The 137240-nt window shown below is 39.8% G+C and overlaps 6 protein-coding genes across 13 annotated transcripts; 4 read left to right on the top strand and 2 right to left on the bottom strand.

The window, feature by feature from the left end:
• The first annotated feature begins 18944 nt into the window (after positions 1-18944).
• Positions 18945-64311, top strand: zgc:110158 (uncharacterized protein LOC553590 homolog). Of its 3 annotated transcripts, none has more exons than XM_031310071.2 (18): positions 18945-19201; positions 29184-29256; positions 29932-29993; positions 32485-32569; positions 51186-51275; positions 53667-53750; positions 54929-54988; positions 55123-55189; positions 56110-56174; positions 56670-56731; positions 56916-56961; positions 57869-57904; positions 58025-58076; positions 58309-58379; positions 58774-58852; positions 58961-58989; positions 59119-59220; positions 61508-64311. In XM_031310071.2, the coding sequence occupies exons 1-18, from the start codon at positions 19146-19148 to the stop codon at positions 61676-61678; spliced, it is 1290 nt and encodes a 429-aa protein (XP_031165931.1). In that variant the 5' UTR covers positions 18945-19145; the 3' UTR covers positions 61679-64311. The 3 variants fall into 3 exon arrangements, with proteins under 3 accessions (XP_031165931.1, XP_031165930.1, XP_031165933.1); XM_031310070.2 differs by having other exon boundaries at positions 18946-19201; positions 58025-58079; XM_031310073.2 differs by having other exon boundaries at positions 18947-19201; positions 58025-58079; positions 61239-61767.
• A 165-nt stretch (positions 64312-64476) lies between these two features.
• On the bottom strand, positions 64477-70352 carry LOC116057659. The gene is made up of 5 exons (XM_031310220.2): positions 70140-70352; positions 69284-69466; positions 68760-68976; positions 65721-66331; positions 64477-64939 (listed from the first exon to the last, which is right to left on the bottom strand). The coding sequence occupies exons 1-5, from the start codon at positions 70350-70352 to the stop codon at positions 64688-64690; spliced, it is 1476 nt and encodes a 491-aa protein (XP_031166080.1). The 3' UTR covers positions 64477-64687.
• Positions 70353-72666: 2314 nt separating this feature from the next.
• On the top strand, positions 72667-83389 carry LOC116057602 (RNA polymerase II elongation factor ELL-like). 4 transcript variants are annotated; one of them, XM_031310140.1, is made up of 12 exons: positions 72667-72953; positions 75015-75059; positions 75188-75309; positions 76312-76472; positions 77509-77816; positions 78482-78606; positions 79503-79989; positions 80077-80168; positions 80255-80311; positions 80569-80740; positions 81484-81528; positions 82997-83389. In XM_031310140.1, the coding sequence occupies exons 1-12, from the start codon at positions 72819-72821 to the stop codon at positions 83099-83101; spliced, it is 1854 nt and encodes a 617-aa protein (XP_031166000.1). In that variant the 5' UTR covers positions 72667-72818; the 3' UTR covers positions 83102-83389. The 4 variants fall into 4 exon arrangements, with proteins under 4 accessions (XP_031166000.1, XP_031166002.1, XP_031165999.1 ...); XM_031310142.1 differs by having other exon boundaries at positions 77503-77816; positions 80077-80164; positions 80284-80311; XM_031310139.1 differs by having other exon boundaries at positions 77503-77816.
• A 1211-nt stretch (positions 83390-84600) lies between these two features.
• Positions 84601-90523, top strand: d2hgdh (D-2-hydroxyglutarate dehydrogenase). 3 transcript variants are annotated; one of them, XM_031310165.2, is made up of 11 exons: positions 84601-84775; positions 85151-85154; positions 86295-86659; positions 86744-86801; positions 86890-87029; positions 87140-87333; positions 87447-87615; positions 87730-87873; positions 87960-88102; positions 89072-89237; positions 89488-90523. In XM_031310165.2, exons 3-11 carry the CDS (start codon positions 86317-86319, stop codon positions 89748-89750), a joined length of 1620 nt encoding a protein of 539 aa, XP_031166025.1. In that variant the 5' UTR covers positions 84601-84775; positions 85151-85154; positions 86295-86316; the 3' UTR covers positions 89751-90523. The 3 variants fall into 3 exon arrangements, with proteins under 3 accessions (XP_031166025.1, XP_031166027.1, XP_031166024.1); XM_031310164.2 differs by lacking the exon at positions 85151-85154 and adding an exon at positions 85989-85994 and having other exon boundaries at positions 84609-84775; XM_031310167.2 differs by lacking the exon at positions 85151-85154 and having other exon boundaries at positions 84608-84775.
• A 15106-nt stretch (positions 90524-105629) lies between these two features.
• On the bottom strand, positions 105630-114956 carry acvr1l (activin A receptor, type 1 like). Its single transcript, XM_031310060.2, has 10 exons — positions 114777-114956; positions 113954-114037; positions 112637-112897; positions 112282-112493; positions 111234-111333; positions 110316-110462; positions 109511-109786; positions 108731-108928; positions 108404-108534; positions 105630-107030 (listed from the first exon to the last, which is right to left on the bottom strand). Exons 2-10 carry the CDS (start codon positions 114024-114026, stop codon positions 106899-106901), a joined length of 1530 nt encoding a protein of 509 aa, XP_031165920.1. The 5' UTR covers positions 114027-114037; positions 114777-114956; the 3' UTR covers positions 105630-106898.
• A 4067-nt stretch (positions 114957-119023) lies between these two features.
• On the top strand, positions 119024-127042 carry LOC116057551 (otolith matrix protein). Its single transcript, XM_031310061.2, has 9 exons — positions 119024-119160; positions 119377-119513; positions 119743-119845; positions 120123-120308; positions 122018-122192; positions 123071-123138; positions 124252-124436; positions 124764-124935; positions 125086-127042. Exons 1-9 carry the CDS (start codon positions 119070-119072, stop codon positions 125094-125096), a joined length of 1128 nt encoding a protein of 375 aa, XP_031165921.1. The 5' UTR covers positions 119024-119069; the 3' UTR covers positions 125097-127042.
• Positions 127043-137240: the final 10198 nt, after the last annotated feature.

Below are 137240 nucleotides of genomic sequence, written 5' to 3'. Positions count from 1 at the left end.
ATAGATAGGCAGGTGTTTGTGGTCATGTTTGTCTCCATTTGAATGCAGCTCCGATTTCAAACGCGTGGACATACAGTGCATTGTGAGCATCCATTATTGACAGAGCAACCTGTTGGGCGATGAGCAGAGATGAAGTAGTGGCAGAGGAGGAAGCAGCAGCAGCAGAGCTCTGGTTGTGTGTTCGGGGCCCCGGAGAGTGAGAGCGGAGACAAACGAGGGAGTAGAGGGCTCTTACTCACTACTTAAAGCCCTACACAAGAGCAAGTGACTCACATGGCGAACGCATGACGCAGGCATCTCACACACATGCACACATGGATACACAAATACGTCCGTACACAAACACATTTTGTTCTCTATCTGTCACACACGCATATGTGTGTGTGCAAAACAAAGCTGGCTGTCTCTTATTCACAGGCTGTGGAAACAGATTTGCCTCAATGCTTTCTTTGTCTCGTGAGGGGAGAGGAATACAGAAAGAGATGAAGCACTGTACAGCAGGGAGGTTTGCCTTCCGCAGAGAATCAGCGGAGGAAAATTAGTACACATACAGATGTAGCTGTTGTACGAGTCCATCTTTTGCATGCTCGCTGCACTAATGCTGAGCAGTTGCACAACCCCAAGAGGAACTGTTGGAAAAGAGAATCCTTCTCTCATAGAGCAGAAGAGATGCAGGGACTGAGAAAGGCTGATGCCAATCTAAAAGAACTGTAGTAACTATTTTGGCCTAATCCCTCATGTTTATTATGTGAACAAAGTAATTACTTTGGTGCATAAAGCACAGTTACGCCAGCTGATTGACAGATACTAAATGTGGGGAGACCTGAAAGTGCTTTATGAGCTCAGCCTCTTCTTGCATACTTTATTTCTTGGATGCCATATTCCAATATATGAACACAGGAAGTGATAGAATCTAATAGATCTGATTATCAGTCATTGCATAACGCAGCATGCTGAAATGTGCGTGTAGGGATTAAAAAGTCTGTAGGAGCTTAGAAATACTAGTGACGTACAGTATGTTGTCACGCAGTGCTGTCCGGACGTTTTTAAGTCTTCTCAGGGTGAAGGAAGCCTGAATGGGCTTCCTTCACCCTGGGAGTATTACAATAAGGCTTATCCTGTTAGATATAGCTTCTTCTGCCTTATTTAGATCTGCACGGAGGCAGGAGGTAGAGTCGAGCCTCTATAGGATCTGAAGAGGTGTGTGTGTGTGTGTGTGTGTGTGTGTGTACCTATAGCTGGGTTTGTGTAGGTGTGACCTTGGGAAGTGATGACCTCATCAACATCCCTGGCTGCAAAGCTAATCTGTTACATTCTGAAGGATGCTCCTACGATGGAGCCATCCATGAAGGTGACATTGGCGTGTGGGGCTGGTGGCGTGGAAACACAGCCTTCAGCGACGAGGCACGCGCAAACACATTCAAATGAGGATGCATGTGAGTACTGTACATGCATGCAAATACTGTACGCGTATTAGTCGTTTGACACAAAGATTCATGCACACTGTCATGATGAAGCACTGTACATGACACTTTATGTAAAACCCCTTTTTGGTTTACATCAGCTGATCACCAGGATGCCAGCAACAGGTGTTGCAGCATGATGGTGGTGAAAAGGTCAGACTGCTTTCTCTAATCTGACCCTAAATAATGCCAGATTTCTGCTCTGTAGCCAACACATGAAACACATTTTCTACCTTTATTTTTCCAGGAAATGTTGGACTTAACTTTTTCATTCATATACAGTTGTTTTACTCATACATGCTGCACAGCAGCCAGCAGGTAAGGGTTATAGGCCTTACTCAAGAGTTTTTCCACCCTCAGAGCTGTTGCTGCCCTGGATCAACTGTGAGTTACCAGTGGAGCTGATCAGTGAAGAGCAGCAGAAGACAGACGGGTGAGCAAAATGAGTGGGAAGCAGAGCATATGTGCACGTGCTCAGCCCATGTCCCATTGCATGAGTTTTAGAAGCAGTCGTACACACAGGACAAACAGTTACGTGACATTGGCTGAGTTTAGACCATTGATCCTGATTTATTCAATTATCTGTTTTGTTCTATATGTTTACATGCTAAATGAAAAAGACTAAAGTTCAATTGGAATATGGGACCTTTATGGCGAATGCACGCACACAGGTATACGTGCACGCGCTTACGCACTTTACACGCGCGGAACTGCTGAAGCTCACTAACCTGATCTTGAGCATCACATTATGAGTCGCTTCTGCCTGATGAAGGCTGAAGTATCATCTGCCTTCATAACATCTGCATTCTGCAAGAGCTAAAACAGTATATGGAGTCGACAAATAACAAACCCTGACAAATAAATGATTCATAATTATGGATGATTTAAAATGGCATACGTTGGGGATATTCGAGGACAGCACAAACGCAGAAACTAGTTATAAAAATGTATTTTGATATGTTTATTTGTCCATTAACAATGTATCTGTGGCACTCTATAGTGAGTTCATAGTGACCTTATACTTTTAAAGATTAGTATCGTTGTGAAATTCCTCCATCATTCCTAAAGTGACATATTTTGTCTGAGATCTTTGCGTTGTGTTTCGTCGAGTATTACTATAATTATATGCAGAGACTGCTGTTGTTTTGCGTTAGTGATCGGAGCCTGCCTGTTGTGAGCATGTAGTGCGGCCGACTGGTCTGTGTGTTCACTTCAACTGTGTTTCTCTCAGACTCGGAGGAAAGCATGAGTGGACAGTTTCAAGCTCCCCTCTCGCTGAATTGATTCTACTATGGGTCCTCCAGAAACACGGCGCTGAAACACGGGTGAGCTCAACTTTTAACTATTTCTTAAGTGTACCCTTTTTGACACTTTAATCAAAACACGTTCAAAGAATGTGAGTGTAAAATGTTATAATAAAATTGGTGATGCCGCTAAAACGTACCCATTTGCTGGTAACACCTACTATCCCGGAAATGCACGTTTCTAGCTCCCCTCTGTACCCAAAGATGGTATATTCCACAATTTATTCCAGGGAAAGACTGACAGTTTTTTGGGTCATGAAGCAGCTGTTCAAGTCAGTGGTTCGCCCTCCCTCCGCAAGAATAAGGAATTAGTACATTTCAAATTAGATAACGGCAAACGCTGGTGCAAGAAGAGAAAAAAAGTATGACATTGTGTCCGTGGCACAAAATAAAGCATTTAAACATGACCAAAAAATATTTTCTAATGCTAAACAAAAACCTTAAATGATCACAGTTCATTTTCAACACATTAATGTGAACAATGTTATGTGTGTTGTTTATATATTTTTGCAGTTGTGTTAGTGCAGTGGAGTAAACAAGTAGAGCAAATTCCTTTTAAAATTCTTGTGATATTAACGATTGAGTGCTTAGATCACCCTCACACACACACACACACACACACACACACACACACACACACACACACACATTGTGGCAGACCTACAAAGTGGAGTTGAACAATGGTGGAATTACAGTTGACCCCTCTTCAATAAATCCAGTCAACGTTAGGTTGTGCCTCGGCAATCCATCAGCCTCCTATATAGGTTTAAATTAGAGTTTTCATTTTGGCTCTGTAATAAAGGAAGACAATTCAAAGACCTGTCCAGACTTGGCTACTCAACCTGGTTGTTATACATTTCATGATCGATTTACATATCACACCGCCTTTTAGATTTGTGCATAGATTAATGTAAACGCATGCATCCATTTGTGCATTCACCTTAATACTGCAGTGTGTTTATGAGGAGTGACTGAATTTGTGCATAGTGCTTCATGCGTGTACTTCTGATTGTTTTACTGCATGTGTGTGCACATGCAACGTGGGTCAAGCCCCTTGGAAACAGCAGCAGAGGTCCTCTGCTTTTAAGTGGATTAAAACTCCAGCACAATCCCCAGGGCCAGCAGGCATTGGACAGACTGGGTGTAGTTTAGATGAGGATTTAAGACTGATTATCTCTCATGCTGCCTTTGTTTTTGCTGCTACTGTTGCGTATATGGGTAATACTGTACAGTGCATGGACATTTCTATCCTGTACATACAGTATTAGCACTTAGACAGGTATTAGTAGTCTGCAAATGAGTGCGGTTGTAGTTTTGAATCTTTTGCTTAGTATCAGCCCAGCTCCACTTTGAACATCAGATGTTACCAACTTTGTCGTGCTGCCGCAGTGGAAAGATTCCTCAGCTCTGAATGTATACCTGCAGAGTGTTTATGTTTAGTCTGCTGTCATGCAGCCTGTCTTATCTACGCTATAATATGAGAGCTCCTGTTATGGTTTCCCCAAACCCTAGTGTGTTACTCCCATACTTCTTGCAATGTGTCAGCACCAATTAACCAGGTCAATATTTCTGTGCTCCAGTTGTTGCAACTCTGACTCTGACACTGATTCCACTTGTGATTTTGATGTCTCATTTTACAAAGATCTTTTGGTGCCTAACTGTAAATGAGCCAGTTTGCTTCTGTCTTTAACTGCCTAATGTCTTGTATAAATAAAAAGGTTTTACAAATTAATTTTCTGATTTAAAGCCAAGAGATCAGAGATCATTATTTAATATCTTAAATATATGGGTTAGCATACCATAATGAGGATTAAGGGTCACTTTTCCAAAATGTAATACTGTATATCTCACATTTAATGTTTGTGAATTCAGTGGTTGTTTTTCTTTTTGTGACCCCACATGATCTTCATAACCTCTATAATCTTCTTAGGATTTATGAGGCTTGGAATCAATGAAACAAATTAAATTAAACTTTTTTTTCCTTCCACACATGTCGGGACAGAGGGATAGCTGTTGTTATATTAAGTGAGCGTCACTAGGTTTTCAAAGGTAATGACAATAACAGTATATAAGTGAAGTCACATCCTCTATAGACTTAACGCTTTGGGTGTGGATCTGGCTTCTGAAAACACATTATCTGCTCTGTCTCTCACCCTCCCTCCCCGTCACTGCCCACTGTATACAACCCAATGAAGCAGATATGCTATAAAATTAATGTTTAAGGAAGTAGCTGCTGCCAACTTGTACAGAAAGAAAGCACCTTAAGCATCAATTGCGACAAATGTTGGATAAGTTTAGTCAGGTTTTGGATAAGCTTTAGTGTTCTCTTCAGATTGGGATAAAAAGTAAGATGTTTTCTAGTTGTTGTTGACCGTATTGTAGTGTAGTGTAGAATTATAATCGTTGCACAATGCAGCTTATGTACAAAATACAATTATAATTGCAGCAATCAATAAAGCCATTTCCCCCACACTTAGAGTCTGATAAAGCATCACTTTATATCCACAGCAGAGTTGTTAAATTGTGACGCCCCCAAAGAAGATGATTGGACAGACCCTAAACCTGACCCTCACCACCAAATATGACGATTAATTTCTCTTTCAGCTATTGTCACACCTCAACCATTCAAGTGCAATCAACGCCATTTACTTGTTGGACCCATATTATTTCTCTGGTTGGATAAAAAACAAATTACAGTTGTTATATTGTAACCTAAAGAACATGTTCCAACAATGTGTACCATTTATCTGAGGTAGTTGGTGGCAACATTGTCTCAAACATGACTGCTTCTACATTCAGTCACTTTATCTGCTAGTCTATGTCTGACCAAAGAATTGAGTATATAGAAATTCCCTCCATTGTTATTTCTGTGGCCACTTGTTGACTTTTTTGTAGGCCACTTGTTGACTTTTTTGTAGTCCTTTGTGAATGATTTATTCCATTGTTCTAGATTTGTCCATCTTCTTTCACATTTCGGCTTGGCACATCAAGCTTGTCTTTGCAAACTTTTCAGCCTTTTCAAGAATTATGTTGCCAGTAAAGCATCGTCCTCCTCAGATGATCATTTTGACCAAACTCTCCTTCTTGCTCACGACACATCTGGTTTCTTAGGACACTTGTGGTTGCCTAGGAATGATGTTGGTTTTTACATGGTGATGACATCACCCTACCCCCGATCCTCAGGGCTGCCACGGCTCTAGAAAAGCAGGTTTAAGTGGCCGGAACAGGGTCAATTTAAATGTCTGACTGCGAACCAGTTTTCTGCGATGAAAATGTTAAAAATTTTGTTCAGAAACCATTTCCAATGCCGGTCCCTAGTCGGTGGAAAAGCCTCAGGGGTGAAATGGGATCAGGCCCCACAGAACCCCACTGTGTGTGTGTGTGTGTGTGTGTGTGTGTGTGTGTGTGTGTGTGTGGTAAATGCATGTATACTTGCATGTACATGTGTGCATGTCTGCATGAAAGTGTGTATGTCGGTATATGTGTGTGAGCATGACTTTGTGCGTGGGTGTGGATGAAAGTGCATCTGCAGTGCGTGTGCAGTGTGTGTGTGTGTGTGTGTGTGTGTATGTGTGTGTATGTATGTGTGTCTACTCCCGCCAGCCTCTAATGGGGATCATGTGTGGAGTCAGCACCGCAGACACACAAAAACATGCTAACCCCCACCCCCCATGCACGGTCCGCATTAACACGCATGTGCACGCACGCGCACACACACACACACACACACACACACACACACACACACACACACGCGCACACTGCACACGCACTTTCATCCACACCCACACACAAATTCATGCACACAGACATGCACACAAATACACACACAGAGCGTGCCTCAGTCAGCGAGTTAAGAACAACTCCTAGGGGAGGTAAAGCACCATTTTGTGTGTGCGTGTGTGCATGTGTGTGTGTGTGTGTGTGTGTGTGTGTGTGTGTGTGTGTGTGCGTAGCAGAACACACACTCTGTTTCAGAAGGATGGGGGTTTGGGGTGAGGGGGGGGGGTGTAAGGAAGGCGGAGGGGGAGGGGAGGGAACGAGAAGAAGGAGGGGGGGTGAAGAGAAAAAGGAGAAAGATATGGGCAGTGAGCACAGGCAAAAGGATGGAAGATGTGTGTGTGTGTGTGTGTGTGTGTGTGTGTGTGTGTGTGTGTGTGTGTGTGCCTGCGCAGACAAGCAGGGAAAGAGAAGGAAAGCGAGAAGAGAGGGAGAGAAAGCAGAAGATCGACATGGAGGATAGAGTGAATGGCTGCGAATAAGAGAAAGAGAGAAAGAAGTTGAGGGGCCCTGCACAGGGGGGAGAGGAGGCCCTGTAGTTTTAGCCGAGGGGCGAGACAGTCAACAACACATGTATCCAAACGTTCAGACAAACCTCTTCATCCAGGACAATAGGAGAGAGCTACAGCAGTGAAGCTCACAAACCTGCTCTGCATTTTTGTAACTGCCACAGCTTTATCCTTTGTCATTACTGTTCATTTATGATGTTGTGAATGTGTTGCGTGTTGACCCCTGGAAGAATCAGTGTTGCCCTTGTGATACCTGATGGGGATCTAAATCAGGGGTTTGTTCAATGCACACTTTCTGAAGACAGAAAATGATAGTGGTCCAGATAAAATCAATGTTCAAAACAGTGTAGAAAGACAGAAGAACAATCTCAAAGTATTGATCAAGCAGGTATGAACATTGAACTGCAAACACAGCTTTATTAATCAAAAACTCTCGAACACTTCACTTTTTTTGTTGGCTTTAACTTTTTTTTTATTATCTCTACATCATCAGTTTGGTGAGCTCCCTAATAATCTAGTTACCTGTATGTTACCATTTAGATTATAGCCTTAGATTTGAGTTCATTGATTTAAAAGATTACTGCACTAATTTAGCATTGCATTTCTATTGTCTTACAATGGAAAATTAAAATCGATCTAGCAGAACCAGAGATATCTTCTTTTTTTATGCCATGCATTGTTCTTCCTTGTCAAAACCTACATTGCCTAAATTACCCACAATGCAACTCCACTGACAGTACAGTCTGGTAAGCTCACTTCTTTCTAACTCCCCACCATCAGAACCTTTTCATTTTCAGACTTGTAGTCTCCATCCCCAACCGACACTGCCTCAAGTGACATCAGTTGAGGCAATTAATCAGATTTCGGGCAGCTCCCTCTGGAGCTCTGGAGCAACAAAAGGATTCATACAACTTTTTTTCACATAGGCAGTAGTACTCCCCAACACCTGTAAACAGGCTTTGTGTGAAATTGGTGGCGTCTCTCTAAGCTTTACATTTAGCAGCACTAATCTGTTTTTGTCCACAACAAGCTGATCTTCGCATACATGCATTTTACATAACGGCCTTGTAAAGCTGAAACAGTTGCCTACACATCAGGCAGACATGGAGCTAAATTATTAGCATGTAGCATCAGCATGTAGCATTAATTTAGAGTAGTGTTCCTGTCCACCGGACTAATGTAAGCCCAACATTCAATCTCATTTTAGCTCTGCTTTGGTCTCCACCAACTCTTGAGGAAAATATCTGGCTTTTTAGTGGCTAAATCTTCCATTATGTTCACCTGCTAGTCGCTGACTTTGTCTGCAGTTTGGTGCTGGGCAGGTAGCATAGGCCATCAGAACAGTTTATCAGAACGTTTGTGCTGAAAACAGCTGCCTGCTGCTGTAAAAAAACACTGATGCCGTGAGTATGAACCAAAACTGTAGAAACAAAACAACGAGGTAGAAAACGCTTCATCTAGCTAAGGGGAACTGCAGTGTCAGGTGATAAGAAACATTGAAACTTGATAAAATATTCAACTTGGTTCATTTTCAGATTCTGGGTCCATTTTTGGCTAATTCTACGACTAGGTGTGGTGTGTGTTCTCAAATCCAATGAAGGACGCATTTTGAATTACAACTCTGATTCGTTTCCTCTCATAGCAACAGCAGCTGAGGCTCATGGGTATTGTAGTGTTTAGAGCTATAATAAACATGACTTCTTCGAACTGATGGCCATAACATAAACCTACTGTCAAGTCTTTCGAACATAGAGGATGTCATGTTGCAGATGGAAACGTTGCAGTGAGGAAAAATACTTCCATAGCCAACAGCACTTACCAATTTGTAACTTTGTTATTGTTTAATAGGTAAATAGATATTCTTAAGTTATGACATTCACAAGGCATTCACAAAATAGCACCAAATCCATCAACACACGTTTACAGTAGCAGTTGTTCAAATACTAAGAGCTGTTACTGGACTGTGAACAGCAATATGGCCATGGTCACCTCAGAACACACCGTTCTCCGTCTCAGAAGGTGACAGAAAAACAGCATCTGAAATTACTCTACTAGTTGAAAGAAAATAACATCTGTAGACTGTCTGCGCAGCCAATTATACCACCGCACAGTCATGTTTGTGTCTCTGATAAAAAAAATAGAAAAAAAAGGTCTTGTAACTGTTCAAACGTTTCCAAGAGGACACGCAATCTGGATCCAATTTGACATCCAAGTCAACATATGTTTCTGTCGCAAGCTTTCAGGTCAAATAAAAGACTATGAGCACTTTATGTTGTGAATTCTTCACACAAAAGTTGTATATGTATTCAGAGAAAACACTAGCTTTGTTTTCAACCAAATTTTCATCTGCAATATAGAAATAAGCTACATTTAAAAGAATATAAAAAGCCCCATGTCAACACTGTTAATGTTAGAAATTCCAGTCCTTTGTTGGCATAAAGTAGCTAAACATGATCTGATTACGATAAACAATTTATTTTGGCATGTAAACATTCCAGTCCTTTCACTTTTCGTTTTGGTTGTTTCAGTTGGACACTGACACATTTTTTCATTTGGACAGCTACGGGATAAATTAAACAGAGATTGTATTGAAATCTGAACGGTTGAAGTGAATAGGAGCCCACAGGAAACAACAGAATCAGGAAAATAAAAGGCACAAACAATAGTTACATACATGTCAAAAGCAGTTTTTCCAGTTGAACTTTATAACTTTTTATTCAGCGCAGCAGGGTACGTAAGGTGCATGTTAACAACTTAACTCCCCATTTATGAGGTACGGGCACAAGATCAAGATGACATTATTACTGGTGGTGTCAGCACACCGTCACTACAGTTGGTGATATGAGGACATTATTATGTCCCATTTCAGAAACCAATCGCTTTTACATTTCGATCGAAGGTACAGCATTTTATTGTTAGTGAGCTTACGAGATGCAGGTAGGCAAGCCAGGATAGCTGTGTCCCCCTGCTTCCTCTTTTTATGTTAAGCTAAGCTAATTGCCTGCAGGCTCTAGCTCCATACTTGACACACAGACGTGAGAGGGGTAACAATCTTTCAATCTTCTCTTCTAACACTCTTCAAGAGCACGAATAAGCATATTTCCCGAAATGTTGAATTACTCCTTTAATTCCAGAGGAAGTAAACATAAACAGAGGTAAATGTCCTTGGTTTTCCAAACTCAGATGAGTTTAAAAAAAGGCCCTGAACAAGGTGTAAGGTCATGAACTCACATATTACTATGTCAGATGCTTACTGTGTCTGTGTGTGTGTGTGTGTGTGTGTGTGTGTGTGTCTGTGTGTGTGTGTGTGTGTTTATATGTGTCAGTCCCTAAAGGCATGTCGCTGTCAAGCCTGGGAACTTGTGTGTCTGACTGTAAGTCCACAGTCCTGCCCTGTCAGAAATAGGCCGTGTTAGGTTAGAAAATGTTTCATAAGCTCAGACTGACCTCTTTCCTCTCTGCTTCTCCCTCTCTGCCCCCCCCCCCCCTCCCCCCCTTTCTCTTGGTGTCGCTGTCTCCCTCTCACTTAAACATTAAAACAGTCGATACACAAATAGTATCCTATACTTTTACCTGAAAAGTCTACTTTTCATACTGTTTTCTCTATGCTGCACCATATCCCAACCTCTTCCACAACTCCCTCTTTTTTCATGTTTAATCTCTCAGAAAAGTCTCCGTTCTCATTAATATTTCCTGCATTCTGCTTTCTGATAGCTTTGTGTTCCAAGAGTAATATCCTCCCTGCTAAACTGACTGAGGGAGGTGACTGAAATACTTGAACGTATATGACACCACTGTGTGTATTTGTAAAAAATGAATGTGCACGTCTGTATGTGCAGGTGTGTGCACAAAAGTGTGTGAGTCTCTGTCCATGCGTGCAGTTGCCGGTCTGCATGTGCTTGCGCGTGTGTGAGCATGTAATTGCATGCATGTGTCTCCGTGTTTGTCTCCTTCTCCCATTTGACTGCCATCTGAATCTGTGGCACGTACAGCAGGGCTACGAAACAGCAGATCGACAGACAGGAGGGAGAAAAAAAGGAACAGGAGGGGTGAGAAGGAGTGAAGAAGTAGAGAAGAGAACAAGTGAGGTGGTGGAGGAGGAAGAGGAGGAGGAGGAAGAGGGAGCAGGGGGGGGAGTGATGAGGACAGAGAGCAGAGGAAGAAAGACCGACAGAGAGAGAGACGGTGAGCATGAGAGAGTTAGACAAATAGAGATACAGAAAGAGAGAGACAGGCTAGGAGAAGGGAGGGGGGCATCAGCATACAGAGGCAGTCTGTGGTCTTCCAAGCAGCAGCAGCAGCAGCAGTAAAAATAGGGGAGAAGAAAAACAACGATGGCTTGAAAGATTAAATTCCTGTTGGAATAGGAAGTGCAGAGAGAGGGAAGGGCAGAGACTAGGGGAGGCAATGGGAGCACTGGGTGCTGCCTGGGTAAAGGTGCTGGGTTTAGTACTTATTGTTTAAAAGGAAAATCCATACTAAAATACTCAGACACCGTCAAGAAGAACAGTTGGTGATGATAGACAGTAGCTTGGGTATCAAAGCTACTATGGACCTTGGAAACAGAAAGAAAGATATACTTAAAGGGTCAGTTCACCCAAATTCTAAAAAAGAAACATGTTTCTCTCTATATTTGGATGACTCTAGCTATGAGTCATCCAAATGTTGTACCACCATTAATAGTTAGCTTCTGTCAGTGATCAATGTTTTGCTCCAATATTCAAGACGTCCATTGTAGAAGATGCAGGAATATTTTTTTCTCCAGTGACATTGGCCTCAGCAGAACATATTTACATGATTTCACAGCATATGTTAATTTTTAGTAAGGGGCACACCTTCACTGGAAAAACTTGCTTTGTTTCTCTCATCTTCACATTGCACTGAATTTGGCAAGTTCCGGCACATTATCCACATTTAGCAAGTTCAACCAAAGAGAGATTTTTTTTTCTTAAATCTTTAGAACAATTGTAGAGGCCTGAAAAGAGTCAAACTTATCCAGTAATTTGCAAAAAAAGAATAAGAAAAGATCAGAGTACAGAGGGGTTCCTTCTCGGTCGCTCTTCTGAGGTTCCTTCCATTTTTTCCCCATTAAAGGTGTATTTTTTTTTTTTTATTTTTTTTTTTTTTGGGGGGGGGGAGTTTTCCCATATACTGTATATAAAGATGGACAACACATCTCCACTTCCTCCCTCTGTACAAAAATTAAGCCAAAATATCCTGGATACGGGTGCTGCCATTTGGAGCCGGTGACGTCATTTGGAGCCAGAGTCGGCACAGTAGTGATCGGGGTTGGAGCCGCGGTAACGAGATCCCGCCCATACACCCGCCGGACTCATTCGCGAGTCAATCACAGCGGTCAACCATGACGTTACGTATAGCATCAAAAAACTTATTAAAACCAAACTTATCTGAAAAATGAACACTTGAACATACATCAGTGTAATAAGAACCTACAATGACAGAAACCATCTTTGGGATAAATGTATTTGACGTGTACTTTCACATTACACACTAACATGGAGGGGGCGGGGTTTATGCGATTGAGAATTTTTGGCTTCACTTTTAGGAAGTTGTCATGTCATCCATCTTTATAAACAGTTTTTTTTTTTCTCATCTGAGGGTCAAAGGACAGAGGGTGTTGTATGCTGTGCAGATTGTAAAACCCCTTGAGGCAAATTTGTGATTTGACTGACTGACTTGACTCGAGTACAGTCAGAGAAAATCAACATAAACTTGTTGGTTAAAAATATGTTTTCTCATGCTTCCTATCCAAGCCCTCAGCATTATCTTGTGACCATGTTTTGAACTCCAGGTTGGGAAACTCTGAAATACCCTATCTATTGACATTTAACACACTAATAACAAAAAACTGTCAAAAGTTTCTGGGTGGATTTCAAACGTGCCTCGCTACATGGAGAATATTCATTTTCATTTACTTTGAGCTGGTTAGATAATGATTCCCCCAAATGTCCACACTGTTCTTACATCTTCTCATTTTCCGTAACAATGGTTTGGAATTTTGATTTATATTGATATGACACAAAGAAAATCTTTATACTTTAATTTATTAACCCCTAACTCACAAGGAGAAAGACTTTTCTTTTTTCTTTTTTTTTTTACAAAAGAATACAGATGAGGAGAAGGAAGGAAGTGATTGCTAAGTGCTGGAACAGGTCCCACATCTCTCTTAGAAGCCAATGAGCTCTGATAGAGAAATTCTGACAAACTGACTGATTGGTGCTGCAAAAGATGCCATTCAATTAGAGATGAACATGTGAATGGAATGCTTCCGAGAGGGATCTGGAGTGATGAAAAATACAGGTTTGGCAGGATTGAGCTCAAACCTGTTTGGGGATTGCTCATGTGTGCCTTTGTGTAAATGTGTATATATATGTGTGTGTGTGTGTGTGTGTGTGTGTGTGTGTGTGTGTGTGCGCGCACTCTCCCTGATAGGATAGGGGCTTCGTTAGGGTAATTACAGCTTTGCTATGTAAATAAGCCTGTCATCGAGGAGAGAGACACACCCACCTCTTTTTCAGACCCAATTAACCTAACTCCCCTGGAATTTACATACCTAACAATCTACAGCACACACACACACACACACTATTGCATGCACACTTGTATACACTTTATTAAAGTGCAAATATGCCTTTCCATGCATTCATACATGCCCCAAACTTTCTCTTTCTAAAAACCAGGCAGCGCAGTGTGGATGTGTGTGAAACTTGAGTCCTTTTGTGTGTATTCAATCCAGGTTGAGATGGTAGATACAGATAGCTAGGTGATATCTGAATGCATAAGGCATCACCACGGGCTAACTGGCTGCTGGAGCTGTGGTGAGCAGCATCTATCATCTGAGGCCGCTGATGAATGTCTGTCCTGAGTGGCTCTGTGGCATAGTGAGGGGAAATGAGTCATGGTGGAAGGAGAAGGGAGGAGGAGTAGGAAGGAAGATGAAGGAGAGGGGCGCACGGGAAAGGATAAAGTAAAGAGGTAGAGGATGAGAGAGAAGAGAAAAGAGTGGGAGAGAGGCTGATAGAACATGAATTCAGAATAGTCAATAAGACTGTGTAAGAATGGAAGGATGGAGATCCATTTGGAAGAAAAGTAGAGGAAAAGTGAAGGTGCAGAAGGAGAGGAAGGTACAGAGGGAGGAGTGTGAGGGTGGAGAAGCATGAACATAATCAGGAGACAAGAAGAAGGAGAACGAAAATGGAAGAAGAAGTGAAAAGGGGGAGGAGAACGAGAGAAAGAGACAGAGACAGAGATGAAGGATGTGGGTGCATGGGGAAGAACAGAGGGAGATAGTGGCGAGAAGGCAGGAAAGTGGGTCAGAGGAGAGGACGACGATGTGGAAGAGAAGGAAGAAGAGAGTGATGAGGCGAGATGGAGAGAGAGAGATACCAGAGGGAGACGCAAGAGAAGGGTCATAATGGAAGTTTGGAGGGCAGCGTTGCCAGGTTGCCGAAAACCAAATAATAAACCAAATAAGTCTCCAGAGTTTGCAAAGAATATGAATCTGCGCCAAAGGTTTGCTCCATGGTTCAGGACACACTATAGAATTGTATTATAAACCATAGCTAAGAAAACAGTTTGACACCTAAACCACATGGAAGTTGTTGTGGTTGTGAGTATCTCAGCAGAAATGTGATTGCATTATTTAGGGCAGATCCAGGCTCAGTTAATATAACTGTAATACATTATTGACAGAGTACAATGTCCATAGAATAATCAGGCTGCTTCTAAATCAGTTTCATGAGATTTCACTATTATGGGGGAAAAACTGAAACTATAACCAGGTTGTCATGATGAAAATTTCAACCAAATTTCCAGACAATTGGCAAAAGAAAATGCAAACAAATGTGTGTTTATATATTAGGAATTGATTCATTGAGACAAACAGCTTGTGTCTCTTCAGTTGGGTGCCATTAAACCACTGCAGAGCAAGAGGGCACAACGAGATTATGTTATTAAAAGAGCGACAAACCTCAAATGGTGGAAAACATTTATGGCATTTATGGCATTTATGTTTGTTTTAATGTAGGCCTATTCATTTCGTTCAGGTTTTTTCATGCGCAAATTGAAGATACAAATAAAAAGAGGCAGATTGGGTGTTGCGGCGGCTCAGTGGTTAGCACTGTTACCTCACAGCAAGTCCGCCTGGAACGGCAATCTTACCAGGTTCGATCCCTGGTCTGGGTGGGTCATTTCTGTGTGGATTTTGCATGTTCTCCCCTTGTCCGTGTGCAAAACATGTATGTTAGGATCAACTCCAGTCTTTTAGGGTTAGGTTAGACGTTCCACTTCCAGGATTACTCTGTTGCCGCCGGAAATTCTGCCAGATGCCAGTCTTTTCGGCCAGATGTCCGTTACCTTCCGCTTCATTTGTGTTGGAATTTTAAACTCCGGTTGATTTATGAGGACTATGGTTAACTGCTCCTCAGATCTGTGCAGGGTAAATCCAGACAGCTAGCTAGACTATCTGTCCAATCTGAGTTTTCTTTTTGCACGACTAAAACAACTTTTGAACGTACACATGTTCCACCAAAACAAATTCCTTCCTGGGGCCGCCCATGACAATTGTGATTGGTTTACAGAAATGCCAATAGTGGCTGATTAGCTCAGTTGGTAGAGCGAGCGCACATATGTAGAGGTTTATTCCTCGATGCAGAAGGTCCAGGGTTTGAATCCAACCTGTGATGGTTTTCCTGCATGTCTTCCCCCCTCTCTCTCCTCTTTCACATCTCAGCTTTCCTATCTAATAAAGGCAGAAATGCCCCCCCCCCCCCAAAAAAAAAAAAACCAGAAATGCCAATAAACCAGAGCATGTTTTTCTCCCATCCCAGAATGCTGTGTGGACTAACCAGACCCTCCTCCGCAGCGCTGTGGAGGAAGGTCTGGCAAAGTAAGAAAAAGACCTAAAAGACTGGAGTTAGTTCCCATGCTGCTCCCTGCTCCTATGTAGGCCTATAGCATGGGTTAAATGCAGATGATGAATTTGGTTTCTCTGTGAATGACAATAAAGGCACATTTAACATTGTACATTTACAATTTTTTTGAATTATCTATCGTACATATAGTACAAAGGGTTATCGTACAAATACAGTAATTACGTACAACTGACAATAACACTGTTAGAAGGTGGTGTGCTTAGATGAAGGTAGGATGGAAACATGGATGGACAGGAATGAAGCACAATACAAAATACTAACAACCTTATCTGCTCATTTGCATTTGATAAAACAGAGAGAAGGAGAAAGTACACAGTGATGCTGCTTGTGTTTATTCTGTGCAAAGGAGGAAGAGCAGTGTTCCCGGGATCATTGGGTTCTTGGATCAATACTGGTGCTATGATGAGACAGTGATAGAGTTTGTGGTCTAGAGCTCAAAAGATACCTACACCATCACTTTCTTCCATTCTCCTTCTCTCTGGGAGTACGTCCACACTACTCTGTTCACACTATGCCGACATTTTTACACCCAAAAATGTAACTTGTTTGATAGTCTCCAGAGTGGGTTCATCTGAAAATGCCAGCATCAAATTTTAGAGTGGATAGGGGAAACAGAACTTTTGGGAAACCCTCTAGCCCTCTCTGGGATCACTCGTTTTGAATGTACATATTTTGTCAGACGACTTTGCCATCATTAAATTGTCATTTGATCAACAGCCAGAGGCGCACAATTCACTATTCACCTGGTTAACAGGTGGCTTTCATTAGCCGCAATCAATTACTATTGTATGCACATTCAGTTTTCTAAAAAAAATTAGTTTTATTCGGACAAAGAAGAGGAAATTTAAAAATTTACATTTATTGTTTTGGCATTTCAGTGGGGATGGAGATCATTACTAAAACATTAATTATGAAAATGGATGCGTGTTGTTTTCGCATGTAAAGAGCAGTCTAAATGTAGCCGGTTTAGTGTGGACGTAGTCTAAAACACAAATATTAAAAGATTAAAAAGCAATGCACAGCCAGACCAGTCATTGCTGATTATTCTCTATTATCTGTGTGTGCATAAGCATGTAATTCTACAAGTAATTCCACATGCAATAGCTATGACTGGAACAAAGAAAATGCCAGAAGGAAGAGAACATTTTAAGGCGGGTTTTTTTTGTGTCTTGCTTTGCATTTGTGTGAGATTAAGAGTTTAAGTACAATTCAATGTTATGAACATATACAGTATCACTTGTAAAACAACATTAGTCTAACTCTTTTGTATCTTTCAGTACATATTTGTTGCTATACATTATTAGTTCACCAAGGTACATTCTTGCCATTTACTCTATTATTCCTCTATTCTTTTATATCATGTTGGCTCATCATGTTTGTATTCTCATGTTAAAAAAACAAGCCCTACCACACACATTCAGAAATGTATTTCTCTCTCTCTCTCTCTCTCTCTCTCTCTCTCTCTCTCACACACACACACACACACACACACACACACACACACACACACACACACACACACACACACACAAATATACATGCGCTTGTCTCCACACATACACACACACCAGCGTGCGCACAAACACACATGCACACAGACAGTCAGCTGTGCCCTTCCCACAGCTATAGCACGAAAAACGGAACACACTGCCATTACACACATATACACACACATGTGCACACACAAACTCTGCAACTGCCCTCTACACACTCTTAAAGGGACAGGACACAGACTTATACATCACTACCAAGAGCCAACCGCATACCTGAACACTAAATAAACATTTACAATAGCTTGATTAAAATGTTGTGTGACTGTGAACATAACGCTAGCAAACTATTAGAAAGGTAAACTAGAGCAAAGTGTCATTTGTTGGAATAGTTTGGGAGTGGCTGACATATTGTGTTCATTTTTTAACACTGAGGTAACAAAGCAAGAACCTACAATGTGATTGTATAAAAATGTAAGAGTTTACTACATGAAACGTTTAACTAATAGCAACAATTTGTGCATGATGATTTCTACGTGTTACATATTGTATACCTTCATCGTTATGCTTATCAAATGGTCAGTTTGGGTGCTTACAGTTTGATTGAAATGAGTATATTGATGTACTACATTTTGAGAGTGACTTACACATGACCATAAAGATACTGTAATGTAACTGACCAACAATCTGAATGAAATGTTCACATTTAAATTAGGTAAATGGTAGGACCTTAAAATTGAGACAATGAATGCTGCTCTAAATCTGCTTTTCGGTAAAGACGGAAAATTTTGGAGCCACAAGGAAACTATAAAAACTGGATGTGGCAGCCTTAACAAAAGTTCCAAATGATTACAAGTCAATAAGGATGAACAATATGGACAAACATAGAGGTATTTTTGTATTGCATTAAAAAAAATGGTTTCCTATTTGCAGTAATATAATCAGGTAACTTGATAACCTCAGTCAGTGCTGTGCATGATCTGTAGGAGGGTCAGGGGTGAAAGAGGCACCTTTTATGCGTGTTGAGTAGGGGAAATGTTCAAATATGTCCTGAGGTCCTACTGTTGGACAGGTACTTGGGTTGAACACAGGGGCACTTCAGGGGGAATTTAGGCCAACCCAGGTGGGCATTTGGGCCAATCAAATGCCTTTCTGGTGTGACATTAGGACAAATCATGGTACATACATATCATGGTTTAATAAAAGTTTAAAAATAGTAATAGCAATTAGTATTAGCATTTTGGTATTGTACATGAACACAATGCAATGTAAGGCCTGAACTTAAAGGCCTTCAGAAGAGACCTTGAACTTCAGCGAAGTCGACAAAAACTGAGACACTGTGGCTTTAAGAAGCCCCCACCCTCTCACAACAGGGGGGGCGTGAGCTGAATCCAGGAACAGCGATTGAAAAAAAAAAAAAAGCTCCACCAGTGGACTGTTTCAAGTTACCCCCCGGCTGAAACCCTGCCTGATTTGTGGGCAATGTTGGGGATGTAGAAAAAAAGGAAACCGGAGCAAAGAGAGCGCAAGGGAGAGATAGGGAGACAACACTAACTGGGTAGCTATGGAGATAGTAGGTTTTCCTGGTAGCTTTCTTTGACAGGTGTCGAGTGGGATAAAATAAAGTATCAGAACATCCTCCAAGATGTACGGCAAGGGTAAAGGAGCTGTGGTCCCCTCCGATAGCCAAGCAAGAGAAAAGTAAGTAAATTATTGCACTGTCACAACAGAGATCCAGCCAAGAAGAGTGTGCTAGGTAGCTAAACTTGCTAACAGATGTGAGGCAGCTCAGTCACTTCAGCAGGAGCACGCATGTTCAGCAAGCTCTTTTTATTAACATACAAGCTACAAAAGTGATGCTGTGATAGTTTGTTCGTTGTGTTTTCCACTTTTTGTGTCGTGGTGCCTCTTGCATCTTCCAACTACACAGGCATGGCTGCTAAGTTAGCCCAAGCAGCTAGCTACACTGCCAGTTTCACTCGTGTCTTTTTTTTGTTTCTTTCAAATTCAAAACAAAGACTGGCTGTTTTAGCGACCAAAGTTGCACCATTTCTACAAGGAGGGAGTGTTGCTGCACATGTTTCCAGTAATCATGCATAATGTGCACTCGGGGCTGAATTGCCTATGAGGAACATTGATGGGGATCCCACTTTAGTACCATCTCTTCCCTCGCCTCAGTGTGAGGAACAATGCATTTGGAGTGACGCTATGCATTGTAGCTAGCTGGCTTTTGTGTCGCCCCACGGAAGCAGTAGGTAAAAATAGAATACAGCTGTTTGGGGCTTTGTCACAAAATAGCACAGGAACGTGTTCTAGAATTGCTCCACGTTCCACAATGATACTCTGTCTCCGAACGCTTGCTACACTGTATCCATGTGTGTGTGTGTGTGTGTGTGTGTGTGTGTGTGTGTGTGTGTGAGCTCAGCGGAGACCCACTGCTACGATCTCCGAGCAAGGAGAGCTGCGCCTCATAACTTTTGTGGCCCGTACAGATTTTCTTCAGTCACCCCAAGTTGTGCGAATGAGTGCTGGAGATAAACTGCTTGTGATTTTGCCGCCACCGCCTGCTGTAGGAGACCCAAATACAGGCTTTTCAGTGGCTGTTTTGTCAGGAAGCTTAGGTGGTGTTAGCTTGGGGAGCTGTAGCCCTCCAATCCCTTTGTCTGCACGCCACCGTCTCGATGTCTGTTGTTCGCTCAGGAGATGCATACCTCACGTTTACCAACAACTAAACAATCTGCAGGGGCTTCAAAATACTCTGGAATATGAATTCAACAAACGTCTATGTATCAATTCTGAAATAGAAGCCAGTATCTGCAGCGAACTTTCTTTGCTTAATAGGCACCGCTAACAAAGCCAACTAAGACCTGTACATGCTTTCATTAAACTTTGTTAGATGCAATTGTTTTAGAGCCATGTGCTGTGTTAATGGGCAGTGGTAGTTCATATTACACTACAGCTGAATAACCTAGAGGTAAATAAGTGGTAGGAGCCCACAGGTGAATGCTTATGGCTTTATTCCTCACAGCGGATGGGTTGAACACTACAAATGCTCTCTCTGACTGGCTGGACCAGTCAGCAGATAAGGGAACTCGAGTGGGACAGAGTTGTCAGACTTATGTATGTTTGGGTGAATATCTGCCAGCAGGCATCCCATTACCTTTTAAAGTCACAACTTCTTTCGCTGTATTGTGAACCCAAATTCTTTATTCTTTCTTTATGCATCGCTCTTCTAATGTCTTTCTTCATCTGCCTCCCAACTCTCACTTCCCATCTTTTGCTGCTCCTCAAAGTCCTCATCCCTCGCTTCAGCGTTGAATTATTGAGACAGACTGAAGCAGCTGCTCTCAGCTTTGCGTCAGAGTTGAGAGAGACAGGAGAGGAAAGAAAGAGACAGAAGAGAGGGAGATATGGTGGGCAGACTCATCCATGTTTAAAGAGGGGGTTTTGTCGTGAGCCTCAGGCAGGATGTCAGGTGTGCCGATGGTGTACATCAGGGAGTTTTCTCACTTTATGGGAGTAAGCGAATGCACGCACTGATGTCCCATTTCAGAATGTAAGTGGGAATGGCGGGGAGGGAGGTCAGGAGGTCACCTCGCGTAGTGTAATGGTGGAAGAAAATCTAGTTTCAGCTTGAGAGGATGGAGAAAATGCAGAAATCAAAAGCCAGTAGAGTGTGATTCCAGCTATATGGTGTAAAACGTTGGTGTCACCAGGTCATATAACCTTAAAAACTAGGGTGTGAGGGTTGCTGGAGCTACCATTCAGATTTTTTACCTTGCCTTTTGAATATAATTTCACATTCTGGCTGTCAAAAACGACCACCGCTTTTCTTCTATTTTCCTGTCCATCCCGACTTGACTGTTCCTCTGATCCCTGTACCACCTATTATTTCTTCTTCTATAAAAAATGGGTCATGCCCCCTCTTATATTCCAGTCAAAACATTTTTTTCTCCTCTGCCTTTACTCCACTATCCTACAGCTGCTCCCTCTTCTTACCCCCCCTCCTCCTCAAACTTCTCTTCCTTTTCTATGAGCTAGCTTCTGAGCTTTAATAATGCAGTAGGCCAGGTGCACGCACACACAGCCCCTTTTGCCAACCCACACATACATACACACACACACACACACACACCACACATAAAAATTTCATTGAAGGCCTCTTGGGGGGGGGAATCTACAGTGTGATCCTTGTATCCCCAGACGTAAGACCAGTTCCTTAACTATTCCCTTCTCAAACTCTTTTAGAAAGCTGCACATGTGTTAAGCAAGCCAGTAAACCTGCAGTGAACAGGGAGATGCAAACAGTATCAATATTTGAAGCACGAGCTGTGTCTTAACGCATCCTGTGAGCTTTTGCCAGGCATTTCAAAACTGTCAAAAACTGTATAGATGCAGGGGATCTACATGTGTTAAAGTGTGATCAGTAGACCACAAAGTGCAGAGTTAAAATATTTGTGTGTGTGGCTCAATACTAGACTGACTTGCAAGTGGCGGTGCCTTACACTCTACACCAGTGGTCACAAAGAGCTTTGTGACCTACAAATTGCTAGGAGCCTCAGAAAGTGGTCAGATTCCCCTGGCTAAAGTGGTGGTGTATGTGCGTTTAGCCTCGTAAGAGCATCGGCCGTTTGTACAACAACCAATCTGTCCCACTGTCTGTGTTGAATAAGTAAGTCGGTGCAGCCAGGATGTTATTGCTGTTAGATATATGTGCAGTATTGTAGATGCAATACATTGAATAATATTAACCAGTGTGAAGCACTCCGGGAAGTTTAGAATTCAAGGCCACTTTTGCTTTGTTTGTTTGTTCATCTGGATGTCTGCCTGCTCATGTATGTTGTTTTCTTATCTTGGTGACAATCTGCAGGAGGGGAAGCTTAGCCATTTATTACCTTCCGTGCAGGATGGCCTGCTGTACACACACAGACACACATGCAGTGCCCATTGAAACTACTATCACTTTATACAGGAGGGGTCACTAAACGCATGTTCAACCTGCAGTTGACCCGTTCATAGTATAACACGTCACACTTTAATATGTGGTCAGCATCATTTGGCGAGACTCATGGCTGCGACTGTGGTCCTACGCATGTTACAGATAAACTATAGAATTACAAAGTATTGAATTACATAAGTGCCAAGCAGAGTTTCAGTTTCTGTTCTCTCTGGCTGCTCTGTCTCTCTTGCACTCTAACTTTTTCTCTCATATTTTTTTTCAACAAGTGGTGGTATCACTTAAATGACATTCAAATGTCAATAACTTTAAAGGAAATTCCTATGCTATCCATAATGTAAAGCCGTTTTAACAAGGGTTGTCCAACCTATGCTCAGTAGGGTTGGGTATCGTTTGGGTTTTTTCCGATACCGGTGCTAAAACGATACTTTTAAAACGGTGCCTGAACCGATACTTAAAAAAGAAAAAGAAGTAAGAGCACAAAATTACTGTCGGCGACATTAAAGAACGGCTTGTTTATTGCTAAGGCCATGTGGTCAAAATGTAATGATTTATTAAAAATGTAATAACAATAACTTGTAACAATAACGTACTTCACCAGTAAATTGCTGTTAAAATGACAAAAACAACCACTGAATGGGAAAAGGGTATTTTCCAATAACTTTGAATGCACCACGAGGCTTAATAGTTTCAAGAAAACGCACCGTCTGTGTTGTTTTTCCGTTACGTCCCGATGTTGGAATCCTCTACAGTGACATACAGTCACCCTTTACACCGTTTAGCAGTTAGCATTTTAACCGTGTTTAAGCCAGTTACTAGCTAACGGTTGGCTAACGTAAACGTTACCTGCCACATGTAGTGTTAACGAGCGTCCCGTGCAGCGATGCTTCTGTTGCCTCTAACGTCCATTTCGGAGCATCAGAGAGAAGCGCAGGCATTTAAGTGGCACCGTAAACGAGGCACCGAAATCCACGTTGCTATTCAGTCTGGTAGATACGGGTTGTTTTGGCACCAGTGCCATATTAGCACCGGGTTTAAGTACCCAACCCTAATGCTCAGCCCAGGTCCCGGGGACCCATTCAACCACTGAGTCAGTAGAGTCAGAAAAGGGGTTTACTGTATATGGACTGCTGACGAGCACTCATAATGACCAGCAGTATGTAGTCCAGGCATGGCTGTTTTAGTGCCCATGTTATATAGACAAGGTTGGTGAGAAAGTAGAAAAATCAATATTGAAATCACAATAATTTTAACACGATTACTTGTTGACTTCTGGAAAGATGTTGCAATTATTGAACTTAAAAAACAGTGGGAAAAGTTAAATAAATCAATAGTAAAACAAAACACATACAACTGTGAAATTTGCCTTATTACTTTTCCTATTTAAACTTTATTTTTTCATTCAGAACAGAAGAGTTTACTTGCAAAACGTAATGCGCTAAATAATTATTTTTCTTGATTATTCAGTTTTTGTGATCATTGGCAGCCGAAATCATAATCACGATTACATTTTGATTAATCGCACAGCCCTATGAGAAAGTAGAGGTAGGCTGATGTAAACACTTCCATCTATAGTTGTGTCTGAATTATTAGCATTGTCCTACTTTGTTATCATACCAAATGCCATTTATTGTGTGTGCTCATTAGTATGTGGAGTGCAGATTGCTTTGACATCCAAGCAGAACTCATCATGTGTCACGCTTGAATAATAACTTTGTTGCTTTCGGATTTAGATCTTTTGCCATGTTAACACATTTAATTATACACATTATTCTTAAGAAGCAAGCATTTAAATCTGCCAGCTGCCACCCCTCCTCCTGTGATGACGTTTAGAAAATGTTGCGTTGTTTCTATGTGAAGGGCATGGTGTGATCATTGGCGACCATTGGCTCTGTACTAAAGTTATTATATATTTGCCTATTCATATCTTTAAGGGATTACATCTTTTGCATACTAACAATGCATGTTTTAAACATTTGCATACCATAGTAAGAACTGGTCGGGAACGGATTGTATCTCCATTATAACACTACAGCAGTTGTTGCCATTTCTTTTGCACCAATGCTCCCATGTGCTCACCTCATCTGTAGGCTTGATTCAAGGCATTTAGCAAAATTAATAAGTAAATGAGTTAATTCTCGCCTTTACCCATACACAAAAATGTGCATGGCTTTACTATCTCCCATGTGGACATTTACTTTGTTTATGGTTATTTTCATAGGGACACACTTAAGTGTAGACTATTAACTAAATAGACTAATGCCGATGCCATATATTATAGCATTTATAGCCTAAGATCATTTGCAACACTTGTTCCTAAATGGATATTCATAAAAAACATATAAGCAATAAAGGTGCGTGTGTAATCATAAAAAACATATAAGCAATAAAGGTGCGTGTGTAATCATAAAAAACATAAAACAATAAATAGAAAATACAAACTATAATAGAAGAACCATAAAAGTAGAGAAAATCCTCAGGAAAGACATCTGATCGATCATGCCTAGTTATTCTCCAGAGACATTAAAATGATCCAAGTTGTGATAGCGTATATTTTCATTATCGATTAATCTGTCAATTATTTCTTCTGTTTTAATCTTTTGGTCAATAAAACATCAGAAAACTGTGAAAAATGCCCATCACAATATCCTCGAGCACAAGGTGACATCATTGAATGTCTTGCAACAGTCCAAACCCCAAACTATTCAGTTTGGTATATTGTAAGACCAAGACAAATTCTCACACTTGTGATCCAGCAGTCGTCATTTGTTTTGGCATATTTTCTTGAAACATTAAGTGATTAATCGGTTACCAAAGTATTTGACTGATTAATCGACCAATCCAGTTTGATTTCTGTGGCGTCACAAGTTCCTCGTATTCACTCCAAAGCGGTCTGTTCAAAGGAGGCTTTTAGCAAAGAGGGTTTCACCTTTATAGTGCGTTCCGTTTGTACTTGGAGGTCGGAAAAGTTGGAAACACGCTCCCTGAACTCGGATTTCCGAGTTGGGAAATCGGGACAACCTCCTAGTACCTCAAGCTCAAAATCCAACATGGCTGCCCCGTGCATCAACCGCAGTGAAAGCTGCTGTAACATACAGTTATTAGCACTTCTGTCTTATTTGTGTCTCACAAATGGCGCTTACCCACTGGTAGTACCAGCTCGACTCGGCCGCGGTACCGTCCTACTTTTTCCATTGCAGATTTAGTACCGCCTCATGTGTGAGGCGAGCGTGGCTGGTTGTCATAGCGCCACCGCAGAAAACTGCCGTGACCTAATGCAACACACACACAGAACGTCGAAGGTGTGTTGTTTTTGACTCTCGGCATGTGGCTGTTGCCACAGCCAGAAGACACATTTTGTTTTAAAAGAAGCTGGAGGCAGCAAAAAAAACACCGCTGGCTAAACTATTTTAAAATGGCGATTTTGTTCAGGACACCCCTGTCTGTCACTAGCAATGATGACACAGTGATTGGTGACGATTCTCTCTGACCAATCAGTAGTCTGCAGGTTTTCACGTCACCTTTTGGTATCACCTCAGCTCGCTTGGAACCTCGACGGAGGTGATACTAAAAAAAATACTGGTTAGCTAGTACTAGGTACTACCAGCTAGTACTTTTTTTCCTAATGGAAAAACAAAAAGGCGAGTAGAGGTGAGTCGAGCAGGTACTATGTAATGGATAAACGCCATAAATCAGTCGTACACACAGTCCTGACCAACTTCTATCTGTGGACGTGTTAACACTAGAACAGCCATGACGGTCATTTTGACCGTTTTGAAATTTATATGTGTAATAACTTTGCTGAATAAAAAAATACAATCCTGCTGCTGCCTGACTTTTCCTAAAAGAGTCTGTATTTTAATTTAAAATTGTTTTTATATACATTACACAAAAGGCAAAGAAAATAGAGTCACGTTTACCTATTTCGGCCATACACGGTCATATTGACCGCTCGGATTTTCGCGGTATTGTTTTTAATTTTTCGCGCGGTTGAAGATGCATCTTGGTTGCTTAGTAACTACCATAGTCTCTGTCAGAGCAACGTAACTAGCGGTCTCGAGTAACAAGTGTGGGCATCACCGTTGGGCCGAAGGCAAAGCCAGAGTCGGTAACGTAGGCTACTACAGCGTGGATGGACTCAGTTCTGAATCAGAAGGCAAACACCGGGCGCTTGCTCTGTGAAAGGCGCGGAACACGTAGATGGCCGGTGGCTGTCTACATGTTCATATAACTTTATACATCCTCGAACTAACTGGAATCGTTGCACACATCCTCTCCAAGGACTGCACCAGTAGTAACATTGCCCGGAGGAAGTTCATGCAGCGGAGCGGAGTTTATGGAGGAAAAAAAGGGCAGCGGCTCACGGTCCGAGCAGCGCTGCGCACCGCAGCAGACGCCAAAACAGAGGCAGTGCCAGGTTAGGTTATAGCTAAATGTTCAAATAAGATACTTATAATTGTTATTTGGCTGTTATGAGTTAAGCTGAATGAATTTCCACACCATATTTTCGGGATATGAATGTATGAAATAATTACGGTTTACTATGCCATGATATGAATAATTGAAACACGTATTACTACTCAAATGTATAATTAAAATCGTAAAAATGTACATTTCGGTGTTATTACGTTTTTCTAAAGATATCCTAACACAATACATAATACAATATTGCAATTAGGTATTTATCATGAGAGATTATAGAGTTTGGAATGTGGCGGTCAAAATGACCGCTCATGGCAGTTCTAGTAGTTATGGAATTCCGGCACTTCTAGTGTTAAGCTGTTTGTATGCACACAAAAACAGCGTAATGCATTGTTATCAACTGGTATTGCTAACGGTGGCTAACCTGGCTAAAGCTACCCCACAATGAAAAATCAGACTTGTTAATGGAACGCATTTAACTCGGGTGTGACGTCATTCCCATCTCCGAGTTCCAAGGTAAATGGAACGCACAATTATCGCTGAGTATCATAGGAGCATGGTGATGCAGAAATGTATAGGTAAATTCTGCTGTGGCGTATTCAGTACAGTTATTAAAACGTACCCTATGTATTGTCTTTAGAACACGGTGATAACAGTGTTACCTATCATCAGCTTCCTATCCAAAACTTTTCTTGTCCCACTACATATCATGTTACAAGGCTTAATAGCACTAAATGTGCTGAAATAAACATAATCTTCATCCCACCATTTAACAACAAAAGCAAATGGGCTGTCAGTGGTTAAAAACGAACTGCACAACAGCCGTATTATCTCAAAACCATGTTTCATTGATCAGCTCATTGACTAATGATGGGGACTATGACATTGAGCTACTGTCCTTCTCATTAGGACCTTATTGGCCTGTCAGAGGACTGTCTGCTCTGGCCACACAGGGCACTGTCATATCCACGCTGCTGGTCGATAGATGGTCCATTAACAGCCTATTAAACACGACTAAGTGAAGGTGTTAGGAGTACAATGTTGGGCCAATGGGGTTTCCCACTCCACAGCATGATTCTGGTGTCCGTTAATAGACCCTGGTGGATGGCTGTTATAATAATAATTACAACAAATTCCAGGCAAGAGCTTTTAAAATATAGTTGGAATTAGTGGGAATGCTTGTCGTGTGCAGCTATTCTTTTTGAGTGTTTGTTGTTTTCATTCAGATCATAATATTTTTCATACAAGTCAGCAGGTTTTTTTCAGCTTCTGCTGTGATTTAACGACTGGATGCTTAGGGTTGGTAAGATGCCCATGGGCATTAGTGGCAGAACTATACAGGCCACAGAAGTGCTGCTGAGGAGATGTGGCCCTGTTTTCGATCGCAAGATGTTTTCCAGCAACCAAGGAACCTTTTGGGGAGGTACTCTAGAAATTCACCTGCATTTCAACCACAGGAACCTAGAGACATTTTTAGTTATGGGGTCATGATTTCTACCCTCCCAAAATTCCCTGCTCCTAAAGCAGTACTTAAGGTTGCTGACTGGTCAAACATAAGCCTCGAGGCAGCAACGACTTGTGTACAGCATTCATTTATACTGCAAGCAAACACCGGATGTTGCTAGTGTTAATATTAGGATTCGGGATGGGAAGCTCTTAATGTCATTGATGTTTAAATTACAGTTGTGCAGCCGACATTTCTATATATTGGGCAACAAACGAGATAAAAGAAGTCAACAAGCAAGAAAAACAAAATGTAACCTTCCCTTGTATCTGTTAATTGTTTGAATAGGTTATGTGCTTAACCAGAAAAGCATTCACTCATCGTGCCTACTGGAAACGGGCATCTTGACTTGTCACTCCTGCCACCTCTGCATGTCTCTTTTCCAGCATCCATTCAAACATCATTATCACGCAACAGTAAATTTACAAGAACCGCGTGACTCTGTGTTATTTCAAGCAAAAACCACAAAGCCACTTTTTTTTTATCCAAAGTTGTTCTGTTAATACATAGTCCTTGTTTTTTCAGATGTGGTAAAGATGCAAACACAAAAAAAACTGAAATCACGTTTAGTCCCCGGAATAGTTCTCGACTATTAGCTCAAGGGGCTTAGAGTTTATGGGACAGTTTGGTTGAAAATAGTTTTTGTTGCTCTGCTTTTGGTTGTGAATAAAGTGGGCGGCCCGAATAAATCAAGTCTTTGTTGCAAAATAGGCAAGATAGGAAGGAAAAGTATGAGGCTGTCTTGCAAATAAAGGAGGCTGAATTTGGTCACTAACATTTTTTTTTCCTTTGCATTTCAGATTAGCATTATATGTGTACGAATACCTGCTACATGTGGGAGCACAGAAGTCCGCACAGACCTTCCTGTCTGAGGTAAGATGACATCCATGACTGTAACTAGTTTATGCGAAAAATTGCTTATCTAGAGCTAGCGAGATGAGAGAAAGAATTGATGAAAAATCTCCAGCCAGGAAATCAAACGCATGTCACATGGGCCTTGATGACTGAATAATGAGGAAAGCTGTTTCACATTCATTAAACTGTACATACCATAAACCAGCCATAGTGGACTTGTTTTGTCAGTGCAAACATGCTAAACATGATTACAGAGCATGAGGTGTTGCATCAATTTTTTCAAAAGGAAAACCTGTAAAGTTACACCAGATCATGCTCCCTGTCATGGATAATCTTAGTGTAAGAACAACTGATGCAGTTGTCTGTGGACATTGTAGGCATTGTAGTGTTTGTATACATTTCCTCTTAACAGCCCTTTTGGGTGTAGACAGGCTAGCGGTGAATAGGTATACGTCTTCCCTGGATCCAAAACACATTTCACATGTTATAAAGGAACACAGAACAGAGCTATAACCGAAGGACGAGAGTCGAGAAGATGGAGATCGACAGAGCCACAAAGATGCCTATGTTCACGTCCGAGGCCATTGACAGTTTGAGACTAACTGATTATATGTTCTTAACCCCTGGACCTGCAGACATAATCCTCCTCTCTAGTGGCTGCAAGTGACTCTCCTCTCCTCTCCTCTCCTCTAGATTCGATGGGAGAAGAATATTACATTAGGGGAGCCTCCCGGATTCCTCCATTCGTGGTGGTGGTAAGTGTCACTTTCAGTTTTTTTTCTTCCTTGTTTGATTTGATACAGTTAGCCTTTCCATGTTATTTGCTTGACTGCGTAAACAGTTTTCACAGTACATGTCCTAAGCTGCCCCACACATACACACTCATTGATATTTAGGTTTGGGAACCAAAACTCAAATTAGACAAATCGATAATAATTTATTTTTTCTGTGTAATAAGCACGTGACCTGTCTTCACTCCGCCACTCAAAGACTCGGAGAACAATCGTTAATAACCGGAATCGATAAGCAGAATGAAAATCGTTAAAATCCAAACGATACCCAACCCTGTTGATGGGGCTCTGCTGTCCATCCCGACCCTACATAATTCATTACTGCCATACGCACAAACACTAGCTTCATTTGAGCTTCCACGGTCTGAAGGGTCAGACCAGGGCCATAATTAAATTTTGAATATATTAAACTTTTTATATAAACATACAGACATTCATGTACTTGATTTAATTGATGGTACTTGTCCCCAGTCATGATTAAAAATGACTTCCATAGGTGGGAGGTCTAGCAGAGTCTCAGCCTTGGGGTTGACCAGACCCATCGAGGGCGTGACCCCTCCCTCCCCGTCTTCTCCCCCTCTCCTCTCCTCCAGTTCTCCGTCCTTCACCCCCCGTTCCTGAAACAATAGATCCAGATGGTTGGGAATGGACCCCCCCCCCCCCCCCTCCATACTCCCCTCCCCCTCCTCACCCTCTCGTCACCCTTTGTGTGCCCCCAACCTCCCACTTTTCTCCTTTGTTCATGTGGGAGAGGGATTCTTAGCAGATTAACCCTTTGCATTCCATCTTCCTTTGTGTCATCTCTCCCTCCCTCCGCTGCCCCCTCCCTCCGCCCCCCCCCCCCGTCATTTCTGCCCCTGGCTAAGATTTGACCCCTAGGATTCATGTCACCCATGGTTCAGTCACTCAGTTTACAAGGAATCAGGATGAGAAAGTGAATCGCACCACGCGTTTACAGGCAATACAATATATGTTTTTTTACTGTAAAACCCACGTTTACATGCAGCAGTCTTTTCACTTGCTCCTTCCTCAGGAAGATTAAAGCACAGGTACAAAAACGGTGCCACTGGATTCAGAATAGATTCACTGTGTTGCTGAAGGACACTGTACTGAAATTAGAACTGTACATATTACAAAGGAACAAATATTTAAGAACCTATGGATTTAGAATTGCAGACTTGTAAATATATTCTTAAATGGTCTTTTTAAAAAGTTCAGTATCTAGTGTAACTTTTCACCTCAGGCGGTGGCTCTGCTGAGTCAGAAGAATGAACGGCAAGCTTATAAAGCACCATCAGCAATATGAGACCAAGGACATGTTTTAATAAAAAGAAAACGAAGGAACAGAATAATAATTTTGAAAGCATACAAGTCTGGATAAATCCATAGAATAGGTTTGTTTTCTTGTTCAATGAAGGACTTCAATCTAGGTGTAGGTTATTTCTTTACAAAGAAATTATAATAAAATAAGTATAAAGTATAAAATGATGTTGTCTTTTATCTGTGGGCAAACCATTCTCCTCCTTTTCTTCCTATCTCCTTGTTTAGGCTTGTAGTGAAAAAGGAGATACTTTTTTCGACTGGTTTTGAAGGATTAAGTCCAGTAGCCTCTAAGCATTTCTCCCTGTTGATGTGTCCTTGAGCAACACACTGACATCCTTATCATCTGAAGCTCAAGCCATGCACTCTGTCCTTCTTGTGGAAGGAGGAAGTTCCAGGATACAACTTTTTTTAGATAAAAATATTCCATAAATTCCTCTTTATATGCTCAAACAACTCTCACTGGAGCTCAAGATGAGTACTGTAGTAAGCCTCCCAAATATGAAATATGAAGTGCAGAGGTGTATGAAAAAAATCCAGGGTGTGGGATTCAACATATCTGTGTGCATCGCAGATTGTCAGGACATGTGAAGTGGCTGCCTGATTAGTCCTTTCGTTAGCCATGCCGCTGTTTCACTCCGTTTATAGCACTTCTACTAAATCAATGCGCAAAGACTGATTCAATTAAGGCCTCTTAGACAGGTAGCACACACGCAGTTAGCGTTGTTAGGCGCGTGCATTTGTTATTTTCCACTTACAGTGTTCTAATAGACTGAAACAAAAGCTGTTATGAAAACAGTTAATGTATATGTGTCAGCTCACAATGACGCCATATACCAGTCGCTGCTGGTAAAATAGGGTATTTTAGTGATTGAGTTTATCTGTACATTTATCCTTAGTGTAACAGTTAAAGTTTAGGGTAAATACATGGTGTGTGTGTGTTTGAGTGAGTGAGAGGCTGATTGAGGGGCCAACACTGGCATCATGTCCCTCTTATGCTCAAGTGTTTAAGAGGCAGTTTAAGAGCGCTAGGGAGATAGTGAGAGTGTGTGAATGGGTTATGAATAGCCGTTACACATTTGCTTGTATTGCTCTGTATGGTAACCTTTGACCCCCCCCCCCCTTCCCATTTCAGTGTATTCTGGGATTTGTATTGTGCGGCTCCAGACCGGAGGGAGACATGCGAGCACTCCAGTGAGGCAAAGGCCTTCCATGACTATGTAAGTGAAAAACGGCTCTGCAGCCACTTTTTTTTTTTCTTCTCACTGAAAAACACTCACTCACTTGAGACACACATGCAAACACTGTAAATGTTTCTATAGCTACATCAAGTGTGTAAAGGGAATCTTGAAGTGGCACCTACAACAGCAGGTAGAGGATAGTGTGCACCTTAGGACATTTAGACAGGAGATATAATCATTAGCTGTCCTGGAGATGTTTCTCTAACCACTAAGAAATACTAAGGGCTGCAACTGATGATTGTTTGTCTTTTTGATCATTATTTTTTGTCTCTAAATTGTAAGTAAGAAGTGAAAAATGACAATCACAGTTTTCTAATACTGTATTCACACCATCGTGTGAATTTGGTTTGTGTTACTCGCGCAAGTTTGATCGCTCGAGAAATATTTGAACTCAGGTGGATAAGAGAATGAAGCAAATTTTGCGTGTTTGCATTGTTTACCTGAAGGTAAAGAGTTTGAAACAGTAATTCCTTCTTATTTAGAAACTGAAACAGGAATATTTCGTGTTTTTTTTTTTTTTTTTGTTTAAAGCTGGAGTTCAGGTTTTTTACATATAAATGAACATGTATACATGTCCGTTACATTTCAGCCCCTGTCAAACAAGTTCACACAATGCTGATTAAGCCTACCGCTGCCAGGGAAAGCTCACTGTACTTCTCAGTAGACGGGAGTTGTGTGACAACATTCCCGTGCTGGCACACCAGAAGAGTTGCGTTTTAGATCAACCAGCCTGAGCTGAAGGGGGAAGAAAGGGGGGAGACATATGCTGTTAAAATGTATAACCACTGTAAGCGTTTCACAAGATATTTATTTAACTTTTCATTTATTTTTCCTTCTTTTTTATTACAACCTTAAGTCCCCCTGGCATGTTTATAATTCTAGATGCACATTGTAAGGTGTTGTAAACTTGTATAATTGTCTCAATAAAGTTGGCAAAAAAAAAAAAAATAGGGAAAGATCTGAGAGACCATAGCGACGGAGAACCAGCTAGGAGTACGGTGGAAAATCCTAAGAGTAAGAAAAGCTAACTGGATGCTCCGGATAAAAAAGAACCTCGAAGTTCAGAGGAAGGAGAGAGGAAAAAAAAAAAAGAAAGTAATCGACTGCGAGATGCTGAGAAATCACCTGCAGGCATGCGTCATCAGCACGCATCGACAGTGTTTGTGTAATTACTCTCACTGCTAGAGGGGGGAGACAAAAGTTCGCACTCCAGCTTTAAAAAATAACTTTGGCGATTAATCGACGAATTGTTTCAGTTATAGCAGGGAGATGTGTTGCATCAAACCAGGTGCTCCTTGTTTCAGAAGTCAATAAATGGCAAGACAGAGTTACAAATCGAACAGTGAGAGAGATGGAAGTAAAGTGAAAGTAAAAACTTTGGAGGATCGGCAAAAACAAAGGACATAATGGCCCAATCCCAAAGTGCAAACTCACAGACTCACGGACTTCGGTGCGCGTTCTCGCGGAATTCGTAAGGGCTTAGGGTTGTCCCAATGTCGAATTTCAAAGGGCGTGAGGGTTTGAGTACACACTTACCGAGCCCTTTCCGTGAGTCTGCATCGATGCAGACTTCACCAAAGGGAATTACCCACAGTTCAAAGTGTTGTGACGTTTACCGCGGAGACCATAGGGAAATCCGGAAATTACAAAGGTAAACAACACCATAGACAACAGCACGACACACAACCACGGAACACAAACCAACCTGTTGTCCAGTTTGTAAAACAAGAGTTTGAAAAAAATTTGGAATTAGGCAGCTGTCTCCTGTGCCTTGGCCGTGTGGAAAGCAACAAACTTAAAATGAAAATTCCCAAACCGGCAAGTATCAGCAACATCTTTGTTATTAAACGTCGCCAAGGTAACATGTGATCTCGTGAAGTGCTGGCCCAATCCCATTTATACCTATCTGAGCCCATGTGGCCTCACACACTCACACACTTAGCACCTGAGATCAATTAAGTCTGTGAGTCTTTAGTCCATAGTCCTCAGGACTCACTTTGGGATTGGGCCATTGAGTCTGAATTAAGGAAGAGGAAATAAAATGTGTCGAACCCGGCTGATGGATTTCTTGTGTTGTACCATCAAATCACATTCTGTTGTGTGGAAGTTGTGCTGATTCAGAGATGATGAGGACATCGAAAAGGACATATCGTAGCTCCTTTGCATGCTTTTCTTTTCTCTTGTTGCACTGAACAGTATCACCACAACTTTATCCAACCTCCTGAAACGTTATCACAAAGTACAATATGATGAGGCTATCAAGCCCACATAAGCCTCTGTAAGGAGAGACTTCTACAGTTAATCATCATACCTGACAAGCTCTTATAGATGCAAGGGGATTAGAAATAGTTATGAAGTGGGAGGAGCCACTAGGGGTTTTCTCCACTCTGTATTCCCTTTTTTTTGATAGTTCTTTTATTGGTGTCTTTCATGTTAATTTACTGAGAATCACAAGACTCTCCTGGATGACGTAACAATCAATTAGGTTTTATATTGTGCCGCGCCTCCCCCCTTAATTATTTTAACTTAAGTTTTTGGAAATTATGTTTTAATCATCTGTTTGACATGGAGGACAGACCTAAATACAACAATGCCCATGATCCTTGGCCCCCACAAATTCAATAACTCTTTGGTGTTCCAGTTGGGAACAGAAAGTGGTGCCATATTTGCCTGAATTTGTCCAGGAAAGACCCCGTATCTAAAAGTAAACCAATTTAAGCTGCAGATTGTGTTTTCAGTTTTCTCAACAGCATAATGTTTAGCTTCCACTTGTGGTAAGGGGCTCACGTAACAGAATTGGATGTTTCTTACCAAAATGTCATAGTAGAAATAGTCATAGTTACCTACTCTCTTTTATGTACACAGGCTTGTACCTTTCGATTTATTATCAAAGAACCAGATATTTCTAAGCTTTGGAAGTGCTCTATTCAAAATTGTATAGAAAGGCAATGAATGGAACTCTTACTTCCAGAACAAGGGGTGCCCAAAATGGCACCCACCACTTTGTATCTACATAGTTTCTTTAGGAATCTTGAGAGAAAAAAATCATAAACTCAATTCCTAGACCCAGTGACCCATCTAAGCCCCTTTAGGGACATTTGTGATTGAAATGACTTGAGTGTGAAAATCATAATTCTTGTATTGTTTATTCATAATTGTAGCCTTAATAATAGCCTTAAGTTCTCGTCACACAGTTTTTTTTGCAAGTGTGTCCTTGAGATTGAGATTATATGATGCCTTTGGGTGCTTCAAAGAGGAATTTGTCTTCTCCCGTGTTTCTCTGCTTTTTGAGGTCAGAAGTCAGAGGTCCGGGTCAGCTATGAAATAGCCTTTCTGGAGTTTGTAGGGATTCAGTGTCTTGCCCAAGGACACGTCAGCGGGGTGGTGCTTGCTATCACAGATGCTCAGGTCCACGTCTCTTGCAGGACTGGAGTCACACTAATAACTGCTCACTAATAACTGCTCCACCATGCTGCCTAATAGGGATGCGACGATTATAGATTTTGTTGGTACGATTATAGTCTGAAAAATAATCAGTTTCACGATTATTATGCATTCATAATTTCACTGCTAATGTATGAAATTACGTGAACACTCTAGATTTGAATGTGTTATTTATTGCTGCCTTTTGAAACCGAAATAAGACAGTAACAGTTTTGAATGTTTTGAAAATGATTATATGATCAATCATCAACCTTTTATTTAAATTAATTTGAAAAGATTAGCGACTAGAGGTGATTCAGTCACACCACAAACAAAGGCCAAGTTGGCAACAACAGTGCTGTCCTTAGGAAGAAGTTGGCCCTTTTTGGGCTAGAAACAGCCCTGCTAGCTGGTGTGCCTAAAAGATGGAGGAGCTGCTAGACGAGATGCACCTGTCACAGGGAGATGCGCAGCATGTTGCCAAGGAATAAATGTGATGGAGAGATCTCTTTGCAGCCTTATGTCCCACAGGGGATGAAGAGGAGTAAGTAAGTAACGTTAAGTGGTAACGTCAGTGACATGTTTGAGCTGTTGCGGAGTTTTGCCTCGTACGAATGTAATGCTATCGTCAGCTTGCTCACTGTAAATGCAAACGTCGGTTTCTGACTCGTTAACTGTAACGTTACCGTTAACATTGAACAGGCTAATGTTAGCTAACTGGTAACATTAACAAGCTTAACCACAATGTTAAAGCTATAGTGCGTAGTTTCTGTCGCCCCCATGAGGAATTCTAAGTAATGACAACAAAACTGCCGGCGCATCCACATGATACAAGCCTTCAGTGATCGCGCAACCCCCCCACCCCTCCTCCACGCAGTTGCTAGTAGCCAGGGACGACACGGTGGATTAAAAAAACACGACAGATTTTCTGCGTGCGAAAGTCGCTGGATGAAACTAGTTTCTGAACATTAGTTCTAACTTTGTTGTTGGCTAACTTTGTGTAACGTTCAAAAATTGCAGCAGTAAGTTATCCCAGCACGGAGAGCCACGATCACTCTGACAGTCAGTTCTCGCTGTGACCGGACCGGCGTCTGATGTGCCGTGTGTGCGCAGTTTATACGCGCACGCGGTTTATGTTGTCAAGGAAGTTTAATAAGAACTGCTACCACTGCTACACATAATTACAGTCAGTAACTGTATCCACTTGTGTGTAAATGTCATGTGTCGTGATTGACACAGTGCGTCTGTCTACAGCCTGTCCTCTCTGGTCAAGACAGTGTGGCGTGTGTGTGTGTGTGTGTGTGTGTGTGTGTGTGTGTGTGTGTGCGCTGTATAGTGTGGAGAGATAATGGAATAGAGTTCTAATCCGGTAATCCCAGCACTGGGCTGAGGCTAAGCCAGGGATTTATGTGTGTGTGCATTTGGGTGGGTGGGTTGGTGTGTATTTTTGGACGGGGAGGGGGGGGCGGGGCATCTTTGGCAAACAGCCCATAGATGGGAGGGTGGAGGGGCTCTCACACCCAGTGCCAGTTGTGTGTGTGTGTAAATGTAGAAGGGTGTACTACATGGTTGCTCGCTGTCTGCTCCTAACAGTGATAAAGCGAAGGAGACGGGACCGGTTTAATTTTGGCTCCAGCCCCCTGAGGCTAGTCTCTGAGCACAGGTCCTTTCTACTGGTTTCAAAAGAATGAGCCAGTTAGAGCCATCGGAAGAAAAAATATATATTTCGCCTTACCTCAAAAGAGTTTCTTAGTCTCTTTGAGAATTTCTAGATTGCAAGCCAGCATTTAAGAGGTATTATCACAGTTCTCTCTGCTAGGTGTAAAGGTTTATGGTTAGAGTCAAAGCTACTTTTCCCACAAGTCCTGACACTGGTTATAAAAGTAATGCAGTGTCTGTTGGACTGTTATCTAATAGAGTGACTTGGTAGCATGTTTACGGCAAGTGTGGGGTTTATGATTGCTTATAAGTACCTAGTTGCTTTAAGCATCTGATTCACCAAAGAGATATACAGGGTTTAGCATTTGAAAAGCAGATAGAGGGGTGCCCGGATAGCTCAGTTGGTGGAGGTTTGCTCCTTGACGCAGCGGGCCTGGGTTCGACTCCGACCTGTGGCCCTTTGCTGCATGTGGTTCCCCCTCTCTCTCCCCTTTCATGTCTTCCTCTGTCCTGTCAAAAATGGAGGCCGAAAATGCCCAAAAAACTATCTTTAAAAAAAAGAAAAGCAGATAGAGGCATGTTTTCCTTCATATACAGATTTTTAATTGATCTATTTATACAGGCTTTTAGTTGAGGCTTAAATAGCTTAACACAATCTTAAATACAGAATCTAGAAGACAATTTCTTTGTTATATATATATATATATATATATATATATATATATATATATATATATATATATATATATATATATATATATATATATATATATATATACACACACACACACACACAGTTGTGTTCAAAATAATAGCAGTCCAACATCACTAACCTCATAAATACATTTTTTTGGTAGAAGTGAGATTTCTACATGGCAAATAATTTACTAGTAAGTGTTGTAGAGTCATAGAAAACCAACAGACCCAACAGCTATTATTTTGAACAGTGTTCAAAATAATAGCAGTGTTGTGTTCAATTAGTGAGGTGATTGATTTTGTGAAGAAACAGGGGTCAATTATGGCCCATATTTAAGGAAGGAAGGAAGCAAATGTTGTGCATGCTGGTTATAGTGCATTTCACACTGAAATACTCAGCAAAATGGGCCGTTCCAGACATTGCTCTGAGGAACAGCAGACTTTGATTAAAAAGTTGATTGGAGAGGGGAAAACATATAAAGAAGTGCAGAAAATTATAGGCTGCTCAGCCAAAATGATTTCAAATGCCTTGAAATGGCATCCAAAACTTGTACAACATGGGAAAAAACGGTCAGCTACCATTCGAATGGATCGATGAATAGCCAAAATGGCAAAGGCTCAACCAATGATCAGCTCCAGGAAAATCAAAGGAGACTTAAAGTTACCTGTGAGTACTGTTACGATCAGAAGAAGGCTACGTGAAGCAAAGCTATCCGCTAGAAGCCCCCGCAAAGTCCCATTGCTGAAAAAAAGACATGTACTGAATAGGTTGAAATTTGCCAAAGGACACATTGACTGGCCAAAGGAGAAATGGGGCAACATTCTGTGGACTGATGAGAGCAAAATAGTTCTTTTTGGTCTAGGGGCCGCAGACAGTTTGTCCGACGACCCCCATGCACTGAATTCAAGCCACAGTACACTGTGAAGACAGTAAAGCATGGTGGTGCAAAAATCATGTTATGGGGATGTTTCTAATACTGTGGTGTTGGGCCTATTTATCACATACCAGGGATCATGGATCAGTTTCAATACATCAAAATACTTGAAGAGGTCATGTTGCCTTATGCTGGAGAGGAAATGCCTTTGAAATGGGTCTTTCAACAAGACAATGACCCAAAACACACCAGTAAGCGAGCAAAGTCTTGGTTCCAGATGAACAAGATTGATGTTATGGAGTGGCCAGCCCAATCCCCAGACCTCAATCCCATAGAAAACTTGTGGGGTGACATCACAAATGCTGTTTCTGAGGCAAAACCCAGTAATGCAGAGGAATTGTGGAATGTAGTTCAATCGTCCTGGGCAGGAATACCTGTTCACAGGTGCCAGAAGTTGGTCGACTCCATGCAACACAGATGTGAAGCAGTTCTCAGAAATAAAAATAAATATTAGTGCAGTGATTCAAAGTAAAGCAAACCCTTGAGACAGTTTTCAGTTTATACAGTAAATGTTTGAGTTTGTAAAGAAAAATGCTAATACTGCTATTTTTTTTGAACAGCCTAATATTCCTTTCTCTTCACTTTCTGTAAAGGTATAACAAACTTTATCAATGTTGGTCATGTTTTGATTTGGAATTGAATGTGCAGTGTTCCCAATGCATTGATATTATGGAATTAAAAGCTATTCTAAGGATTTTGAGCATTATTCACTTTTTTAAACACACTATTATTCTGAACACAACTCATATATATATATATATATATATATATATATATATATATATATATATACACATACACACATACACACACCGTAGAAGAGAAGTTGGAAACTAAGGAAAACAAAAGATCAGGCATATTTTATGAATTGTACACTTTCACCAACCGCTATAATTGAGACCAAGAGGTAATTTTGTTTGTTAATGTTGTGTTACAAAGCTTGCATGTTAGTTAGTTAGCTACATTATTTGTAACTGGCATGCATGTTTTCTGCTGCATTAATGGACAATAATACAACTTGTTTCATCATTCAAACATTATGTCGTACATCGATTAGTTTGCTGGATTGAATAGCAGTGTTAAGCGTCTAGATAAACAGCTGATGGTGCTAACTAAAAGAGCAACAGTCAAAACTCAAACCAATTAAAAATCATGTTGAAAAACATTGTATTTATGTATCCTTCATGTATGTCATGATTGATATGCTATGTATGTTTCCATTGCACATTGTCAATTTTGCTTCTATCGATAGACCAGCTTTTCCATCTTGGCCAAGTTGCGATATTTTGACTTTTGACTGTGATCAGGGGTCATGAATATTAGAGGTGTGAATCTTCACTGATCTTTCGATTCAATTACAATTATCATGTCTTTGATTCAATATCTTGATGCATCACGATGCGCCAAATACATTTTTCTATTAAAGCCATATAGGATATTTAATTTATAGCTTTTCAAACTTCAAAAACAAAATATTGAGATATTTAAGAATATTGAGATATAGATGTTTTGATTAATTTCAGCACCTCTAATGAATATGCATGACTTCGCTATAAAGAGTCACAAGATACATTGTAAAGATACAGGTGTGTATGCAGTATTAAATCAGCACTGTCAACCTTCAGTTATGTTGTTGATACTTATTACTTGCTTCATTATAGTCTTCCTCTCTTTTTTTATTTGCACTGTTGCTTTTCTTCTTTGTCTTTACACATCTGCCCATGTTTGTCACTTCTCTCTAGAGCTTAGATCGGGCCCAAAAAATCAAGCCCGACCGTACCCAAGCCCTTGCACGTTGTGTCCGAGCCCAGCCTTGCCCGACACATTAACTGTAATTATGAGCCTGATTTAAACCCAAACATTTTTTAATACGTGGGCCGTTTTAACTGACGTTCTCAACTACAATTCCGAGTTGTTTGAACTACAGAAATCTGTTTAGAATTATCTTAATGAATAATGTAACAAGGACAAAGCATGTCAACTGCGCTGTTTGTTTATTCAGAATGGAATGGATCGCAAATGGATTTGAATGAAGAAACGTAAAAAAAAAAACTCGACCCTAGCTCCCTCAGCTGAATAGTATGGCTAACAGATCAAGGCAGCAACATAATCAAAGCCCTGGAACCATATAGGAGACGTTTTTGTCTCAAATCACCTAATTAATACTGTCCTTCGCCACGGTCTGCATGCTGATGCACTGGCCGACAACAGTGCTGCAGATGGGGGAGACACGATGTAATACAGTTTACCTCACACTCAAGTCAGTGCAGGACATACACTCAGAGCTAGGGGAGAAGCTGGAGAGGCATAGCTTTCTCCCCACCGAATTAGGCTAATAAAGTAATAATTAAAAAAACACAAATGATCAAAATCAAGGGCCCGGCCCGAGGATAGCGGCGGAAAATATTGGCCGGGTCGGGTCAAGTTCAGGCTCGGGCAGAGAATCTAAACTCTACTTCTCTCGCACTCCTTTCTCATACCTCTTTCCCACCAATGGCCAGGGTTGGGCCCTGGTTATCTGATCAGGGTTCAACCCTCCTTTTGGAAATTCAAACCAAGCCAGTCAACATGGGTATATCCCTGGTCATGACAATGCAGAGATCTCCTGGGTCACAACCAGGGAGCAATGCATAACAATTACCGTAAGTGCTAGAAATGGACATTACTACATCTCATACTCCCGTCATCTGTATACCAGCAGAACTAATGTTTTGTAGCTACTTGAATCTGTCATTGTACAGAGAGAGAAATAAAGCTTATTTTTTGTTTGTTTCGCAGTTATTACGTTCTAAAGCACAAATAATTAACCATCAAACACTTATCAGATGATTTTGTGCAGACGATTTCTCCTCTGCATATTTATTGCAGCAGCTGGACAAGGAAGTAGGTTACTCTAGTATCGATTTATGACTTTTTTAAGACGAGCGGAGAACATTTTTCTTTGTTTGATTTCATTAAAAGTAAAGTTGCGCTTTGCTGTTGGCTTCTTGACTCATTTTTAAGAAAAGACAGAAAAAAAAGAGAAATTCACGCTACCATAAAACTTATATTCATACGTTTACGTTCTAACTAGGGATGTCACGAGAACCGATACTACTGATACCTTCCGGTTATAAAATTACAAAACACAGACGATGCCCCTTTTTTTTTTGAAGCACCATTAGCGACGATGCCAGCATCGGTGCTGCACTTCTTCCGGAACTGATAGGGGCAGTATACGCTTCAGAGTGTTCCAGTCGATACATTCAGAAGAAGGAGGTCACGAAGAAGTGGCCAAAGTCACATATTTCTACTTCCGGTACATACGAGAGCCAACTCTACTGTCGGTACACGATCCGTTCTGCCTGCACGATCCGTTCTGCACATGCGCAAGATAATACTGTTTTACCGAGGATACGACCTGCACGATCTGTTCCACGCTAGCCTATGGCTAGCCTCCACCGGGAAGCTAACGTTAGTTTAGCTAACAGCTAATTCGGCTAACCGCTAGCTGACAGCTAGATTCAGTCTAAAATAACGTTAACTCAAACGTAATGGGAAAAGCAGGCTACAGCTAAATTAAGACTTCACAGTAATAACAATAGACAAGTATTGAGTGATTGTATTTTAAATGAGCACAAGTAAAGTAGAACTGACGTAACAGCTGTTATATATGTTAGGTGTTTGTTATATATGTCAACGTTTATTTTCAAGTTTTATTTTGAGGGTCTTTTAAAGTTGAACAGGCTACACGTTGTAAACAGCCGTTTGTCTGCTCCTCCGGTAACGTTAGCCATTAGCGGGCTTAGTATGGCGGCATTAGCCACGGTTAGCCAGGACCAGTCGGGATCACTTTACTGGCAGTGTCTCAATTGTTTTTGCGAGTAACCTACTCGGGTACTCTAGCTATATCATTCAATGTAAGTACACGAATGTTGAAATTACATAAAATGCCCATCCCTTGTAGCCGTGATAAATTAGCCTGAAGCTAATGCTTAGCTACCTGTTCAGACGGAAATTAGCCAACTCGGCGTCCTTTTGGACTCTAAGCTGCCAATATTTACTCGGGGTTTGTAACGTCTCTGGTCACGCAACTGTTAGAAACACTGTTGTTGTTTTTGCACAGTACCTTTTGAAAAGATGCCCGGAAGTCTAGTTGTTGCACTATGACCATTCATTGCACTTTATTATGTTGTTCTATGCCCCATTTGAATATGTTTTGTATGGCTTATGACATTTCGATATTTTTTAAATATTTTAATAAAGAAGTTCATCTTTCAAGTTAAAGTACATGGAATCTTAGAAAAAAAATTTACCGTGGTATCGAAATCGGCATCGAGAATCGTGTTATTTTACTGGTATTGGCACTGACTACTGAATTTTTGGTATTGTGACACCCCCCACACACATCTGCATCTTTCCTCCCTCCCCCTTTTTCCTCCCACCCTCTTTACTATATCTCTTACTCTCTTTCGCTCAACACACCAGTCCGCCCCCTCTTGTCTCACTCGCCTTATCGCTCACTCCCTCCCTCCGACTCTCCTCCTTTTTTCCTATCTCTTCGCTGACCCCCCTCCTCCCTCCCTCCTTCACCACCACTACTACCTCTGTTCCCGAGAGAAGATTGATAGGCTAATCTAGCTGTTTACCCACAATGCCTAGTTTTGCCTAGGAGGAGAGGGCAGTGTGGACAACATAAAGACAAGAGACAGTTAAGGTTTTTGAAAATGAGAGAGAGAGTGGGGCCCGTTTTTGGATGTAATTTTTTAATTGGTATATTGGATTGGTCGGCATGATAACTGGTTCTGTCAAGGCATGTTTATTGTTTAATTGTTATCACATTTTGTTTTTGATGTTTGATTATTTTATTGTAATTGGTTTGTATTGTTCGTTTTGTGTTTTGTGTCTACAGATGCGTCTCATTTTGATTTTGTAATCAATGGCTGACAGGTGCAGCCTGAGCTAATTTGTCCAAGATGCTTCTGTCATATGTGTGTGGGTGTGTGGGGATAAATAAAAAAAGACAGAGAGAGAATAGGCCTAGTTTTCTTTTATTTTAAAACTATTGTCGTAAAATAATAATTCTTACATTTATTCAAACTTCACGTTTCTTCCAACAAGACAATGCTTAATGACAATGCAATATGTTAATTGTCGTTTATTTAAAGATCTTATCTGCTTTTCTAAATCTTTCCAAGTACAAACAGTAGTACAAAGCACTGGAAACATCATTTTTAGTGTACAGTTACCAGCTGTCTGTTATGCTGCAGATTTGGTTTACCCACCAGTCAGCTTTTTTAAATGTATCCTCAAAAATCCATTAAAACCACCCACATATTGTCCAGCATTTTAAACAACCTGTGATGTGTTTTCCCTAACATTACTTTAGGGCCGAAATGATATTCATTGCAGTTGAATTAAAAAAAAAAAATAAAAATGTTTTCCCTAAAGATAGTTGCTTCTGCCTTAACCTCTGTTTCGCCTCTTCTCTGCCACCAGCAGAATCCGTAATGGAAAAAGTGAAAAGAGCTCCATTAGACTTAATAATTAGCTGTGTGATAAAGTTTGGAAACACTGCATTACACATGCTGCACAGCCTGATATGTTATACGTGTGAAGGCAGCTGTTTGTCCCTTTTGTGTTATTTTTAATATTTTTTGGGGGAACAGTGTGAGCCTGGGAGGTAATGTGAAACTGCAGTGGAAAGACAACACTACTCTTTAAAAACCACGCTGATACAACACATTGGATGATACTGACAGATATTAGTATATTTTTGTAAATCTTGATTTTTGTTACTTGACATAAACAACATAGTAACTTAAAAGCACTTGAATTGTTATTGAACAATTGCTATTGCTACTGAATGATGGCTGAGAAGTTCAATGCATTTGGCTCAGTGTGTGACTAACGTTCAGTGGACAGAGGAAATTGTGTACATGGTTCTATTCTTTCACTAAAAACCTGCAGTGGTAGTTTAAAGTATACTCTCTTATTTGGCACTCAAACTTCCAGTTAGGGGTAGTGGAGCACCAGTGCAGATTTATTTTGGCCACTTCACCTCCACACTAGGTAATTTGGACAGCTTTTAACATGACTGACCCCCAACATGAACACAGAAACGGAGGTGGAGTGGACAGGGCGATGGTTTAGGGTCCTGATGGGATTAAAGCAACACCAAAGCACTTTTCCTCTTCACTCCCCCTACAGGTTGGAAGCGGAATTGTCCATTACCGCTGTCATTTGAACTACAGATCCGCTACCCGATCTGGCAAACTAGCATAGTGCGGTTATAGCCGATAGAGGACCGCAAAGCGAATGCAGAAGTGCCGTTCACCCTGTTACGAGTTGATGAACCACTGAAACGATTTTGGAAACATTATTTTAAGGTACATAAGTCTTTGGTTGCTTTAAGTGATAGTCTCCACATCACCTGATGATGCTGTCCAGTCAGCTGGCCTTGAAGTGAAAGTTTCATATGTATACAAATGGACTACCATTTTGTTTTATTAATGTGTTTATTAGAAGAAATGTATTATCAGCATATTGGCCCAAGTGTTGAAAATCTCTTAATGTAAGTTTAGTTGAAGCTATATTCTGGTTTCACAGTTGTCATTCTCCATATTCTTGTCTTTCGCCCTCTCTGCCTTCTCTCTGGAGTGTTGGCTAAGTGGATGTTGGGTCTGCAGCATGTATTAGTGCTGTCATCCGGCGCGTGTGCGCATGTGTGTTTGTGTGTGTGCACGAGTCCCCCTGTCTGGTTCAGTACTGATGCTTTGGCAGCCGCTTTTAGGGAAGCACATGTGTGTGTTTGGTGTGCATGTCGCACTAGTTTTGAGGACCAGCTGGGCTCTGTGTGTGTGTGTGTGTGTGTGTGTGTGTGTGTGTGTGTGGCAGCCGTATCCTGTTGCTCCAGAGCAAAACGCACTGTTTTGACTGGGCTGATAAATAAGCTACATCACCACAGTCAGCTATTTTTCCTTTCGTCTCCACACTCTCACTACTTCACCTCCCCCTCCTCCCTCTTTCTTTCCCTCTCTCTGTGCGCTAAGGACAGCAGGTCAAGGAGACAGTGATGAGGTACATATCAGTGTGAACCAGAATGTAGATTAGTACCCTCTCCAGGCAGGGACACAAATACACACACACACACACACACACACACACACACACACACACACACACACACACACACACACACACACACACACACACACACACACACACACACACACACAGATACATTCACTGTCTCTTCCTACCTCTACCCTCTTTCCATCCAGTGTTTATGTCTCTGTCTTTATCCCTGTGAAAGGTATCAGGCGGAGGTCAATAATGTGTTGAGCACTATTGATCTGTCCGGTAGGTCCTATGGGTCTAAGAGAGGGAGAGGGAAATGGAGAAGGCGGGATCAATGCTATTCTGTATAGCCATCTACATACTGTACCAGCCAATCAGATCATTAGTCTTTTGTTCTCTGATAGATTGTTCGTCAACATTGTGGGTTTGTACCAAGGAGGAAAAGCAAACACAACATGGTGTCATCGCAGGGAGCCACAACTGTGGATTAACACGTCCACAGTTAAAAATATTTTGCCACAAACACACCAACGTGACGCCACAGGGAGGTGGATAAAGTTCATAACACGGTACTTTGGGTTGTCCCAATTGAAGCTGAGTGAATGTTTACAACATTTGTTTCTCAATTACTGGTTTGGTTATAAAATCCAAATCTATCCAACGAGCTATATTTCAGGTCTGTAGTCCAGATATTGTGTTATTGATAGCCAGGTAACGTAAAAACTTACCTAATATTATTTTTGTGCAGCCGTGGCTCCGGGATGCTTTGACACCGTGTTTGTACAGCGCTGCAGCGGAAGGCCATTAAAATATAGTTTACAGTTTTAACAGTGTAAATATTCCTAGACATTTGAGAATATGTCCCATGGGTTTTGTTGAACTTTCCGCCTGCTTCAGTGAAAGAAACTTATTCTTCTCCTTCCTGCTGCATGTCAGGCATTAAAGCCCTTTCAAGTTGCGCTGCCACCCGGCGCTTCCTCTGCACAGTCCTTAACATTTACAGACTCCTCTCCATACGTTCCGCCTGAAAATGAATAATTCACTTCAACTACAAAAATCTATGTTCATTATATCAACTAATTAGTGCAGCACTGATGTTGGCTGTGGATTGTCTTCTTGAACTTGTTTCTTGCATGAAGGGACGCTCTTACCTGTATGCTGTGCCTGCGTTAGAAGCCATCGTTTACCGGCACCAATGTGAATAAGACAAATTCCGGTTGATTTATTTTCTTGGTGAATCAAGTTATTCTGATTCAAGGAGGCAGTCTTGTCACAAGGTTTTCCGGCAGTCTGCCACTTCGGATTGTCGAGTTGAAATTGAAAGGTAGATATAGACAGTACTGTGGGTGCCACCACAAAAGCTAAAAAAACACTGTTGGATCTTTTTTTTGTATTTCTTCAGGCCAGTTGGTTTTAATAAAGACCGACTGCATACTAAATCTACCTCTGCTGGTAGCAACTGCGCTGTCTGAGGGCTTTCAGCTTGCTTTCAATCTGCAAATTGGGGAATGCACAAGCAGATAGTCGTTCATTAATAGTCTACAACAATAATGTAACCAAGTGATTGATTGTGAACAGAACTCTCTACTTTTCCCCTATCTTTTTTTTTTTTTACTCACTATCTCCTCCATCTCACTCTTGTGCTCTCTCTCTCTCTCTCTCTCTCTCTCTCTCTCTCTCTCTCTCTCTCTCTCTCTCTCTCTCTCTCTCTCTCTCTCTCTCTCTCTCTCTCTCTCCCCTGCATCTTCTTATTCTCTCTCTCTGTGCTCCTCGAGCGGGGGATGCCAGGGGGACAGAGTGCAGATAGGACCTGTCTCCATAGCAACAGCTTCTGCAAGCTGCTGACACCCTACTAGGGGGGCTGAGAAGAGGAGAGGTTGTGATGGGGAGGAATGGTACAAGGGTTGAGGCACAGGAAAGGTGTGTGTCTTGTTGTGCGCCAGTGCTGGGAAAATAAGTGATGGGGGTCACAGAGAGGAGAAAAGATGGAGAGAAAAGTGTGCAGAAGAAGAGATGAGAGGGAGGGTGGAGGAGAGAAAGAGGCAGCCGACCCGGCTTCTTCCCCAGGGACTCAGTGGCCTGCTCATGTTCACTAGCAGAATTAGCATAAAGATGGGGGGAGGTGTGCGCGTGTGTGTGTGTGTGTGTGTGTGTGTGTGTGTGTGTGTGTGTGTGTGTGTCATTTTGTTATGTGTGTTGGTTTCAGATAGTCAGGAGAAGAAGGGCAGTGAGTGTATTTGTGTACATGCGTGTAATTGGTAATATGTGTTTTTGTTCAAGCATGCAGTGTATGCCACATAAATGTAGTGTGTTCGTTAGGTGTGTGCACTGGTGGAACTGTGTGTGTTTTTGTGAGAGCAACTCCCTCCCCTGGGTCTTAAACCCCCTCCCTGTTCTGGTCCTGTAGCCTGTGGTTCTCCCCTGTCTGCCTCTCTGTACTGAAGCGCTGCACTTTATGAGCCTGTAATGCAACTCTTTATGTGTCCGTGTGTGTGTGTGTGTGTGTGTGTTTGCGCGTTCATGTGCTTGCGTGCATTTGTGTTTGTTCCGGCGTGCTTATGTAAGCACTCTGAACACGCATCTCCATCTATGTGTGTTGACAAGAATACAGTTATATCATATTTAACTCCCAGGCTGAATCATTCACCCCTTTTTTCTCTATCCTAGATTTTAGTTTTCCATATTGTTTGGCTGATATGAAGGAGATTGAAAACCATAGTATTGTTGTTAGATGTGGTAACATGATTGGTAATAGTTGCTCTCATCAGGTTTAAGTGTAGTTTTTTGCTTTTAAACATATTTTGCTCTCCAGACTTAAAACTAGGGCTGTCCTGATGAAGTTTTTTTGGCCCTGATCCTGAGACAAGTCCGTACCGAGTCTAATCCAATACTTCTATTAACCTAAATGTTTTTTAAATATGTATCCGACACGTTGAAATAAAAGCAAGAGCCTTCCAAATTCCACCCACCTTATTTTTGACAAGCTAAATCCAAACACTGGTTAAAGCCCTGATTTAAAAAAAAAAATAAAAAATAAATAAACTATAAAGTCAATCTTCTTAAATTGTTGATGCAAGCCTAACTAGAAGAATGTGACTCTTGATTTTGATCACGTTAGAGGGAAAAGGTAGGATTTGTGGAAACTTCAGAAAAACTTTATTTTAGCCGATGCCGATCTATTATAACAGCCATATACAATTCCTACAATCCTTAAGATCGGCTCAGGACATCCCTACTTCAATCAGCATCTAATTCTCCTTAATTTCAGAATGTGCATACACTTTGACTGAATAGTAATGTTGTTTGATCTAATAACTGTATTGTGTATTATGAATTCAAAGTTGAATCTATTTTAAACATGTCAGATGTATAGTTTTAAGTCATAATATAGTCATTTTGATTTCTCTACTTTGAAAATGTTTTCAGTTATCGCCAAGCAGAAGTGAAGAAAAGAAACAAGAGCTCCGAACAGGAGCCCCCTATATATTACCCCTATATAGTTGAGAAACACTACAAACTGAACTTATTTGCTGATGACTTGTTACTATATTTTTAAGTAGTGTAAATCCTTTGATCATATGCAACATTTAAACAATGATCATTTTAGATATGTGTATATAGATTAAATGTGTTAAAATGTAATCATACCAGAAATAAATATGCATATTGTCTCTTTATTGAGAGAATTTTTCAGGAGAGGAAGACATGCAGTTACTTACATATTACATTGTTACATTTATTGTTGATAAGTAATATACAAAATACCTTAACAACATACCTTAAAAAATGTACATTATAAGCTCACAAAAGCAGTAGAAAATAATGTTTGTATGTTGAAACTAAGCTAAATACATTTTGGATTATTTCAAAGTGAAACTAACCTAAATAAAATGAACCATAATTACCCTGACAGTCAAAAAAAATGAACATTAGTAAACATTTGTTTGATATAATATAGAAATTGTGCGTGTGAAATGAGACACAAAGATAACGCTGTAGTGTGTTTTTAAAAACAAATCAAAACGTCCTTTTTCCTTTTGTAATACAGTACACCACCACCTACAGCCTCCAAAATGACATAAGTCTGTTGTTTTGTTTGCATTTGATGCACTCGGCTGTACCTTTTTTATAAACTGGCAAAACCAGTTAATATGATGTTTCCACAGTCCATGCCAAGGTGCCACTGTTAGATTAATTTGCATACAACAAAACGTTATATAAGTTATGTGGAAACGTGACATCTGAGAGGTTCTACTTCTGCTCTTTGTTAAATAACCAAATAATCAAACAGATTGTAGAACAGTCGTTTTTATATGAGATGGATCCTAATATTTACTACATATAATCATATGAATCATTGCATACCTTGTAGATGAATAGGTTTTGACTTCAAGCAACAGCTCATGTTGGTCAGTAATGCAATACCCCTCAATACATAGTAGTGTGTATGATGGCATAGATCTCTTTACATCTTTGTGTCACTGAAACCTTATGAATGTTGGTGAGATTTCTCCTCAAAACGTTTGTCTTCACTTCTACCCTAGATCACAGGAAGAGATGAGCTTCTCTTCTCCTCTCTAATGCAGAGATGAGGGAACAGTTTAAAGGTGTCAATAGAAGACACTTTTCTGAATTAACCATTAAACTTTAGATAAGAGAAGGGGGTGTGGGGGGGTTGTTCTGATTGCAGGTGAAGACACTGCCCCCTTTAGTAATTTGGTGGCCAATGCATCGTGTACATAAATATTACTGTACAGCAGTTGGAGACAGACACACACTTAACACAAAACACCACATTTAATCAGCGAGTTTGTGTGTTTCAGAGCGCAGCGGCAGCGCCCAGCCCCGTGATGGGCAACATGCCCCCGAATGACGCCATGCCAGGTGGTCCCATGCCCCCAGGCTTCTTCCAGGTATGACTTACCCTTTCTTGTCACTGTCATGTTTACTCCTCAATCACCTCCAATAACACACATCTCTGTCGCTCTACCATTTATCCACCTGACTCTCCAGAAACAAACTGTGTAAAGTTAAGGCAATATTTGCATATTCTTTGAATTCCTTCTCCAGCACTATGAGTTGGAATATTGTACATCAAAGTACAGGATATTTCTTTAATTCATTCATGTTTTTAAAAAAGTTTGTCCTGTAAAAACCGCTCTTTCTTCCCCAAAGCTATGCAGGGCATTTCAGACTTTTTTTTTTTAAACATACCCAAACATTTCAAAACCTACAGTTTAGCTGGAAAAATTTGATACATGGTCTTCAAGTTTAGATTTTGATCATCTCAAGTATCAATATCGGCCTCAAAAATCCAGTATCAGGCGGGGTCGATTAATTAAGTCCTCGGCACTAAAATCAATAATCGAGTTTGATCAGATGACACCACGATTCCAACTCTCTATTCCCACATTTTTTGAAACATTGTTTATTCCACTCTCGATATTTACACCCACCAGAGTCTCTGATGCTCACACCGTTCATTCGTCTGTGGCTCGCTCTCGCTGGGCTGATGTTTGACCGATTCGTGATTCAACCATCCCGTATTCATCCACTCTCCACTCCTTCCATCTCCGTCTCTTGTCTCTGACCTGTCTCACCTCTGTGAAGGGAAAGGTTTTAGTGTGGGAGATGGCTGTCTGAATAGAATGAGACACACACCCATACATATATACTAATGCATACAGGCCTACGTGCACACATTTACAAACAAACACACACACATCCTCCGTGAGGTAGAGGTGTGATGGACAGCACTGGCATTTGGCAGGAGGCACAATAAGGTGGTGGAGAAGAGTCAGAGAGAAAAAGCGAGTGACACGATGGAGAGAGGGAAGGATAGAGGGAGATAAAGAAGGGTGAGAAGAAGAAGAGAGGGAAATGTGAAAGATCAGTGCCACCAGGATTGTAGCCCAGTGTTTGTTTCTGTGGCTACCTACCACTCCATTGTTTGCTTGCTGAGAGCAAGGCAATGTGCTGAGAGGATGGTGGTGGTGGTGACGGGGGATTAGTGAGAGTACGACTGTGAATAAGCAAGTGAAGGGTGGGGAGGAGAGAGAGGGTGAGGAGAGACGCAAGTGCTATTTATAACTGTGTGTGTGTGTGTGTGTGTGTGTGTGTGTGTGTGTGTCCTTATTGTAACGGAAAGGTTTGGTTGTTGGCTGCAAATATGGTTCATGCTCATAGTTGGGGCAGGGTATCATTTAAAATCTTTTCGATATTTCTGTTACAAAACCGAGTTACAGACCTAAACAGTACCTTTTTTTTTTAAATACTCAGAACTACTTAGAAATATAAACATGTTGTTCTTTTCATTTAACAAAGATGTTGCATGCTCAAATGTTTAATGCTGTTGAAACACAAGCAGCTGTACAGGAAGTTGTTCTGAATTTAAAAAAAAAAAATAAAAAAAAAAGTCTAAAGTCTAAAAGTGGCTGTTTAAATCAAAATTGGTCTGATCAAACTGAGAGTGAAAAAGATTTTTGCTGCAATGGCTATTTGCATGATCAATTAATGTCACCATGACCACTTACCAGAGCCCAAGGCGATGTCTTCAAATGTTCCGATCAAAAGTAAAACAAGTAAAATAAAATAAAAAGCAATGAAGAGATGAAAGCGCTGACCGTGATAAGAGCGGAAATAAGACTGTTGCATAATGAGTTATTTATTAGGGGTCGTTAACCCCTTGTCTTTGGGTGAAAAGTCAGCAATATCACAGCAGTGTGTCAAAGACCCTCGGGGGTTGCTTTTGTTGATACATTGTCATACTGAAGTAGGCTCACAATAAGTAGCAAAAAAACAACTAACTTGTTTTTGTCAGTATTGTCTTTGTGGTTTGAAGTTGCCACTAGTGGCTGTTCTGCTGCTTCCTGTCCTGTTGCAGTGAGCCTTTGGCAACACTGCCCCCATGTGGTTGAGAGGAAACCTGCACGTAGTCCTCTGACCTGAGGGCCCCAAGAATCATCTCTTTCATTGAGCCCCACATGTTGAAGCAATCCAGTGAAACAATTATGCTCGATACCGATTTTCTGTTTGCTTGTTTGGACTCAAAGGCAAATTAAAACTGTTTTCTTGTTGGGCTTTGACTTTTAATTCTGTGTTTTTTGTTAAGGAGTACATTATCTAACTGAGAGCTTTAGCCATCTTGTTGCTCCTCTTCTTTCTCCTCAACCTGAAGACTCCTCGCTGAATCCCCACCCCCCTCTCGTCCTCTTCTTTCTTATGATTTTGATCGGGTAATTCCTCCAGGTGTAAAGCCCACTTTTGGGCCCTCCCCTATCTGATATCGCTCTTCTTTCTTAAAGGGACCACCCGGCTCTCAGCAGTCCCCCCACGCACAGCCCCCCCCACACAACCCCAGCAACCCCATGATGGGACCCCATGGCCAGGTAAGACGCAAACTCTTTCTCTCAAACACCCCTCTCTCTTTCATTCTCTCTAAATCCCCCCCTCGCCCACACACAAGCTCTTTTTCTTTCCATTCACTACTCGCACAATTTCTTCTTCCTCTCCTAACCTCGAGCCCCGTTAGTTTTAGTTTTGTTCTGGCTAACTCCTCGTAGATATCGGCCCCTCCGGTCCCCCTCAGCTCCTTTTTTAATGAAAGCCAAGCATCCAAAGGCACCAGGGCCCGCTCCTCTCCAAGGCCCAGAACCGGCTGTCCCTGTGTGGGATGAATAATTCACTCCTTGCCCCACCCCCGGAGCAGCTTGTGGGGGGTTGCACACTTATCTGCTCTTCCACTCTTAACACACATGCACAAACGCGCACAGCATACTCCCCTCCGGTCTGCTTACTTGTTCTTGCACATGAATAAAACAGGGGACAGGCACTATGGAAGCGTCACATAAACACATGGGTACACATTGGTACCCCCACTTTCCACAGATGTAGAGAGAGTTTTTAGTTACTCGATCTTCCAACCAGATAAGAGCGTATTCAAAATATTCAGCCATAATAAACTTTCATTCTCAGTCAGCGTGGGTTTCAACACTTGTCCAGAACAGTAGCTACCGATGCCACTGTGAAGGTAAAGCTAGCCTTTGCCCATTAACTGCGGCAGCCCGGCTCTTCATTCTTGTGGTTTCTGGTTTCTTTCTTGTGTGCGAGAGTGTGGACATGCTTCCTCTAAGGCTTTTGGACGGTTTTGTTGGCCTGAGGTGTCTCTTAACTATACCGGCAGACCACAGGCCGAATCATCTTACACCACAGTGAGAGCAGGCAGGCTGTGCAGGGAGCTGTGTGAGCGCTGTCTTTGCACACACACACACACACACACACACACACACATTGACCTGCACACACACAAACCCATGCTTCGAGTGTTTGGATTGTTAAAAATCCTAAAACACTGACTCGCTTATGTTTCTAGGCGGATGTGTTGATGATCGTTCAGCGTCATCCTCCATTCTCCAACCACACTGTGTCCATCTGTGTGTCCTCAGTGCTACGCCTGTTTGAGTGCTGTTGGATTTATCAATAATGAAAATGTTGTTTTTCTCTGTGTCCCTCTTTTCCAACCCTCAACCCCCCTTTGTTCCCCTCTTTCCTCCATTTCTCACCGCAGCCCTTCATGTCACCACGGTATCCAGGTGGGCCGCGTCCTGCACTCCGAATGCCAAATCAGGTAGCAGTTTTTTTAGTCTCCTTTCTGTTGATTTTTTTTTATTTTTTTTTTCAGTCAGAAGTCAGAATATCTCTGTTGCCAATGTAATTGTAAGTCAGTATTTTAATCAGTTTCCATGTCTGGTCATTCCTCAGCCTCCGGGGGGAATCCCTGGATCTCAGCCTCTCCTGCCAAACAGTTTGGACCCGACAAGACCGCAAGGTAAGGATGGGAACGTTGTCATAGTCGAAATTCTGAGAAGGGGTTCCATATTATGAAATGTGTTCATTTTGTATAGTAGATGTGGCCTATGATAGATTATGACTCTACTATGGCTGTAACTTGTGATTATTTTTATTATTGATTAATCCTGAGTAATTCTGCAACTATACAATTACTCTTTCATTCCATAAGATGTCAGAAAATAACGGGTAACAGCAGGTCTTGAAAAGCATTCATTCCAGTTTCCTTCAAAACAGACAGTACTGACCATAATTTGATTATAAATATGAATGCACTTGGCAAATCATTCTAGGCCTCATTCCTACTGGGTTTTAAATGTACATGTATATATTTTTCATACTTTAGGTGATTTGTGACTGACTGTGAAACGGCTATTAATTTGCATTCTCTGCGATATTAAAAATGTCTTAAAGTCTTAGATTTAACTTGGTCAACCCTAACTAGTGGTAAAGTGTCAACAATTTAGCTTTTTAAACCCAAGGATTCAGTTTGTAATAATAAAAGATAAAGAAAAGATGCAAATCCTCATTGTACAAATATTTGGCATTTTTGTTTGACACATTATATAAACATATAATCACAGTTGATACCAGCCAAAACATTTTTGTTATCTTTTCAGATTTTTGTAGAAATTCAGTGCTTCCCCCCCCCCGTGTGGATTGAGTACTTGTGGGTGTGTCTGGCTCATTGAGGGGTCCATGGTGATTTTTAGCCGCAGATTACAGCTTCAGGGGACAGCGGGTTACAACTAATGGGATTAGGATGAAGACATTGTCTGTGGCACGTCTTCATTCCTGATTTCAAGAGACGAGCCATATGTGGATTTACACCAGCACTAGTGTGTTATGTGATGATGTGCGTCACAGTCAGTGTGTGACTCTGTGGGTGTGTTCTTGCAGGACATCCTAACATGGGTGGACCTATGAGAATGAACCCTCCTCGAGGAATAGCCATGGGCCCACAGGTATGATGACACACACACACACACACACACACACACACACACACACACACACACACACACACAGACACACACAAATGTATTATTGCATGTCAATTAGACTCTAGAAGATTAGACCCTTTGAGGTATCAGGAGGTCTGTTGCTGTTATTGTTAAGAGTTCTATTAATGTAACTTAACTCTTATCACATTGACACTTAGATATATTCTTATAAAATATGTATTACTGTCTCTATAGGTGTGGTTGCTATTAAAAGCTGAAATTGTATCTTTTCTTTGAATAGTTTCTTCCGTATACTCATCTGAACAGTCCAGGCTTGTTTGTTGTTTGTTTGAAGTTGTCACAGCTGCTCTGTCCAGTAATATATGTGTGATACTAGAACATGTAGCACAAAAGGCCAAATCCAAAACGACCAACAAAAACAGGAATATTGTTGAGAATCAATAATGACTTATTGTTAAATGTTCTTACAATGTTTATTAATGATTTGTCTTACAGAATTATGGAGGTATGAGGCCTCCTCCCAACTCCATGGGCGGTCCCATGCCAGGAATGAACATGTAAGTTAAAACATCTCATACAGCTAGTAAAAATGATGACTCTTTGTCTCAATGCAGGTTAATAAAAGGTCTTCAAGTTATTTATGTTGCCTTTTCTCTTCACACCATTTTTCATCTTTTCCCTGTTTGTCATTGTCTCTCTTGCCTTTATTCTTCTCTTCCTTCTTTCATTGTTTTGCCTCAGGGGTCCCGGAGGAAGAGGGCCTTGGCCAGGACCTAATGCCAACTCTGTGAGTCAGAAAGCCTTGCCCTTTCCACATGTCCACATCAAGGTGTTGGGCAAAGAAAGAGGAAATAACTTTCAGTGCCCTGCAATCCTGTACAACAGCCCAGCAAAATACAAATGTTACCCTTATGACTTTCACCTATGGTTCAGCAGCGTGTTGATTTTGCTCTGTAAAGTGTGATTTATGCTTCTGCGTTAAATCTACACTGTGGCTCCGTACATAGGTACGTGGAGACACGGACCCTACGCCGGACCGTACGCCGTAGCCTGACGTGCACCTCTCGAAAAATGTAACTACACGTCTCCATGAACAATATGAAATCAAGCAGATGGTTGACTTCCTGCTACAGATTTCCCACCTTGGTCAGAAAGCACAGAGGAGACACTTTGTTTCTCTCACCATGACTCTAGAGTCGGTACTCGCCGTCACTCTTATCACTCACTCTACCACACACTCCCCACACACACATGCCGGGCTAAGAGATCGACGCACACACCAACGCGCAAGTATAAACTTCAGGCCACTTACGTAGGCTGCGGCGAAAGCTCTGCGTGGAGCCTCCACAGAACCATAAATTACACTTAATTTGTTGTGTCCATCAGTCAGTTTAATCGAAGGATACTTTTAACCACTGTTCCTCTTTTCCTAGGCAGTTTCCCTGGAGGACATTTAAAGGCATAGTTAGGTGACAACAGTACAAACTGTGGCCTCAAAAACCTATACTATAGAGTTGAAACATGTCCTTGCTGCAGTCTGAACATTTATAAGCTTTACAAAAATAATGTGTATTGCGGATCTGTTGTATTACATTGTAAAGTATTCCTCTTATTTTGTCCACCCTGTATAGATTCACATTCAGTATCGTCTGACCCTCAGATCTGATTATCTGTTTCCTCTCTCCCCCCTGCAGATAGCCTACTCCTCCTCATCTCCAGGAAACTATGTGGTGAGTTCAAATCAGTCCAAAACCAGCGCAGCTCTCCTAGATACAGTTAGAATTGAATTGTACTGATACTTCATGTTCTTATGAGTGCCATTTTAACCTCTATCACTGATTGTTCCCCAGGGTCCTCCAGGCGGAGGAGGTCCACCTGGAACTCCCATCATGCCCAGCCCAGGTGGTGCGTCAACCTAACTATGTCCCCAGCACTAACACTTGTGTCAGAAATAGATGTCCCGCCTCATTTTTTCCTCACTAAACAAGCATGAATGTGTCCCCTCGCCAACCAAGCACCATCAGTGTTTCTATTTTTCTTTTCAGTCTTTCATTTTCAGTCAACACATTAGTAATAATGATTAACATCATCCCTCTATCATGTAACTGAAGTTTTTTTTTTTTTTTTTTCTCAGATTCGACTAACTCCAGTGAAAACATCTATACAATGATGAATCCTATCGGACCGGGAGGCAACAGACCCAATGTGAGTCTCACACATGATTTAAGTTAACAAAAAGCTCTGTAATGTTGTTTGAAAGGTTTAACTTTCCAGGCTTGTAACAGTTTTAGACAGTGCAGATTGATTTTTTTGGTTAGAATTGTGGATGTTGCAATAATTAAAATGACACAACCTTGCCGCCAAAAATGAATCCAGCTCAAATGGGGTTTATAACCACATCACTGGGCACCAGTACAATTCCGCATTAGAGAAACATAACGCTGCCACACTGAGCTCAATAAGAATCGACTGGCAATGAACCAGGAAGAATACATTTCATAATCTCTACTCCACCCTGAGCTGGAAAGACCACATAGGTCAAACATGAAAACTAAATCTTGCAGTGATTTATAAGGCTTGCTCTACATCTTTTCACCAGTTCCCTATGGGACCTGGGCCTGACGGGCCAATGGGAGCTATGGGAGCCATGGAGCCGCACCACATGAACGGATCACTAGGTGGGTTTAAACACAGTGTTGCTTTACAAATCCCTGACAGCTGATATACTGATACTGATATACTGATTTACCTTGAAAAATAATCAAACTGTTGTTTCACTTCCTCAGGGTCTGGGGATATGGACGGGTTGCCAAAGGTGAGTAAAATTCACATTTTCAATAACCTTCTCCTGTTTCCTTCGAATCTTTACTTTCTACACTTAAAGGATGCTATTTATAAGATGCAGTCTCAACGCAGTCTTCCCCCCCCCCCTCTTTTCCTCCAGAGCTCCCCTAATAACATGGGGGGCATGAACAACCCTCCTGGAACGCCGAGAGATGACGGCGAAATGGGCGGGAACTTCTTGAACCCATTCCAAAGCGAAAGTGTGAGTAGAGCGAGTGAATGACATCTCACAACCCTTAACAGTTATCCTTGACTTCATGACAAACCAGTGCAAGAATGCAAGCAGAGGGTTCGCCTGATTTTTTTATAATATTGATCTCAGACTATTGATAATGTTCTGGGAAAGTTTGTGTCTTGTCCCTTTTTTTTTTTTTAGCTATATTGATTAGTCTAACACTCATATTATTTGAGCAGAGAGGCCCTGCTTTGTTTGTCAGTAGTTAAAGTGATGCTTATAAGAAGCGCCATTAGTTAAAAAAGAAGTGTTTGAAGTAGACGTCTTCACTGATCCAAAAATGTTGTACCCGATTCGTCACCAACATGTGGACAACATACCCAAACCCAACACGGTAAAAATAAAAAAGGTGACCGAGCGAGAGAGACAATCAGAACCCATCCAACTAGACCCGTAAATAAGAAGGCCTGATCCAGAATGCGGTTTGAACAGGCCCAAATAGAGAGAGACCAGCAATTACTGAGCACCCACAGTCAGAAACAACACTGCCCTACAAAACAAAAAGGCAGTTAACTGCATTTTTGGTCAAAAATGAGTTATTATCATTTTCATGACATTCAAGGCATCCTTTGTTATGTGACAAAACATCTTATCTCAAATGTGTGTCGTTTGTACAGTAACTGCAAAATAGGGGTAAAATATCAAATTAAATATGAGGATGTACAAAGAATAAGCTAATATAAAGTAACAAAAACAGCCACATGTCCAATAATCTACCTACAACTACTTAGCTGGATGACAGGATAACTTTAAAGTCATTTTTCTCAGTTCTGCACTCTGCGTAGTTACTGCCTTTTTGCTTTGTAGGGCAGAACAGCTATACGTGCCATTTTTCCTGCAACAAAAAGGTTTATTGATATGACGCACCACATGATCAGAGCTGATCGCAAGTCCACTCAGATCTAATTGGGTATTACACATACTGCCACACACAAAAGGGAGACATATGGCAACACAGCAGCAACCTGCCGAACCCAAATGGACCAAATCTAATTTTGACCAGTTTCAACTCGATATCTGGGTCACGTCTCTGTTAAAAGAAACCAAGCAGACCTGTCAAGACCTCTACTTTTAAGTGCTGCACTCTTGCTTAAAGTCTTTATACTCCATTACTTGGGACACAGCACTATACATTTTAAATGCAAAACATGCTAAGCTGTTTCTGAAGCTCACAACTGCATGTTCATTATACAAAATAATAATAAAATAGGGCTATAAAGAATATCTGATGTTCTGCTTGCATTGTAGCCACATACTAATCACTTAGAAAGTCATTGTATACCCTCTGTATCAGTGATCAGTTGGTGGTGACAAATGTCTAGTCTGTTTCATTTATTTGTTGTATCTAAAGATCACATTTTTTCAGCTTTAAGAACAAAGTAGTTGCTAAAGTTTTCTGTGCATTGTGTAAGATTGTGACGGTCTCTTACCCTCAGCCTGGAGAGAGCCACGGGGTGCACAGGCTGGAATTATAGTTGAGCTCTAATACCCGGATTCAACCGATCAGCAGTAGGACTGGGACTCATTAGACATATTTCAAAATAAGAGCCATCATTAATGCATTTTAATACAACACCAAAGTGATACTTTTTCTAATTCTTACTTTGAGGAGCATTCTGTATGTTTGGAAATAAACTCAATTCCCACTAAAGGTTAAACAAATATAAACCGCTGTACACAATCGTCATATAATTAAAAGTAAATCTCTGGTTAAAGAATAGGTAAACGAGGCTATGAGTTTCTGATGCTCTGTGTTATTTACAAATTCTGTCTACTAAAAAAGGTATTGAGATTCAATATCCAGCTCTAATCTAAGCAGTATTGATTACCTGAATCAGGTGTACTTGAGCCCAGCTGGAACCTTTTAGTCTGTGCCTCCTCCAGCTTTGCAGGGCTGGTTGTGAGCGCCCTCTGGTGTTTACATGTTGTCAGTGACATATCCACTCATCTGTGCCCTCCTCCCCCTTCCCTCTCTCTCTTTTCAGTATTCACCCAACATGACGATGAGTGTGTGATTTTATTTTTTTTCTCCTTTTTTTTTGTATTTTTCTTTATTCCCCCCCCCCCTTTTTTTTTTTGTACCCCCGCACCTGATTTTTTATTTTTGTTTTTCTTCAATTCAATCCTTACTTCACCTCGGATTGGACACCTCCCCTCCTCACACACATCCTCTGCCCCCCACCCACATTGGATCCGCTATTCCCCCCTCCCCGTCCAATTTACTTTCTCACTTGGGAACTCTATGGCCACGCAGCCTTCTGGGACAGCCCTTGAGCATGCTGGAACTCTAATTAAGACGGGCCCTCCTGGAGCATGCAAGATGGCCGCCGGTCTGAATAGGAAGCAGTCACAGAGCAACAGGAAGAGCCTCCTCTCTGACTCCGGCCCCCGCCTCCCTGGCTTCCTGTCAGGTTCTAGACAATGAGCGAGGGAAGGAGGACAAACGGAGAGAAAGAGGAAGAGAGGAGACTGGATAACACACCCTCCCGTGAGGACACAGTGTCAGGTCTTTAAGCAGCTGCCTGGAAGCTTCTCAACCGCGACTTTGGACATTTAGTTTAGTTGGTGTTCCTCCACGATTCAGTTGAGGGTTAGATCGTTGCTCTCTGTGTGTACATTTTTAACAGAGGTGGTGTGATGATCAGTGAACCCCCCCCACCCCCCACCCGCCCCCATTTCTTTGTGTATGTATTGTATCATTGCTATTTTTATTATTGTAATATTGTTATTAATGATATTGGTATGCTCATTTTAAGATTAGGTTCTAATTTCTGTTGTTTCTAAGGGCACATTATTATGATGAAGACAGCACATGTGCACACAAATCAGACATTATTTGCTGTGTAGCATGTGGCTAAATGTGAGCACACTGCCCCTGCAGGTAAGATGTTATCCATCACGGTACTGATTGGCCCTTTTTTTTCTTCTTTTTTTTTTTTTTTTTTTTTTTTGAGTTTCAGCAGCCATCTAAATTTTGTAACTGCTTGTTCAATAATCCAAACCAGAAGAAGAAGCAGCTCCTGTTTTAGTAGCTTCCATGCAGTGAAATGCACAGCTCTATTTATTTATGTACTTTAAATTTGTCTTATGAATCATTGTTACTTTTTATTTTTATTTTTTTATTTTTTTTTTGTGTGTGTTATCCCTGGTTTTTTGTTCATTGCAGAACTAGTAGCAACTGTGTAAATATGCACATCCAGTCATCAGCGTCTCCTCATCTCCGTCTGACATCATTAGACCCCTCCTCTTTCCGAGCCCTGAAGGTGCCGACGTCCCCCACTCAGGCTGCTTCCACTAACGCTGCCCACTTAGGTCACTGTTCACTCCAACATGTGCGTAGGCTGTGGTATCGTCTCTGCTGAACTGCGGTGAACACTTAGATTGTTTTTGTTTGCAGATGAGTCCTCAACACACTGTGATGTATGTCTGTGCTTCATGGAATTTTTGCTTTTCCCACACCAGTCAGTTTAGCTTGCAGACATGTTGTCACACATGCAGTGCTCCCTCTGAAAGGACTTCTGGCTCTCTGCTCATTGGATCCTTGGCATTTTTTATGTCGGAGCAAAGCCGAAAGAGGAAAGGCGTTGCTCTGTTTGACTGTAACGGGTGGCCTCCCCTCCCTTTGCTCATCTTGAAGAAAAAGACCTCCGTCCTTTTCCAGCGGGCCAGCATCGACACACAGCCACACACACCACCCTTCTCTGATTGTTTTTTTTTTTTTTTTTGTACAACTCTCTCCATCTTTTGATTTCAATTTTTTTGTAAATACTGTAAAATGCATTTTGATATCATTGACATGTTTTGATATTTTCAAATCACAACAACAGTTGATCAGAAACATGCTGATTCGGGGCAACTGTGTGTTTGTTCAGAGATGGTGTTTCTTTGATGATGAGAAACAGAAACTGGAGCTGCTATAGACTATTATGCTATTTCACCTCATCACAGACAGACGTGGCGCTTTACTGAGCATCAGAGCTGTAGCGTCAAGGGGTCTAAGAGGACAATTTTGTAGTGAGTGTGTTTGAACGCCTATTAGCTAACTCACTGTCACACGCATTTCCTTAACAAATCCTTAAATTAAACATGATTCTTGTCCAGAAGCCTCCTATGTTCTTGGAAAATTTGAAGCAAGGTGGTCAAAAAGCCACAAAACGGGCAAATTTTTTCACTGTGTTTCACAAGGAAGTTGCAAGAACAGAGCAAAAGAGGCCAGTTTTTCATAATAAAACTTGTCCCTTCCGCGTCTTCCTCCGATACACTGCATTAAACTACCCTCTTGATAGAACTGAAGCCGAAAGAAGGCCACACAGGACACTGGCTCTCAATCTGACACACCAGGGACCAGAGTACAGACTTTACTATGAAGGATTTTTTTTATCTATTTAAAATGGGGCGGGGAGAAATGTTTTGGGAAAGTAAAGAGAGAGAAAAAAAAAATAACGGACAGATTTGTTCCTATTGCTATGAAGAGGTAGAGTGAGTGCGGGAACAGGCGTTTCCTCCCCTGTACTTTGAAAAACGGTTGTATAAAATGCAGTCAAACTTCTCTCTATCTTTCTGTCCTGTAAGTAAAGCTGTCACAACGTTGATCATTTCTGTATTTCTATTGTGCTGATGTATAATACTGTAACATTCAGGGGTAGGGAGGGTTAAGAGAGGAATTTTTGAGGGGAGTAAAGATTTTTCTGTTCAGTTCCTCATTTTTTCCTCTTGATGACAAAGCAGTATTGAATATGAGGCAGTCTGTCCTTGGGGAGTTGCTTTGTATCTCATGTTAGGGTAGTTTCAGATCCTAAATGTCTCGTGTAGTAAAATGAGAGGTTCCTTCTTCGTATGTTTCTTTATATTGTAAAGTTTCTTTAGACAAAAAAATGTTGCTTATTGGAGAAAAAAAAGGTGGGAAAAATGCATTGATAATAAATGTAATTTTTTTTTTTTTTTTTTTTTGGTTTTGTTTTAATTTTCATCAAGTTGTCAGTCGTTTTTGCCTGTGTCCCCCTTGTTGTAGATACATATTAAAAACAAATAAAATGACTTCACTCCTTTTGCCATGAACATGCACTTCTTTCACTGGACTTATACAGTTATGATTTGCCTCTACACAATGTTTAATTTCCCAGTTTTTCTGTGGCCTAACTGATGTCTTGTGATGAGGATAATAAAATGCATTCCTCATTACATTTCACACACTTTAAAGTCCACACAGGGACAAACTTTTTTTTATTTTATGTTTTTATATTTTACGGTTTCATTTTGCACTTTTGTTACAAAACTGCAACTATAATCTCAGTGATTTGGGGATCTTTAAAATGATTTGTTCAGACGTGAGGCTTTGTGGGTAGAGTTTGTCCACTCCAGCTCCATGTTCAGGCTGCTGCTTGAACTTATCACTTTCTCATGTCAGAGAAGCACACTATGGAGGGATGAAGACCTAAATGGTTCCTCCTCTTCCTCCCATCTGCTTAAGCTGTACCGAGTGGCGACGCTGTGGCCTCCTGCTCCTCTCGCTGCAGCAGGACGCAGGAGGAGCAACCAGTGACGTTAGAGAGGAGGCGGGCGGCAGCCGAGGGAGTAACAGCGCTCTTACAGATGCTCTGGAGGAAGAGGAGGGTGGAGAGGAGCTTGGTGGGTGAGGCAGAAACACCATGCTTCTGCTTTTGGAAGTGGAAGCCTGGGATGGAACCTGGAGCAGTGGTGGAAGAAGTATTCAGATCCTTTACTCAAGTAAAAGTACTAATACCACACTGTAAAAAAAAATGCTCTGTTACAAGTCAAAGTCCTGCATTGAAAATGTTACGTAAGTAAAGTATGTAGGCTAAGTATCATCAGGAAAATGTAAAGTATTACAAGTAAAAGTACTCAATGCAGTAAAAATCCTCACATTTTAGAAACAGGAAACGATTGAAACAGTTCAGTCATTCAACTAAGTGTTTAATGGTCCAATCATTTCAGCTGGACTTGTAGGCCGTTATATTGTTGGGTAATTTATAATAAAACGTATTTTATAAACTACATATGCTAGTAAAAAGTAAAAAGTTCAACATTTCTCTCTGAGATGTAGTCATAGATGTCATTTATGGACATTTTTCAAAGTTTTTGTTCCTTTTTATGGTTTTTGTTGCATTTTCAATGTTTTTGTCACTTTTTCCATCATATCTGCATTTCAACATTTTCGTTTTCTTTTTTCAAGAGAAAAAGTACAAAAAATTCGACGTTTTTGTCGCCTTTTTGTTTTTGTTTTCCAAGATTTTTTTCTCTCATTACTTATTCGAGGTTTTTGTCGCTTTTGTTAACGCACAATCCCAAACCAACAATGTTGAACCCAAAGTTACACCCTTGGATGTAGTGGAGTAGAAGTAGAAAGTAGCATGAAAAGAAAAGACTCAAGTAAAGTACAATTACCTCAAATTTGTACTTAAGTACAGTACTTGAGTAAATGTACTTAGTTACATTCCACCACTGACCTGGAGGTGGGAGTCTGATTGGTGGACCAAGGGCGGGAGGTGAAGCAGAGGAGGAACGACCGTGACGGAGGGGAGGGTGTTCCTGCGGAGTTGGGAGTGAGGAGACAAACAGGCAGGGAGCTTATCAACACAGCTTTTCAGGGTCATGTTGTCTGATGTTGAACCTCCAAGCGTCAAACACCTCTTAGGTAACAGTCTGCTGGCAGTTGTCTGAGATGGGCTCATCTCTGTGAGGGAGAGGACCGACTGAGAAAGTCTTGGAAGAAAATCCTCACAGCAGCTGTTGTAATTCTCTCCTCCACATCTGTTATCCCTCCTTTGAACCACACTCTCCTTCCTCTCTTCCATCCCGGACTGATGAAAATGTGGCTCCTTATCTCCCCTCCCTCCTCTCTCTCTCCTTGAATCCTCTCTGTCCCCCTCCTCCCACAGGCTCCTCTCCCTCATGCCCTCCTCGTAAGCCCGGTTCAGACAGGCCAGGTTGTGAATGGCAAGCCATGGTTCCGATAACATTCTCTGTCTGGGCGGTGGAGTGCTACTCTGGCTCAATGGACTCAGCTCACAGGAGGGATGTCTGCTGCTGCTGCTGCTGCTGCTGCTTCCTCTTTTGCCTGATAGAAGTGAATAAGACAAAGACAATGAGTGAAAATATGGAAGTGGTTGAGAAGAACTGTGTCCCCTTTTTCATTTGGCATATCTGTCCATACTCTTCCTGACGGTTCTTCCATTTTCCCCCAGTTGTTTGGGAGAGTTTTTCCTTATCTATTTTCCTGCTCCTAATTTTGGGCTATATAAACATAATTGGCTTGATTCTGATTATTCTTCAAAGCAGGTTTTGGTTACTGTGGCCTATACAGTATAGTGTGTACAGTATGTGTTCACACTGGGACTACTAGACTACTGTCTAAAAAGTAATCCTAAAACAGTCATTATTTCTAAAAAACAAAAAAGGCACAGATTTATGAGTGTGTTGTTGATGTACACCATTCTCCCACAATGCAATGCACAAAGGAAATGGAGGAGCTATGGATGATGGTAAAGCAGCTAGGCCGACAGGAAGACCTGTTCTCTTTTTAGTTTAATTTGGCTAAAGCCTTTATCTTGCACAAGTTATGCATAATTTCCTCTTAGTATAAGACAGTAAAGTACGTTAATTTCTTGTAACTGCAAAAAAAACATTAACATTAAACATTATTATAGAGTTTATGCTGTAGGCTATACAATCACTAGTTTGTGGTATGTAGTTAAGACACAGCTGCCACACTAGCTGCTTAGGCACAGGTTTATTTTAGGTTAAATGCTAACATTCTCTCAGTGACAATGCTAACATGCTTGTCGCTGCCCGATCCATACTGGAAATGTTATTCCACTTACTTTCTTGGCAAGACCTGCCATGTGTAGCATTCAAGTGCTAGGATTGGCCAGACATCCGTGCTTTACGCGACGTTCTGGAACCCGTTTTTTTCAGGTTCACTGCCCTGACCAGTGGGCTATCCCAATCAAGTGGGAATCATGATAATGTGTGGAATTAGTGGAATCCCAATTTGTTTTACGCATAAACGAAGATGGTGGAGGTTAGGCACTGAGCTTGAATAGGTAGGGTCAGGATAGCCCATTGGTCAGGGGTTAGGACCTGAACAAATCGGGTTTCCAGTACGGATTGGGTAGTGACAATGCTGATATTCAGCAGGCATAATGTTTACCATGTTCATCTTACACAAAGCCAGAAATGTTCCCCTCGGCACTGAAACAGTTGTGCTGGAGAAAAGAGTCAGCAGATCATCAAAGTCATGTGGATTTATCCTCCAGGGAATGTGAATGTCTGCACAAACTTTCATGGCCATTTATCTAATGGTTGTTGAGATATTTCAGTCTGAAACAAAGTGCCATCCATTAGCCTGACTTAAAACACATTCATATACATTTGTTGAGCACAGCTTGTTAAGTTAATCTTCTTATATAACCAGATGTTTTCCTCGTCCGTCACTTCATCCTCACATCTGTCCTCTATCGCCCTAATCTAACTTTATTTAAAGCCACTCTTCTTAGTTTCTACTGTATGAATTAATTGTCAGTTCCTCTGTGGCAGAAGAAATGTTGCATCTTTCATAGTAATGCACCACCAGAGTTAGCTTCACCTGACCCTGACAACACATTTTCATCTTGTCTCCTAAGGAATGAGCACTCACCTAATGATTTCAACCACAAGAAATTGGGTCTAATCTGTCTAGACTTATCTTTGGTAAACATTGCTCTTCATCTAAGAGGGGCACAGTGTCTGCATACGGAGTACTGTTGATGGTACTGAAAGTGGTACTGGAAGACTTGTTTGCATGTTTGTATCTCTGCACTTTAAGGACTTTCTCATCTTTGTTCATGTTCATCTATGTTGTGAGATTTTTGCGGTTTTGCATGTTTTAGTCTATTTACTAGAAATTACACATCCTACTGATGGTTTTAGACTTCAAGGTTTATAGTATTTATTCTTTTCTCACCTTCTGGGTAGCTAGGGTTTGAATTCATTTAAGTACAGGGTGGCATTTAACTAATTTTAACTTAATTAAAAGAAATGGGTAATCGATCAACCACAGAGAACATCATGTCTGCTTCCATTTGTGTTGTAATGTGTACTCTTAGTGGAATTTACCATGCAACGAGAATGTGACTTGCACACAAATAAATGTGGACATAGCTTTCATTGTGATCAATTACAAGTTTCAAACCCCTGCAGGGTTATGTGAAGTGTACTGGAACTGAACTAAGCCATGCAAAATAGTAGCATGTTCCTTAAGTTTTTTTTTTTTTTAAGATTATTTTTTGGGGCATTTTCGGCCTTTATTTTTGACAGGACAGATGAAGACTTGAAAGGGGAGAGAGAGGGGGAATGACATGCAGCAAAGGGCCACAGGTCGGAGTTGAACCCGCGGCCGCTGCATCGAGGAGTAAACCTCTACACATGGGCGCCTGCTCTACCAACTGAGCTATCTGGGCGCCCGCATGTTCCTTAAGTTTGCAGATTAAACAATCAGCATTACTCACTAGTTCCTCTGAAGTTGAAGATGTTTTCTCCCTCGGATGAGTTGGGTGAGCCCGTCTTGAGGATGATGTCAGACGGGGACATGCAGGACACCGGCGAGGTGTCAGGAGATGGAGGAACATTCAGGTAACGCCTAGTCACCGGGCTTCCATTCCCACCCATCTCCGTGGCAATGATGATGATGTCACGACCCCTGGCCCGGCAGGCATCCATCAACACCTGAAGAACACAGTGCTGCTGAGCTATTGATTGGATTTGGGGTTTGATGGTGCCCAGTACTGAAGTTTTTTTGGAGTGTTATTAAGTACCTACACATTTGAACAGTTTACAAGATAATCATTTAAAAGGATTCAGTGTTTCCTCCTTATCTGTAGGGAGGACAAGCTTTTGAAACACCACGTGGCACTAAAACCTTCCACTGAAAAAGTTGAAAAATTGAGGTACTTCTATACCTTAATTGAGTATTTCCATTTTATGCCACTTTATACTTTAGATACATCTTTATACGTCATGATAAATAGGATACCTTTAATGTCGGCTGGTGCTGTGCATTGATGGCGTACACCAGTGCTGAGGCTCCGGAGTAGTCCTCCATGCTGGGGTCGGCTCCTGCAGCCAGCAGGGTGGACGCCACCTGAGCTCCTGCTCGCTCCATACAGGCGTACATCAGAGCGCTGCGTCCAGCCCGGTCCTGTGCATTTGGATATGCCTGATTGGTACAGAGGAGGACAGACACATAGCAGATGACAACTCAAGACGTTTGTATACCATGAAGTCTTAAGAATGGCCCAGTGTGAATTAGGTGTTTGTCAGTTTTGCTTGTTATGAAATCAAAAGCTAAACTTCATTAAAATGACTTATGAGGGTGGCCAGATAGCTCAGTTGGTAGCGGGCACCCATATATAGAGCTTTGCTGCACACAAAATAAAGGCTGAAAATATCCAAAATATAATCTTAAAAAAAGACTTATGATAACACTTTAATCTCACATCCTAATAAGATCTGATTTGGCATTGTTACTTGTGTGTTCTGGCTCTCGAGTGAAAACTTTTTAAGACACTTTAATGCACAAGCCTCCATGTAATTAATAATTATTTTTGCCTCAGAGTACACTGTGTTGTGTTCTACAGTGCCAAAAACTTCAGGAACATTTTGGTAGGTGGATGGAGGACACAAGCAGAGCTGGAAACAATAGGAACTTCTTTACTATGCATTGAAAGTCCTGTATACCTCTCTTACTGCAGGTACACATTTATTATGCATTAGTAATACATCTAAATCAATATACTGTTATACTTCTTGGAAAACCTGCATGTTGCAGATTGCATTTAAGCACATGCATTCTGAGTTGAAATGGGAAATATTACTCACTGCAGACTGACCTTGTTTTGGAGCAGGTAGGTGAGGAGTTTCACCGTCTCAGGCCCAGCAGGCTCCCCTCTCAGAGCCTTACAGGCAGCCAGGAGAGGGGTCTCTCCTCTCGGGTTGCGCCCGTTGACCTGAGCCCCACCCTCCACCAGCAGGCGGACCAGACGAAGCTTACAGGAGGCTGCTGCACTGATGAGGGGGCTGGAGTCCAACAGGGGGTCCCCCATGGCCTGGTGGGTAAAGGAAAGTCAGACTATATTTTCACAAACAAAGATTCACTATGTTACAATATTCAAATTTCAACAGTAAAACACCTTTACTGCCAACCCTGGACATCTTTTACCTGTTATATTTACTGGAAATCTAGTCCAAATGGCAATGCTAATAATATTCTCCTGATAATATTATTTTATCAGTGTTTGAAAATTTAAACAAAGTAAAATACACTTAAGAAAGCATATGTTCAAATGCATTAAGTTTAAGTTGTCCTTATCTATCTGTTTTCTTGTTCAAACATGCACTACAAATGTTTATTACATAAAAAAACAGGACAAGCTGGACACAGTTTATTGTGAACCTCAATTCAAGTTATTTTAAATGATGGATACAACTTACTGTAAAAGCTGCTTATGTTATTGCAAATGCTTACAATATGGACATGTACACAACATACGGCATACGACATACAGTATCCACAAGGTAATACATGCATACACATCCACAGTATAATAGTGGAACATTTAACTCACCTTAACGCTCCCTTTTCAGTGCTTATTTACCTGTTCCCCTTCAACAAACAGGGAGAAAGCAGTTATCCTGAGTTTATTCCGTTGGTGCTATTATTTCATCTTATCCTTAAAGGTTTACAGTGGCTCTTAGATGACGCGTCCTCATGTCGCTGGCCTGCAGCAAACTGCAGAACATAAAGTGAGAGGATACTAGCTTTCATCTTCTCCCTCTTTCTCTGTGTCCCTCTGTAACTCCTCTGTCCTGATGTGTCCCCTCCGTACCTGCTGGGTTGAAGGGGAAGTTCGGTCACACAGTGAGTGTTCAAAGTTATAAATGGTTTTGAGCCCAGAATGTCACCTGTTGCAGACACTGCACTACAAAGACCCAGAGGCCCTTTGATATGTGAGCTTTGAACAGTCCTCACCTGCCTTGTGACCACCGTCTGCGTTTAAACATTGGCAGAGAGAGACAGATGAGACACACGCTGAATTTCAAATGCACAGACACACGTGCATCAGGTGATTTGTATCTAAAAAAAAATGGATGTCTTTTGTGTTTCTCACTTTTCATGTATTTTGTTCTCTGTGAAGCACTAAGCAACTGCTCTATTAAATACATAAATCTTAAATGATTTTCTGACTCTGGGCAACGCTTCAGCAAACCCTCAAATACCAGATGTGCAACTACGTCAAACAGCAATTAGTTGGAGCTAACATAATTAGCAGCGTGCAAAAGCAACAGGAAAGCATATTAATCTAATTTCCCCTACATCATTAACATGCAAACATGTCATGAATGGGCATGATACATGACGATGCAAAATGTGAAATTGACTTTTTTTTGAAAGATTGCATTTCACTTGGCTTTTTTTGTATAGGACAGAATAAACAGGGTAAGAGAATCAGTAAAGTCACAGTGCAATGCAAGATATGAATTAATAGTCCCAAATTTCATTCAATAAAAAGCAGGGACAAACATAAACGTTTTAAAGGACTTGAAAGTTGGAGCAGGCCTCAAGTTTTCTGGGAGTTTGTCTTGTAAATCTTGTTCTTTAAACGCCACTGCAAGTATTCTGAAGCTTTAGTCACAGATTATGAATGCAAAATATAATCAACGAATAAATGTTGAATTATATAATATTCTAAATTAAACTACACATCAGTAGGCTACATTAATTAAAATGAGCTCCAACTAAACCAGCTGCAACATTAAAGTGATATGTACATTAATGCGTCAATCATTTTAATTCAATGATATAATATAGTGTATATTTTTTTGAAATAAGCCATTTTGCATAATGACTACTTTTACACATGGTACTTTAAATAGGCCTATATTTTGATGCTTATACTTTTCTACTTTTACTCAAGTAACATTTTAAATGAGTGACTTGTACTTGTAACAGTGTACTTCTACACTGTGGTATTGTTTCTTTTACTTAATAAGTTAAAAATCTGATTCCACCAGTGTACAAGTCTTGATAGTGTTTGAGGGGTGCAATGTGGGTACTCATGTCGACCTCAATATGTCTAAACCCTGGTTACGGCCCTGGATGAGTAGCTACATGACCAAAGACTTTTATGCATGTATTATTTATTATAGTTCTATTACTTTTTTATATTTTATTCAAACCTAAGGAAAGTTGAATGGCCTGCTCTTTCACAGTTACACGGAAGTAGAAATTCCCCCTATGAAAGAAAGAAAATTAGCATAGTGAGAGGGGAAGCAGAAAAAGTAGAAGTGGATACGTAAGCACTACGTAAAGGTTTATTTATGTCTCTTGGCCAATAAAATCTGCTCAGCCGTCATGACGTAACGCGATCTACTCCAGAATAGCGCGCGGCGGAGGAGCAGCCACACTGAGCCGTTTAGCCTCTCTCTCTGGATCATCTCGCCAATGTTTGTTTGTTTATGTGAGATTTGTTCGGTCCGGAGCAAGCCTGGCAGGGGGGATTTGCGGCAGGATGTCGGTGTTAAAAGAGAACCAGTGTTACGGACTGTCCAGCGGTAAACTGAACCGTGGCGGTAACATCTCTGTTTTTCATGTTAAACTCACTGACAGCGCGGCAAGAGCCATTTGCTCCTTTCAAAACGTCAAGGTAGGTTATTTTTTAACAATTTCTCCTCGAAAAATGATCTTAAACGTACAGTAACCGTTGATATTGTTGTACCACTTCGTCAAGGGGACCCTTACTTAACAACAAAGTGGGAAGAAAGGGCGAGGAAGGCGGTTGTTTGCATTTCAGCCGAAGTTCATCCCGGTTGTTGTCTCATACAAGCCTTCCTTAAGCTATGAAATGGAAATACATGTTGCATAATACAGTGCAGAACTGCTTCCCTGTGTGGTGATGCTTGTAACAAGCTGCTGGCCAAGTCGTTACAAGCTGCTGGCAAGTATTATGAATGTTAGTCGAGAAGAGAAGAAAGGAAACAGTGTGTGTGTGTGTGTGTGTGTGTGTGTGTGTGTGTGTGTGTGTGTGTGTGTGTGTGTGTGTGTGTGTGTGTGTGTGTATGTGTGTGTATGTGTGTGTGTATGTGTGTGTATGTGTGTGTGTGTGTGTGTGTGTGTGTGTGTGTGGCATTTTGGTTTGCATTTGACCCAGTTATTCACAAATGAATCAGACACTGCAGGAAGTCTGAGCAGAGGACATTAATGTACACTTCCTCTATTCAGTAATTCCTAGTAACACGGATAGGAAACTCCTCTCCAAAGAAAATGACAGCCACCAGTTTTCTGACAGAAGGTGAAAACCGCACTGCTCCTGTCATACCTCAAGATTTTGCATAATAGCCTACTGTTATGATGAGATAGACAGGAAGGAGGGGAAAACACCTCATCACACAACCTTAACATGCACGCAAGACTGTTGCTGTGCATATATCTAGTTTCTTTATTTAGCTTTAAGTGTGTCTATTCATAACCTACTTGGTCTAATCACAGAGACAAAAAAAAACACATCTACATGTAGCCGGGCCAATCTGAGTACTGGCAGCCACCTCACTCTCTGCACTCATCAACAGGTGGACTCACAAATCCTCTCTATGAAAAGGTCAACTTGAGCCTAGCCATCACATAGTTTCCATCGGTGCTTCAATCGTGTCACTTTGGGACTTTAATTTCTGCCGTTTTCTACAGGCTAATTCACCCCGTCAGAAAGATGACAGGCTGTTATTTCACTCTGTTCACCATATTCTCATGTGATAAGCTGATGTATTTGAGCAGCAGGTTATGGTGACCTTAGCCAGTGCCCTCTTTAAAATGACGTGCAATTTGTTAAATGGGCACATGATGCACAAGTGTCAGGATATGCCAGGGGCACATCCCAGGGGGTACATTGTGGAGTAGCCAACTTACTTTCTTGTAAAAATTGAAATTATGATTTGGTTGAAACCCTTTTATGAACTTGTCTGTGTTTAGGGGAAAATAAGCACTCAAGGCTGATCTTAGATATTTATCATCATTAGGGATGCATCAATCTGATTTACTGGATCAGTATTTGGACAGAAAAAAAGAAAAACAATCAATGCAGCAGAACCAGAGATATCACCTTTTTTAATTTTACGCATTATTTACAAAACTTGGCGCCTGCATTACCCACAATGCAACTCAATCACAGACAGTTCAGCCTGAGATTGGGGTGTGTTATGCTAGAAGTGTCTAATGTAGCCTCTAGCTTCCAGCGGAAGTGGAAACCGTCTACAGAGAGAGCTCTCTTCTTTCAAACTCCATACCCCCAATTTTACTTTATTTTCACACTTGTAGTCTTCAGCCCCAACTGACACTGACTCAAGTGTCGTCACTGAGGCAATTTATTAGATTCCATCAGCTCCCTCTGGAGCCACAAAAGGCTTTATACAACTTTTTGTGCAGTGGTACCCTCTAATACGTGTAAACAGACTTTAATGTGTAAAATTGGAGTTCCCCTTTATGTTCAGATCAGCGCAGACATGAAGAACAACAGCCTACAGACAGAAAAGTAAAAGCAGTAATGAAACCACAATGAAAGAAGATGTAGCACTTGTAGCAGCAGTACAGACCACAAAACATCCTCTGTGTTGTATGTTTTACAGACATCTTTACTGGTCTGTTATCAGTTCTGTGTGTGTGCATGCTTACTGGTGACACACTCTAATCAAATGATCTGTCTTTTTTTCTTCAGGGTTTGTCTTCCCGTCCCGCCATCTGTTTTAATGGCAACAAAGGGGTAAGAGGAACTGGTTGACCTGTTGACATATTCTAATTCAATAACGTCATCTCATGCATGACGATTTGAAAGCTGTTAAATCTAATTGTTTCTCTTGTCTGTATCTCTCTCTCTCTTTCATGTCACAGAGAATCACCATCCCTTGCTCAGAGAATAGAGATGAATTGAGGGTATTCACCTTTGGCGTGACTAACATCGCCCGTGATAATCCAAATGGAAGCTTTGACTGTGTCCAACAGCTCGGCACTGGGTAAAACGCAACAAATAATCATATAAAACGCAGAATCAGTTTACACTTTTTGAATATAGTTAGTTAGTTATGTTTTATTTCTGTGTCATGCCAAACATTTTGGCCCATCCCACATGGGATTACAAGACACCACCAATTTACTTATTTAACAAACATCTTCCTGTCACATATACAAATCATTCGGAGAAATACATGAATACAAATATATATATACATATACATACATGCATGTATATACACGTGTACACACACACACACACACACACACACACACCACACACAACGTTATATATAAGTTAGATTCATTCTGTAATAGTTAGATCTGAAGGCTAACCTTGATCAGGTGGCAAGGTTCAAAATTAAATTGAAAAGCAGACAGCAAACGATGATGTCATTAAAAAATAGGGGAGACCACACATTTCATGGTGCATGTGCTAAATTCAAAACCTACTCATCAGTGCTGTAGGCATGTTCGGTGCACAGTGATTATGTTTACTTACTAAGAGTTAACTGAGCTTCTGGAAAAGTTTCAATATTTTAAAATGTCTCTGCCCCCCTACTGCTGTTTGAAAGTCACCCTCCTGGTGAGATCTTTCTGTCAGACTCTTTAAATGCCAGAAAACCCAGGGTGTTCTGACAGTCCAGGTCTAAGAAGAGTGGAAATGTAGAGAAGTGAGTTTAATAAATGCCAAGAGTTGTGAAAAGTTAAGGAAGTATTCATCAAATCTACTGTTTGAATCCTGACACAAACACAAAAGCGAACTATTGGAGCTTATGCTGTTAAACTACAGATAGATGTCATGTATTTGGTAGTAAAGTAGTCCAGCTGAAAGAACCATACATCTAACTGAACACTACCAAAACATCAGTCAAACAGAGACACACTCAAACACTCATCTTATGTCTTATTGTTGTCAATCATTTGACATAGATAACGCGTAGAAGGAGTCCTGAAAGCTCTGTCAGATCGCTGTCTTGACTCGCTGTCCTCCCTCCTCTCAGTGCTGCCGAGGAGCTGTCATGTCTCGGGGTGATTCAGAAAAAGATGACAGTCAACGCAACAGATGACTCGTACGATAAGGCTCGACAGAGCATGGCCCAAGCTGAGGAGGAGACACGCAGCCGGGGGGCCATTGTCATCAAACAGGGGGGGCGCTTCCAGGGTAGGAAACACAGTCACACTCACACAATCTAGAGACTGCTTGGTTATACAAGAAATAACTCCAGCTAAGGAATAAGACTGGCCTGAAGACAAATGTGTACTGTGCTGATAAAATGCAAGCCACAGTCAGCCATATTGCATTGGTTGCCATAGCAACACATGTTGAAACCAGTGACATGGTAACAGTCAGTCTTTTTTTCTGTATATATATATATATATATATATATATATATATATATATATATATATGAGAGATAGATAGTTATTGTATATAATAATGTAATTTTAAAGGATACAGAGGCTGTATTCTGTACAACATGCTTACCAAAATATACATTCACATGATAAAACCAGGGATTTAGCTTTTTTCTGTCACCGCTGTCTTTCTTCTTCTAACCACCAAACCACTTCCTTCTAAACAGATATTTTAGCCACCGTCATCTTGTTTCAGTAAATACACACGCACACGCACAACACACACACACACACACACACACACACACACACACACACACACACACACTATTTTTGATGATTTTGTCAGTTTAGAGGAAGCCAGAACAAACACTTCCTCACTCACTACATGCTTGTGCAACTACATGGTTATTTCCTAAATTAGATGGCAGCTTTTGCTTACTGAGACGTGTGTGAATGCTTGTAACCCGAATGTGGTTTTCTAAGAGGTGAAATTAGGTCTTTTCTCTTTTTATCCATAATTCTGCCACAGGACAAAACTGGTAATCCACCGATGCCTCTTCCTCTGGTGTCTGATCTTGCCAGATCTAGGCTGAAAAAGCACTTTTTTTATTTATTTTTTTTAATTTATATATATATAACAGGTTTGTACACATTTATTACCGGGAGTTATGTTCATCCTAGTAACTTTCTAATCGTGCAACTTTTTAAGAAAAAAACACAAAAACTACAGCAACAGTTAACTTACCTTTTTTGATGATCATTACCTCAGCCATGCTCAAGCATTTGTTTGCTTTATATGGCAAGTGCAGCTTTTTATGAGATTTTCTCCCCACTTGCAGGCAAGAAGGTAACTGTGCGAGCCCCGGCCCCTGCGCTGGCCAGCCTGACCAAGCCCCGACAATCTTCCCAGTCTCTCCTCAGCAACGTTAAGAGGCGTGTCCAAGTTGGCGTACCCAAGCCAAAGAAAGGTGCCTGTGCTTTAAACAGGAAGAGCGCCGTGGGTGACATGCAGGAGAGGCCGCTCAGGGAGAGAGTAACACATCTGCTGGCTCTGAGGCCATACAAGAGGCCTGAGCTCATCCTGAGGCTGCAGAAAGATGGACTGACAGCAGGAGACAAAGACATGCTGGACTCCGTACTGGTGGAGGTAATTCACTCTCCTCTTTAGCCCAATAAGTGCAGGTCTCGTTAAAAGTAGCGGAAGAACCATTTTGGAGCTTTAGAGACAAACACAAGGGCTGTCATTTTGCAATTTTTTTTTTTTTTTAGTTATGACACTAGTCTACTGTATATCGACGATGTTTCATTTACGGGTTTATATTTCTCTTTTTTTGGAGTGAAATTCATTCTCATCACACACTCGACAGCCATTTTAATTCAGAGCTTGCATCCCTATGTGCACACGTTCCACCAAACAAGTTCCTTTCCGAGGCTATTTTGCTGAGGCACCGTTGTTGTTGTTGGTGCTTAGCGCTGGCCAAGATGATTGTGATTGGTTTAAAGAAATGCCAATAAACCAGAGCACATTTTGCTCCTATCCAGGAATGTTGTGTGGACTAGCCAGACCTTCCTCCGCACCGATGTGGAGATAGGTCCGGCAGTGCGAGACTATTATGACACTAAACATCAAGTTAAAATTTTTGGGCAAGTTAAATATCAGAATCGGAAGCATTATACACTTTTTACACAGTAGTGACATGATGTCACCCTGAAAACAATTGAAACAGATCAAGACAATTAATTTGTTCTCTGAGCACTGAAGATACGTCTTTTTCTCACCTGTTTTATTTTTGTGTGTGTATTTGCACACAGGTTGGCCAGCTCAATAGTAGAGACAACACATTTGTTCTAAAGGACGGTCTGTATAAGGAGCTGCACAAGGACTGGCCAGGCTACACCTCAGGAGACCAGCAGCTTCTGAAACGAATCCTTGTCAGGTAGCACACGATTCTGAGACACTTACCACCATGTTCATATCATGAAAATGTCTGCCATTCACCTAGAAGAAAAGAATATATTTAAAGGAACACAACGACTAATTGGGACTTTAGCTTATTCACCGACTCTTATTCACAGTTAGATAAGTCCATACATACCCTTCTCATCTCCGTGCGTGCTGTAACTCTGTCTGACGGCCCCACCGTTAGCCTAGTTTAGCCCAGATCCTGGAGGTAACCGGCTCCAACTAGCCTACTGCTCCCAATAAGTGACAAAAATAATGCCAACATTTTCCTATTCACATGTTGTGATTTGTATAGTCACAGCGTGTACAAATAACAAGGTCACATGAGACACAGCCATCTTCTAACCGTATACATACTGGGAACTATATTCTCAGAAGGCGAAGCAGTACTACTCTCTGCTCCTCACTACGGGGCTTCTCAGGTGCTGCAAGCAAATCACTCCGCCCAAGTAGCAGAAGTTGCAGTGCTTCGCCTTCTGAGAATATAGTTCCCAGGAGATGAGAAGGGTATGTATGGACTTGTCTAACTCTGGGGGTTACGGTGAATAAGACAAAGTCCCAATAAGTCGCCGTGTTCCTTTTTAAATCATCAAATAAGTTGTGAAATAGAAGGAATCTCACCAAAGGAAGAGAAGAAAAAAAAGTATAATGAGCAATTACAGGAGTTCTAAAATCTACAAATTTAGCACTAGATTTTAAAAACAAGCTTAAGGTTGGTAATAAATGACCAGAATATAGATAAAATGAGGATGTGTGGACTTATGTGTGCATGTGTGAGTAGTTGTGAGAGATTATCCAGTACTATATATGCAATAACAACGTGTAGATTTTGTAAAATTGTTTATTTATCACCTTCCTGTTACTGTGCAGGAGACTGTTTCAGCCCCAACAGAACCTCCTCACTGTTCCAGATGCCCAGGTCAGTCCACTGCGAGACACCCCCAACTCCTCCCCAGTGCACCGTCCAAAACCTTCCCTGCCAGAAGAATACACTGACCCTTTGGCGAGTAAGAAGCCCAGGATATCCCGCTTGTCAGGCAAAGCAGCCAGTGACATGTCAAGAGTGAGGCCGTCTGAACAAGCGGCTGATAAAGACGTCACAGAAGCGACAGGGAATGACGAGCAAAGAAACTCGCTTGATCCTCGAAAGCTTTTTGACTCCTTGTCAGCAGTCTGTCAGCAGGAAGCAGAAGTGGCCAAGAGGCTAGAACAAACTCCCTGTGGTCAGGAGGGACATGAAGTCACAGCAGACCCCCCGCAACCCAACTCTGATCGCTCCCTGCCCCCTCTGATAGTGCCTGATCTGAACAGACACACAATCAAAAGGAAGAAGAGCAAACACAAACACAGAGATCAGGTGAGAAAAACACTTTTTATTTAGTTGTATAGGTTTTTTGTTTCACGTGATGCATTGGAAACCGGGATTTTGTTTTTGATTGTCAAGGAGAAGGATAGGTGGAGAGACAGGAAAGAACGGAGAAAGGATCGCAGTTCAGAGGATCCAAACAGTGAAGTCTCGGCGGACTGCATAGGTGAGTGCCGTTAGCTGTTGACGAGTGACTTTACAAGTCAATTGTTTAGGATTTTCAAATGGTTTGACATTGTTTCTTTTTTATTTATATTTTTTTGTTTGACTCTAATGTGCTTCAAGCGGACCATGACACAGCAGACTATCTACTGTAAGTACACTTATTAGTTCTCGTGTGTGTGTGTGTGTGTGTGTGTGTGTGTGTGTGTGTGTGTGTGTGTGTGTGTGTGTGTGTGTGTGTGTGTGTGTGTGTGTGTGTGTGTGTGTGTGTGTGTGTGTGCACCGAAAATGCTTTTTTTTTTCTCACACTTTTTGCAGTTCAAAACTTCTGCAGGTTGTTAACATGGCATGCTGTAGGTGGGTATTTTACAGATCTGATCATAGTGTCTTTTTATGTTCTCTGCACAGGAAGTACACAGTGATTTGCAGTCAGGACCAGAGACAGAGGTACAAGCAGGACTTTAACACAGAGTACAGCGAGTACAGAGATTTACATGCTCGTATTGACGGAGTGACGCGGCAGTTCATGGAGCTCGACACGCAGCTCAAACGGCTACACCATGAATCTCATAAATACAAGGTAAAAAAACAAACATGAAGACATTTATTTTGACTGCCGTTAAATTACTTAAGCCACAGAGGGCTTTTAAAGAGATAATCCGCATAAAATCTTAGTTTAGAGCAACGCTCATCCCCTGCATTTTCCAGTCTTTATTTCATAAAAATAATACATGATAAATCCACTAAATTCTGTCATAAGCTCTGTGGTTGCACCAGAGGTAACACATAAAGTCATATGTTTGCAAAATAATAACTAAACAACCCTAACCCTAAACAAAATCCACAGTTCAGTACCCCGAGAAAACATTTTTATTCTGAAAGTGTAACCTTAAATGGTGCTTCGTGGGATATAATTCTTACTGTAGAATTTAAGGCACTTAAACATCGGCATATGGTCACATAAATATCAATATGTCAGTAATTGTCAATTGTTATTACATTAAAGGAGCCCTGTGGAGTTTTCTTTTAAACAAACAAAGGTTATGTTTACATTCACTGTTTGTTCTTGACTAACAAATGCGTTGAAATCATTTCCTTCCTCATCAAATATTTCCAAAGCCTTCTTTTAACAGCAGAGTTAAAGTGGTTTGAAATATTTCTACGGGTGATTTAAGTTTTGCTCTTTTGTTTTCCATCACATTCATATAATTAGGAACGTCCCATAGTCTGGTCACATTTTTAGTTTTACGACATTTAACAAACAAACATTATAGAAGTTATGTAAATGTCTACTTGTATTAATTCATTCTATTCCTCTTGCAGACGGTTCGTAATCAGATTCTTCAAGAATATCGCAAAATTAAAAAGGTAACAACTTTCTTAAAGGTGTGATAGAATGATTATATAGGGTATTTCACACTGTTCCTTAAGGTCTCCTAATAGGGTATGTAACATTGATTGGGCTGAAAATGGCCCGGTTGCTATTTTATGGGCCCTTATGCATCCCTGTGTTTTGGCCTTATTTGGAATGAGAGCTTTTCGCTGATTGGTTGAGCGAACCACATACCTATACATTGGAGACGAGACAGCAGGTCTCATATTTCAGACACTGCAACGTTTCGTTACTAAATTCACTTCTGAGACTTTTTTATGCGAGAAATCAACTATATAAAGCTCAAATATGGGCGGTTTTACAAAAATGTATAGCTAATTGCAAATTTGGTAAGACGTGTCGGACTTCAGGAGCTCCACACAGTCTGACGAGACAGCGGCAGCCCGCTTTGCTCCATACCCAGGGCAAAGTCACTGTTTCTGGGTTACTGGACTACCGGGGCTCCACGGAGCTGGCCGGCTGCCGGCATAACTATAGTATATTTACAGTTTGAATTTCGTCACGCCACTTATATTACAGCTACCCTAAGGTCTTACAAAGCTAACACTTCAATTTAATGCATTTTTGTGAATGTGAGGGGTTTCGTTAGCTGCTAGTGTCCCTTCAATCCTATTGGTAAAGATTGCAGCTAGCTAGCTACACTTTCAGCATAACTATAGTATATTTACACTTTGAATTTCGTCAAGGCATGTATAACACAGCTACCCTAAGGTCTTACAAAGCTTAGCTAACACTTTTGCCGGCCGTGACGGAGATCCATCTAGCTCACAGCGGGCCGGGGTCTGTGAAGGAGGATACGCCGGGCGGCGAGGATACGCCGGGCGGCGAGGATACGCCGGGCGACGAGGCAGCACCGGCCGCTGTCACGTTAGCCTGATGAGCTCCTGCTGAACTCCGACACAGAGTCGGACAAAATTTGCAATTAGCCATGAATTTTTCGTAAAACGGCACATATTTGACCTCTAAATAGTTGATTTCTCGCATAAAAAAAGTCTCAGAAGTGAATTTAGTAATTAAATAGCAGACAAACAATGTATAAAATTTCTGAGATCTGCGTGACCTAGATTCAGAAGACTAAGCTGACCTCAGGTCAGTGGTGTAGCCTATGTAAATGTTGGGGCGTGACAAAGACTAGAGACTAGAGCCAAATAAGGTAGGAGTTGAGGAGTTGACGTCAACTATGAGCTTTGTTGAGATTCGCCCGGTTTTCAGCAGCAGTTTCAAATTGTGAGATTTGCAGAGGAAAGTGGTGTCAATGGAATTTTGAGGTTCTATGTATGTCCTATTTACCCACCAAACTGTCGTTTTTCAACTATGACAAGGTAAAATCGGTTTTGCATTCTATCACCCTTTTAAGACTTGATTCCAAGATTGCTGCATGGGGCAACTCCACTCCTCTCTTTTGCTGTTCAAAAAATTAAGTCTTTTTTTTTGTCTCTTTAGTCTAACCCTAACTACAACCAGGACAAGACTCACTGTGAATATCTACACAACAAACTGGCCCACATCAAGAAGCTTATATCGGCGTACGACCAACAACAGCTCTGACTGTGAGACGAGTGAACCTGATGACAATGATCACCCTGAGGCTGGGGAGGCTCGCGCTGCTGGATGCCATCAAGCTGGAAATCTATGGTCTTCATGGCTAAACGACGTCTCACAAGACCTGTTCGAAATGTGACAGAGGTTGGGAGTCATTTGTGAATAGCATTTGTTTTTGCAGGATAGACAGTATGCTGGAGTTTGTTGGCCACTTTTGACCTACTTATCATCCCTCTCCTGCGTCTCATGAAATATATGTGCAAAGTATTCCTCTGTTTGAAAATCTTTGAAAAAGAATGGTTCAACCAATTGGCTGCTACAACAGTGACATGATACTGCCAAGGACACATGGAGTAACTATAGTTTTTACTGAGGCTCTTGAAGCTAAAAGTAAGCTCTCACTCTTAAGAAATGCACACAGGTACATGTGGAGATCAGGTGCTAAGACTAAAAACATTTGTAGATTCCCATCACACATTTTAGTTTTGTTTGTGAATCAAATCAATTTGGGTATTTGCTTTTGTGTTCTGTTAGACGAGTCAGCATTAACGATTAGTCAAAACCATGAGATAACTGCACGCTGTACATACCCAGACAGCTCATATGAATGTCAGCTGGGATGCAGATGTGCACATCCTGAGAAGACCTCTGTTCTGTGAGTTTGGTGAATTGAGACTGTATCAGTGTTGTTGTGTCAGTACTTCTCAGTTCAGGCCTGATCTGCTTAGTAATGACTTCTGAAGGTATTGCCAGTGCCTGAAATGTTTTGTAATTCTGGACTGGTTTCATAGTATTCCACTGGTGTTGGCCCTCATGTGGCTTTCCTGGATCACAAAAGACTGTTATGTTAAACACAATGTGAACTTGAAGTAGTATTCAGGGAATTTACAGTATGAGCTTCAGTACTGGAAGTTAAGGAGTCATTGTTACTGTTTGTTTATTTAGGATCCTCATTAGCTCCTGCATTGCAGGTGCTGTTCTTTCTGAGGTCCTTACTGTAGGCCGAGACGATGAAGAATTAAGAAATAAAAAGATTTTGTTGCATGCTTTGTACTTTACAGAATGCATGAGAAATAAATCAGAAGTTTTGTCAGTTTCAAATAAATTAATTTGTATTCATTTTGTATGAACTTTTTTATATATAATGATTTTCTTTTACAAGGTTAGTCTGTATATTTGTTTTATACAGTAGGTATGCCAGACATTTCTTGACCATTTGCATTAGTACAATTCAAGTCCTAGTTAAATTATACCCATTTCAAGCAAACTGTCTGGGGAATAATGAAATCAACTAAAATTTAGTTTTTTTGCAGTCCAGGCAGCAGGGGGGAAAGACAGATTATCCCTCGCGGTGAAGTAAAAAGTGAGTAATTAATTATTTTCTCTCTAAAATCTCAACTGAAGTGACTTTATTTTTCACAGTCATCATTGGCTGCACAGTCATGACGAAAGGCTCACAGCAATTGGTTCAATCTCAAAGACGGCTTCTCATTGGTCCATTGTCATCTCCATGACCTTTCACCCCCGTCAACCACAGCAGCGTCCTGCTAGTTGTAAACATGACTGGCATGCTTAAGTAACTTAGCTGCTCTTGAACTTTGTGACAGCTTTCGCACTGAGATATGACACGAAAAAAGACACACGGACAGAAAGATGCTGGTTGTTAGGTGAACGTTTATGGTAAGTAAATAAATAAATTGCCCGCTATTTTCTTGTCAAACAGTGTGCTAATCGAGCTAAGCTAACTGAAATGACAGCTCCATCAGCTTTTAGCTCTCAATAAATTAACGCTTATTGTGGCGAAAACAGCGATGAAAAGCAATGCCAGTTTGCCAGCAGTTTATTAACATAAACGGTAAATGCGTTGTACTCGGGGAAGCGGCTTGTGAACAGATTCTTTTATAGTGCAATAACAATATATTAACGTTAAATTCAGAGACCACTCAAGTATGATGACATAGTCCCCTTAAAAACAGCATAGACCAGCTTAAGGTGGTTGCTGGTGTTAGCTAGTGTTAGGCAGGTTTAGTTGGTTTACCAAGCAGATTTTCTCAGCATGGTTAACGTTACTACTTGAATCATGTAAAAACATTTCACAATATAATGTAGAGAGAAATAAAGTGGCCAGGCCAGGGGTATGTGTCTAATTTGATGTAGAGGATTGAAAATGAATCTGTCCTGAAATGGCACAAACGTCAAATCCCACATTCAGATATATCAATATATTTATTTTTTGAATGTATTAACTTACAGAGAATTTGTGTCCACACGTGTAAGAAATAAATAAATCTTATTTTTGTTCAGGCATCTCTATGAAAGCATAGACAGGCTATGAGGATGTTCTCTCTAACAGAACACTGAAATTCAGACACCAAAAATGAAGATTTAAAATTCACATGATCCAAAGTTCAGGTGACCAAACTGCAATTTCTATATTCATTTGTGACACCCTTCCTAAAAAACTACGGGACCCTGATGTCAATATATACATTGATATATTGACATCAGGTTCCCATAGTTTTCCAAGTCCTTCCAGAACTTTTCAGTATGTGGACAGCTAATGAATACGTTTGTTAAGTTCAGACCATTATTGTCCCTCAATGGGAAATTCGATATGCAGTAGAAGGCAAAACCACAAACACAACATACAAGGACATTTATCACAACAGTTACAGAAAACAACTAAATAGAAACGAGTGATCTGTTTGTTAAAAGTATCAAACCATTCTAATGGAAGCCATGAGAAAGTGCTGGTAAGCAGTGCAGTCAAGGGTTAGTGCAAATTAAGCGCTGTTATTGCACTTTGAACAAAGAAAATTTTAAAATGCTTGCTTTTTATCCTGGGGAACCTGTATCTTTGCCCAGAAGGGAGAAGGACAAATTCTTCTAAGAGTCGGTGGTCCAGGCTGGCTAAGACACTGCCTTCTGCAAAACTTGTCTGTCTATACTCATATTCTACATTACAGGAGGACAGTACTCTGAGACTACATTATAGCATTGGCTTGCTAACTAACAGACATTAGCTACAAAGCTGACAAATGAGTAGGGACATGTAGTTTAGTTGTAATTTACCCAGCTGCTCCACATAGCTAGTCCCTACTCCATACCAGGTAAATAATAATTAGAATATCAGCTGAGAGGTTAACCAGCTGCTCTCTTGAGGAACAGATTTATGATTCATTCCATGTCTTTTCTGCAGTTTCCCCGCCTACACCCCAGTCATGGCAGGGATTTTCCAAAGAACACTAAGACTGAGGACAGCTCTCAGTAATCTGAGCCTCCATAGCACCTTCTCATTAACAGCCACAGCCAGACTTTCACCTGTGGGCCTCCGCAGTCCATTTCTTCCCGCTAGCTCATGGCAGTTTGGAGTCTGCTGTCGAACGCTGCACACTGGGGCAGACAGGCCCGAGCCATCCCTTGCTGCAGCCCCAGACAGGCTGCCTTTCTCCAGAATAACCCAGGAAGATTTAGCCTTCTTCAGGAAGATCCTACCAGGACGAGCCATCACTGATACGGACCTGCTGGAATCCAGTAATGTGGATTGGCTCAAGTCAGTGAGAGGTGAGAAATGAATTTCAGTCCATTTCTTACACCATTTCACTGATGGTAAAAGCGTTCATTTCTCTGTTCATACATATTCTGCAGGTTCCAGTGAAGTGTTGCTGAGACCTCAAACAACAGAGGAAGTTTCTCAAATTCTGAAGTAAAGAACACATAGTGTGTGGAACGGACAAATACACAAGTGACGGGTTTTTGAGGTGGTTAAAGCTGTTGCATTCCCTCTCCTGTAGGTATTGTAACAGTCATAATTTGGCGGTGACCCCTCAAGGAGGTAACACTGGGCTGGTCGGGGGCAGCGTGCCAGTTTATGATGAGGTCATCCTCTCCACTGCCCTAATGAACAACATTCTTACCTTTGATAGTATCTCTGGTAAGTCTTAAAATACTGAACTTTTACCCCAAATGATTCTTTATAAAAATAAAAAAAGTGTTATGTATTTATAGCATATTTGACTAATCTTTAGAGATTATTTGCGTCAGGCATTCTGACCTGTCAGGCAGGTTGTGTTTTGGAGAACTTGTCCCTTTACCTGGAGGAGAGAGACTACATCATGCCACTTGATCTGGGGGCGAAAGGCAGTTGCCACATTGGGGGAAACGTGGCAACGAATGCAGGTGGACTCCGTCTGCTGCGATACGGCTCCTTACACGGGACTGTGCTGGGTCTGGAAGTGGTGAGTGGAGTAAATAAATGAGGGACTTTGATATTCCTTAACAAGTATTATATTAAACAAAAGCTAAAGGACGTAAGCACTGATATAATGTTTGTGTGTTGATGTATGTACAGGTGTTGGCAGATGGGCAAGTGCTGGACTGCTTGGCCACACTGCGGAAAGATAATACAGGATATGATCTCAAACAGCTCTTCATAGGGTCAGAAGGCACACTGGGGGTCATCACTGCAGTGTCCGTCCTGTGTCCACGGAAACCCAAATCTGTTAATGTGGTTTTTCTGGGTATGATTTTCTCATTGCTTCATTTTGACACTATTATTGGCAATTGTTGATAAGCACGTGTGCAGAAAGTTAAAGGTTCCCATGACTGATTTTATTCTCTTAAATTCCTGTTAGGCTGTGAGACCTTTGAACAGTTGCTGAAGACATTTCAGCTCTGCAGGGGCATGCTGGGAGAAATTCTGTCGGCCTATGAATTCCTGGACAGTGAATGTATGCAGCTGCTGAATATGCACCTCAAACTACCCAATCCCATCTCTGGTAGGCACACGGATGCACAGTTTATAAAGCAAATAAACACACACACACACACATACACATGACAAACTCTTTCTTCCATCTTGCAGATTGCCCATTCTACGTTGTCATAGAAACGTCTGGATCTGACCCAACACATGACGGGGAGAAACTCCACAATTTCTTAGAGGAGGCGATGACATCATCATTGGTTACTGATGGGACTGTGGCAACCGAAGACTCAAAAATAAAGGTTTTGTTTCTTTTTTTTTTAAACCTTTATTTATTCAGGGGAGGTTCACTGAGAGGCAGCCTCTCTTTTGCAGGAACGCCCTGATCACATTCACACCTGGGAGCTGCCCAGTACAACCACAGTCTGATCTGCTGGCCACTGAAGCGGTTGGGGTTAAGTGCCTTGCTCAAGGGCACCTCAGTGGTGGTAATGAGGGAGGAACAAGTGCTGTTCTTTCACTTTCCCCACCCAGATTTTATCCTGTCAGTCTGGGGATTGAACCGACGACCTCCCGGTCACAAGCTCGCATCTCTAACCTTTAGGCCACCACTGCCCCCGCTTATCTTTTAAAGAATAAGTCTGTTTGATATTTTTGCGTATCCAAATCGTGATAAAGCATATTCCTCTGTGCTATAGGGCTCCGTTGTTGTCTACGATTAAAAAGGCATCATTGAGCCACATCGTTGCACTAAGTGACAGCTCCTTCATTGCAATAAACATGGCCACTGCAATTTATTTGGAGTGAATCCCACCACACCATCCTGCTGCTGTAAAAACATAGTTCAGTAAACAAATCCGCAGCTGAGAATAGTCCTCAACAAATACACAATTTAATCCTGTTTGAGTCATGTTTGCTAAAAAACTACAATGTCTAGTTGTTTTTGGAAATGATGTAACATTTGTATGAATAAAAGCATACACGTGTGACTTGTTTTTAAAGATTTAAGTCTTCAGTAGGAACAAATATGCTTCGGACTGAGTGCCACAGACGGTATGGAAATCGGAAAGTATTAAGAGACGCATTGTTGGTTCTTTTTATGGGATTCATTGACAATAATAATATAATAATTCGTAAAAGCTTTTGACCTAAACTTAAGTAATCACTTTCATATTAGGGTTGTTTAATCAATACTTCTGTGGTGACTCAAGAATCCGCCCATTTTAAATTTTTTGATGATGTAATCAACCTTTCCATTTACACCTTTTCAGGCACTGTGGTCGATGCGTGAACGTATCACGGAGGCGCTGACTCACGATGGCTTCAATTACAAGTATGACATCTCACTTCCGGTGGAGCGGATCTACCAGCTGGTGACAGACATGAGGGAGCACCTGGGGGGGCGAGCCAAGCGTGTGGTGGGATACGGACACGTAGGTAAGACCAGAAGATGGAAAGACATGAAAAAAAGTCTGTATATATCAGGAGGGAAGTAATGGCCTGCTAGCATAAAATATGACTTCTTGGTAACAATGTTTATTACTATACCTACAACAACTCATTCTCCATTCTGAAATACTTTTATGTGTACAAAAATACCAAGTTTTTGAGTAAATGTGGTATTTAAGTGAGTTACACACGCCTCGCTGCAAATTGTCCCTTCATCTCTTTCCATCTGTACTTTAAGGAGATGGAAACCTCCACTTGAACATCACCTCTCCTGCCAAAGACCCTGCTCTTCTCGCTGCCATCGAGCCCTTTATCTACGAGTGGACGGCCAGCTGTCAAGGCAGCATCAGTGCAGAGCACGGACTGGGCCTGAAGAAGAGGAACTATATCTACTACAGTAAACCCAGGCAGGCTGTGGCTCTCATGGGTAATATCAAGGCCATGCTGGACCCCAAGGGCATTCTCAACCCATACAAGACTCTTCCAGATAACCTGAAATGACCCAAACTGTCTCACTGCTGAGACACATGGGTTAAGAGGGAATATATACAGAGCTCATGCAGACCCCAATTTTAGCTATGATCGTATTGCCATATGGTTTTGGTGTCAGTTTATGCCCTTTTCCTGCGATACCTTTTTCACTCCTTTAGTGCCGAGCTGCAGGTTTAGCACGTAGTTTCATTGCCATCTGCACAAAGCATCACTTTCAGAATGACTTCAACACTTCAACAAGCTGCTTACTTTGTTCTGTAGCAGTCTCTGGAGGAATTACAAGTGAAGTTACTGCTAAATGTTAATCAAGCTTTAGTCCTCCTGCCCACTCCTTATTCCATAGAAACTCCGAGGTTTAGATCTAAAATTGTATAATATATGAAAAACATCAAACATATTTTTCAGTATTGCTGAGAGGATGTGGGTGAATTATCATAATTGACATCTGTAGGCAGTGGTTTGCCTCCTAGTAGCTGCTAGAGGGCAGACAGAACAATTACAGTAATGTCTGCATATACAGTATAAGGTCTTGTGCATTTTAAAATTGTGTCAATATACAATGTACATATGAATCTGACTATTGTTTTAAATGAAAATATTGAACCTGTATTTGTGTATTTGTTGAAATACTTTTCTCATAACAGTCTGGCTAAACCTTAGGCAAGTGTGCAGTAAATGTTTTATTACATATGAAATCATTTGTGAACAGTTGTAACTGCACAACTAAGCAACTGTATCTGTTTCTAAAATGAAACTTGAATAAATGAATTGAATCAATTTTCCAAATGAATACAGTGTTTTTCTTGTTATTTAGGCAACTTGTACAGTGTTGCATGCTGGGACATGGAGTTAATGGAAGCCCACCTCGCCACAGAAAACAACTTTACCGCCAATATCTTAAAACAATGTCAGATCTAGCACTAACAAGTCTTCCTTGATTCCTCTCTTCTTGCACAGAAGAGCCACAGCGAGTTTATGAAGTGTGCCAAGCAGAGAAAATCATATTCTTATATTATACGATGCAGACTAATGCCTTTTGGCAGGTACTTTATACTTTACTATGACTTTTTATGACATACTATACTATGACTTTTTGAAATTTTTACGACATACTATACAATGACTTTTTATGACTTTTTTTTTTTTTTAAACTACACTTTATTCCAGAAAGCATATACAGATAATGACAAATGAAATAAAGCACATAAAGGTTATGACAAATGAAATATTTTTCCCAGAATTATGACAAAATTGTTATCACTTACCTCCGAGCCCTTTTCCATTATGATTGTTCCCCTAGTACATAGAACGTAGTAACAGTACAGTGGTTCTTAAGAGGCAGGTACACAGCTCATTTTTGGCACAGACTTAGTAAACTCTGTATGATTGGAGACCATTTATGACTTATTTTTGGTATACCACTATGAACATATGCATTTAACTTTTTTCTACCATCTATGCTTTTTAAAATATTAAGCTTTCTCTTTCTACATTAAAAGCCAATGGAGCAAACTTCAAATCCTCTTCAGGCTTCTTCCAATGCGAAATGCTACTCCTCCCACATACTTTCACATACAGACGGCATTCAAACTTTAAAATATTCACAAAAACCTTCAGCTATTAGAAAGTGATTCCGCTTTTTAATATCTTTTTTTATTTTTTTTACAGTTTTTGTGTTATCACTGTTTAAGTTTAGTGCTTCTTTCAGGCTTTTTCTGCATTTAAAATGGGTGTGTATTGTGTGACTTGTGTGTGGAGTTTGCATGTTTTTCCAGACTTTCTATGACATGCTGACTTTTTTAAGACTTTTTTCAACATACTATACTATGAATATTTTTGATATAGTATGCTATAAATTTTTTCGAAATAATATACTGTCACTTTTTTATCACTTTTTTTCAACTGTTATACTTTGACTTTTCTATGACCTTTTGCGGCATACTATACTATGACTTTTTATAAATATTTTCGACATGCTATACTATGACTTTTTACGACTTTATTTGACATAATGTACTATGACTTTTTATGACTTTTTGCAGCATACTATACTATGACTTTTTTATCACTTTTTTGAAATACTACACTATGACTTTTTCAATTTTTTCGACATGGTATACTGTGACTTTTCTATGACTTCATTCAACATAATATGACTTTTAATAACTTTTTGCTGCATACTACACTATGACTTTTTATCAATTTTTTTCAACATACAATACTATGACTATTCTATCACTTGTTTCGACATGCTATACTATGACTTTTTTGACATTCTATGTTATACTTTTTTCGAGAAACTATTCAATGACTTTTTTCGACATGCTATTCTATGACTTTTTTATCACTTTTTTTCGACATGCTATACTATGACTTTTTTTTATCACTTTTGTCGACATACTATACTATGACTTTTTCAACATACTATACTATGACTTTGACTTATGAGGTCAGTGAACATGAATATGTCAAATATGCCAGGAAAACAGTCCCAGACTAGAGAAGTTGGGGTGGAGTGTAGTTAGTGGCACATAAGGCAAAAGCAGGTTTTAAGATCACATGGTCGTGGGTTCAAGCCATAATATATTTTAAGGTCTAACAGTGAACATGAAGATGTCAAATATGCCATGAGAACAATCCCACAATTTGAGAAGTTGGGGTGGAGGGTAGTTAGTGGAACATTAGATGGAAGTTAGTTTTAAAAACACAAAGGTTGTGGGTTCAAACCTCACAAGGTACAATGAATGTTAAGGTCAAACAGTGAACATGAATATGTCAAATATGTCAGGAGAACAATTCCTAGAGTAGAAAGGTTGGTGTAGAGGGTAATTAGTGGCATATAAAGCAAAAGTTGGTTTTAAGAACACAAAGGTTGTGGGTTCAAACCTCACAAGGGGCAATATATTTTAATGTCTAGCAGTGAACATGAAGATGTCAAATACACCAGGAGAACTGCTTTAACTGTAAAACAGTTGGGATAGAGGGTAGTTCATGGAACATAAGGCCAAAGCTGGTTTTAAAAATGCAAAGGTTGTGGGTTCAAAGCATGATGAACTTTAATGTCTGGAGTAGAGCAGTTGGGGTAGTGGGTAGTTCATGGCACATAATGCAAAAGCTGGCTCAGTGATCAGTAAAAGGATAGGGGGGGGAAAGGCTAAATTAACTTAATTTGACATGCTATACTATGACTTTTTCAACATACTATACTATGACTTTTTTGTCACTTTTCTTCGACATACTATACTATGACTTTTTCGACATACTGTACTATGACTTTTTCGTCATGATATACTATCACATTTTTTATCACTTTTTCGACATGCTAAACTATGACTTTTTTATCACTTTTTTTCGACATTCTATGCTATACTTTTTTCAACATACTATACTATGACATTTTTATCACCTTTTTCAACATACTATACTATGACTTTTTTATCACTTTGTTTCGAATTTTTTGACATTCTATACAATGACTTTTTTCGACATACTATACTATGACATGCTATACCACATGTGTCAAACTCAAGGCCCGCGGGCCAAATCAGGCCCCTCACAGATTATTATCTGGCCTGCATATCAATTTAGGTTCATAATACATTTTGGCCCACCTAGTTTTTGTTGGTTTTTCTGACATTGTTGTAATTGTTTTTGACGATTTGTAACTTTTCCGACGTTGTCACTTTTGCCGAAGTTTTTGTCACTTTGTTTTAGGGCACTTTTTTCTATGATGGCGGAGAAACTTTTTCCTGACTTCTTTAGGACTTTATATCGACCAAACTGTAAGTGAGAAGTCTATATGACACACGCAATAATACAGTCAAAGATATTTGACTTTTTCGATTAAATAAAAGCATATCAATAAACTAAACATGTCGGCCCTTGATGTGATTCTTATTTTCCAGTGTGGCCCTTAGTGAAGTTGAGTTTGACGTCCCTGTGCTATACTATGACTTTTTGAATCACTTTTTTGGACATACTATACTATAACTTTTTTATCACTTTTTTTTGAAAGACTGTACTATGACTTTTTCGACATACTATACTATGACTTTGTGGACATACTATACTATGACTTTTTCGACATGCTATACTATGCCTTTTTTATCACTTTTTTTGACATGCTATACTATACTATGACTTTCTATGATTTTATTTGACATAATATACTATGACTTTGTGGACATACTATACTATGACTTTTTCGACATGCTATACTATGACTTTTTTAGCACTTTTTTTGGACATACTATAGTATGACTTTTTTTGACATACTATACTATGACTTTTTCGACATACTATACTATGACTTTTTTGACATACTATACTATGACTTTTTCGACATACTATACTATGACTTTTTTAGACATACTATACTATGACTTTTTTGACATGCTATACTATGACTTTTTCGACATGCTATACTATGACTTTTTCGACATGCTATACTATGACTTTTTCGACATGCTATATGACTTTTTCGACATGCTATACTATGACTTTTTCGACATACTATACTATGACTTTTTCGACATGCTATACTATGACTTTTTCGACATACTATACTATGAGTTTTTCGACATAATATACTATGACGTTTTTTGACATGCTATACTATGACTTTTTCGACATACTATACTATGACTTTTTCGACATAATATACTATGACTTTTTTTGACATACTATACTATAATTTTTTTGACATGCTATACTATGACTTTTTATCACTTTTTTTAACATACTATACTATGACTTTGTCGACATGCTATATGTGACTTTTTTATGACGTTTTTTTTCAACATGCTATAGAATGACTTTTTCGACATGCTATACTATGACTTTTTCGACATACTATACTATGACTTTTTCGACATACTATATTATGACTAGTGTGGCCCTTAGTGAAGTTGAGTTTGACGTCCCTGTGCTATACTATGACTTTTTGAATCACTTTTTTGGACATACTATACTATAACTTTTTTATCACTTTTTTTTGAAAGACTGTACTATGACTTTTTCGACATACTATACTATGACTTTGTGGACATACTATACTATGACTTTTTCGACATGCTATACTATGCCTTTTTTATCACTTTTTTTGACATGCTATACTATACTATGACTTTCTATGATTTTATTTGACATAATATACTATGACTTTGTGGACATACTATACTATGACTTTTTCGACATGCTATACTATGACTTTTTTAGCACTTTTTTTGGACATACTATAGTATGACTTTTTTTGACATACTATACTATGACTTTTTCGACATACTATACTATGACTTTTTTGACATACTATACTATGACTTTTTCGACATACTATACTATGACTTTTTTAGACATACTATACTATGACTTTTTTGACATGCTATACTATGACTTTTTCGACATGCTATACTATGACTTTTTCGACATGCTATACTATGACTTTTTCGACATGCTATATGACTTTTTCGACATGCTATACTATGACTTTTTCGACATACTATACTATGACTTTTTCGACATGCTATACTATGACTTTTTCAACATACTATACTATGACTATTTTGACATACTATACTATGAGTTTTTCGACATAATATACTATGACTTTTTCGACATACTATACTATGACTTTTTCGACATAATATACTATGACTTTTTTTGACATACTATACTATAATTTTTTTGACATGCTATACTATGACTTTTTATCACTTTTTTTAACATACTATACTATGACTTTGTCGACATGCTATATGTGACTTTTTTATGACGTTTTTTTTCAACATGCTATAGAATGACTTTTTCGACATGCTATACTATGACTTTTTCGACATACTATACTATGACTTTTTCGACATACTATATTATGACTTTTTCGACATGCTATACTATGACTGTTTTGACACACTGTGCTATAATTTTTTCAATATGATATACTATGACTTTTTTTATCACTTTTTTTCTACATACTATACTATGACTTTGTCGACATGCTATATGTGACGTTTTTTTCACCATGCTATACTTTGACTTTTTGACATGCCATACTATGACTTTTTTAGCACTTTTTTTGGACATACTATACTATAACTTTTTTGGACATACTATACAATGACTTTTTCGACATACTATACTATAACTTTTTTGGACATACTATACTATGACTTTTTTGACACACTGTGATATCATTTTTTCAACATGCTATACTATGACTTTTTTTAGCACTTTTTTTGGACATACTTTACTATAACTTTTTTCGACATCCTATACAATGACTTTTTCGACATACTATACTATGACTTTTTCGACATGCTATACTATGACTTTTTTGACACACTGTGATATAATTTTTTCAACATGCTATACTATGACTTTTTTATCACTTTTTTTTCAACATACTATACTATGACTTTGTCGACATGCTATATGTGACTTTTTTATGACGTTTTTTCGACATGCTATACTATGACTTTTTTATCACTTTTTTTCAACATACTATACTATGACTTTGTCGACATGCTATATGTGACTTTTTTATGACGTTTTTTTCGACATGTTATACTATGACTTTTTTTAGCACTTTTTTTGGACATGCTATACTATGACTTTTTCGACATACTATACTATGTCTTTTTCGACATGCTATACTATGACTTTTTTAGCACTTTTTTTGGACATACTATACTATGACTTTGTGGACATACTATACTATGACTTTTTCGACACGCTATACTATGACTTTTTTATCACTTTTTGACATACTATACTATGACTTTTTTGACACACTGTGCTATACTTTTTTCGACATGCTATACTATGACTTTTTTATCACTTTTTTGACATACTATACTATGACTTTCTATGATTTTATTTGACATAATATACTATGACTTTGTGGACATACTATACTATGACGTTTTCGACATGCTATACTATGACTTTTTTGACATACTATACTATGACTTTTTTAGCTCTTTTTTTGGACATACTATACTATGACTTTTTTCGACATACTATACTATGACTTTTTCGACATACTATACTATGACTTTTATGACATACTATACTATGACTTTTTCGACATGCTATACTATGACTTTTTCGACATACTATACTATGACTTTTATGACATACTATACTATGACTTTTTTCGACATACTATACTATGACTTTTTCGACATACTATACTATGACTTTTATGACATACTATACTATGACTTTTTCGACATACTATACTATGACTTTTTCGACATACTATCCTATGACTTTTTTCAACATACTATACTATGACTTTTTTTGACATACTATACTATGACTTTTTCGACATACTATACTAGGATTTTTTTGACATACTATACTATGACTTTTTCGACATGCTATACTATGACTTTTTCGACATACTATACGATGACTTTTTTGTCATACTATACTATGACTTTTTCGACATACTATACTATGACTATTTTGACATACTATACTATGAGTTTTTCGACATGCTATACTATGACTTTTTCGACATACTATACTATGACTTTTTTGACATACTATACTATGACTTTTTCGACATACTATACTATGACTTTTTTCGACATATTATACTATGACTTTTTCGACATACTATACTATGACTTTTTAAGTCATACTATACTATGACTTTTTCGACATGCTATACTATGACTTTTTCGACATACTATACTATGACTTTTTTTGACAAACAATACTATGACTTTTTCGACATGCTATACTATGACTTTTTCGACATACTGTACTATGACATTTTCGACATGCTATACTATGACTTTTTTCGACATACTATACTATGACTTTTTCGACATACTATACTATGGCTTTTTTGACATGCTATACTATGACTTTTTCAACATACTTATACTATGACTTTTTTGACAACCTATACTATGATTTTTTCGACATGCTATACTATGACTTTTTTGACACACTGTGCTATAATTTTTTAGACATGCTATACTATGACTTTTTTATCACTTTTTTTCAACATACTATACTATGGCTTTGTCGACATGCTATACTATGACTTTGTGGACATTATACTATGACTGTTTCGACATGCTATACTGTGACTTTTTTATCACTTTTTTTGACATGCTGTACTATGACTTTTTAATCACTTTTTTCGACATACTATAGTATGTTTTTTTTCTCATTCTATACAATGTCTTTCTTCAACATAGTATACTATGACTTTTTTATTACATTTTTTCGACATACTATACTATGACTTTTTCGACATACTATACTATGACTTTTTTCGACATACTATACTATGACTTTTTCGACATACTATACTATGATTTTTTTTGACATACTATACTATGACTTTTTCGACATGCTATACTATGACTTTTTCGACATACTATACTATGACTTTTTTCGACATACTATACTCTGACTTTTTCGACATACTATACTATGACTTTTTTCGACATACTATACTATGACTTTTTCGACATACTATACTATGATTTTTTTCGACATACTATACTATGACTTTTTCGACATGCTATACTATGACTTTTTCGACATACTATACTATGAGTTTTTCGACATAATATACTATGACGTTTTTTGACATGCTATACTATGACTTTTTCGACATACTATACTATGACTTTTTCGACATAATATACTATGACTTTTTTTGACATACTATACTATAATTTTTTTGACATGCTATACTATGACTTTTTATCACTTTTTTTAACATACTATACTATGACTTTGTCGACATGCTATATGTGACTTTTTTATGACGTTTTTTTTCAACATGCTATAGAATGACTTTTTCGACATGCTATACTATGACTTTTTCGACATACTATACTATGACTTTTTCGACATACTATATTATGACTTTTTCGACATGCTATACTATGACTGTTTTGACACACTGTGCTATAATTTTTTCAATATGATATACTATGACTTTTTTTATCACTTTTTTTCTACATACTATACTATGACTTTGTCGACATGCTATATGTGACGTTTTTTTCACCATGCTATACTTTGACTTTTTTGACATGCCATACTATGACTTTTTTAGCACTTTTTTTGGACATACTATACTATAACTTTTTTGGACATACTATACAATGACTTTTTCGACATACTATACTATAACTTTTTTGGACATACTATACTATGACTTTTTTGACACACTGTGATATCATTTTTTCAACATGCTATACTATGACTTTTTTTAGCACTTTTTTTGGACATACTTTACTATAACTTTTTTCGACATCCTATACAATGACTTTTTCGACATACTATACTATGACTTTTTCGACATGCTATACTATGACTTTTTTGACACACTGTGATATAATTTTTTCAACATGCTATACTATGACTTTTTTATCACTTTTTTTTCAACATACTATACTATGACTTTGTCGACATGCTATATGTGACTTTTTTATGACGTTTTTTCGACATGCTATACTATGACTTTTTTATCACTTTTTTTTCAACATACTATACTATGACTTTGTCGACATGCTATATGTGACTTTTTTATGACGTTTTTTTCGACATGTTATACTATGACTTTTTTTAGCACTTTTTTTGGACATGCTATACTATGACTTTTTCGACATACTATACTATGTCTTTTTCGACATGCTATACTATGACTTTTTTAGCACTTTTTTTGGACATACTATACTATGACTTTGTGGACATACTATACTATGACTTTTTCGACACGCTATACTATGACTTTTTTATCACTTTTTGACATACTATACTATGACTTTTTTGACACACTGTGCTATACTTTTTTCGACATGCTATACTATGACTTTTTTATCACTTTTTTGACATACTATACTATGACTTTCTATGATTTTATTTGACATAATATACTATGACTTTGTGGACATACTATACTATGACGTTTTCGACATGCTATACTATGACTTTTTTGACATACTATACTATGACTTTTTTAGCTCTTTTTTTGGACATACTATACTATGACTTTTTTCGACATACTATACTATGACTTTTTCGACATACTATACTATGACTTTTATGACATACTATACTATGACTTTTTCGACATGCTATACTATGACTTTTTCGACATACTATACTATGACTTTTATGACATACTATACTATGACTTTTTTCGACATACTATACTATGACTTTTTCGACATACTATACTATGACTTTTATGACATACTATACTATGACTTTTTCGACATACTATACTATGACTTTTTCGACATACTATCCTATGACTTTTTTCAACATACTATACTATGACTTTTTTTGACATACTATACTATGACTTTTTCGACATACTATACTAGGATTTTTTTGACATACTATACTATGACTTTTTCGACATGCTATACTATGACTTTTTCGACATACTATACGATGACTTTTTTTGTCATACTATACTATGACTTTTTCGACATACTATACTATGACTATTTTGACATACTATACTATGAGTTTTTCGACATGCTATACTATGACTTTTTCGACATACTATACTATGACTTTTTTGACATACTATACTATGACTTTTTCGACATACTATACTATGACTTTTTTCGACATATTATACTATGACTTTTTCGACATACTATACTATGACTTTTTAAGTCATACTATACTATGACTTTTTCGACATGCTATACTATGACTTTTTCGACATACTATACTATGACTTTTTTTGACAAACAATACTATGACTTTTTCGACATGCTATACTATGACTTTTTCGACATACTGTACTATGACATTTTCGACATGCTATACTATGACTTTTTTCGACATACTATACTATGACTTTTTCGACATACTATACTATGGCTTTTTTGACATGCTATACTATGACTTTTTCAACATACTTATACTATGACTTTTTTGACAACCTATACTATGATTTTTTCGACATGCTATACTATGACTTTTTTGACACACTGTGCTATAATTTTTTAGACATGCTATACTATGACTTTTTTATCACTTTTTTTCAACATACTATACTATGGCTTTGTCGACATGCTATACTATGACTTTGTGGACATTATACTATGACTGTTTCGACATGCTATACTGTGACTTTTTTATCACTTTTTTTGACATGCTGTACTATGACTTTTTAATCACTTTTTTCGACATACTATAGTATGTTTTTTTTCTCATTCTATACAATGTCTTTCTTCAACATAGTATACTATGACTTTTTTATTACATTTTTTCGACATACTATACTATGACTTTTTCGACATACTATACTATGACTTTTTTCGACATACTATACTATGACTTTTTCGACATACTATACTATGATTTTTTTTGACATACTATACTATGACTTTTTCGACATGCTATACTATGACTTTTTCGACATACTATACTATGACTTTTTTCGACATACTATACTCTGACTTTTTCGACATACTATACTATGACTTTTTTCGACATACTATACTATGACTTTTTCGACATACTATACTATGATTTTTTTTGACATACTATACTATGACTTCTTCGACATGCTATACTATGACTTTTTCGACATACTATACTATGACTTTTTTCGACATACTATACTCTGACTTTTTCGACATACTATACTATGACTTTTTTCGACATACTATACTATGACTTTTTCGACATACTATACTATGGCTTTTTCGACATGCTATACTATGACTTTTTCAACATACTTATACAATGACTTTGTTCGACATACTATACTATGATTTTTTTGACATACTATACTATGACTTTTTTCGACATACTTATACAATGACTTTGTTCGACATGCTATACTATGACTTTTTTGACATACTATACTATGACTTTTTCGACATACTATACTATGATTTTTTTGACATACTATACTAATGACTTTTTTGACATGCTATACTATGACTTTTTCGACATACTATACGATGACTTTTTTTGTCATACTATACTATGACTTTTTCGACATGCTATACTATGACTTTTTCGACATACTATACTATGACTTTTTCGACATGCTATACTATGACTTTTTTGACACATTGTGCTATAATCTTTTCGTCATGCTATACTATGACTTTTTTATCACTTTTTTTCAACATACTATACTATGACTTTGTCGACATGCTATATGTGACTTTTTTATGACGTTTTTTTCAACATGCTATACTATGACTTTTTTCGACATACTATACTATGACTTTTTTCGACATACTATACTATGACTTTTTCGACATACTATACTATGACTTTTTTGAAATTACTGTACTATGACATTTTTGACATGCTATACTATGACTTTTTTATCACTTTTTTTCAACATACTATACTATGACTTTGTGGACATGCTATATGTGACTTTTTTATGACGTTTTTTTCGACATACTATACTATGACTTTGTGGACATACTATACTATGACTGTTTCGACATGCTATACTGTGACTTTTTTATCACTTTTTTTGACATGCTGTACTATGACTTTTTAATCACTTTTTTCGACATACTATAGTATGTTTTTTTTCTCATTCTATATAATGTCTTTCTGCAACATAGTATACTATGACTTTTTTATTACATTTTTTATGACATACTATACTATGACTTTTTTGACATGCTATACTATGACTTTTTTATCACTTAGTTTTACATGCTATACTATTACTTTTATATGACTCTTTGCGGCATACTATACTATGACTTTTTATGACTTTTTGCGGCATACTATACTATGACTTTTTTATCAATTTTTTCGACATGCTATATACTATGACTTTTTATGATTTTATTTGACATAATATACTATGACTTTTTGCAGCATACTATACTCTGACTTTATCACTTTTGTCGATATGCTATACTATGACTTTTTTCGACATGCTATACTATGACTTTTTTATCACTTTTTTCGAAATACTACACTATGACTTTTTTCACTTTTTTCAACATGGTATACTATGACTTTTATATGACTTTATTCAACATAATATGACTTTTTTTAAACTTATTGCTGCATGCTACACTATGACTTTTTAATCACTCTTTTCAACATACTATACTATGACTTTGTGGACATACTATACCATGACTTTTTTTATAAATTTTTTTGACATGCTATACTATGACTTTTCAACAATTTTTTTCGACATACTATACTATGACTTTTTTCGACATGCTATACTATGACTTTTTTTATCACTTTTTTCGAAATACTACACTATGACTTTTTTTCGACATGGTAGACTATGACTTTTCTATGACTTTATTCAATATTATATGACTTTTTATACTTTTTTGCTGCATACTACACTATGACTTTTTATCACTTTTTCCAACATACTATTCTATGACTTTTTTTTTAATCACTTTTTTGACATTGTATACTATGACTTTTTTATCACTTTTGTCGACATACTATACAATGACTTTTTGAAGCATACTATACTATGACTTTTTAATGACTTCATTCAACATAATATACTATGACTTTTTGCAGCATACTAAACTATGACTTTTTTTCGAAATACTACACTATGACTCTTCACTTTTTTCAACATGGTATACAATGACTCTTCACTTTTTTCGACATGGTATACTATGACTTTTCTATGACTTTATTCAACATAATATGACTTTTTATAACTTTTTGCTGCATACTACACTATGACTTTTTATCACTTTTTTCAACATACTATACTATACTTTTTTTTAATCATTTTTTTAATCACTTTTTTGACATGGTATACTATGACTTTTTTATCAATTTTTTTGACATGCTATACTATGACTTTTTATGATTTTATTTGACATAATATACTATGACTTTTTGCAGCATACTATACTCTGACTTTTTTATCACTTTTGTCGATATGCTATACTATGACTTTTTTCGACATGCTATACTATGACTTTTTTATCACTTTTTTCGAAATACTACACTATGACTTTTTTCACTTTTTTCAACATGGTATACTATGACTTTTATATGACTTTATTCAACATAATATGACTTTTTTTTAAACTTATTGCTGCATGCTACACTATGACTTTTTAATCACTCTTTTCAACATACTATACTATGACTTTGTGGACATACTATACCATGACTTTTTTTATAAATTTTTTTGACATGCTATACTATGACTTTTTAATCATTGTTTTCGACATACTATACTATGACTTTTTTCGACATGCTATACTATGACTTTTCAACAATTTTTTTCGACATACTATACTATGACTTTTTTCGACATGCTATACTATGACTTTTTTTATCACTTTTTTGCTGCATACTACACTATGACTTTTGTCGACATGGTAGACTATGACTTTTCTATGACTTTATTCAATATTATATGACTTTTTATACTTTTTTGCTGCATACTACACTATGACTTTTTATCACTTTTTCCAACATACTATTCTATGACTTTTTTTTTAAATCACTTTTTTGACATTGTATACTATGACTTTTTTATCACTTTTGTCGACATACTATACAATGACTTTTTGAAGCATACTATACTATGACTTTTTAATGACTTCATTCAACATAATATACTATGACTTTTTTGCTGCATACTACACTATGACTCTTCACTTTTTTCAACATGGTATACAATGACTCTTTTCACTTTTTTCGACATGGTATACTATGACTTTTCTATGACTTTATTCAACATAATATGACTTTTTATAACTTTTTGCTGCATACTACACTATGACTTTTTTCAACATACTATACTATACTTTTTTTTAATCATTTTTTTAATCACTTTTTTGACATGGTATACTATGACTTTTTTATCACTTTTGTCGACATACTATACTATGACTTTCTTATCACTTTTTTCGACATGCTATACTATGAGTTTTTCGACATGCTATACTATGACTTTTTTCTACATGTTATACTATGACTTTTTATCACTTTTTTCGACATACTATACTATGACTATTTTTGCCATGCTTTACTATGACTTTTTTATCACTTTTGGTGACATGTTATACTATGACTTTTTATAATTTACTATACTGTTGCGGCTGTGGCTCAGGAGGCAGCGCGTCATCCTTTAACCATAAGGTTGACGGTTGTCGAAGTGTTCTTGAGCAAGACCCTGAACCTCAAGTTGCTCTTGTTGGGCAGGCCAGCGCCTTGCATGGCAGCTCCACCACTGTAGGTGTATGAATGTGTGTTAAAGGGCGAATGCGAGGCAAATTGTAAAGCGCTTTGTCCAGTCAGGTAGAAAGGCACTATATAAATGCAGACTATTTACCATACAATGACTTTTTTCAGATATTTTTTACGACGTGCTTATACTATGACTTTATATAACATTTTCTATGACATACTTTGTTGTGCGGATGAACTGTATTTTGCATTATACAGAGGCTTTTTAGTCTACCACCATGTACCTTTCAGTACAACCAAATGACCTTAAAGTTATAAGATGATGTTATATCAACATTTCTCTAAAACAGTTTCAACAAATACTGAACATTTTAACCTTGCTGAAGGACTGTTGTCCTTAGCATTAATTTTAGCTAGGTGAACCTAATAAACTGGCAACTGAGTTTATATCTTTTTTAAACTCATTGGAGTGTGGACTGGTAGCTGAAGAGGTGCCAGTTCATCTCCTAGGCAATGCTGAGGTTCCCTGGAGCAAGGCAATGAACCCCTAACTGCTCGGAGCGCCTGGCATTGGCAGCTCCATCTCTCCACAACAATACTGCATGTCTATAGGTCCTTTTTGTGCACGTGTGTATTTCCGGCCTGTGTGTGTACCAAGGGAGTGGAAAAACTTCAATTTCACCAAGAGGAATAAAGTATATAAATTAAAAACAGTCTGACTAATCATTAGGCAAGAGTGCAGTTAATGTTTTATTACATATAAAAAAGACAAAGCAAAATCTTTTTCTAAAACAAACCCAGCATTGGTGAACATTTAGGCAACGTTATCCGTTTAAAATTAATCTTGAATAAAACAGTTTCCAAATGAATACAGAGTGTTTTTCTTGTTATTTAGGCAACTTGTACAGTGTGGCATGATGGAAGATGGGAGTTAACGGAAGCCCACCTCGCTAAATAAAACAACTTTACCTCCAATATCTTAAAAAATGTCAGCTCTAACAAAAAAAGTCCTTTATTTCTCTCTTCTTGCACAGAAGAGCCACAGCGAGTTTATGAAGTGTGCCAGACAGAGAGGATTATATTCTTATTATAAGATACAGACTAATGCCTTTTGGCAGGTACTTACTGCGTGCCTCCTTAAGGAATCACCAGGATAATTGTATATCTGTAGTATTTTATCCTGATTTATTCCATTCAACAAACAAGCTTAGCAAGAACAATTCCCTACCTTTTCCCTCTATTGCTTAACAACTTTTTGCTTTCTAGCTCCATTAATAACAATATGGGGACAGAAAGTCCAGGAGAGTAAATGCCTATATATGTATACAGTCCATTTCACGCACAATCAGTCTTACATATCCTCAGTAGTTTGGTAGCAATGGAGACTTAATAAATATCATACTATTTTTAGTTTCAAAACAAATAGATTCTTTTGGCTCTTTTCCTTTTGTAAGTGAACATTTGTGTGGTCTGTAGTGTGTGTCTTTGTAGAATAGTTGGCATGTTCTAATAAAGCTAAGTGAGTAAAACACTTCTGATTGTCTCTGAGCAGAATGACACGGCAACATGCCAAAAACACTGCCTGGGGATCAGAAAATGAATTGTAAGAGACACTCAGTGCGTGCGTGTGTGTGTGTGGCAGTCTTACATGGGTGTTAAAGCATTGTTATAGAGTACTACAATATGCCATCCATGTGCTTCACACTCAGTAACAGTCTACAGTTTAGGTCAGTGCGGGCACAATGGCAACTGGTTTGTGTCCTGTAACAAAGGCTGGCTTATTCAGACAGGACAGGTCCGAACGTCTGAGAGAGGGATGTCGGTGGAAGGCAACCACAGAGAAAATGACAGAGCGAGAGAAGGATGAGGCTGCATGACACTTGAACAACTCTTTCCTCCGGTCTCTCTGTCCGTCCCCTTATCATCCTCTCGTTTCACAATCACTGGGCTCTTCTCTAAGCCGATCCCTGACATCAGGCAGTGGCCTCTGAGGCTTCACGACTCTTTGCCCTTCTCCAGAGAGCTGTGAATCTTGTCCAGAGTTTTCTTGATGCGCAGTGCTGTCAGCCTTGCAGAGGGGTTCTGGTACCAACACTCCTTCATCAGTTTCACCAGAGCAGAGAGAGTCTGAGAGAGAGAGAGAGAGAGGGGGGGGAGAAACAGAGGATAAAGAGGATAGGGAAATAAAAGGAGAGTCCTGCAGTGATACACGCACAGTGAGAGGAAACTTTGCGATCAATGTGACTGCAAAAGCTTTTAGATGTATAAGGGCATTCTGGGAACTAGCGGATTATGGCTATCTCACTTGCATTGGTACCAATCTCTTTTGCCTTTTGCCTAGAAATTTACAGTTGTGAGATCAGCACTGACATCTTGACATTTTAGGAAACACACTGATGTGGGGATGAAATTAGTCATGTCTCTTAAAGCAATGGTTCCCAACTTGTTTGGCTTCTGCCAATAAAATTGCCATAAAAAGTCCTAGTATAGTATGCCATAAAAACTGTCATACCATTTTGTCAGAAAATAAATTGTCATAGTATAGTATGTCAGAAAAAACCGTCATAGTACAGTTTGCCATAAAAATGTCAGAAACAAACATCAATATTTTAATATGTCAAAAAAATTAAAAGAAAGAAAACAAACGTCATAGTATAGTATATGAGAAAAATGTCAGAAAAAAGAAACAAAAGTACAAAGTATGTAAAGAAACATCATAGTATAGTATGTCATAAAAATGTCATAGTGAAGTATATCAGAACACTTACTAAAAGAAGCATAATGTCATAAACGTTTATGACTTGTTTGTCATTTTCATGACAGTGTCATGTAACTCTATGTAGATACCTTTAAGTAAAGTGTAACCAAATATAGTATAGTATGCCATAAAATGTCATAAAAAAAACGTCATAGTATAATATGTCATAAAAATGTCATGAAAAACGTCATGGTATAAAATGCCAGAAAAAATATTATAGTGCATCATAAAAAATGTCATGGTACTGTATGCCATGGAAAATGTCATAGTATTAGGGTTGGGTATTGTTTGTCCGACATCGGGGACAGTCTCATAGGAAGGAATCTAATAAAGTAAACAAGGCAAGTTAGCCCTCTAAGCTAATGTGTGCAAACTAGTCCTGATTTAAAACGGTTACTATAAGTTAAGAGTTAAAAAGAGGCATTATCAGAACAATGTCCTTAAATTGACCTCTTATTTTTTTAAGGTGGAGCTTTCAACTCTAATATAATGCTGGATAGTTTAATGAACAATAATGCATCATATTTTAATTGTTGTATTTTGTGAGTAAAACCTGAATCCCCAACATAACCAGTAAGTCATTAACATACAGTTGTGTTGCTATGGGGCCTTCTGTAAGTTATTTTGGGGTACATGGTTCTGGAGAAAACTACAAGCAGCAATACCACAGGCCAAGCATTTTTAACGGGGACTGCACTAGTTGATTCAACACAGTATAATTAAAAAAAAAACTAATACTTACAGGATCAGAGAACCAACGATTAGGAATGAAAGGCCTCTGCTGCTCTACACACACCACCTTCCTCATGTCCTCGAAGCTGGGGTCATTTGGCACCTGATCGTAGAACGGAGGCTTGTACTCCTCAACGATACCTGGAAAGTCAAATTGAGATGATAGAAATGAGTGCAAGTAACAGCAGCAATAGGATGAACCAGTGGTAAATGCTCCCTCCTAACAGCAGTGCCTGAAGCCAATTTGAACTTACAATCGTACATAGGAATATAATAAATTAGAGGCGATTGTTTATTATGTCACAGTCCTAAAAATGCACCAATGCATGCCACTCACCATTGCTGTATGTGCGTCTTGCTATCTCCCACAGCACCAACCCAAAGGCCCAGATGTCCACCCTCTTATATGCATCAAAGCAGTCTGTCTGAATGGTCTCGTCCAGTACTTCAGGTGCCATGTAACGCTTGGTGCCAACCTTCGGATTGTTGCCAACATCCAGCAGGTTGTCTGCCTGGGAGTGGGTCACAGCCAGCCCTGTAACATGCAGTTAAATACAGTATTTACAGTACATACAGTAGCAGGACTTAAAAAAAGATCTGTGCTGACATAGAAATTCTGGCATGAATACCCACCAGGTAAAAGATGGACAGATATAGAGACTGTGCAAAAGACCAATAAAAGAAGAGAAGACTGCAACCCAATGTACACAATGATAATTTCCAAACATTAAAAAAATGCTCAGAAAGAGATGCACTCGGCACATTTGTTTGATTAACATAAAGTATTTTGATGTGAATCATTAAACATAACAATAAGACACCTGAAATATACCAATCTTTCTATGATCAAATATATCTGTGTAAAATGTCTGTTTACTAATGATTAGTAATGGCATAAAAAAAGTAAACATATTGTCCTGTTATTGCTACTCAAACATCTTCAGTAGCAGACAGCAACAAGTAGGTTGGTTTGTCTGAAGCATGAAGTGCTGGACAAGGATCTCTAACATGAAAGGTCTATATATATATTTAAAAAAAAAAAAAAAAAAAAAAAAAAGACTAACAGATTAATAGTAGTCGAAGTAGATAAAAGTAAAATAATGAACAACGGACTGACCCAGGTCTGCGATGCAGCAGCGCAGCTCCTTTGTGACCAGGATGTTTTTGCTCTTCAGATCCCGGTGTGCGATGGCCGGTTTCCCCTCAGTGCCGAAGATCTCTGTGTGCAGGTGCACCAGGCCACACGCTATCGATGCCGCCATCGCCAAGCCCTCTGACGTCTCCACAGCAACTCGTTGCAAGTAGTCGTAAAGTGAACCGTTCTCATAGTAATGGGTGATGAGCCACAGCTGGGTGCTGGAGTTGCGAGAAGTCATGTCTGACGCCATGAAACCTGGGAGGAGAGACGGGGGCGGCAGACAGACACGACATATGAGATTTAAAACATCATCAAAACGTGTATTACTTTCTTATTTATTTAGTTGCTATTATGCTGGATTGCATTATATTATATTGTATAGGTGTTGCCTATTTGATTGTGTTCACCTCTATGTGTAACTGCTTTGAAACATAAAGGAGTTAAAACACGAGAATGTTAAAGGAAGCTGAGATTAAAAAAGACAAGCTAAGTGGAAAACACCCCTGCCACGTGCATTCAGCTTGAAAACAAACAAAAGAGATTCTAACTAAACACATTTTTCTACAAGGCAATCCAAACTGCTAAACATTAAAACCATTAAGTCAAGATATGTCACATCTATGTTCTTGGTAACACTGCTAAAACCATAATCTCTGACAGGATTGAATGCAGTGAAGACAATGGGCGAAATCACATCTTTTACAATGACAAAAATGTTTTTTTTTCTCAATCAGCCTGTTCCCCCTTTACAATGGTCTAACATGTTTGTGTGTAACAGACTCACCCAGTATGTTTTCATGTCTTAGCAGCACAGTATTGTAGATCTCCGTCTCTCTGAACCAGGACTTCTCATCTCTCGAGGAGAAGATTTTTACAGCTACGTTCTCCCCCTGCCACTGGCCCCGCCACACCTCTCCATACCTTCCTTTGCCTGGAAAAAGGAGATGAGAAAAGGAGAAATCTAAAGACGTTGTATGCATTAAGAAATTTGAAAAGTGCTTTCAGGGTATTTTCATATCATTTTATGGCTAGATTCCCACTGCAGCCGATGGAGCCAATTTGTCTGAAACAGATCTGATGTTTCCACATTGACAGCACTAAGCCACATTTTTCTAATTCCAAACTGGTACAAACTGAACTGCATGGTACAAAACGGGATCTCAAGGCATGTGATCTACATACTTTCATTTGAATGCTTGATAAGTTGCCATGATAATGAGAAAACTTTTCATCATCAACCTAAGACAAGTGTTATGGTTTTAAACAAAACAACACAAACAATGAAAAGAATGACATGACTTGTGTTTTGACAGTTGCTTAGCAAGTGAAAAATGATGTGACCTCATATTATTGTTGCCCTCACATCATCAGCTGGACATCACTGTCAGATCTCTATCGATATACGGGTTAGAATAGCTTTTACAATCATCCAAAACACTGGTATAAACTGCAAACTGAAACTGAGCAGACGCAAGGATTACTGACACTAATGACAACAAACTGCTTTCTGTGCAAGTAAGCTAATCTGTACTGTAGGCTACTTGTGGATTTTTTTTGTTTAGTATGTCATATTTTATATTAATATTCTGCTGGTTATGACATGAATTACCTGCGGAAGGCTCCAATTGATCAAATCAGTTTCAAATCAAAGAGATCTGAATCCAACTTGCAGATGGCCTGTGGACAGTGGTGTGTTACGTACCTACACACTCCATCAGGCTGATCTGTCTGGCCACAGTTCTCTGGACGAGGAAGGGAAGACCTGAACCACTGCCTGATGTACACGAGTGGTCCAACAGGTCCTAAAGATGGACACGGATATCAGATTAGCTAGGATGGAAAACATTGTCTATTTACAATAAGTTATGATTTTGAGTGTGTAGGTTACTCAACATCCTTTACTTGCACTACAGACATTTGGGACCTAATTAAGGCTCAGACAGAAGGAAACAATTGTGGAAATGGTTATGACCAAACCACTTTAATGTTGGGGTGAAATCAGGGTGCCTGCAAGTTTCACTAATTAGAAGGTTTTATACACCTTGTGAATGCCAATAAAAATACAACAATATGACAGATTGTATTCACAGAAAATCATGTTTCTATCATATTTGAATGAATTCAATGTATCCATAGAGAACCATAAAACCTTTTCAAAAGTGAATTTGAAACAAGCAATGTTTAACTTAGCACCATTTAAGGCAATTAGGGCTGCAACTAACGATTATTTTCATAGTCAATTCATCTGTTGATTATTTTCTCGATTAATCGTTTGATCTATAAAAATGTCAAAACATGGTGAAAAATGTGGATCAGTGTTTCCCAAAGCCTAAGAGGACGTCCTCAAATGTCTCGTTTTGTCCAAAACTCAAAGATATTCAGTTTACTGTCACAAAGTAGAGAAGAAACTAGAAGATATTCACATTTAACAAGCTGGAATCAGAGAAATCGTGATTTGTTTTTAATAAAAAAATGACTCAAACGATTAATCGATTATCAAAATAGTTGGCGATTAATTTAATAGTTGACAACTAATCGATTAATCGATTCATCGTTGCACCTCTAAAGGCATTACATTTAGATCAATGAAATCCTTCACCATGACTTGTAGATACCCTGAAAGTACCTTACCAATACAGATGCACATACTGTTAAAGCTAGGAGTGAGAAGAACATGTGAGATGGAATCTCTGTTTACTCTGATGCCAAACTCTTTTCATTGTTTCAACAAGAACCGCTCTTATTCTTACCGCTAAAGTGCTGTCTCCCACATTGGAAGTGATGAGGCCGTCTATGGCTCCCTGCTCGGTGTCAAATTCCTGCAGCCTCTGCAGACGGCCATGATGGAGCCTCCTGCAGGCCAAAACTGACACTACAGACAGCAGAGCCAGAACCACCACTGGACCAAGTACAAAGAGAGCTACGGTCACCACATGATAGCGAACTGGCTCACCTTCTGGAGCTGTGAGCAAGAGTAGAAAAGAAACATGTATAGAGTGGATTAGATACCAACATGTCTTTTCTTTTGTCAGATTATCTAATAGTCACCTACAGAACATGATTTGTCTATTTGACAATTCACTTCCTTGCTAAAATTATATCAACCTGTTGGAAGCAGAGACATCAGCGAACTCCTGGTGGTGTTGCTGTTGCACATGTCTTGGGAGCAGCAGAAAATGGCATGGTGGAAGGCTGGAGCTGTGGAGCAATGCAAACTGATTTTCTCCAACCCCTCCAGGCAGCCACGCTCAAATACCACCCCGCTACCACCTTTGCCAACTTTGACAGAGGAGAAGCATCGGGTACCATGGCACTGGGTAGCTTGGAGGCATTTCGGGCTATCACACAGACACACCAACTGTCCATCTGTGGAAGAGATGATATGAGTTCAGCATAAACTCATGCTGTTTCGCAGTGCATGGAAACACATAAACAATGTTGAATATTTAAGGCAGCAAGCCAACAGAAAGACATCTGTCTCACCAACTTTCTCACTCTGGCCCAAACTCGCAAGCTGCCCATCTGGCAAAACATAACTGTCAACTAAAAGACAGACGAGCTGCAATGGGCACTCCGTCACCAGGAGGATGGGATTCTGCCACAGCAGAACAAGGAGAGGCCTTCTAGAGTAAGTGCCTTAACACTCCGCCCCACCTAACACAAGACTGCAGGTGCATACATTAACACGTTTTTCTAGGTGTTTTTGTGACCTTGCATGTCCAGAGCTTTGCAGTGGAAATTGCCAAATGGTGGAATACATGGCAATTGTGACACTTGTACTTATTACATATAACCCAATAGTGTGTAGTGGTGTAGTCTAATGTATTGTACTGGGTATACTGTACTGTATATTGGCCAGAATCTGCCTTTGGGGGAGGAGGGTCATATCATAGTGGGGGGTCTGGGTGTCCTCCCCAAGGGAAGTTTTGAGCATCAGCGACTTAATTTCCTCCATTCGGATACACTTTTATGCACCAATTTACGGTGGAAATACCTTTATTTAGCGAAGCGATTTATGTGAAGAAAAAAACCCCCACAAATGACAATTCAAAATATATCAAAAATATAATGGAAAGTATGTTGTTGTGGGTCATTGGGCATTTTTAAGTGGGTATATAGAAATCCTGGAGCTTTCTTAGTGGGTATACTGCATAGACTACACCACTGGTATAACCTACGTGGTCAAAAAAATGCCACAAAGTCTGAATGCATCTTAAACCTGAACTTAGCTCTGAAGTCTATACATTTCAACCATAGAGATGGGTAATGGCTGCCCTTTTTATAACAGTTCTCACTAAAGATAAACAGCTGCCAGCCATATACGTAGTTGCTCATGAGAGTTTGAGTGCACAGCAAAAACAGCAGATGAGATCAGCCGGAAACCAGTAAAACATAATGTGGAGAGACAATTGAGGACAATACCTGAGCCCTCGGCTGATGTCTGCAGGGCCTGCAGCAACAGCAGCAGAAGGACGTGGACACTGCAAGGACCCATGTTTCAGTGCACTGACAGAGGGAAGAAAGAGGATCCAGAGACAGTTTAAATGAGTACACTCTTGCAAAAAGGATGTTTTCTAAAGAGCCCTGCCAAGGATTCATACAGTAAGGAGGCAAGAAATTATAATGGCTGAATGCTAATAGTCCTCTGTTTGTCTTTGTCAAATCTTTATTTAAAACACATGACTGATTATGGAATAAACTGCAGCCATTTTAGAACCACCTGGAATAAAATTACACTTAAGTTAAAATAATTAAATGTCTTTACCCTAACATAGTATATTCACGTGCTTGGTTAGTTAGTTGTTGGTTAACAAGCTAATTTTAACTAATGGCTTTAATGTAACATTTGCTCTATTGGAGCCGTTCCTCTGCAAGTTAACAATGAGTGTAGCATTGGCAACAACTAACGTTAGCATAATAATAAAAAATTTCGCTATCACGGTAACATCTTAAATGTCAATGTCACAGCCTCTGGTTTTGACGTAAAGCATACGACCAAGCAAAGCTATCAGCAATTCCCCTTTGTAAACCTCACGGACTGTGGGCTTGGTTGTTTGCTGAAGCAACAGGCCATTAACAAGCGGTTTTATTGGCCGTCCGCAGGCGCTTCGGAGGCGCCAGTCAGACAGACGGCTGCCCGCTGCTGCTGTTAGCCCTGCAAGCTAAGCTAGCTGCAAAGCACAAGGCGCAGCCTGGCAGCTGGGCGAGGACCCTCAAAACAGAGCGATAAAAAACATCCACATACCTGGCACACACGAAATGCGGCCTCTAACTCATTCTGTGATGTTTTTGTATCCCTATAATAGGTTTAAATAATCGTATTAGCGTTGTTTGCGATGCAAGAAGCAGAAAGCAGGACCACAGCCCAGCCCACCCACTGGCTGTCTTCCCTTCCAGCTACACATGACGTCTCCAAAACATTATCATCGAGATGCATTGTGGGACAGTGGAGTCCTCCAACAGGTTATCTAATACATCCATGGTTGTAGGGTCTATAATACATCCATCGTTGTAGGCTAAAATAACCATAACATCAGTGATTTATTAGGCTACATATATAGCAATACATGAGCTTTATATGACCGTGGTAAAGTTAGTTTTATATTGGACATTGGATATTAGACACATTCGAAAAATCTATTATGCGGCTTGCCATTTTGACCGATTCATGTCAAACCACTTCTGATGAACTCAGCTAACCCCCCTACACATAACACAAAGCTTCTTTTCTCAAAAAACCCATCCTTTAATTTTTTTTAAATATTTTTTATTGTAAAAAAATGCTATAAATCTATTATGCGGCCTGACCTTTTGACCGATTCATGTCAAACCACTGTTGATGAACTCAGCTAACCCCCCTACACATAACACAAAGCTTTTTTTTTTTTTTTTTTAAAAAACATCCATTGATTTTTAAAATATTTTTTAATGTAAAAAAATGCTATAAATCTATTATGCGGCCTGACCTTTTGACCTATTCATGTCAAACCACTTTTGGTGAACTCAGCTAACTCCCCTACACATTGCACAAAGCTTCTTTTCTCAAAAAAACATCCTTTGATTTTTTTATTTATTTATTTATTTATTTTATCTTTGTAGACCCAATTTGACTCATGCAGAAGATGGTTCCAAGATCTCTGCACTCTAGCAACCGGAATGGTACATGTTCCAGAAGAATTGTTTCAATGTACACTGTGTGAAAAACAATAAATAACTATAACTGCAAGCAGTTATGACAGGGTCGTGAGTAGCCCCCGACGACCCGGGGAGCGCGCGAAAGTGGGACCCAAAGCGTAACGGTGAGGAGGAAAACGTCAGTAAATATTGACATGTGTGAGCCGCAAGGTCTGTGGTACGTTGCCGTTGCAAATATCCCATTAACATTGATTGAGTAGAAGGGCCGAAACTGGTCTACGTTGGCTACAGCGCCCCTTAATGGCCAATCTTCTTAAAATGTGTGGGGGACCCCCAGAGGGTCATGGCAAACTAGGATCTAAAGTTTTGTGTTGGTAGCATTTATTTTGGTTGAGATATGTCAAAGTTGGTGTTTTCATAGTTACCTACACAAATTTGTTTGTGCGTAATTTGCGCAATTTTTGTCTAATAAAAATTCTATAAAATTAAAGGAAGGGTTTTTTGAGAAAAGAAGCTTTGTGCAATGTGTAGGGGGGTTCGCTGAGTTCATCAGAAGTATATTGCCATTGATTGGTCAAAAGGGCAAGCTGCATAATAGATTTATAGTATTTTTTACATAAAAAAATATTTAAAAAATCAAAGGATGTTTTTTAAAAAAAAAAAAAAAAAATCTTTGTGTTATGTGTAGGGGAGTTAGCTGAGTTCACCAACAGTGGTTTGACATGAATCGGTCAAAAGGTCAGGCCACATAATAGATTTATAGCATTATTTTACATTAAAAAATATTTAAAAAATCAATGGATGTTTTTGTTTTTTTTAAAAAGAAGCTTTGTGTTATGTGTAGGGGGGTTAGCTGAGTTCACCAAAAGTGGTTTGACATGAATCGGTCAAAATGGCAAGCCGCATTATAGATTTTTCGAATGTGTGGAATATCCAATGTCCAATATAAAACCAACTTTACCACGGTCTTTATATGACAATCCATTAGGAACGATTTACTTTGCTTCATTGCTTATGTCTAGTTAGTTGGTACTCATCCTTCAGTTTCAGTTAAATATTAAGTTAAATAAAAAGTTAAATATAAAACGAATTCAATGAATAGTAAGATCATTAATGTGCAGGGAGAGTAAAAAATGCAGCAAAGACTCAGATTCATGACTCATACCTAAATAATGTAAAACAATGTTCACACTGTCAATGACATATATGCAGGGTTCAGAATTAGCACCATCTACCAGTCAAATGCTGGTAAAGTATGCAAGTGGCTGGTAGATTTGATTCACTCACCAGCCAAAAAAAGCAATGGTAATCTATAGAGTGGCTTGTCAAATGTGAACATTCACTAGCCATTCGGCTGGTGGACCGAAAAGTTAATTTTGAACCCTGCATATATGACTACTACAACATTTAAATACTTCTAGATACATTGTTGTATGACTAGGATTTCAGTACCACTATCAGACATATCAGACTGTCAAACTTCGACTCAGATAACCATATCAGCTTCAGGGAATATTAGGGAGAAGCCATGGAGTATTGTAATTTTAACTCAAAGTCCAGTCTGTGTGGGTGAGCATTCACTTGGCAATCTAACACTTATACAGTAGGCTACAGCCCCACAAGGATTTGGAAACAAGGCTGATTATAGGATCCAGGAACAATTCCTGGTATGTCAATACATATTTAGTCTCCCCATACAAGACATGAGTTTAATAACTACTAATGAATACTGATAGTGTTAAAACGTATATCATTGGTCACTTTCTCAACGTGATGGGCTTGTTGATCATTTTAATTAGTGTACTAATTTCCACTAATGAACTACACTCTTGTTTTTTGTCTGTTTGCATGCTTACTTAAATGTGGAATGTACATGAATTTCTGTTTGGTTATATTTATTTGACAACATCCGTGTCTAACATCACAGTCACTGTCATTCATTGAGACAGCTACATAGAAAGTTGGAAGTTTTAGCTAAATTTAGATCAATGCTTTATTCTCTATGAATCATCAATCAGCGTGTTTTGTCATATGAGACACTGCCCGTTTATTCTGAGTGACAGACCACATGAGGTCAAGGATCACTATTTGCATGACAGATAAAGGCTTCACCTCCTTTTAAGAATAGATAACTAACCCAGACTTGATTAGATAGCAATATATAGCAGTGAATACGTATAAAATATGTTAAATTATTATGTGCTATGAAGAAACACAGAAAGAAAAAATACATATCAGGATTTCCTGCAGTGTTTACAGTAATAGTGGAGGCAGGCCACCATATCTGGAACAAACACTAATATCATAAGAAATGAATGCACTTTTGTGAAATTAAACGTTTATTTTTAGGGGAAACCAGCAGTGGTGCTGTTTCACACAGCAAATGCCATATATTTATGGAGTGAGGCTGGTTTTCAGATCCTCATCTACTAAACAAAATTGATTGTGAGACAAGAAGTGTTATTTGGGTGGTTAAACACCCCTGTTTGCTCCCACTGTATTTCATTATGCTATAGCCATATACTATTTGACCTGTGTGCTTCCTTGTCGGTTCACCCATGCATGCTGAGGATCAAATACCACCCCCCCCCCCAAAAAAGAGCTCTCCTTCTCTAAAAAACTTCATGAAAACTAAGATGACCCTTTAACTCCCAAGCAATCATGCAGATCTGTCATTGCATAACACTGCAACTAAAAGAAGGTCCAGAAGATTTCAAAGAAGTTAATTTTGTTCAACAAACTTTACCTCTGTGTGTGTGTGTGTGTGTGTGAGTGAGTATGTGTGTCTAAAGAGAGAAAAAGGAGAAATGTATCAAGTAGCAGATATGTATTCCCTCCACTGGGTCCTGTGGCTGCGAACAATAGCCAGTGCTGTTTGTTCTTGCTTACCTGGGGCTTTAGTCTCCAGTGAGTTGGAGCAAGACCCAGCCAGTATCTATTCTCCACGAGCACGGCTCCAGCACAGAGACACATTGTCCGAAGCTTTTTTAATCAAAGACCCTGGGTCAACACTCTGTGCCAGGTGACCTGAACTGCTCCGAGCCTACGTGTGTCTAATACTATCCTCTCCACTGGGGATAAGTCTCAGTGGATAATTGGAGGAGGAAACGCTATACTGCTATCATGAGATGGAGGAAGGATTATACACTGAGGACTTTGACTTTTAAGAGGAGGGGATAGAGGAATAATGTAATGTTTTCTTCTTTCTATATCCAGCCTACCTGCCTTATTCTCCCACCTTTTACCCTCTCACCCCCTGTTTCTCTCTTTCTGTCTCAGGACCAGGTTACAAGAGAAGGAGGGGGTAGCTGAGTGATTTTTTTTGCCCCAATGAAATCCACCTGCTCCTCATCTCTGTTGTATTAGAGAGATTGTCCCAAGCAGGTTGCCTACCAGAGCCGACATGGAGCGTCTAGAGAGAAGACTGCCTGTAGCTTTCCTCCTCCTTCTGCCTCTTCTGTATGTCAGCTGTGTCTCCAATAAAAAAACGACAGGTACAAAAGAACGTCAATTTAAGACTATTTGTAGATTACATTTTTTTTAATAGACTTGTCATTAACTATAACTTAGGTGCCTGTTTAAAGTGATGTTTTACATGATTCAGAAAGTGCAGTTTGGGGTGTAGTTATGAAACATTTGCAGGTGCATTATATGTTCTCCAGCATTTAATTTTCACTTAATTTGCAACTCTTTCCCACTGTTTTGTTCAGTATCCTGGTGTGTATTGTCGGACGCTGAAGAGCAGAAGTGTCTGGATTTGGCCGGGAACGCCACAGCTCAGAATATAAGAGGAAGTTTGCTATGTGTCCGTGGCCTGAACACCAGAGACTGTATAAACAAAATCAAGGTACCTGAAGAAAAAGGGGTGGGAAAGAGGATTGACCAGTTTGCAGTATATTAACTATGACTATTTTCACCTTCATTAATTACTCAAATTCAGATACATGTCATGTGAAATGTTTCAGCTGCATTGAACAAACAAAACAAGCAGCTTCTGTATTTGTTGTCAGACAATTTGGAATAACCGAGCATCCTTTTGTCATTTGACATTAACAAAATAAATGTGTTTTTGTCAGAATGGGACAGCAGATGCTGCCTCCATATTTGCAGATGACATCTATGCTGCTGGCTTCTGCCACGGCCTCGAGCTGGCTGCAGGAGAGTCCCACAACGGAGTAGGTAAGTCACAGGTTTGACCTTTACAGCAGGTAATAAAGGAAAGCACTGAAGCCTCAGCAGATTAACTAATGTAAGTCACTGAACATGGTTATACCCAAATAAGTATGTTCAGGTTGCAAGAGCCACATATACAGTGTGTGGACACAATATTATTATTTGTGTCTTGTACCTTTATTAAACATTTTCTTACTTTTCCCCCCATGTTCCCCTGATCTGACAAATTATTCCCACTTGCTTTCCCTCCCTGCTGTTTTTTTCTTCCAAACCCTCCCTCCAGATGGTTTGAGCTACTACGTGGTGGCGATGGCACGTCGCTCCTCCTCAGACCTTTCCCTGCTGGAGATGCACGAGCGCAGCTCCTGTCACCCCGGAATACGCACCACAGTGGGGTGGACTGTTCCTATTGGCTACCTGGTCAACACTTCCCAGATCAGCATAGGGGAGCAGTGCAACTTCCCCAAAGGTGAGACAGAGCGGCACGGGAATAGGGGCAGATTGAGGCAGGAAAGGTGAGGGGATGTATAAGTGTGTGTGTGTGTGTGTGTGTGTGTGTGTGTGTGTGTGTGTGTGTGTGTGTAGGGATGGAGACTGGAGGTAGGAGTAGAAGAGTCAGTTAGAGAACAGTGCATCTGTCTCTGTAAATATGTGTGTGTGTGTGTGTGTGTGTGTGTGTGTGTGTGTGTGTGTGTGTGTGTGTGTGTGTGTGTGTGTGTGTGTGTGTGTGTGTGTGTGTCTTTGTGTCTGTGTGTCTGTGTGTCTCTGTCTGTGTGTGTTGATGTGTGGAAGCTATATGAGAGGTTCAGAGGGAGGAAGGATGAAGTAGTGATGTGGAACGAAGAGTGCAGGGATAAAGGAGACTGGAGGTAAGAGGAGACGAGTCAGTTAGAGAACAGTGCATCTGTCTCTGTAAATGGGAGTGTGTGTGTGTGTGTGTGTGTATATATGTATGTATGTATGTATGTGCGGGTGTGTGGGGGGGTGTAACGATGAAGAGAAAGACATATTGGAAGATCGTAGTTTCCTCAAGAGGGGGAGAAGGAAGAAAGATAGAGAAGATAAATATCTTTTGAAGCATAAGGCCAGCAATATGTATTCTAGTTTTCTTATTGTCAACAAATCCCTTGAAACCAACAATGAATTGATCCCACTTAACAAATATTGTCTTTGTATTTAAATTATATATCTTAATTCTCTTTGCCACAGAGCTCCATTCTTGTTCAGAAACAATTTAAAGCACATAAATGCCAAACCACAGTGTTGCACTGGGTGACATGTTCCTTTGACATGATAAACATCAGCACTGTAGTTTATTTTGAGTCTTGCTACCAAATATGTATTAATCTGCATCCGAAAATGGTCAGCTGAATGTTACAGTAATACAGCAACATTACTCGAGTTTTATTAGTGTTTGCAACCCATTTTTAAAGTTTTACATCCTCAGTAGGAACAAATGTGTTTGGGGCTGAGAGCTGCAGGGTAGCAGTATTCAAAAGTTTTGAGAAATTACCGTTATTCGTTGACAAAAAGAAAAAGGAAATAAATACGTCAAATATATATGTCAAATTACTTTTAAAAATGTGCAGCTACCTTACAGTGTTATTTCCAGTCTGGTTCTTATGTTCTTTATATGGAAGCATGCAGGAAAAAAACAGCATTATTGATGTGCCAGTTAACACTAGATACAACGCTACAAAATAAGACAAAGTAAAAACACCTTATAAGACAATTATCAATTACATTAATCGTTAAAAAAATCCAACAGATTATTACCAATTGAAATTTGAAGACCCTAACTAATTCATTATCAATAAAGCTGCCAATTTATTTTTCAAAATAAAATTTGGTATATAAAATGGGTAAAGTTGCAGTTACAATTTCCTAAAGCGAAGGTGCAATCCAAACCAACAAAACACATAACAAAAGTTAGCAGCTGAAACTTAAAAAAACGTTTGTTTTTTAATCAATTATCAAAATTGTTCCAAAATAATTTTGTATATATTGATTAATCACTTCAACGTTTTTTGGCTCGAAGGGTTAACTTTAGTTTAACCCTTCTTGTTGAGAGTACACTTGTAGTGGCTAATTGGAGGAATGGCTTTTTAATTAAAATTAATTATCCTACTTTAACCTTTCCTATACTTCTTCTAACTAGTTATTTGTCTTTTTCACCAGCCATCGGCAACTTCTTTGGTTACAGCTGTGTGCCGGGTGTCAAGGACGCCCAGCATGACCCGAGAGGCATCAACCCCAAGAACCTGTGCGAGGCCTGTATAGGAGACGACAACGACAGACACATCTGTGCCAACAACCACAGAGAGAGGCACTACGGAGAGGCAGGGGCGCTGAGGTACAACACTGACACTAATAACATGGGGAAATAATATGCTAATGGCACCCAGAGGTGAAGTAGTTGTTACAACTTCTGCCTCTGTGTACCCTACTTTATATCTAGTACAGCCTGCTGTCTCCATTAAGGCAACCTAGTAATGAAAGCGCCCTGTTCTCAATCAATCAAACTTTATTTATAGAGCACTTAACAAACAAAGTTGACCAAAGTGCTGTTCAGAAGAATAAATAAAAGGCATAAAATACAAAACTCACACTGGCATAAAATACAAATTAAGAGACATAAAACATGAGAAAACAGCTGTCATAGGCCAAGGAGAAGAGGTGGGTTTATAAGGAGGGATGTAAAAACAGCCAGTGAAGAGGCCTGTCTAATGGGCAGAGGCAGATTGTTCCACAGTTCAGGAGCTGCCACAGCAAAGGCACGGTCCCCTTTGAGCTTACGCTTTGTTTTGGATACACTCAGGAGCAGTTGATCTGTTTAGTTGCTGAGCTAATCAGTTGTGGGGAAAAAAAGCTAATATAGTGATGATGGTAATAACACATTGATGAATGAGGAATGACCTGAGTGAGTTTCACTCAATGCCTGCATGTGAAAATTATTTGATACACATATATATTACTCAGTGTGGTTTTGCTCAGTAAAACGGTCTGTGGCGTAGCAGTTAAGTGTGTTTGAGATGAGAATAAAACAAGGTGCTGTTATTAAATCTTGAAGTGTAACAATAGGCAGCAGAGGGAATTTATTCATGGTCTCCAGAGTCATGCTGTTACAGAAAACACATTCCTAAGTGTGCTGATTTCCACTTTATTCATCTATTTATAGATTAAATGTGTCTGATTATTTGATTATTCGTTTGTTTTATGTTTTTCTTTCAGGTGTGTGGCGGAGAACCTCGGGGATGTGGCCTTTGTCAAACACACAACAATCTTTGAAAATTTGGACGGTGAGTGTTGATGAGGTTATTTGGGGCCAGCAGAGAGAGAAAGTGCTTGTCTGTGTCAAGACACAGGATGTCAGTGTTTCACAATTTTCTTTTACTTTGTGTGAAATCCAGAATACAACGAATAGATTGCACAGTTTATATGGTACATGATGTGTGTTTGTCAGACAGAGATAGACAAACTGACAGATAGATAACAGTTAAATAAAAGAGAACATAAGTGAGAAACAGATATCAATACAGACAGTGGATCAAACATTTTGTCCAGCTAGAAAATGCCCTAATTCTTTGTTTGCTGCATCTGCTCCTCCGCTTTGGGCAACATCCAAAATTAATGGTGATCATTATCAAAGTCACGCTACACAGACTCTGCTGGTAGAAGAAGCAGTTTAACGCTGGCTCCACAAACACTGTAAAATGAGCTGTTTAACGAAGCATGCTTTCTCATATGGTTCAGAAATGTCCCGAGTCAGACCAATTAACAGAGGCCAAGAAAACACAGGAGGTTTGTGCTGTTTCTCTAGAAAGGGAGAAAGTAGCTTCAAGGTGGTCTACATTTTGCCTTTATTTGTATGGCTAAATGGGGTTTTTGTGTGCTTTTTAAATTCTTAGGCGGCCAACCAAATGTCTCAAAATTAAAATGTGAAATATTCAAAATATAAAGTCTACATTCTCATCACAGGCAGATTTAATAAGCTGTACTGTAGCTAGCTAGTGTAATTTGTTAGTGCTAATTTATCCCCGGCTAAGTAAAATAGTTTAAGTAAGATAAGAAGATTACGAACATACTGTGTAATCCATTCCTTACACTTTTTTTTTTGTTTTTTGGGATTTGGAGAATCCTAAGAATAACACCAACACCAACTCTTGACATACACAAAATTGTTCTTAATAAAGCCCCATGCACAGTGGTTCGGCGTGTGGACAAATCCAAAGCTTGATAGGCCTGCCAACGTCGGGGGATGGGGTTTATAGCTTGTGGTCAATTTATTTTTTATACTTTATTAGTTATTAGTCAAATTTTCATTTTTAGGTGGAATATTGTGTTGTTTCTCCTTTGAAAAATGACTGGATTTGAAATAAAATCTGACACACCTTCTCTCCTCTGCTGCTTAGGTAAGAACCAGGAGTCCTGGGCCCTGGATCTGGAGCTGGAGGACCTGAAGCTGCTGTGCCCAGATGGAACCGAGGCGGGTCTGGATGAGTTTGACCGATGCCACCTGGCAGCTGTCCCCACTAACGCTGTGGTGGTGCGCATGGAGGACAAGTGTCGCGTCTGGAAGTACCTGGAACGTTTACAGGTGGGTGCAGACAGAAATTGCATCAGCCATGTGCGAGTGTGTGTGTGTTATTCTCCAGGCATATGTGTTTATTTCTGTCTCATATCTCTGTGGTGTCTGGTTTATGGATCAGCACATCTCAGAGCGCAGGTATCTGCTAAACTGTCATCCTTCTTCCTTACTGTGTGTGTGTGGGAGAGGCCAGGATGACTGATACGTCCTATTCTGATCCCCTGGCTACACGCTCACACAAACCAAAAAAACACATACACATGTACACAGAGCACGCTGACGCACATCCATGCCCTTATGCATTAAGTCCTGTCACGCACCTTCTCTTTCCTGCAGAATGCCTTTGGCAACGCCACGGAGGGCTTCCGTCTGTTCAGCTCAGCAGGCTACGGCGAATCCGATCTGCTCTTCAATGATGCCACCCACCACTTGCAGAGGGTTCTGGGTAGCTACACCTCTTGGCTGGGCCCTACTTACACCACCATGCTGCAAGCCTTCGAGTGTGAGGGTAAGAGTGATGGTATCTTTTTGCTTGTGTGTAAAAGTGTGTTTATGTGGATTTGCTGATGAAGCGAGTGGCTGGAGGAGTGTGTTTTCCTTTGTGTTTGTCTGTGTATCCACTGCAGCTGTTCTCATTATTGCGCTTTCCCTCCAACAGGCTTCTGCTGATGGAGCCGGAGGAAGACATCCGCCGCGTCAACTTCCACCCCCTACCACTGTCTCCGTCCTCCCTTTCTGCATCTCCTTGCTGCCATCTGTGTCCCTCTGCCACTCCATCTTGCCATCTCTCATTTTCTGTGCTTTGCTTCTTGTGTTTGTTTTCTCCCTGCATTTCCCCACCCATTCTCTATAGCATTATGCCCCCCCTCCTCCTCCAACCTAGTGCTTCACTTGCAGGTTAAAAGAGTTGTAGTTCTTATGTTATTGACAGATGGTGTCTCTTTTTATTTTTTTTTAAGAGGGGTTTGATAAAGATTTTTAGTGCAAATACCCCATAACCATACAACATCACCCCCAATATTGATTTATACATACAAAAACTGTCCCGTTAAATGTATGTCAGGAAATTGTGTCCTTCTTGTTGCATTAGCCTAAGTGTCAGTATCACCCATACACCCCCCACAGGGTCTGTCTCTGGCACTGAACAACTAGGGTGCTATTAACTTTGAGCTTAGAGGTCTCAGTTACTGTACGTGTGTGTGTGTGTGTGTGAGTATAGACTTTTTTCCCACAGCCATTATTGCCCTAATTGGCAGTCTGGCATATCATACTGTTTGTGTGTAAGTGAGAAAAAGTGTGTGTCTGTAAGTTTATGTGCCTATGTGTTAGTGTGTTGATAGGATTGCTGCTTTCCCATGGCTTGTATAGCTTAGGACTTTGGATCACTGCTTTCTCACGTCTGGTATGGTGGACCGGACTATGCCAGCTCACAGTGTATTGTTACACTATACGGTTAGGAGAAACTGGATTAGGGCTTGGGCTGCCACCAGTGACCCCTGAGTGAGTCTATTTTTTTTTTAAAGCTTTGATAATTTTCTCATCTGTTAAAACATTTGCTTCAACCAAATCTCCCAAAATGTGCTCTCCAATACCTACTTTGTCTGTCTTGCTTTAACACGTAAAGGAATACAGTATGTGGAATACGTTTTTCTCCAATTTATCATTTATACTTTAAGATACCAATGGCAAGATGTTGATAATGAAAGAAGTTACTAACAGGAAGATGTCCTAGACACGGTGTTACAAGAGGAAATTAGTCAGTGCAGTGTGTAATATTATCAAAGAATTGTCACGAAGAAGAGTATTACTGAATACTACACTATCAAGAAATGGTGATTGTGAGATATTCAAGGAAGGGTAATTAAAGAATCACGGTTAGATCATCAGCATGTTTAAAGCCTCACTTGACCTACAGAATTGTGTACTGTAAAATGTACGGTCTGTTCTGGGCTTAAGTTGAGTCTATAGCTTTATTATTTTCACGTTCTGCACCACAGCTTAGCTTAGCTTGGCAATAAACTGATAAACCGGATGAAGTTCTCCTCGCCAAATTGTGTTTTTTTTGCCTCATTGTACGTAAAGACATCCAACTAGTTAGAACTAATACAACAGATACAAATACAGGATATTTACGATCTTGCTGAGGCTATGGCATGCTTTTGCAGGACTCTGTTTTGAAAAAGAAACCCAACGTCTTCTTTTTTAAATAAAATCCTGTCACATTTCATCACCATTACATTACATTACGTTGCATTTTGGCTCCTGATGGCAAAAAAAATAAAAATAAAAATAAAAATAATAATAATAATAAAAGACGCCACGAATATTGAGAGAAGCAATATTTTTCACCTCATTTGCGAAAGGTGAAAGGCATATCTGTTGTACCAATTCCACTTTGGTTTGTACCATTGGTGTTGTTTCTGCTGTTGTCTGACAGGCTTCAAATTATGTAAATACTCCTTATAGCTTGAGTGTGTAGTGTTGCAAACCTTCTCTTTTTTTCAACCAATTAAATGAATGATGATAAAGAAATAATCCTCTCTAGTCCTTTCGAGCTGACTTCTAATTATCCTGAAACAGCTACATGATATCTGTGTGGAAATGAATTATGCTTGAAATCATCTCTCTCGGTCCATCTCACACTCCCTTTTCTCGCTCTCAGTCTTTCTGCCTCTCACACACACACATTCACTCAGAAATAGGCTGTATGCTGGAAGGAGAGAACAAGGGGAGGAATTAGGATGTAGAGAAGTAGAAAAAAAGGAAGGTCACACACACACAAAGACCTGCATACAGAGACTCAGGTGCTCACTCAGGTGGAGAGAGGCACCTCCCAGGTAGACAGGTGAATCAGGGGCACCAAATCATCATAGGTGGTCCCCACGAAGAGACAGACCTCTACTGAGCATGCACCAAATGGCCCTGCTGGCACTGCTTCACCTCATTTACAACATTAATCCTTTAGAAGAAGTCTGTGGCTGTGACGGAGGAGTACCATTTAGCAGCGAGCAGATACTGTAGATTAAACTGCATTGCAGCAGAGTGCTGCAATCACTCCCAATCCTCAGCTCTCCCATTTTGCTGTAATGCACAAATAAAAACAACTAATGTGGCCTCAGTACAGCTCTCTCAACCATGAGTGGTTTGTAAGAGAGGAAAGTGTGCCGATATACCACTGATGGAAATTAACTAGTAATTTAATACATTTACACTTACATAAACAGCATAAAAACAGATCACAGAAGTGAAATAAGATAAAGTCTGAGAGATCAAAAAACCATAGACCTCCACCAAATTGATAGTACTGTAATAACCTAATCTAGTCTAAACTTAATCTAAATGAACTGGCAAAATAATATATGAAATAAACATATTTTGACCTAAAAACTGTACTTTGATGTATTTTCATTGTATGCCCCTCTACACTTCTACTGCACTGCAATTCAAACACAAACATTTAATTTTTTTACTTCTGCAGTGGTGTATTGAGATTTAACTAAACATATGGCTATCCTATGAAATATGAATATGATCCTGTAAGTAAAATGTTTGGTACCGGTACGTTAAATATTAACACTTTATGCCATTTAATTTCTACTACATCTACTTTTTCAAAATGAAATATAATACATTTTACATTTATCTGACATTGATTGTTAGCCTACTATTCACTTAAGCAAATTTTTCATATAAAGTAAATGATCAACTTGCAAAATATGACTCAATGCTATAGATTTAAGAACCCATTAACTAGTTAAAATTGGCTCCACATTGAAAGATTACACAAGTAAAATGCTGCTAATAATTTAATACATCACTGATAACAATCTACTAATATAGTATAATGCTATTCTGCATAAAGTACTTCAACTTTTGATACTTTCGGTACTTCTTAATGCAGGCCTTTATTTGTAATGGGGTATTTTCTGTGTAGTATTGCTTAAGTAAAGGATCTGAACACTTGTTTCACCACTGACTAAAATAGTCCAATAGTAGAATGTACTGTAATATAACACTCTGAAAGGGGCCATTTTAAATATAGAGCATTTTGTAGCCTAATAGCTGGCTACTAGCTGCAAATACTTGATCATTAACCCTTAAACCTAACCAGTCCTTGTGGATGCCAATATGTCTACATACAAAAGTGTGTGAGGATGCATGTTTGTTGGGAAGATTTGTGTTTGAATCCGTGCAGGCGTGTTTGTGGGTGTCTTTATCTCCGCTGACACGGGTGACAGCACAGGACTGGAGACAATTTGACCGGAGGTTGCGAGGCGAGAGCGGCAGAGAAGAGAGGGATGACAGTGATTGAGGGGGAGAAGAGGGAAGAGTGACAGGTAATCCATCAGAGGCGTTACTGTCATTATTCAATTACCACCCATCCTTAGCACTCCTGATAACCCCGACACGCATGCACACACACACACACACACACACACACACACACACACACACACAGGCTACATACCCACACATGCATGCAGTAGGAAGTTGCATTGAAGAAGCAGATCCACTAAAACAAGGTGGGTTTGTGCTGTGCGGGTGGGGAGGTGAGTCAGGGCACGGGGCTTGGCACTGGTTCTTTATATGCTTTTAGTGCAGCAGACCCTTGAATCTCAACTCCTTCCTCTCTCATGTCCTCTACTCCCCCCTCACCTCTCTCATCCTTCACTTTTTCTCCTCCTCATCTCCCCTATCGCCTCTTGCTCTCCCCTTTTCCCTCCATCTCTAGTTCCCACCGTATCCACCTTTCCCTCTCCTCCTCCTCCTCCTCCTCCTCCTCCTCCTCCTCCTCCTCCCTCTCTTCCTCCTCTTCTTCTTCCCCATCTACACAGTTCATTCCGTCTCCTGAGCCCAGAGCCGATAAGGAACATGGAGTATGATTAGACACCAGTGACACCAGGCTTATCGCTCTGCTCCCATAACGCTCCCCAGATCACTTACAGTACACAACAAAAGCCAAGCAGCACACACACACACACACACACACACACACACACACACACACACACACATAACACACACACACACATGCTCAGCAAGGCTCACAAGACTGGCTATCAATTCTAAATATCTTTTTGCGTTCGGCACATGTTGCCTCCATAATGATGCACGAGCTGGGTGAAAAATGACCATGAGCAGCAAATTGTTTGAGTGTGAAGCGGCAGGGAGGAGGATGTTTATGCATTACAGTTTGTGCAGGTGAGAGTGAGTGTGACACGAGGGTGCAGGGCTCAGTAGTTTCCACTGATGAGAGATGAGAGAGTTTGAGGTACCAATCACTAGATGGCACTGTCTCCTCAGCAGTGTGCAGCACATCCATCATGCCTTTTCCAATATAACTGTTGTAATGCAACAGGGTGATCCAAATAGCACGCTCACTGAGGCTCCTCTCCCCATCACAACTCTGCATCCTCCGCCTCCCTCCTATTTTCTCATTTTCATCTCCCCCTCTCCTTTCCTCTCTTATTTCTCCTCTTTTCTCATTTATACTCCTCTTTTATGTCTTCCCCTTTCTTCACCCTACCCCCTTCTTCCTCCTCTCTTGATTTCTCCTCTCCTCTTTCTTTTCTCAGCTCCTCACTCTACCCCCTTCCTTCTCCTCTCTTGATTTATCCTTTCTTTTCTCCTCTCCTCACCTTATCCCCTCCTTCCTCCTCTATTGATCTCTCCTCTCCTTTTTCTTTTCTACTATCTTTAACTCAACCTTTCTCCTCTCTCCCTCTTTTCTCTTTTCCTATCCTCTAGTCTTCTTTTCCACTCTCATTTCCTGTTCTCTCCTTACTTATTTCCTCTCTACTCTTTACTTTGTCTCATCATGTCCCCCTGTCTCCATCTCTCCTGTCCTTTGTTTGTCTCTACCTCCCAATCTATTCTCCCCTTCTTGTCACCTGCCATCGCCCCCCTCTTGTCCTTTCTTGTTTTTCTCCTCTCGTCTCTTCTACCTCTACCCCATTTTCTTCTTTTCTGTTAGTTTTCTTAGTAATCTCCTCTCATCCTTACCCCTTTTATTTCTCCCTTTATTCTCTACTCTTGTCTCTATATATTTTTTCTTCTCTCCTCTGCCTTTCTCTCAGTCTCTTTTTCCTGTCCTCATGTCCTCTCATCTCCTCCTCTATTCGCATTTCTCTTTTACCTCATTTTCCTCTTCTTTATTCCTGTCTTTCTCCTCTCCTTTCCTCTTCTTGTCTACACCTCCTATTTTCTAATTTATTCTCCTTTTCTTTTTTCTCCTCTCATTTCTTCTACCTCTCCTCTCCTCTCCTCTCCTCTCCTCTCCTCCTCCATGGGGCAGTGTAGCTCTGTAATGTTGTTAGGACATGCTCTCATTAATAACCTACACTCTGAGAGTCTTTGCTAGTGAAGCGTGAATCTCTCGTTCGTTTGGGGACGAATAGAGGGTGTTTCACGAGTGTGTGTATGTGTGTGTGTGTGTGTGTGTGTGTGTGTGTGTGTGTGTGTGTGTATATATACAAGACAGAGAGAAGAGAGACAAAACCAGAAAAAACACAACGGGTGGGGGCAGTGTACAAAAAGCATGTGTTTCCTCACGTTGTTTAATAGTGCTGGATCAGCCGGCAGTATGCTGGTCCAATATATTTTATTTGTGTGTACTGTAGGTGGGCTTGTGGATCAGTTCCAGAAGTCCTTGAGTCTAACCCTGTTAGGGAACCTTGCCTTTGGGCATCCCATAGCCCAGTGCTCATTACTGCTGTAGGGTTCACACACACATGCACACACACCTATTTACACACAAACTCACATCGCGCATGCCATAAAGCCATCACCTCGCGTGCCAACACCCACTTCCAGTTACAGGTAGATGGCAGGTGCAGTCCTCAAGGTGTGTGTGTGTGTGTGTGTGTGTGTGTGTGTGTGTGTGTGTGAGCTATATCGCCAATGTCCACTATGTTATAAGGTCTCGATAAAAGAGTAATTTGTGAGCTGTGCTTGTTGAACCTCATTAGGAAAAGGGTTATTTTAAGTGTCACACTTAAACGTGAAAGTTAAGGTAATGGCTGCACTCAGGCAATTAGCGGCGATGGGGGGGAAGGGAAGTTAGAGAGTGAGTGTAGGTCAACACAAGTATAACAAGGATGTGTGTAGGTGTGTTTGAGTGCAGCACATGTGTGTGTGTGTGTGTGTGTGTGTGTGTTAGATTTATGCTCTGTGTGCCACCGCTATCTGTTCCTGTGCTCCATAACGAGCTGACAGGTGTACGAGCCAGCAAGCTGGACACTGACTGATGAATTACTAATGCTCACACATACTCTCTCTCTCTCTCTCTCTCTCTCTCTCTCTCTCTCACACACACACACACACACACACACACACACACACACACACACACACACACACACACACACACACACACACACACACACACACACACACACACACAAACACAGGGGTAATGCATTGTACAATAAGTGTTGTCTAACCTCAGCAGTACACTCAGCTTTGGCAGAGAGGCAGAAACAGAGAGGAGGGGGAGGAGGGGGGGACGAGAGAGGGTGATTAAATAGTCTAGTTAGTCCACAGAGTGGTTGAGAACATTAAGAGCTTGGCCATTCATCAGTATAACACACACACACACACACACACACACACACACACACACACACACACACACACACACACACACACACACACACACACTACGAATACACGCACCCACTCATATTGATTGCACAAGTTAAAAATGTTTCTGCTTGGTGAGCCAGTGAACTCTCACAGGAAAACAAAACACACACATTCCCAAAAATTCCCTTATGCACACACACACACACACACACACACACACACACACACACACACACACACACACACACACACACACACACACACACACACACACACACAGAGTTTCTCTCGGAAAACAGATACATTTTCCATCACTTACCCGTCCTGTCATAAGTGTGAGCACTGGCTCATTAAAACTCTTCAAACTCCCTCCCACACCTCACCACCCGTCTCCCTCCCTCTCATAAACGGACAGGGCTCCTCACTGCTTCAGAGGTGGTGATATAAAGGGAGAAAAATAACTGAGCCAGAGAGGATAAGGAGGTAATTCAGGTGGGCTGTCAAACAAGAGAAGATGAGGATGGAAAAAACAGGTGGATTGTCAGAGAATAAGCAGACAAAGTGAGGAATGAGCAGGGAGGATTTCTACAAATTGGATGAAGAATGAGCAGATGGGGGAAAGGACAAACAGTCAAGAAAAGGGAGGATAAGCGGTTTGGATGGACAAAACTGAAATAGAGAGGATGGAGAGGAGGAATTAAAAAGGTTGAAGAGGAAACCAAATAATTAATGACAAGGACGAACAGGGGAGAAGAGTGAGACAAATATGGAGGAAATACAGGAATAGTCTAAAAGGGAGCAGGAGAAAATGAGGAAAAAGAAAAGAAAACAGGATGGTGGATAATAGAGTAATTGGGGTTAAGAAGAAAGACATAAAGAAATGATGTATAGGGAGCAAAATGAGGCATTTAGTTGGTGATTAGTAAATGGGATGAACTGGGAGGTAAAGGAGAAGAGGCAAGGACATCATCAGAGAGGAAACAGGGAGGGAGGGAGGAGAAGAGAAGAGCAGCGATTTCTCCTTCTGCTCTCAGTAATTCCCAAATATGAAGTCCCTTGTTATCACTGTTTAGTTTTTATCTTCAGCCTTACAGTCTTTTTCATTATCAGGATAATGCCGGTTATTACCTCTTCATCACAGAAATATTGTGATGGATGTGTTCCAATCAACCCCGGCATTAATATGATCAGCGTGGACATTAGCACAATCAGTCAGCACGCCGCTGATAATAACTCATTATTGTTGTGATTTAGTCCCAACGCCACGACAGCTGGAGCTGCGTTTAAGGACCATTAGTTACAGAGAGATGGAGTGATGGGGGAATAGAATAAAAGAGCTCGGGAAGGAAATGGTGGAGGAGGAAGTGACAGAAGAAGGGAAGCTAGGAAGGAAGGAAGAGAAAAGTGGAGAAAAATGAGAGTGAAAGGGCGAACGAGCGGGTGGTGGTGACAGGCAGCGAAAACAAATTAAGGGTGCATTCACAAGTGTGTTTGGATTCAATTTCTTAAGTATTTACTGCTTTAATTTAGTTGGTTTGAGCAGGTGAGAATAATGAGATTCAAACTCAGGTGGCTCCAACTAACTGCAACAAAACACCTGAAAATGCAGGTGTTGGTCTTTCAGTAGAAAATGAATAGGGGTGAACCCACTGTGGGTTTTCATGCTTAACAGAGTGCTCAAACCATTCAGACCCCTTGTCACCCACAGTATATGCCCTGCATTTGCATTTGTTTCTCCACTCATTTATTCATGTTTTTCCCATTGATTTTTCATCCATCTGTACATCTCATATTCAGCATTTACTCATGCTTCAAAGGTCTAGTATAACAAAATGAATCAAGGACATACTAATGTGCATATTCAGCTATCTCTTCATGTGTTTTTCATTCATATGAGCACCAGGAAGGGTAAATTGTAGAAAAAAAGACGTCATGCTTTGCTTTCTTTAAATTAGAAGAACTTGGATTTGTTTCGACTCCCCTGCATCGCCTATAATCTCCAACCTTGCACGATGGCTGATAAGCAAAACTGTATAGCTGAACTATTAGTGACTCCTGTTAACAAGCCCTAGTTCACTTGTAATCGAGCACTGTGAACATAAAGGGACCAATTGCAGAAATGCAACAAAGTTAACTTTTAACAAAAACACACCTTTAGCGTGCCTGTGGGCTTAGATAATCTCTGCCAAATTGGTTAGCAAAACCAAAAATGGACTTTGTTTTCATGCCAAGCAAATCTATCACTGCCCTACATCTACACAATGGAATATATATGTGTGTGTGTGTGTGTGTGTGTGTGTGTGTGTGTGTGTGTGTGTGTGTGTGTGTGTGTGTGTGTGCGTGTGTGTGCAAGAACAAGAATGTAGCTCAGCATGAACAGAGCCCAAAAGAACTACACCCGAAATCTCTCCCCCATAGCATTGCAGCACCCTGCTGTGAGATACAGCACTAAACCAGCTCCAATCGTACGTGTCTGCTGCAACCTGGGAGTGCGTTGCATGTGAAAAATGGGGCAGAACGAAAAACAGGGTAGAAGGTATCTCACACAACTAGCATTAATATTATATTAGACCACATCACCAAAGGACCAGATCAGTGTTGCTCATACTCACACTCGCCAACGTCTATTACACAGTAAGTGGAACACTCCTTATGAATATTACACACCTCTCTGTGTTAAAAGCTTTCTATCTGCGTGACATCGCTGGCAAGCTGCTCCACAGCTGTCAAACCGGTGTTGGAGAGTGAGAGAGAGGGTCTGGAAGTGTAGGGTGTAACCCTGAATGAGTGTGAATGTGTGTCTGTGTGTGTGTGTGTGTGTGTGTGTGTGTGTGTGTGTGTGTATGAGATGGTTTTGGGATGCATCTTGTCATTATTGCACAGCTGTAAGGAACCAGTATGACCACACAGAGTTACAGAGGAAGAGTATCCTGTGTGTGTGTGTGTGTGTGTGTGTGTGTGCGTGCACAGAAACATTGTTATTGTTTCACACAGAAACAGAAAAGCCATCTTACTGTAGCATGTTTATGAATATCTCACATGTTTTACAGTAATTAAAAACACATGTGTGATTATTAAATCATTACTCTGTCCCATATAGACGATGTTTGCAGATGTGTGCAAAAAGCATGTCAGCTGTATGTTGGGTGAGATTATAAATTGGAAAAAGCAGTAATCCAGCATGTGCATATATCAATTCTGTCCACCAGAAATTACTTTTATTTTCCCATTCAGTTTTGAAAGGCAACTTTATTTATGCCTTGATTATGTTTTATTTGTGTGTGTTTTTGATTGTGTTACATTAATGTACAAGTCATAAGGTTCCTAAAAGGAATTGTTCAACATTTATATGTATGTTTACTTGCTTCCTTGCTGAGAGTTAGATGAGAAAATTGATACCACTCACAGACATGAGAGTGGTACCAACCTTCTCATCTCTTGGCCATAAGGCAAAAAGAGAATTTCCCAAAATGTTAAACTATAGGGAAAGAGATTTTGGTAATAAGTAACTGTTGATTTATTTAATGTTTTATTTTTATTTTTTTTCTATATATAAAGTATATAATATATATATATATATATATATATATATATATATATATATATATATATCTGACTTGGTAAATATGTTGCTTAACATATTTTTCCTAATTATATTGATAGAAAACATAATTAAATACTTCATTTAACTAAGTATTATTATATAAAGGTTATTTCGAGACAAGGTTTGTACACACACACACACACACACACACACACACACACACACACACACACACTCACACACACACACACACACACAGCTCTGGCTAGAGCGCCAACCACGTATACATTTTAACCTTAAAATCAGCTTTTCACTAATGAGGTCTTGAGCTCACAGGTGACTATTCACCCAATTTTTCTACTTTTGCTGAGACCAAATGTCCCCACATGCCTGTAAAAAAAAAACTTTTTATTATCACACACTCTCTCTCTGCTCCTCACCTCTCCTTGGCACCTCTCCTCTGAGGCCTCTGAAGGCAGCTGGCTGTGAGAGCAGGTCTCTGCTCTATTAAAACCAGACCTCATCTCATCTGCCATCTATTCCACTGTAAATACACTCTGTATGTTAGCACCGTGCTCTGCTCTCCTTGAGTGCCTCGACCCGCCGTCCTCTCTGCACTGGCAGCGAGGCATATATTAGGTTTTTCAAGGCCAAGTATCCTTGAACCATTATAAAGTGCCTTTTTAGTGCTTCCTGTGCATTTATCCAGCAGCTCAGTTCACTGAATGAAAATGTGACCATAAAGGACATTTGGCTCTTTTTTTTAGCACAAGGGTACTCATTAAAGACACACAAAAAAATAATTTACTGTTAAATTGACTCTCACTACAAAATAATGGCTAATTTGAATTGTAAAATTACAACTCTAGCACCATGATTCTTCCAGTACTTTTAGATTTTACACAACAGACAAGAAAAATGGCCTTCAGAATAATATTTCCCACCTTTACTATAATAGACGGCATGTCTTTTCATAGATCCCTAAAGTCCATCAGCCCTTCTAGTGTTAAAATCATTCCATAAAATTTCACAATAAGGCTTGCGCTAACATTTTTAATCTATTTCATTTAACACCCTCTAAATCCATTTAGCAGGATGTACACTGCAACAGTAGGATGGGTCATTTTTTCTGTGGGTCTGTGGAAGAAATATAGAAAGAGGTCACTTACTGTGCATTAGGTATACTTAATAAAACTATAGTGTATTGGGAACATTATACATTTCAAAGGATGAATCATCTTCACAGCAAGTAAAAGTCTGGTTTGGGAAAAACATACGAGAATTGCTGCATGCTTTTCATCACAGCAGGTATTCACGATGTGCTGTTGGAGGTATCCACATTGATCTGCATCAAAACACATGCAGGATAAATGTTTTAGTTCAGAGAAAATAGCAAGCATTTTCAAAAATTTCTTTTCCTGAACTATTGAAGTAAGGGACCGTTTAAAAAAAATTATAATCCAGGATTTATCTAAAAAATGATTCACTTATTCCTTGCCCAATGGCCACTCCATTACAGTTTTTTTTATAACTGCTTACACTACACGCTTATTTTTTACTCACTCAAAGAGCCAAACTACACACCAAATCTCTGAAACCACAAGCTATTTCTCAGCCTTTCACTCAGTTTTCAATTGCATAAAACACTTTTTTCAAAACACTACATACAATTCTCTACATGAGAC

The sequence above is a fragment of the Sander lucioperca genome, chromosome 18 (assembly GCF_008315115.2).
Source record: "Sander lucioperca isolate FBNREF2018 chromosome 18, SLUC_FBN_1.2, whole genome shotgun sequence".
Taxonomy (NCBI): Eukaryota; Metazoa; Chordata; class Actinopteri; order Perciformes; family Percidae; genus Sander; species Sander lucioperca.
This window is presented reverse-complemented; position numbering and strand designations above follow the sequence as displayed.

Coding starts and splice junctions, on each gene's coding strand:
- zgc:110158 (XM_031310070.2), top strand. CDS start 19,146: ATGTACGGCAAGGGTAAAGGAGCTGTGGTCCCCTCCGATAGCCAAGCA. Junction 29,257..29,931: donor CACAGACCTTCCTGTCTGAG/GTAAGATGACAT, acceptor CCTCTCCTCTAG/ATTCGATGGGAGAAGAATAT. Junction 57,905..58,024: donor CATCTCCAGGAAACTATGTG/GTGAGTTCAAAT, acceptor ATTGTTCCCCAG/GGTCCTCCAGGCGGAGGAGG.
- LOC116057602 (XM_031310139.1), top strand. CDS start 72,819: ATGTCGGTGTTAAAAGAGAACCAGTGTTACGGACTGTCCAGCGGTAAA. Junction 75,060..75,187: donor GTTTTAATGGCAACAAAGGG/GTAAGAGGAACT, acceptor TTCATGTCACAG/AGAATCACCATCCCTTGCTC. Junction 80,741..81,483: donor ATGAATCTCATAAATACAAG/GTAAAAAAACAA, acceptor TTCCTCTTGCAG/ACGGTTCGTAATCAGATTCT.
- LOC116057659 (XM_031310220.2), bottom strand. CDS start 70,352: ATGGGGGACCCCCTGTTGGACTCCAGCCCCCTCATCAGTGCAGCAGCC. Junction 69,467..70,139: donor CCTACCTGCTCCAAAACAAG/GTCAGTCTGCAG, acceptor TGTACCAATCAG/GCATATCCAAATGCACAGGA. Junction 68,977..69,283: donor AGCACCAGCCGACATTAAAG/GTATCCTATTTA, acceptor TGTGTTCTTCAG/GTGTTGATGGATGCCTGCCG.
- d2hgdh (XM_031310165.2), top strand. CDS start 86,317: ATGGCAGGGATTTTCCAAAGAACACTAAGACTGAGGACAGCTCTCAGT. Junction 87,030..87,139: donor TACCTTTGATAGTATCTCTG/GTAAGTCTTAAA, acceptor TATTTGCGTCAG/GCATTCTGACCTGTCAGGCA. Junction 87,616..87,729: donor TGTTAATGTGGTTTTTCTGG/GTATGATTTTCT, acceptor AATTCCTGTTAG/GCTGTGAGACCTTTGAACAG.
- LOC116057551 (XM_031310061.2), top strand. CDS start 119,070: ATGGAGCGTCTAGAGAGAAGACTGCCTGTAGCTTTCCTCCTCCTTCTG. Junction 119,846..120,122: donor AGAGTCCCACAACGGAGTAG/GTAAGTCACAGG, acceptor CCCTCCCTCCAG/ATGGTTTGAGCTACTACGTG. Junction 122,193..123,070: donor GGAGAGGCAGGGGCGCTGAG/GTACAACACTGA, acceptor TTTTTCTTTCAG/GTGTGTGGCGGAGAACCTCG.
- acvr1l (XM_031310060.2), bottom strand. CDS start 114,026: ATGGGTCCTTGCAGTGTCCACGTCCTTCTGCTGCTGTTGCTGCAGGCC. Junction 108,929..109,510: donor CTGCTGCATCGCAGACCTGG/GTCAGTCCGTTG, acceptor TGCATGTTACAG/GGCTGGCTGTGACCCACTCC. Junction 108,535..108,730: donor AAGACGCACATACAGCAATG/GTGAGTGGCATG, acceptor TTGACTTTCCAG/GTATCGTTGAGGAGTACAAG.